Source organism: Canis aureus, chromosome 29 (genome assembly GCF_053574225.1).
Source record: "Canis aureus isolate CA01 chromosome 29, VMU_Caureus_v.1.0, whole genome shotgun sequence".
NCBI classification, from domain to species: domain Eukaryota; kingdom Metazoa; phylum Chordata; class Mammalia; order Carnivora; family Canidae; genus Canis; species Canis aureus.
The window spans coordinates 11,879,510-12,003,594 of NC_135639.1; the positions used below are offsets into that span (position 1 = coordinate 11,879,510).

At 43.6% G+C, this 124,085-nt stretch overlaps 4 protein-coding genes and 2 non-coding genes across 14 annotated transcripts; 4 read left to right on the top strand and 2 right to left on the bottom strand.

The window, feature by feature from the left end:
• The first annotated feature begins 1,015 nt into the window (after nt 1-1,015).
• SFXN4 (sideroflexin 4) lies at nt 1,016-26,033 on the top strand. The gene is made up of 14 exons (XM_077877459.1): nt 1,016-1,162; nt 2,496-2,561; nt 4,356-4,430; nt 5,566-5,592; nt 5,679-5,733; nt 8,377-8,402; nt 8,721-8,774; nt 8,864-8,920; nt 9,058-9,123; nt 9,729-9,801; nt 10,769-10,884; nt 15,345-15,430; nt 17,065-17,182; nt 22,669-26,033. The coding sequence occupies exons 1-14, from the start codon at nt 1,124-1,126 to the stop codon at nt 22,744-22,746; spliced, it is 936 nt and encodes a 311-aa protein (XP_077733585.1). The 5' UTR covers nt 1,016-1,123; the 3' UTR covers nt 22,747-26,033.
• Nucleotides 25,417-67,943, bottom strand: DENND10 (DENN domain containing 10). 9 transcript variants are annotated; one of them, XM_077877450.1, is made up of 12 exons: nt 67,557-67,695; nt 65,638-65,757; nt 64,353-64,499; nt 60,898-61,058; nt 45,951-46,167; nt 43,580-43,659; nt 40,231-40,379; nt 38,281-38,392; nt 34,997-35,097; nt 30,927-31,034; nt 29,447-29,541; nt 25,417-26,742 (listed from the first exon to the last, which is right to left on the bottom strand). In XM_077877450.1, the coding sequence occupies exons 4-12, from the start codon at nt 61,002-61,004 to the stop codon at nt 26,566-26,568; spliced, it is 1,146 nt and encodes a 381-aa protein (XP_077733576.1). In that variant the 5' UTR covers nt 61,005-61,058; nt 64,353-64,499; nt 65,638-65,757; nt 67,557-67,695; the 3' UTR covers nt 25,417-26,565. The 9 variants fall into 9 exon arrangements, with proteins under 9 accessions (XP_077733576.1, XP_077733575.1, XP_077733581.1 ...); XM_077877449.1 differs by lacking the exons at nt 60,898-61,058; nt 64,353-64,499; nt 65,638-65,757 and having other exon boundaries at nt 45,951-46,147; nt 67,557-67,943; XM_077877455.1 differs by lacking the exons at nt 64,353-64,499; nt 65,638-65,757; nt 67,557-67,695 and having other exon boundaries at nt 46,019-46,167; nt 60,898-61,031.
• A 138-nt stretch (nt 67,944-68,081) lies between these two features.
• On the top strand, nt 68,082-104,302 carry EIF3A (eukaryotic translation initiation factor 3 subunit A). Its single transcript, XM_077877448.1, has 22 exons — nt 68,082-68,287; nt 73,783-73,973; nt 74,145-74,281; nt 74,693-74,856; nt 76,937-77,136; nt 79,254-79,462; nt 82,000-82,171; nt 83,972-84,076; nt 84,458-84,556; nt 85,944-86,060; nt 86,302-86,487; nt 87,379-87,726; nt 88,067-88,171; nt 88,260-88,373; nt 89,997-90,119; nt 90,841-90,994; nt 91,549-91,733; nt 96,237-96,325; nt 96,976-97,637; nt 100,170-100,401; nt 101,132-101,313; nt 103,079-104,302. Exons 1-22 carry the CDS (start codon nt 68,239-68,241, stop codon nt 103,306-103,308), a joined length of 4,053 nt encoding a protein of 1,350 aa, XP_077733574.1. The 5' UTR covers nt 68,082-68,238; the 3' UTR covers nt 103,309-104,302.
• LOC144301525 (small nucleolar RNA SNORA19) lies at nt 84,187-84,316 on the top strand. The gene has a single exon (XR_013368335.1). It is a non-coding gene; the product is annotated as a small nucleolar RNA SNORA19 (small nucleolar RNA).
• On the top strand, nt 85,477-85,605 carry LOC144301524 (small nucleolar RNA SNORA19). Its single transcript, XR_013368334.1, has one exon. It is a non-coding gene; the product is annotated as a small nucleolar RNA SNORA19 (small nucleolar RNA).
• Nucleotides 104,303-107,702: 3,400 nt separating the features above from the next.
• Nucleotides 107,703-109,455, bottom strand: NANOS1 (nanos C2HC-type zinc finger 1). Its single transcript, XM_077877460.1, has one exon. The coding sequence runs from the start codon at nt 109,447-109,449 to the stop codon at nt 108,562-108,564; it is 888 nt and encodes a 295-aa protein (XP_077733586.1). The 5' UTR covers nt 109,450-109,455; the 3' UTR covers nt 107,703-108,561.
• Nucleotides 109,456-124,085: the final 14,630 nt, after the last annotated feature.

Genomic DNA, 124,085 nt, shown 5'->3' on the forward strand with positions numbered 1-124,085 from the left:
ACATAGACCCATTTATATTGACTTGACCAGGGCCATCCAACTAAGTAATTGGTGGTGCTGGGTCCTCAACCCAAGACTCACACCAGGATCCCTGAACTCCTTAAGCATCCAGGAACAACAACAACAACAAAACATCCAGGAACATACATTCAAGAAACACATAACCCCCACCTACACTAGTGCAGGGCGGGGCTAGGGGAGGCAGCAGCAGGAGGAGGGAGGTGCAGTTTTTCTCTACAACCAGCCCCTACTCCATCTGGCATTCAAAGAAGGAACTGGATCTGCCCCACTACAGTTTGCACTGTACCTGATGCCCCCTTCACAGGCTGGAGAAGGGCCCCACACTTAGAAGGGCGCTGGGCCTGGTTTAATGCTCTGATGTTGACTTTAAAATTCTCAACCTTGGGCAACCCCGGGTGGCTCAGCGGTTTAGTGCTGCCTTCAGCCCAGGGCGTGAGCATGGAGCTTGCTTCTCCCTCTGCCTGTGTCTCTTGCCTCTCTCTGTTTCTCGAATAAATAAATAAAATCTTAAATGAAATTCTCAACCTTTTTAAAATTAGGGGCGCTACATTTTCAGATTTCACTGTGAAATGTAAGTAACCAGTCCCGACTCTCCCCGGTGCCCTGCACACTAGACTTTAAGGGCAACTGAAGATTTTCCACGGTGATGTCCCAAGAGGTTGGTGCACCTGTCCTCCGGGTAAGACGCAGGTTCTTCTCAGTGGGGCTGTGATGCGGGGGTTCGCACGGGCGACCGCCCCGGCCTGGAAGGGCCTGGAAGGGCCTGGAAGGGCCTGGAAGGGCCTGGAAGCGGCGCAGCCACCCTAGCCGGTAGGTGAGGTTGGGAAGGCTCGGTGCGTGGGGGTGGCACGGGGACAGCAGGCAGCGGGAACACCGGGCCCGCCCCCGGCCACGCGGAGCCGCGGAGCCCCGGAGCCGCGGGCGCGCCGGGACCGGGCGGCGGGAACCGGGGACGCGCGCGCGCCCGGGGCGGGGCACGCTGCCGGCTGCTCCTCCTCCGCGCGGGCCCGGCGGCCGCTGCCTCTGCGGCCCGACGCGGGTCCCGGGGAGCGGAGCCGGAGGCGGGGAGGCGGGGAGGCGGGGGCCGGGCGGCGGCGCCCTCATGGAGCCCAACGTGCGCTTCTGGATCGCCGAGCGTCAAGTAGGGCCCGGGCCGGCGCGGCTGGGGGCGGGGTGGCCCTGGGCCCCGTGGGGGCGCCGCGTGCGCCCGACCGCCCGCCCGCCGGCCCGGGCGACCTTGGGCAGGCCACGTGGTCGCGCCACCCGCCTCCCCAGCTCGGGTCCCGGGCGGGGACGACGGGGAGACCCAGAGTGCGGGGTGCCCACGGCCGCGGCGGGGCCCGCCTGTCACCCCTGCCCCAGGCCTGGCCCGCGAGGTCGCCGCAAGGTCACCGCGCCCTGCGGAGTCACCCCTCCCCTCGGGTGCCTGCCTCTGCCGCCGTGGCTGCTGCTGGGCGTCAGCCTGGGGCGGACCCGGTGCCCCCGGAGCGCGCGGCCTCCAACCTCGGCGGGCTGGGCCGCTGGGGACGCGGGGACGCGGGGACACGGGGCTGCGGGCCGCCTCGGGGCGTGCCTGGGCGGCGCTGCCGGTGGAGGCGGGACGGGAGCCTGGGGGCCCTTTAAAGATGTTCTAGTGGCCGCATTCAAGGGGGTAGAAAGAAAGAGCTGAAATTAATTTTAATGGCATATTGTTTTTAGCCCAACAAATCTAAAACACTAACATTTCAACATATAATCATTTATTAATGAGATATTTACACACTTTTTTTTTCTAGGAAGTTCTTTGAAATCTGGTGTATATTTTACACATACGGTTTGGCCTGGCTGCGTTTCAGGGGCTCCACAGCCACGTGCGGTTAACTGCACGGTGTAATCCTAGAGGGTTCTCTTTCAGCCTTACCTGAAGTAGGGCCCAAACCTGTTTTCTTAAGTGAGGAAGTTGAAAGGCAGAGGGAGCTCATGCTTCCTCAACTTTGCACCAAAACTGGTGCAAAGTTGAGGGGGGCGCGTTGGGAGCAAGCCATGCTTCCTCCATGTGGGAACCAAGCTGCCTTCACTGAGGCCTTGCTGGAGGTGTCTGGTTCTTTATGACGAAAGTTAAGCCTTATAACAATAAGAGGGTAAAGAAATTCTGAGACCCTTCATGGTATTAGCTTCAAGGTCATTTGTGGGATGTGGACTAGGCCCATCTGGCCCCAAAGTCTGGGCTTTTAACCCTTAAGCGTAATTTGATATTGGAGTAGTTAAAAGCATATGCTGCTGAGTCTTATCCTGGCTGGGTTTCCATGAGCTCTTCTACACCTCTTTCCTCACCTGTAAGATGGGGATGTTGCGAGGATTCCAGGAGGTGTTTCAGTTAGAAAACCCTGTTGGGGTCTCAAAAATAATGCTGTTATTATGACCATATATCTTTTTTTTTTCCTGCCACCATTAACCTGGTGTTCTTCTCCCTCATAAGTTTTTTTTCTCTTAAGTCTTTTATTCAGAGATTTCTTCAGTGGACAGAATTGTTGGATCCTACAAATTTGGTCGTTTCAGTTGTAAGTATTTCCTTGTTTTCAGAGATAAGAAATTTCACATTTTATTCTGAAATGTAAAGACTTCGCTTCCCTATGACAGCAGTTGAAACCGAACCCATATATATTATCATGGTTTTATTCCTTCCAAATGAGCTTGTTAGATTGGAAGGTTAAGAGCAGACAGGTAACACCAAACTCTCAGCCAGGTGCTGGTGGTTGAAAAGGGATCAAAACAACAACCCCTGGTATGGAAGGAGGATTGACAAAGGTGGTCACTGACCTAGATCTCGGGATCTGAGGGAGGGATATGGCAGGAAACTGGGGGAGGGTGTTGAGGGAAGGCCGGGAGGCAGGCAGGAAGGGCCAGGTAGAGAGGACTGTAAGCAAAGCCCAGGGACAGAGCATGCTTCCAGTTTATCTTTTATTTTATTTATTTATTTATTTTTAAGATTTTATTTATTTATTCATGAGAGATACAGAGAGGCAGAGACATAGGCAGAGGGAGAAGCAGGCTCCCTGCAGGAAGCCTGATGCAGGACTGGATCCTAGAATCCCAGGATCATGACCTGAGCCAAAGGCAGGTGCTCAACCACTGAGACACCCTGGCGTCCCTCAGTGTGACTTTTAATGCAGGAAAGAAACCAGGCAGTTCCTGACCAGCCTTGTGTGCATTCAGAGGGGAGGGGTTTGCATTTAGCCTACAGGGTGAGGTGGGGAGGTTTGAGTTCCAGAGGGTCTCTTTGGTCACCATGTGGCGAGTAATCAGAGGGGACCAGATGGTAGGTAAGGTGATCTGTTCAGGGGATGGCTTGGCTGTCCAAGCGAAAGATGAGGGTTTGAAACAGGTGTGGCTGAGGGCTCAAGAGGAAGAGATACTGTATCACCAGCAATCATTCTTTAGGCCCAGACCCACAGGGACACTCCCATCCTTATGCTCAAGATGTCTCATGCAGCCTTGTTTATAATAGAGAAAAACAACCTGAATCCCCAATAGCAGGGAAATAGAGAAACATAATGTGGTATATTCATACAGTGGAATACTTTTATTAAAGTTAAAAGTGATGATCTAATTATCAATGTATAATATTAAGTGGAGACAATATATATGATGTTAAATGAAAAACATCTACAGTGTTGAGTGGAAAAAGCAGGATGCATAAAGTACAATATTTATGCAAATTGCAATATAAAGACCCAACACTACATCTTTCTTTACAGATACATGTATTCGTCGTGTATATCTAACTTAAAAAAGTGGGCTGGAAGTTAATACCTTGAACTCATAATAGTGGTTATCTCAGAGAATGGGGAGACGTGAAACTGGGGATGATGGCTTTTTGGGAAAAAAAAATTGGAAGCAAATATAACTGAATGTTTACAGTTATTAATTCTGGGTGAGGGGATTGTGCATATGTACTCATTTCTTTGTATTTTCTGTATTTAATTCTCTTTTCTCAAATTAAGAAAAAAATGAAGAGAGGAAGTAAGCCTGAACCGATCAGATGTGGGAGTGAGAGAGAGAAGGGACTTCCAGGTTTCTAACTTTTAAAGCCAGGCGGCTGGCGGTAGCGCTCACAGAGACAGCTGACAACAGCTGTCTGGGGGGAGGGGGAGGGATGCCACCAGCGGGTTGAGCTTCCTGAGCTCGGAATCCGAGTGACACACAGGACTATCCTCTTGGAAACGCAGGGAGTAGAGAGCCTTGGCTACATGTTGCACTAAAATCAGGTGTGCATGAGCATGTGATTCCTAAATCTGTGGACAAAAAGAAACAAGGTTGAGATCATTGCTCGATTTCTTTCTGTCTGATTATAGGAAAAAATAGAAAAATCAAGGCAACTATTGTTAACAAATGAAGATGCATCCATCCGTGACTTGGAGGACCCAAGGGTATGTCTCCTATGCTTGGTTCAAGGTTGGATGTGGTTGCTTTCAGGAGATTTTGCTTTCATGGTCTGAAAACAGGTGGAGTTTTGTCATGGGAGACACTGCCCAGGGGATCTGCTTTCCAAAACTGGGTTAGGTTGTTTTTTTGTTTTTGTTTTTGTTTTTATATAATTAGAATCCATTCTCATAAACCAGATTATTAGTAGGAATAACTACTGTTAAGGAGAAAAAAAATCATAGGTCCTATGCTCAGATTATTAGTGGGGATTCTCTGTGGCTGATCCCTGGAGCCCCATGGCAAACTCCAGAATTCAGGCGGGCCTCTGAAGTCGGAATCTATTTCTCATTAGAGGTACTGTTTCGGGTCAGGGCTATATTCCTGCCCAAAGAATTAAACCAAGTATTTGTTATCTGTCTTGTGGTGTATGGGGCTTTCCAGAGCCCACAAACATCAGTCCTGTGAGGCAGCCTGTGGAAAGCTCACATATTTATTTATTTTTATTTATTTATTTTTAAGAACTTGGTGGGGCTTCTGGGCTCACAGCCTGGCTCTGAGGCAGGTGCCTTGGCCAATGGCATGGTGCGTCCCCTGCAAACAGCCTGCTCTTCTCTGAGCCAGGGGCAGGCTGGATTCAGGGACTCATCTGAGGGATAAGTTAGGTGTTGGCCATGAGTCCTCTCCAAGGTGAGACACTGAGGACCTTTTGTTTTTATTTTTAAAAAAGATTTTATTTATTCATAAGAGACACAGAAGACACAGGCAGAGACACAGGCAGAAGGACTTGATCCCAGGACCCCAGGATCACAACCTGAGCCAAAGGCAGATGCTCAACCGCTGAGCCATCCAGGAGTCCTGATACTGAGGACTGGGGTGGCTCAGCGGTTTGGCACCTGATACTGAGGACTTTTTAATGTTGTGGTCATTTTCTTTCTGTGGATCATCTCATTGCTTATTGTTCTTTTGTTTGTTTGATTCATTTATTTTTATTTGTTCCAGTCATGTGGCATGGAACCATTCTGGTCTTCCCTCTTGAAAAGGCAGAGTAAAGGTGGCCCCAGAAATGAGACTTGAGTTTTTTTTTTCTTCTTTGCTGCCAATTTGCCTTTCAAAGCTGTTGCTTGTTTTTTCTCTTTTTAGATAAAAGAAGCTTGGAAGAGAAGTCTTGTAAGTTTCAGTCCCTTCCTAATTTTTAGCTTCCTACGGAAACAAAACCAAACATCAGACTAACTGTTGTGTTTACCCTTGTGAAGTCAACAGTGCATCCTGACAGCAGCAAACTGATCCCTGTTCCTTTTCGACCTGCAGGTGAGCTGATTCTAATTTTTGGAAGTGGGTTGGGCAAACATGGTTTGTAACAGTTAAAAGAGCCTGGCCTGCCTTATTATTTATTTATCTATTTATTTATTTTTCCTAGAAGGATTTCTGACAGTGAGTCTGGAAACCACAGCTTAAAAAGGATGTTTGAAGAGTCTGGGGTTGGTAGAGGAGTAGAGCAGGTTTGGGAGCAGAGCTGTGTCCAGTCCTGTGGAAAGATCTGGGGGCTGGTGGGGAGGGCACAGGCCTGGGTCTGCAGCCTGCTTTGCTCTGTCATTCCCCGAGGAACACAACCAGTCATTCCATTGATGGTTCCAGAACTTGTAACTCATAAGTGTTTTGGATTCCATGTAGTCTTCTCTCTCTCTTAACTATGAGGAGGGGAATAAAACCCATGATTGTACAGGGCCTTTTTAACTATAAAATTCTCTCTGTTAGAAACAAGAAACTGAAAACAATGTGAATATCCAGCAATTCAGACTATAGTTAAATAATTCATTAAAAAGAATGAAGTAAATCCTATGCACTAATGTAGAAGGATGAATCTTCAGGAACTAGTATTAAGGGGAAAAAAGGCAAAGTATAAAACAGTATATAGTGATCCTATTTGTATAAATAAGTACGGCAAGGATAAGAGAATGTGGGAGTTTGCATCTATCTTGATAGACATCTCGATGGAAAAATACTTGTTTCTCCTCTCAATCTTCACTTTTTTTTTTAAGCCCACACACGAGTTGGCATTTTTTTAAGTTTATTTATTGTTTTTAGTCATCTCTACACCCAACGTGGGGCTCAAACTCACAATACCCAGATCAAGAGTTGTGTGCACTCCCAACTGAGGCAACCAAGTGCCACTGATGCTTTACTTCTGACATCAGATGTGCAGGCTTTTCCTATACCTTTCAGTTCTGTGGCAACAGCCAGGTGTCCTACAGTGTTTTTTTGTTGTTTTTTTTTTGTTGTTGTTTTTTTGTTTTAAGATTTATTTATTTATTAATGAGAAACAGAGAGAGAGAGAGAGAGAGAGAGAGAGAGAGAGAGAGAGGCAGAGACACAGGCAGAGGGAGAAGCAGGCTCCATGCAGAGAGCCTGATGTGGGACTCAATCCCGGGACTCCAGGATCACGCCCTAGGCTGAAGGCAGGCACTAAATCGCTGAGCCACCCAGGGATCCCTATCCTACAGTTTTAACTTGTTGTGCCCAAGATTGCGAATCCGAGAAACCACCAAGGAGCTGACACCGATGCAAGTACATGAGGGTTTATTTACAAGCTCGAGCTTGGGTCCAAGTGTACTCCAAACAGCAGAGCAGGGACTTGGACCCCAAAGCGGGTTACAGCTGGGTTTTTTATGGGCTGGTCTAGGGAATCTTCAGAAGGGGTGGAGGAATTTTTTCCATTCCAATATGGGGAAAAGGGTGGGGGAGTTTCTTAAAATCTGATACAGGATTCTCTGCCGAGGGCATTCTGAGCTTTATTGTCTTTCTGATATGGGATTACCTGCCTAGGACAATCTGCAGTTTTTCCTGTAAAGTTCAGCTCTTACTCCCAGGGACCTAAGGTGGCTGTATTTGTGCTAATACTAAACTTGAGGTGGGATGGCCTTAATTTTTCTCGGCCTTCACAAACTCAGTTCTGACACTATCAACCTGGAGACAGCAACAGACCCCACGAGTTAAGGGCTCAGGCCCAGAAGACCACCCCCCTACCTCAGATGCCAATTGAAAGTCCAGATTCCCACCTGTCCTTCTGACCAACCTGCTATAAATTGGAGATTCCCACAACTCCCTCTTTAGGTTTGAAATTGCTAGAATGGCTCACAGAACTCAGGAAGACAGTTTACTTACTAGGTTTCCAGTTTATTATAAAAGCGAACAGATGGAAGAGATACAGAGAGCAAGGTGGGCTGGGGGCGGGGGGAGGGGGGGCTTCCACACCCTCTCCAGGCCACCACCTGGCTGCATGCTCAGCAGCCCAGAAACAGTGTGAACCTGTGGCTCTACTAGTATGGTTGACTAAAATCCTTGGCATTGTGATTAGCCCTGCCTCCAGCCCCTTTCCTTGTCCCTGGAGATAGAGGTAGCAGGTAGGGCTGACAGGTCACCTGGGTGTTCCCCTGGCAACCAGCCCCCTCCCTAGGGGCTTTCCCTACATCCCCTTGTTGACATAAAGTCAGGTGAGGTGGAAGGGGGCTGGTTAGGGTAAAAAAAAAAAAGACCCCCATTTCACCTTTTTTACTGCTGTTCTCAGGAAATTCCAAAGGTTTTAGGATCTCTGTGCTAGGAACAGGGACGAAGAGCAAATCCAGGTTTCTTCTTATAAATGACAGTATCACGGATGTGCTAAGTTTGTGTGGAAGGAGGAACAGGTTAACGCCGCTTGCCTTCGAAGTGGGCCTTCCCAGGGGGGAGGCCTTGTTCGGTCTCTCTGGGCTGTGCTAACTGAAATGCTTGCCATATGCACGTAGTTATTATTAGGAAAAATAAAAAATGAGTAAACACTGTCCTGCGGTGTCTGTGCCTTCAGGGTGCCCGAGGGGAGGTTCGCATGGGGGGTGGTGCCCCTCTGGGCCTCCCCCCTCATCCCCTCTCGGCCTGGGCAGCGGCAGCCACTGACCCCCTTTTCTTTATTGCCAGCTCTCCTACCGTTCACGGCACCCATGGTGAGTCAGCTACGTTTATGAGACCCCAGGTTTAGGAAGATGCACTTGGGAGTACATACTCCTCAGCCGCCCTGCCCTGGTACATCATATGTCCTGGAGGCAGGGACCACTCCCGGGTGTCCCCAGGTGTCCCCAGGTGTCCTGTCGGTGTTCCCTGAGCATCACTCGCCCATCGCCTGCCTGGTAGCCTCATCCCAGCTTCTGGGGGTGGGGGGTGGGGGGCTCAGCGCAGCATCTTCCCTGGGAAGTTCTTTACCCTGGCAAGCTCCCTCTTCCCTCTGAACACTTAAAAGATATTTTCTTTATTTTTCTTTAAAGATATTTTTCTCCATGCTGTCAGTAAAAAGTCTGAAGTCCCTGATTTTACCTCAGGTAAAAACTATTTCTATGTCATGATGACCGAATTCTGTTGTGCCCGCATGATCCTAGTGTGTGATCTGTGTGCCTCTATCTTTCTGCAGATTTCCTTCTATACCTACACTACAGCGTTCAACATTGTCAATGGAAATGCAAGTTATGTGAGTATTAGGAGGCTGAGAGGATATATAATCCTGTGTGATTTCTTTGGGGTTTTTTGTTTGTTTGCATGTTTTAATTATCCTTCCTGGGTAAAACTGTGGTATTTGCTAAATACCTACTTTTGATTCTTCCTTAGAATCGTCACCTATACGAGAGTCTACTGCTAGGGACAGGAGTGATTGCCTCTTCATCCTTTTTTGGAGTGGGTATTTTAAAAATTTGTAAAATCTTTTTCTTAAAAAAAAAAAAAAATCTTTTTCTTTCTTCAGAAGAATAAAAACTATTCTGAATTACAAATTTGTTTCAATGTAAACAATTTAGAAAGTGTGGCTAAGACATAAGAAAGGAAGTGGTCACTTGTAATCCTGTCACCCCCTAAATAAGCATCTCCACATAAGCACATGCATATTATGCATATGTGCATAATAAGCATTTCCCAAATTTTTAGGCATATACTCAGTACTCTTTAACTTTTTTTAAAAAAATTACTTATGCTACATAAATGTGTTATACAAATTTTGTGTTGCTTTGGATGTCAGGACACTGTGATAGTTAAAAATATAGACATCAGAGTCGGATAAACCTGCATTGGCATCCTGCCTCAGATTCTTACAGGCTCAGAGACTCTGGACAAGTTACCTCCCTAAGCCTCCACGTGTTCCTCTGATGATTGGGAGAACACTTCAACTTTGCAAGAATTAAAAAATACACGGACAGCACTTGCCATGGCCTGACCTGTGCTATTGTGTATGTTGAGCCGATTTTCTGGTCCCATGCAATAATGATTTTTTTCTCTTATTTTTCTAGCTATTCCCCCGTCTGCTCCAGCTGCGGCTGAATAACGCTTTGTTGAAAAGAGCCCTTCCCATCATCTTTCTCAGTAAGCAGGAAGCATGTAACCTTGTGGTCTCTGAGCCTTCTTCCTACATCTTCAGGGGCAGCCACGTCCCACGCCCCATGGTGACGAATGACCGCTGCTGTTTTGCAGCTTCCCGGGGCCTCTGGGCCCAAATTAGGTCCTTGGGTTGAGAGGTGGCCCTTGCTCTGTAGCTGTGCTTCCCACTGTCAAGGAATGAACACAAACCCAGGGACACAAATTGCATCGGAAAGACTGTGCAAGCCCTCTGCATGCATTATTTCACTTACTCCTGACAAGATGTGTGGGTAGCAATGTTATTCCACTTACAGATGAAGAGGCTGAGGCAGGACTTTAAGCAACTGCCCAAGGGTCATACACAGACGAGGTGGCAGCATGGGGGATTCCAGCCTGGTGGGCTGACTCCAGTGGAAGTCAGGGGAAGGCAGAGATCTTAGCCTACCTAAGTTTGCCAGCCGCAAGTTCACTGGTTCACACTCCAAATTTGAGTTTGAAAATCCTAACAGTTTGAGAGTTGTCAGAATGATATCAGTGGTAAAATATGGGAAAATGTTATAGAAACCTGGCCAGACCTTTCACTTTTGAGGTTCATCCACCTGTACCATGTACCTACTAATAGTTTGTTGCTTTTTACTGCCGGGCAGCATTGTATCCTATGGAAGTACCTAGCACGTGTAATTCAAGGACCCAGGGACTTGTCCTGGAATCCTGTCAGGGGGCTGGACTGGACTTTCAGGGCTGTTGGAACCTGGTGCCAGGTTGTGGGCAGAATCCCAGAACGGGAGGCCAGCAGTTCAGACCCAGTTCCACAGCCCCCACGACAGAGCTTGGCTGGCCAGAGCATGCCAGGTGACTACCTGAGGGTTGGGGAAATGAAGCCATCGGAGAAAGAGGCTTGACACGAGAAAAGACGTTCCTTTGCTGGACCCAACCTACCCGCTGTTGTGCATTTTTTTCTTCACACCCACAGCCCACATCAGTGCAGTGAATGTTGTCGCAGTCCGAAGTCTTGAGCCCATTCGAGGGATTGAAGTCATGGACAAGGAAGGCCATGTCATGGGCTATTCCAGAAAAGCCGGGACAAAGGTAGGGGGACACTATGGAGTCTTAGCTGGCTTGCCTTTTGGGTGGAGCATGGAGTTTTCAGTTTGAGAGCCCGGAACAGAATCCTTTTTCCCTTCAACTTTTCCTTATCCGGTTTTCCCTCATTATGTGAAGGGGAGTAGTTTTACATTTTGCCCCACAGTGTTTGTTTGGTTTTGGTTTTGGTTTTGGTTTTTTTGCACCACAGTGTTTGAAAGATGGTGCATTAGTCTGGGTTCTCCAGAGAAACAGAACCAATAGGATATTGATTGATTGGTTGATTGATTGTAATTGGCTCATGCAATTGTAGGGCTCACAGGCAGGCTCGAAACTCAGGAGCCCATGCCATGGTCTTCAGGCAAAATTTCTCTTCTTTTTGGAAAACCTTATAGATTTTGCTCTCAGGCTTTCCAGCTGTTTGAACAAGGCCCATTCACACTATGGAAGGTAATCTTATTTAAAGTTAAATGATTGTAGACATTAACCGCATCTAGGCGGCAGCACATCAGTTAGGGTTTGATTAAATTCCTGGGTGCTCTAGCCTAGCCAGGTTGATGTGTGTGACAGACCACCACGGATAGGCCTCTGCCAAACCCATGGCCGCTCTCTGAGGGTGAGACCTGGTGTTTCCAGTTCAGCATCCACCATACAGGCTGCTCTGTACTTGTGGAAGTCAGCAGATTCCCTCTCCGGGTTTAAGAGAAGCATTTCTTCTCCACCTCACAACAGATTTTCTTAGTCTTCATCTTGGAGGACCAGTTTGCTATAGAGAATGGCCTGAGGAGGGGCACCTGGGTGGCTCATTGGTTAAGTGTCTGCCTTTGGCTCAGGTCATTATCCCAGGGTCCTGGGATCGAACCCTGACCCTGCTCAGCAAGGGGAGTCTGCTTCTTCCTCTGCACCTCTCCCCGCTCCCTGCTTGTCCTGTCTGCTCTCTCTCTCTAATAAATAAATAAAAATCTTTAAAAAAAAAAATTGCCTGAGGAAATCTAGTGCTCTGACCAGAACTACTCTAAAAGGCCTCAATCTATAATAAGGTTTATTATTAAATAGTTTATTCTTTTGATCCATGCAGCACAGTGGCTAGTGGCTTCTGTGTACATTCAGGTCGAAGAAACTAGAATGGCCTAGAGGGGTCTTATTTTGGGTGTGAACTTTTTAAAAAATGCTTTTTCAGCAGGTGAGTTGTTTTTTTTTTTAATGACTTCCATGAAGTGACATTAGCTAAAGAATGCAATGTGAGACAGTTGTGTGCAAATGGCATGAGGAACAGCACAGAACAGCCCGATTCAAAGTGAAGGGAACAGTTTTTTACGGTGTGTGCGTCCGAGCGGACAACCTTCAGGACATCCTCCTGTCCCGTGTGTTAGCAGAAGAGGAGGTCAGAAAAGATAGCTGCCCGTTCGGTCAGTAAATACATCATTGTTTAGCTCACAAAGCACTCCTCTAAACCCTATCCATGAGTCACAGAGCTGAATTATAAACCATCAGATATGTGCCATCAGATTCCTGCCCGACCATTTCGTGGCATGTCTGAAAATAATGGCCACCTTTCTAAAGGAATTACAGCAGAGACTCAGTAATTACAGGTAACAAGGGGAGAATTGGCTGCCAGAAATAAAATACCTCATTTTTGAAATAAAGATTTTGTGCCCAAGAGCCACCCTAATGAGACCTTTTTAATAGCTTTATTGAGATATAATTTACATACTATAAAATTCACCTGTTGTGAGTGTAGTTTGATGAATTGAGTAAATGTAAGCAGTTGCACAGCCATCACCACCACCAAAATGTCCAAATTTAGAACATTTTCGTTCTTTTTTTTTTTAATATATTTTTTTTTATTATGATAGTCACAGAGAGAGAGAGAGAGAGAGAGAGAGGCAGAGACAGAGGGAGAAGCAGGCTCCATGCAGGGAGCCCGACGTGGGATTCGATCCTGGGTCTCCAGGATCACGCCCTGGGCCAAAGGCAGGCGCCAAATCGCTGCGCCACCCAGGGATCCCCATTTTCGTTCTAAAAATTTCCCTTATGCCCATTGAATCACTCCCTTCTCCCATCCCTGGCCCCAGAGAAACACCGATCTGCTTTATGCCTTCATAATTTTGACTTTTCAGAAATTTCACATTAGTAACTCCTACAATCGCTTCTTGGGTTTGACTTCTTTGATTTTCGAGCTTCATCCACCTGTACCGTGTACCTACTAACAGTTTGTTGCTTTTTACTGCGGGGCAGCATTGTATCCTATGGCTGTACCGACACATCTGCATATCCCTTCCCCCAGGCAGTGGGCATCTGGACTGTGTCCAGTCTCGGCAAGTCTGCATAATGCTGCTCTGAACCTGTGCAAGTCTTTAGGTGGAATCTATTTGCATTTCTCTCTCTCTCTCTTTAAGACTTTATTTATTTGAGAGAGAGGCAGAGACACGAGCAGGCTCCGTGCAGGGAGCCTGACATGGGACTCGATCCTGGGTCTCCAGGATCACACCTTGGGCTGAAGGCGGCACCAGACCGCTGAGCCACCCCGGCTGCCCTGCATTTCTCTTCAGGTCCTTTACCTGCCGGGCATTAGGGCTGCTGTGAACTGTTCCCACAGCTGAAGAGAAGAGGGAGAGCCGGTGCACTTAGCCTGTGTGCCCGCCAGGTGTGGTGCTAGGCTCTGCTCCGCTTGGCCACGCTCTCGGCCACAAACTCCTTCTGTCTGGAAGCTGGGAGTGCTCAGCCTCCCAGGAGAGGCAGCCTCAGGCCCCGCCAGCTGTCTGGGTATCTAGTCCGCCTCTCCAGGAGGAACTTCATTTTTTGCATGAAGGCCGATTTAGAGTAAAAGAAAGACTTGATGGTCTGCTTCTTTTTTTTTTTTTTTTTGAGTTTATCTTCCTCTTAAGAATAGAGTCTGCCACTGTGCGTAAGCATAAGCATTCTTTCATCATTTCCCTGTCACCAAAACGTTGATTGTCTTTGGCTAAAATTTCAGAAACTACGCAACTAGCAATATCTGATTGTAATAGGGCACCTTTGATCGGATTTCAGGGGCCAATCCATGCTGTTTTCCCTTGACTGGCCTTGGAAGCCGTTCAGCTGTGAACTGTGACATGTGTCCCGGTGCCCCTCAGGATGGGTGTCGGGTTCGCAGTGTCTTCCCCTGGCACACAGGCGGACTGAGGGGAGCCTTGCCCCACTGACGTCGAAACGCACCACCCTCAGCAGCCACTTTTCTCTTCCTGAAGTGGAGCAGTTTTATTTTATATTCCTGAAAGTTTATTTATTTTCCTATTTTAAAGATTTTATTTATTTATTTAGGAGTGAGAGCAAGAACAAGAGAGCAGCATAAAGAGGAGGGAGGGGCAGAGGGAGAGGGAGAAGCGGACTCCCTGATGTGGGGCTAGATCCTAGGACCCTGAGACCACGACCCAAGCCGAAGGCAGATGCTTAACTGACTGAGCCACCCAGGTGCCCCCTGAAAGTGTATGTTTGAAGAGCCACCCTCCTTGGCCCCCTCTGTCCTTGTTGGGGAAAGGCCTTCCCCACAGAGGAATCAGATGAGTAAGCGTCAGTGTAAGAAGCACTTGAGAGCAAGAGAAAGAGCCCAGAAGGCGGGCTGTAGTCACATCCTGAAGCCAAGAGTGGAAGAGACACGGTGGGAAGGGGGTGGTGGAGTGTGTGCCTATCCATCTTGTGCAGGGCAGTGCTGTATGGGGCGTTGTATCTTACCAGGAGTTGGCTTCTGTAGTTAGCATGCGAGTGTCACCTGTGGTCAGAATTCCCTTGAGAGTCTCTCTCTTACATTGCCCTTGAGTACGTGTGACTTTGTGCATGTAACCCATACGATGACATGTTTAAATGTTCAATATGTAGAGTGCATTATAGGAAAGATGACAGAATGTTATAAACTGTATATGTGCAAAGTGAGACTTTATAGCACACTCGATTACACAAGCGAAAGGCGGGTGCATACAGGTGGACTCGTGCGTGGCCCATGTGGGTATGATGCTATGCCAGTGCCCTCTGAGCTAGACTTCTGGAGGGTTCCTCACTGGAAAGGGTGGAAGTAGCTGGGGTGCTGCTCAGGATCGGGAGGCCAGTGGCAGCAGTCCTCAGTGGCAAATCCAGCATTTCCACTGAGGGGACTACCCTTTGGTTCTAGGAGACAATTTTTCTATAAGCTGCCTTTGCTGGTACTTAGTATTTTATTTGGGTGGTTAGCGGACTGATGGGGAGACAATAGTGAAGTTGCTGGGAGGTAAATCCCATCTCTAGTTACTCCTGGCACCAACCCCCCCAGCCATCCTCCAGCCATGTGCACCAGAGGGCCACAGCCTCTCTCCGCCTCTCTCCACGCACAGTATTTTTCTAAGTGAGAGAGAGAGGAGAGCTGCTGTTTGCTTATCTCTGTCTTGAGTTGCAGGATCCCCAGAAATAGTCTCACCCCATGTGCTAAGATGCTTCCTTTCCATTTCCACCAGGCTGTTAGAGATACAGCATCATCCAGGGTAGTGCTGTATGGGACCTCAGCTTTTATTCCTGAAGTCTTCTCACACTATTTTGTAAGGTAAGAAGCATACTCAGCTCCCCGGGTAGGAATAAACATTCAACCCTCAAGATCCTTGAGTGTCAAACACTGAACCTGGTGGGAGGGATGGGAAGAAGTTGGTTCAGTCATCTTCTTAATCTCTCTTCATCCCAGCTGAGACAGTAGGACTGATTGGGGGCAGGTGTGGAAATCCAGAGGTGCACATTCCTTAACCCTGGACTCTCGCCCAGGCCCCCTCCTCAGTTAGCTTTGTGTTCTGAGGCATGTCCCAGCACCTGCTGAGGTCTTGAACGCTGAGTTGAGCTGATCTGCAGGTTTTCCAAGCTCTGTTGTGCTGTGAGTATTGCTCCAGCCTGTCTTCTTCCTTTATGGCAAATGTGCTAAGTCAGCCTAAGGGACTCCGATTCAGTGGACGGTCATCTCTTTGGAGAAGCAAAAAATGACCTATTAGGAGGAAGGCCTGGTGAGAAGCCCAGCATGCAGGAGCTTCAGCCAGAAGGCAGATGTGTTGCTTTAGATCCTGGGTCCGGGCAGGGGCGTAGGCTATGGCAGCTGAGCAGAAACTCTACTCCTCCTCCTCCTCATAGTGTCAGCTTCCTCCTGTCCTGCCACACATTGGCTCCTTCGTGTTGATGAGGGATGTGCCTGCCAATACCTCCCGGCTCATGTCCTCAAAGAGTTCTGACGAGGGACTAAAAACAGCAACCCCCAGGGAAGGCAGAGAATGTCTTCCACTCAGTTTACAAACTCCCAGGGAAGGGTTCGGTTGGCCAAATGAGGTCACCTAAACCAGTCTCCTCTGTCCAGCGTGGCGAGCTAGGAATCCTTTGTTAGGGTCACGGAACAGCATATTTTCAAGAAGTAGCAGCATGCGGCTTCGAGCCAAGTGTTACCGTGGTCCATCGGCTGGGTCGGGGTGGAGACTTCTGCTGGCCCAGGCTCTTTCTAGAGCACTCTGGCTGGGTCAGAGCTGGGGCTCCCGTGAAAGCTGCGGCCCCTACCTGTCCTTAAAGCCCACATAGTGGCACCAGCTACCTGGGAGGAGAGATGGCGCTCATTTCCCACTGGCCTCTGCAGCCACAGTAATATCCAAGCCAGAGTGACCTTAGTGGCTCTTCTGGCTCAGCCCTTTCATTCTGCCTATGAAAAAAACCCAAGGCTCAGGAAGTGACTTGCTTGAGACCACCTCGGGCCTCTCCATGGCAGACACCGGCTGGACTCAGGACCTGGGGTCTCTGGCTCCCAGGCTGGGGTTCTTCGCATCCTCCTGCACTGTTTCTGACACCCTCAGAGGTCAGGGTCAGAATGTCCCGACCGTGTCAGCGGAGACCAGCATCTAGAGTCGGGCCTCTCACTTTTGAGCTGTGGGATTTTGGACAAGTGACTTAGCCAGCCAGTCAGTGGCTGTGTCCTCATTTGTGTGAAAGGGCCGATGATAACACAACCTCAGGGTTGCTTGGGATCAAATGGGCAACGCCCATGAAGTGCTTACCCCAGGCCTGACGTACCGTGAGCTCCGTCAGCATGCCTGCTGGTCTTGCGTGTTTGCTGGGGAGTGGGGACCAAACCATGGGCCAGCGGCTGGCTACACACGAGACATCAGAGCTGAGGGCCAGCCTCTAAAAAAAGCCTTGTAACCTTGTCTCTTACAGGACCCAGTTCTTCCGGCAACATCCATGGTCATTGTGGACCTTCAAGCTGGCCTGTACTGTTTTAGTAATGGGATTGATGGTGCCAGTTTCTTTTAGTATATTCCCACAAATTGAACGGGTAAGTGCCCTCTATTCAAATTTTTCTCAAAAAAAAAAAAAAAAAAAAAAAAAAAACCTTTTTCTTTTCCTCGTTATAAGAGTAAGATAAATAATTCTAAAATATCTGCGAAGTTTACAAAAGTGTAAAAATAACATTATTTAATCCCACCCCCCAGATCACTTGTGCAATTTGGGATTCTTTTTGTCTTAGCAGTATATCAGAAGCATTTTTCTGGGATATTTAAAAAAACCTTTGAGATATTTTTAATACCTCATAATATTCCATGGTGATGCCCCATCCGATGGGACTTTCTGCAGCGATGAAAATGTTTTATATCTGTGCTAATACAGCAGCCACTCTCCGTGTATGGCTGCTGAGCACTTATAGGGTGGCGACTGTGGCTGAGGCACTGAATGTTTATTTTTGTTTAGTTTTAAGTTACGTACTTACGTGCAGCTGGTGGCTACTGTATTAGTGCAGTTCTATAGCCCGGGATATATTATAATTCATGATGAGTCCAACTACCTGGATTCAAATTCCCAGCTCCTCTATGACCTTGATCAAGTTGCTTAAATTTTCTGAGATTGTTTCCATATCTATTTAAGAGAATTGAAGATAGTAGTATTTCTCAGAGGGCTGTTGCTGCTATCAGGGACGTTGTTGATATAATAGACATTACTGGTCTCTGGCATTTCTTCGCTGAAAATTTCAAATGCTTGTTTCTGTCACTGAAGTTAAAAATCAATGATGTCTTCAAAACTATTTAAATTTATGGAATGAGCTTGTTCAAAACCCAAATTACATTAATTGTAGGTTCACAGAATCATTAATTCAGGTGACTTTGCCGGCACATAACAGAGAAACTTTAAGTCATCTTAGATTAGATCATTGCGGTATGGCTCTAAGGGTGATAAATGACAGGATGGGATGGGCAGCTTCTCACTAAAATAAAATGTTAGAAGATTTTATTTTAAAGATTTTTTTGTTTATTTCTTCAAGAGAGATACAGAGAGAGAGGCAGAGACATGGGCAGAGGGAGAAGCAGGCTTCCTGTGGGGAGCCCAGTGTAGGACTTGATCCCCGGACCCCGGAATCATGACCTGAGCCAAAGGCAGACACCTAACCACTGAGATGTCCCGTTAGAAGATATTTTTAATTTTCACAGGCCCACCGATTAGACCATGGCTCGTCAAAATAAGATTGCAATAAAAGTGAATCCTTTGTAAAATTACTTCGGATTGCATTGGTACTCCGAGTGAAGCAGATGGCTGACCTGAAGGTTCGGTCATTTGCAGAAGTCTTTAAATCTTGGGGGACATCCTGCTGCCTTGGTCTGGTTTCCTCAGGGGGTCTTGTGTTCATCTTGCAAACACTTACAGAGGGCCTCCCCTGACCCACCGGCAGCTAGGTGTAAACGGGGTCTTGCCCTTGACTAGCTAAGAAAAAGCAATGATGTGTGGCTACCACGGGCTTTGATTTGGGGAAATAGGGGGACGAGGAGCCACAGAGCCCAGGAATCCTGACCTGGCTGAGGGTGGGGGGGTGGTGTGCTTTAAGAAGTCCAAGGGGAGAATCTTTCGCAGAGCTCCCTTTGCTGGCATAGGGGAGTCAGAATCTAGAACCAATGAGTTTTTGTTAGATAATCAAGCCTTTCTAGTTTGTCTCGTCCATGTCATCATGGGTCCTGGGATACATTTTTCCGGTGTTAGGAGTAACTTGGTTCCTTACTGTGATACCATTTCAGTCCTTGGCTAGTGGCTGCTTTCTGTGGCTGGGGCCTCTGGGGCACGAGGTTACCCTTCTTAAGGAAAGCCTAGATCCAGGACAGCCTGTCAGGGGTCTGAGCAACCATCTCCCCCTTTACCACCGCCATTCTCACTGGCCTTCTCAAGTCAGGCGGCCACCAGACTTAAAGTTACGGGGCCGAGTGGATGTGTTTGGGTCCTCGGGCCTGTGAGGGAGACTTCCCCACACAGGTGGCTGCAGACGCAGTGGGATTGCAGGGGAACACAGACACAGACGGGCTGGTATGGACATGACAGACGCAGCGTCAACGGTCAGGGGCTGGGGACAGTGGCAGGGGACGCGCTGGGGAAAGGCAGTGTGGGCAGAGGGCACAGCTGGTACAAAAGCAGGGAGATGTGCTCTGGTGTGGTCCATCCCGGGCTCCCTGGATCCAGATGGCTTTGTCTGTGAGAGAGAAGAGGCTGCAGGGTATTCCCACCCTTAACAAGTGTGACTTCTGGTTTATCCAGCACCTTCTGTGTCCTGGGGACTGTGCCACACAGTTAGTGTCTTGTCTTCAAGATAACTTTTCAAGGTAGTTTGTATTCTCATTTTATAGGTGAGGAGCCTGGGGCTCGGGAGAAACATGAAGTTCCCCTGTAGGTTATTCAGCTATGGAGTAGCGGGGCCAGCGGGTGAAGGGCCTCCCATGCCCCCCACGGTGATAGCATTTTATATGGAGACAATGAGGGAGATGTTTCAAGGAGGGAGTGGCATGGGGTGCCTGAGTGGCTCAGTCGGTTAAGCATCTGCCTTAAGCTCAGATTATGATCTCAGGGTCCTGGGATCAAGCCCTATATGGGGCTCCCTGCTGAGCAGGGAGTCTGCTTTTCCTTCTCCCCCTGCTCCTTCTCTCTCAAATAAATAGATCTTTAAAAAAATAAAATAAAAGAGACAGAGTCTATGGTAAAAGTGAAAAAAAAAAAGAATTACTTAAAACAGGTGTCAGGAAGCTATAACCATGGCAGCTGTCTGTGTTTTTTAAGTTATGTACTTACATGTTCATTTACATATGCATGCACTGACTCTGGCAGTTGGTTGGTTGGGACAGAGATCCTATGGCCTACAAGCCTCAAATATTTACTGTCTAGCAAGGAAAAGTTCAAACTTCCTGCTCTAAAATATTCATATTTCATTTAAAGAATCTGCCTAGGACGCCTGGTGGCTCAGTTGATTGAGCGTCTGCCTTTGGTTCAGGTAGTGATCCTGGAGTCCCCATATCAAGCCCCGTGTCAGGCTCACTGCTAAGCAGGGAGCCTCTCCCTCTCTCCTTGCTCCTTCTCTCTCTCTCTCTCTCTCTCACTTTCTCTCAAATAAATAAATTTTTAAAAAAGATTTTACTTATTTATTCATGACAGACAGAGAGAAAGAGAGGCAGAGGGAGAAGCAGGCTCCATGCAGGGAGCCTGACACAGGATTCAATCCCAGGTCTCCAGGATCAGGCCTTGGGCTGAAGGTGGCGTTAAACTGCTGGGCCACCAGGGCTGCCCTCAAATAAATAATTTCTTTAAAAAAATGGCACAGGAGTGGCTTAGGTTGTATTTTAGAAATAGCACTCTTTGGGTGCCATGCTGTAGGTGGGAGGACGCGTAGGGGGTTGTAGAAGTACTCTGGCTGGAGGTGATGGGCAGTTCGGAGTAAGTCCATGGTAGGAGGTAAGAGAGAAATATTTAAAATGGACAAGTTAGAACTTGGGAGCATTCAGATTGGGGGTGAAAATGAAGACCAAGGGATGCACAGAGGCACCCACATGTCTGGTTTTAGGTGTGATGCCAGTAGCCAGGGTGCAGGGAAGGAAGGGCTCTGTATTAACTAGGATTACATTTGGTCGTAACAGCGATCCAAGGCAACAGTGCCCTCAACAAGTTTATTTCTCCTTCACATAAAGCATGAGTGTCATAGGCACACTCCGCAGGTGCACACACAAGTTGTGTCTTTCCGCAGTGTCAGCTTTATTCAATCATAAAGCAAAGTGATCACAATTGTAAAGCAGGTTCGGGATTCCAAACTCATTGACATTTCACCATGCGAGTAAACTTGGCTTCTTACACAGCACACGGAACGGGACAGAAGGCAAGCCACAGGACAGGCAAGGTTAACGGGGCGGGTGGGGGGGGGGGTGTAGGAAGTTAACGAACCAAACGCAAAGTCAGTCTGTGGGCGCGCCGTTGAGATGAGGCCTCAGTCTGGGCCGGGTCGGCTCAGCACCAGCACTTACTGCTCCTGTTCAGGCAGCTCTCGGTTCCGTTCGGAGGCCAAGCAGGCAGAGCCTTCGGCAGCAGCCGCCTTTCCGAAATGCTCAGAGGGAGGTCACGTTTGAAGAGCCTGACAAATTGCTGCAAAAATCTTTCCCTTTTGAAAGGGATTTAATTGGGGGGGGGGCACCTGGGGGCTCAGTGGGTTAAGAGTCGTGACTCGTGAGATCAACCCTGCACGGGGCATGGAGCCTGCTTAAGATTCATTCTCTGCCTCTGGCTCTCCCCTCCTGTCACGCCTGTGTGCGCTGTCTCTCGGATGGATGGATGGATGGATGGATGGATGGATGGATGGATGGATGAATTTGGTCTTGGGCCCCTTGCAGATGCCCTGTGCTTCTACTTGTTACCAGTTCTGGGGGGTCAGCTGATGGGGGTCCCTGTGATACCTCATACCTTTAACTGCTTACATCATTGATTGACACAGGCTCCTGCTTGACATGGGATCTTCCATTTTGCTCTCTACGGCGAGGTAGCCAGCCCAGGAAGGCAGCTATGCATCATAGAGACCCCGGGGGTCTTATGCCTCCCAGCTCAGCATGCCACCATCCCTAGGCTCGGGCGCCATCTTCGAGGTGCAAGATGGCACCTTTCTCATTCCACTTGGCCAAGTGGCACTTCTGCTTCTGTCACATTGGCCAGTACTTAGTCATGTGGCCAAGCCTTGCTACAAGGGAAGCTGGGAAATGAGGTCTTTATTCCGGACCTATTTAAGATTCTGCTGCTATAGAAGAGAGCAGGTGGGTGGGGCACATGGCCGTCTGTCACGGGCTTTTGCAGGAAGGGTGACGTGTCACATACGGAAAGAACGGGTTACCTGCTAGAAAGTAAGTATGACTGAAAGGCTGTGGGGAGATTAGGGAAAGAGGAGGTGCCAGCGGATCCTGGAAGGCTGCATGGAAGAGGTAGGCTTTGAACATGGATGGATTTGAACAGGCAGAGATGGGGAGGGAAGAGGGCATTCCAAGTGGGGGTGAGGGAAAGCTGAAGAGTCCACTGTAGCTGGGCACCTGTGGCTGAGTGACTGGCAAGATGCTTGGGGCCAGAGGATGGGGCCTGCACGGCCAGACTGAGGAAGTAGGCTCTACTCTGAAGGCGGTGGGTGGGTTGTGCAAGACTTAAAGGGGCGGGACTCTCAGAGGCCAGAGAAGAGGCAGGAAAAGGAGTCCATCTCCCCTCTTGAGCCTCTCCCCACCAACACCCAAGGAAGTCTTGGCATTTGCTGGACCTTGAAAATGCCTTGTTGATTCGAGGTGGATCCAGAGGCATAGGAGGGTTCGTTATAGTCTTTCTGCGTTCGTTTATATTTGCAACTCCGTAACAGAGTTTTCCAGAAGTTACGTGTTTTGCTATCTATCACCGAAAAAGTTGGGACTGGGAAAGAGATGCTTTTCTGAAATTCTCCGCTAAGCTTTGAAGACGAGAAATTTCTTAATATAAATATGAAGGATTTTACTTTTTCAGATACAGTGCAGTGAGCTTGAGAAGGAAATTCAGTCTGCGACAGAAGACACAGAGCTCTTCTATCACAGAGGGGTATAGGGATGCGTGCCCGGGGAATTTGTTTGGTTCCTGCTCGAACACCTTCCTCTCCGCTTGAGGTGTCGGTTCCGAGAAGCCGGCCGGAGGTCTGGAACCGAGGCGTCGCGCCCACGCGCTGGCTTACAGTTGCACAGGCCACGACCGTTTCAAGGCCGGGTGGAAGAAGAGAAGAGAACGGAGAGGCTGTCCTGCGTGACCCGCCCCCGCGGGACTGCTGATGTCTGGGTGTTCATCGGCCTCTGAAGGATACTGTGAAATGACTAATAAACTTGGCGAAGAGAGTTGAATGTTTGAAAAAGTAAAGGAGGAGGGTCCACGGAGCCCAGGGCCAGGTGTTCTGTTGACGGCCAGCCTCCAGGTAAACGTTCCCAGACCGGGGAACGGCTGGTGAGCACTGAAGGCCCCGGAGCCCCAGAGCAGCCCTCTCCCTCCCCAGCTGCCCCCATGTTGGGCTGCTTAAACCCCTGCCCTCGGCCACCCGCCGCCTCTTCTCTCCTCACTGCCCGAGACCCTGCCTCCTGCGCGCCGAAAACCAGGACTACTGGGCCCCGCGGGACCGCCTGGCACCAGATCTGCAGACCCGCCCCCCGGCGAGGGCAGCTGGGCCCTGGGCCCCCCCTCCTGGGACCTTGGGGCGCCTCCTCTCCTCCAGCCTCCCCCCTCCTTCCCCGAGCACTTGAACTCCTTGAGTCACCAGCCTCCGAGAAAGCAAACATCCTTGAGAGCCAAACTTTTTCAAAGACTGCCTCCCCTCACCGTTTCCACCCGCCTTCCGCTCTGCCCTCCTCCGGCCGCACCCCGACGCCGCAAGGCCACGCTGCCGGGCGCTCAGACCCAGCGCTGGCCCTTGCTGCCCCGAGCCGTGGGCGCCCGTCCAGCTGCGCCGGGCCCTCCGCCACTCAGCCCCTGGACACCGTCCTTTCCTCCCGGCCTCAGGAAGTGGCACTGCCACTCACACCGTAGCATCACCCACCATCGCTGGCGTCAGCCTTACTCCTCCCTCCGATGGGGTCTCTAAGCACCGATCCCCCTGGGCCACTGCTAACAACCCGCCCAGGCCGACAGCATCCCCTGCTGGTGGTAGCGTCATGTCCTCTGGCTCCTCAGCCCACGCCCACGCCTGCTCCGGAAGCACCTGCCTAAAAGCCTCAAGTGGCTTCCCTGTGCATCGGATTCGGGTCCAAATTCCTTGCCAGGCAGGCAAGAGCCCTTACCTTACTCATCTCTTGCCCCTCCTTTTCCTCACTCTGGACCAATACTGGTTCCTCATCTCCGCTGTCTTTCCTTCCTGCATCTTCCTATCAGCTGTTCCCTGCCAGGGTAACTTTTGCTTATGCATCAGCTCTGACTTGGGCAGCACTCCCTCCAGGAAGCCTTCCGGGATTCACAATACTGAATTAGGTGCCCCCTCTTGTGCTCCCGTAGCACTCCTGCTGTATCCAGCGCTTGCCACACCGTCGTGGACTAGCCTGTCGGTTGTCCCCGAGCCCCCGTAAACGGAGGGCCTTGAGAGCAGGAAGTGTGTCTTGTGCATCAGGGAAGCCTCAGGATACAACACCATGCCTCGACACTGGCAGAGCAGGCCCCAGACATCTGGAGGATTGTTTCCAACAGTCTGCCCCAGGTCTTCAAGGGTTAGGGTTAGATCTGTTCTTCAGTGTTCCTGAAGCCAGGATGATGGTTCTCTTCAACTCTGGTTAAAAGGGTTTCACAACAGCCTCCAAGGACACAAATGAGTAAAAAAAAAAAGTTCTACCAGGGGCACCTGGATGGCTCAGTCAATTAAGCTGACTTCAGCTAAGCTCAGTTCTGGATCTCAGGCTCGTGAGTTCAGGCCCCATGTTGGGCTCCATGCTGGGCATAGAGCCTACTTAAAAAAGTTGTACTGAAGCAGCCCGGGCGGCTCAGCGGCTTAGCGCCGCCTTCAGCCCATGGCGTGATCATGGAGACCTGGGATCGAGTCCCACATTGGGCTCCCTGCACGGAGCCTGCTTCTCCCTCTGCCCGTGTCTCTGCCTCTCTGAGTAAATAAATAAAATCTTTAAAAATAAAAAAAGTTATACCAGATGGCTCAGTATAGCCACAGGTGGACACTAAAAATTAAAGAGCACAACATACCAAGGCCCCAGGTGGAGACTTAGCCAGTAACAGGTGACAGTAGAAATGCGAGGGCATCTTTTCAAAAGAGAAGATGCTGAAGTGCCAGCCCTAGGAAGTGGGGGATGGAGAAGGTGAGGGCAGGGGCGTAGGAGGCAAGCCAGGGGTGGAGAAATGGAGCCCAACACCCTTAACTTTCCAACACATCTTTTTTTTTTTTTTTAAGATTTATTTATTCACAAGAGAGGCAGAGACACGGGCAGAGGGAGAAGCAGGCTCCATGCAGGGAGATGTACCATCGTGCTAGAACCCCACCAGCACATCTGCATTGGTTTTATCTTTTGTTCCGAGTTGGGGACAATTACAGAAAGAGAACACAATTCTTCAGCTGCCTAAAACTTTTGTTCCAGAGTATCATTCCCATTTTATTTCTGCATCATAAATCTGTAATTTTAACTCTGATCATTAGCTGATATAGTAATATAAAAAATGAGGGACATAAAAGATGTTCATACTCATTTTCATAAAGTGCAGATTTAACTTTCAATTGTTTGCTCTAGAAACATCACCTCATTTCACATCCTCCCCTGCCCCCACCTAGGGAAGGAGGAGAAAAGGCTTATTTTTTATTTTTACTCAACAAATGTCTGAACAAAGAATAAATGAAAATCTGATAAAGACAAGATTTTTTTGCAAACATTTTCTCCGGGCAAGATTTCTAAGGACAACAGTAGTGAGTGTAAAATAACCTTTCGTAACTAATTTGAATACATGGAATAAAGTAACAAATACATAATTTAGACCTCCATGCTTATTTTGCAATTTTTAGGTCTCCAACTATGAAAAAGACACATAACCTGAACAAGAACAGTTCCCTTCATAAGTGACTAAATTACTTTTACTAAAGTTTGAAGACACTCTCTGGTCTTGGCCTTTGCAATCACAGGAAGTTGCTGTTCACTCATACTTTTACATACAAAATGGGCTTCTTTTACTCTACCATAGGACGGGCATCTTTTTCAAAAGAACATTGCTAGCAACAGGTTAATTAACGAGGACTAGTGGCTTAAGTTTGCCAAATGCTCACCTCTGCAACAGTATAAATATGGATTATTAAAGTTGTCTACTCAAGTATAAAATCTATGCAAAATCCTCATAATATAGGCAAAAATGTTCAAAGGCCAAGAAAATTCTTTTACAAGAAAGTGCAACTGCAGGATCTGTTTTGAATGATCTTCTAGAGTGTTCTGCAGAAAACTTAGTAGTTTGGCTCAGAAAGTAGAGTTCCTCATGAGGAATAAAAGTTCTTCCTAGAAGAATATAAAGCAAAATTTCAGGCAGCTTTCTGAAAATAAACCATTAGTTTGTGGCTACACAATGAGACAACTGGAACTTAGAATAATGAAGGCTTTTGGGTTTGCTGTGATTTGTACAAGAACTTGGCAGAGCTTTTTCTCTCTTACTCCGGGACACCACGCCGTTGCTAACGTTATATATGGTAGTGACAGCACTTTGTCCAACACTGATCCCAGGCATGAAACCAATCAGGAGAAAATCAGAAGAATTTTCAAATCTGTTTCAGGGCCCTTTTGGGTCAAATCTCAATACTTGCAAATTAATCATTAAAAATATATAATTTCCTTTGTTATTTTCAGTATTTTACATAGTTAGTGGATAATCATGGTGAGAGCTTTCTATCATTCATCAGTGACGTTGTCACAGTCAGATTTTCAGCATTTGCTCGGCTGCTGCTAGATGGTAAAGGAAGTTTTCTGTTGCTGGTGGAAATCGTCTTTGCTTCAGAGCCTCAATATTGAGAACTAGCTTTTTTCCATCACCAGAAACTTCTGAAAATGGTTCCAGGTTGGTGAAGATTTCTCTCGTTTTTAGGGAAATATCCTTCAATGAAACAGGAAAATATGCCATACATTAGCATCCAAAAAGATGATTCGCTGTTGCATTCCAAGAGTTCTTCCTGCTATTTTTTAAGTTTATCAGACTATTTATAAATTAAGAAAAATGAAACTTAAAACAACTTAGAAAAACCGGCATCACGTTTTTGCCATTTTAGCTATGATTAAGTGTACAATTCAGCGGCATTAACCACATCAGCAGTGTTTTACCACTCCTATCCCACTTTCAGAACTTTTTCATCATCCCAAACTGAAATTTTGTACCCATTAAACAGTAACTCCCGATCCCAGTCTCCAGCCTTTGGTAACTTCCAGAGAAGTTACCAGAGGTACTTCCTGCCTCTATGAATGTGCCTGTTCTGGGTACCTTATGTAAGTATAATCACAAAATATTTGTCTTTTTGTGTCTGGCTTCTTTCACTTAGCATAATGTTTTTAAGGTTCATCCATCTTGTACCACATTCCTTTTTTAAGACTGAATAATTCATGTTCCACTCTATGCATATACCACATTTTGTTGCGAACCTGGGTGTACAAATACTTATTTGAGTCCCTGTTTTCAATTCTTTCTGATATATACCCAGTAGAATTGCTGGATCTATGGTAACCCTGCATTTAACTTTTTGAGGAACCCTGGTATTGATTTTAGAACAAATCTCTTCCCAGAGTCCTCTTCTGCCTGGGGTAAATAACCCCGCACCTGTCATGTGAGCTTTATTCTAATTTATTGACTGACAGTGCTTTGCACGGCTGAGGATTTACCAGAGGTCACGTTAAGTCATATTTTTTTCTTGGTTTGCGGACATTCATTCATTCATTCAAATATTTTCAAACCCCTATGATATGCCAGGTATTTTCTTCATCCATTATACTATGTATCACTTTTAGTCCATGAAAAACACAATAATTCATATTTACGGGAGGCCAAAGTGGCTCAGTGGGTTAAACATCTGCCTTCGACTCAGGTCATGATCTCAGGGTCCTGGGATCGAGTCCCACATTGGGATCACTCCTGAGCAGGGAGTCTGCTTCTCCCTCTCCTTCCTCCCCCCCTCCCCACTACTCATGATCTCTCTCGATAAATAAAATCTTTGAAACCAAAAAAACAAAACAAAAAAATACTCATTTACATAGTTCACCAACATTGTAAAGAGTCAATGTTCTGGGGCGCCTGGTAGCTTAGTTGGTTAAGCACCTGGCTCTGGCTCTTGGTGTTAGCTCAGGTCGTGATCTCATGGATCTTGAGCTCATGGGTCTCATCAGGCTTCCTAATCAGCGGAGAGTTTGCCCCTCCTCCCGCTCACTTGCACTCTCTCTAAGTCTTTTTTAAGAAAAAGAGTCAATGTTTTTACTCCTATGTTGACAGAGAGATGGATGGGCATGACCACCCACATGGTAGGAAAGGAGAGGCTCAGGGATCAGGTCCTTAGGACAAGTTCCTGCCCACTCTTCCTGGTCAGCGCTGGATGGCCCCCCAGAAACAACAGGAACAACAGAGCTGGTGGGGGGTTCCTGTCAAAGCCGTGGCTCCTCTCATCCTTTAGCGCCCATGCTGCCTCCTAGAGAGTTGCTGACCCCTTCTTTAACATTCTTTACCTTGGCCTCTTGTTTCTATCACAGCATTCATCTATTATGGCTTACAATGATTTGGCATTTACACTATTTTCTATTGACCTACTCCACTAAATACAGGCCATGCAGGCAGGGACTTTGCTCCCCACAGTATCCCCCTTGCCCCGTGCCTGACATATAGTCAGTGCTCAATAAATATTTTCCGGGTGAATGAACGAATAGATGGAGAACAGAGCAAGGTCCAACCGGGGAACAGGATCTGCTTATCAGGACCCCCTAGGTGGCACAGGTGCAGACAGAGGGAGACAATCCTTCCAGGCCTCTGGCCCCCATAGGATGACACAGGGTCTAGATGAGCCAAGACCTGGGAGAGGCCAGGCTGGAAGCGTATCCCAGATGAGGAGAAAGGGCCTGGGAACAGGTACAATGCAGACATACAGACAGGAGAGGAGACTGGGCAGGCTGCAGCGCAAGGAGGGGCTTTATCACCTCACTGAGTGGCTTAAATAAACTCTTTGGCCATCCTAAGCTGGCGAGGGGGAGAGGTGGGCTCACATGGACACTGACTGTGGTCAGCTTCACAGGCAGACCCCACAGGCAGCCAGCCCTGCAGAGTGTGATCCCAGACTCTGCTAACTGTGGCAGGGATCTGATTATATGCTTACCGATGTTCTGAACATAGTACATCAAAGCTAGAGTAAGACACTCTCTCTAGAATCCACTGATATAAAGAGAGCAGCCTTCTCTTTATAATGCACTCTTCCATGGAAATTCTGCTAGGAGCACAGGATGCACTGGCTGGCCCAAAAGAGCATGCCTGACCACTCGGCGGGGTGTGTGTGTGTGTGTGTGTGTGTGTGTGTGTGTGTGTTACACTTCTTACTCTAGATGCTTGCCTTCAGCACCAGCTCCCATACATATCTGTCCCCAGAGCCTGCTAACTATTTGGCTCCAGTGCTCCCCACCTGCTCATCGTCACCAGGGCCACCCTGCAGACCCTGGTCTGAGTGTCTGCCCACGGCGCTCCCTGAGTCACGGGCACTCTACGCAGCTCTGCTGCACCCTGCCCAGCAGCACCATTTCAGGACTGTCAGTACATCAGGAGATTGAGGACTTACCTGTATAACCTGGCTGTCTGACTTCTCTGGATCTTCTGCAGACTGGACAATGAGCTGACCGATCTCTTTGTGCAGTTTGCCCATCGTCATGGCCTCTGGTGAGATCAAGCATACGCTACATGAATATTTAGAAGTTTACATAATAAAAACCATGCCAGCTTCTGGAAAAGTTGAACAATCACAGGAGGGAATTTTCAAAACAACCTGCTGACAACCTCCCGTTTCCATCTTAATATTGAGCACAAATAGGACGATGTGCTAGGAGGTAGGCACAGTCACGATTTATCCTTCATGTTCAAAATAAAAACACTTCTGTTTGTCACTCCAAGGAGCAAACTCCATTGGAATAATGCTGGCCGAGATGAGCCTGTGTGAGAGACTCGGAGCAATGGAAGGCAGCAGGGAGACGGCCACCCCTTCTGGGCCTGATGCTTTGGCAGTTTAAGTGGCCCTGGCCACAGCCAGTGTCCTGTCACTGTGGTTTTATAAAAAGCAATACTTCTCTCGTTCTCTTGTGCTTACTGACACATCATTCAAGATTTTCCATACAGGAGTCACAAGTCACTCCCCGCCTTGTGCAGAGCTAAATTTCTATACCTTTTTTGATACTCTTCCTTCACTTCCCCTCACTTAAGTGTGGACTGGACTTAGTGACTTCCTTCTAACAAACAGCATGAAGGAGCTCGTGTAGGACTTCTGAGACTGACTCATTAAAGGCGACATGGTCTTTCTGTCTCTTGGCTCATTCGCTCCTGGGGAGGCCAGCTGCCATGTTATGAGAACGCTCAAGCTGCTCTATAGAGAGGCCCAGGTGGTGAGGCCTCCTGCTAAAAGCCATGTGAGTTAACTCAGAAGTTGAGCCTCCGGAGGACAGAAGGATTGGCAATATTTTGATCGAACCCTCAGGACAGACCTTGAGCCAGAACCTCTCAGCTCAGTTAATCCTGAAATTGTGAGATAATAAATACCTGCTGTTTTAAATCACTAAGTTTAGAAGTGATTTGTTAATGCAGCAAGAGATAACAGGATACAGTGTGTTTAAACAGGGATGTGGAGAAACAAGACAGAGTATCTTATTAACTAACATACACAGTTCCCCATCAGCAGCCAGAACGTATTACTAGCATGGTGAGGCCTCTAAGAATAGACGCTGTGTTCTGGCCATAGAAAAATCCCTCCAGTTTCAGCACAGCAGGCTAAGCAGACCCTTGAATACTGGTTTTAGAGAATCAGCCTAACAAAATAGAACTGTGTAAGGTAGGCAGGGGGCACGGGTGAAACAGGTGAAGGGGATGAAGAGTACACTTATCCTGAGGAGCACCGAGTAACATATGGAAGTATTCAATCTTTATCTTGTACACCTGAAACTACTGGGACACTGTAAGTACACTGGAGTTAAAATGTTTAAAAATTAATTAATTTTAAAAAGTACGACTTGCTTAGCTGACATTTTGTATCAACAACAGAACAGAGAACTAACCTTTTGCAAGCGGAGCAATGGTAATCTCACTATCTGCCAGGTTCACAAACACATCATAGAGGTCTGATCTGTTGCTCACCTCCAAGTCTACAAATCCGGCGATATAACCTGTGTTACAAAGACAACCAATTATTACCGGAGCAGGAACAAATCCTATTGTGAACATATCAAAAGCAAACAGAATCTAAAAGCTCGTCGGGTGCTTTTCTTCACTGCTTTATTCAGCTGTACCCTATGGCATTTCTTAAGATATCACTCTCGTCAGTTGCCTACAGAAACTCAGACAACTCAAAATGTCTCCAAACTAGCTTTTAGTGTCAAGGGAGAAGGCATTTTCAGTCACTGCTACACAGGTCAAGAATGACAGCTGAGGCAGAGGTAGAGTGTTCTCTGGACCAATGTTCCCCCTTTAGGTCACCCAGATTTACCAAGGACAGCATGCTGGGAACAGCACCAGTTGTCACCAGTGTCAGAACTGATGAAATAAATGCTCAAGGAATTATGGCAACTCGAGCATTAGCAGAACTTTGGAACTGATGCTAAGACAACAACTACCAGACTTCAGATTTCATACATCAGCACAACTCAAAACAATAAAAAAAGTTTTGAGGACCAATGTGTCATTGCTAAAGTTTTGCTTTACTAAGAGAGAACATTTAAAAAACAATAGCGATAAAAACAAAAATTTAGCCATAGAACACCCAGACACAAACTCACATTAGAAATGTGACATATGACAGAAATGATATTGATTACTGGAGAAAAGAGGAGCCCATTCACTAAGCAGTCCTGGGCCAAGCGGCTTTCCAACTGGAAAAAAAAAAATTCCAAATTCACTAAAAAAAAAAGTAATTCTAGGTACATTAAGTGGGGAAGAAAAAAAAAACCTTTTAAATGCTTACAAATTAGAATATGCTGCTACCCTTGGTAGAAAGATTTTCTTTAAAATCATAAAAGAAAAGTTTAATAAATTCCAACACATTAAAATTAGGATCTTTCTATTTTTTTAATTTTGGAAGTTGAAAGATTATTTCAGCATGTATTTTTTTTTAAGATTTTATTTATTTATTAATGAGTAACACACACAGATGCAGAGACACAGGCAGAGGAAGAAGCAGGCTCTGTGCAGGGAGACTGACGTGGGACTCGATCCTGAGCCTCCAGGATCAGGTCCTGGGCTGCAGGGGGTGCTAAACCGCTGAGCCACCTGGGCTGCCCTAAAATTAGGATTTCTAGAGTAAGGAGATGGACGAAATGGGTGAAGGAGATGAAGAGGCACAATTTCCAGTTATAAAATATATAAGTCACAGGGATGGGACACCTGGGTGGCTCAGCAATTGAGCGTCTGCCTTCGGCTCGGGGTGTGATCCCAAATCTGGGGATTGAGTCCCGCATTAGGCTCCCTGTGAGGAGCCTGCTTCTCCCTCTATGTCTCCGCCTCTCTCTGTGTGTCTCTCATGAATAAATAAAGTCTTAAAAAGTCACAGGGATGAAAAGTACAGCATGAGGAATATAGTTGATAATACTGTAATAACTTGAGTTACAGTAAATAGGGTGACAGACGGTGAGTAAATTTATTATGGTGAATATTTCATAATGTATGTAATTGTCAAATCACTACTTTGTATATCTGAAACTAATATCATATGACAACTATACATCAGTTAACAACAAAAACCCAGGGGGGAAAAAAAAAAAGCATGAGGAATACTAGGTAAAACAAGATTGTAGTATGTTCACAAATGTTGAAACTGGGTGACAAGCAGATGAAGCATATTAACTTTATAAAAAGTCTAAAAACAAAATAAATTTCTATTCATTGGGGTGCCTGGGTGGCTCAGTTGGTTGAGTCTGCCTTTGGCTCAGGTCATGATCCCACGGTCCTGGGATTGAGCCCCACATCAGGCTCCCTGCTAGTGGGGAGCCTACTTCTCCTTCTCCCTCTGTCTGTAGCTCCCCATGCTTATGCTCTCTTTCTCTGTGTCAAATAAATAAATAAAACCTTAAAATAAATTCTATTCATTACAAAGTACCATAAGAATAAAATCCACAAACTCAGATTTTTTTGTAACATATATAACCAACAATGGGTTCATATCCTGAATATATGATGAATTTCTATGAATCAATAAGAAAAACCACCCAGGGGGAAAAATATGTAAAAAATAGTTACTTTGCAGAAGAGGAAACACAAATGGCAAGAACAGAAATATGTTTAACCTCATTAAGAATCAATGAAAATTAAAAGCACATGAAATATCACTGTATACCCATCAAGTTGGCAAACATTTTAAAGTTTGACAGTAATCAAGTATTGTTGAGGACAGGAAGCAATGGGACCTCTCCTACACTGGCAGGAGGATAAATTGGTACAATTTCTGAGGAAAATATTTGCCATTACACAGCAGCTTGAGGATCTGCATGCCTTATAACCCAGAAATTCTACTTCTTGACATATAACCTACAGAAAGTCTTACATGTGTGCATTAAGAAACCCATAATAAGAATGCTTATATAAAAAAAAAAGAATGCTTATAGCAGCACTGTTTTAAAAGTGAATAATGAGAGGGGCACCTAGGGTGGCTCAGTGAGTTGAGCGACTGACTCTTGATTTCAGCTCAGGTCATGATCTCAGAGTCCTAGGATCAAGCTCTGCATTAGGCTTGCACTCAGTGAGGAGTCTACTTGAGATTCTCTCCCTCTACCCCTTTCCACCCCCCCTTACTTATATGCATTCTCTTTGAAATAGATAGATAGATAGATAGATAGATAGATAGATAGATAGATAGATAAATAAATAAATAAATAAATAAATAAATAAATGTAAATAATAAGAGAAGTCCAAATGAATAAACTATGATATATCACTTAATGGGATACTATACAGCAGTGAACATGAATGGGACTACAAATACCCAGATGAAAATACATAAATCCTGTTAAGCAAAAATAAAAAACCAAAACACAGACCACAGAAGAATTCATGCATCATGAATCCTTACATATAAAGGTAGTTTAGTAAAACTAAATAATATCTTATTTAGAGCTATGTATTTCTGTGTATGGGGCCAGAGGAAGGGAGTAAGAAATGAGATGGGAAGGTACATGAGATGCTTCAAAGTACAAACCATATACTATTTTTTTTTTTATCTCTGCTAAGTCCATGAGTGTTCCTTTTATTTTTTTATAACTTGCACAAATATTCCACATGTTTATATGTAAGAAATTTTTCATAACTGAAAAATGCAAAAACAAAAGCCCCTATCATCTATCATCATCATTATCACTTTATTAAAGAATCTTTTATGACCATAAGTCTTAGGGGGCGCCTGGGTGGCTCAGTAGGTTAAGTGCCTGCCTTCAGCTCAGGTCATGATCCCAGGATTCTGGGATTTAGCCTCACACTAGGCTCCCTGCTCAGCGGGAAACCTGATTCTCCCTCTCCCTCTGCCACTCCCCCTGCTTGTGTGTCTGTGCACTCTCTCTCTTTCAAATAAATAAAATCTTAAAAAAAAGAAAGATCATAAAAGTATAAAGGGAATGATAACCTTAAATTTAATGAAACAAAAACAAAAGACTATGTCACGACAATGTCAGGATTCCTACAGATATAAATAACAGTGCTATTAAATTATTCTTAGAATCTCATCATTAAAAAATTTTTTAAATATTTTATTTATTGGGCAGCCCAGGTGGCTCAGTGGTTTAGCGCCGCCTTCAGCCCGGGGTGTGATCCTGGAGACCCGGGATCGAGTCCCACGTCAGGCTCCCTGCATGGAGCCTGCTTCTCCCTCTGCCTGTGTCTCTGCCCTCCTCTCTCTGTGTCTCTCATGAATAAATAAATCTTTAAAAAAAAATTTATTTTATTTATTTATTCATGAGACACACACACACACAGAGAAGCAGAGACACAGGCAAAGGGAGAAGCAGGCTCCATGCAGGAAGAAAGAAATATTAAGAAATAATAAATCATCATTATTTCATTTAGGAATGCAGAAACAACCTTCCCCAAAATGGCAACAACCCTGGATAAAGCCAAGGCTTTCTTCCCCTGAGATCCTGTCGTCTACCTGGGCACATCTGCAGGGCTTCCAGCTCATCGGCATTCAGGTGCACATAGGAATGAAGTATGGTCCAGTCCTGTCGATGCCACACCAGGGCGGGCAGAGTCCTGAGGAATTAAGGCAAGAACTCAAAAGGTTGCTGGCCCACACCCGAATCAGCCCACCCTCCTTCCTCTTCTTCCCCCAAGAGGAAACTGGCTATCAGAGGCAGAGGCAGGAACATTAAACATGCCAATACCTCCTGGCTTCAAATTAAAGTAATACAATGTTTTAAATTCTGCCTTTTGGGGTCCGATTAGCTACAAAAGGCTCAAGGTCAAGTTTCAAAAGATGTCCGTGGTGGCAAGGAGTAACACTTCTAAAATTTTCCTACAAACACCTCACTCTGAAAACTGCTACGGAGGCAGCCAAAGGCTAAGATCCAAAATGGGGCCCTGCAAGCAACAAATTTTTCGGAAGTCTCTCATTTCATATTTAAAATTCTAATCAGGGGATCCCTGGGTGGCTCAGTGGTTTCGCGCCTGCCTTTGGCCCAGGGCACGATCCTGGAGTCCCAGGATCGAGTCCCACGTCGGGCTCCCTGCATGGAGCCTGCTTCTCCCTCTCCCTCTGCCTGTGTCTCTGCCTCTCTCTCTCTCTATGTCTATCATAAATAAATAAATAAAAATAAAAATCTTAAAAATAAAATTCTAATCAAACTTGTAAACTACTTTGGTTTGTTTTTATACTAGGTAAGTTTCCTTAAAAAACTTCCAATAATACAGCTACTAGAGAAAAAGATGCCAAATTTACCCATGATTTGGTGAACCCACTGGGGCCCTGCTGTATATTTCAGAAGCTGTGGACATCTCGGTTTCAGAAGCATCAATGGAGAAGGAAAGGGTAATTGGGTGGCAAAATAAAGACTTTGGGGGTCAAAGCAGGTGAAAGTCCTAGCCCTCTCGCCTAAAATCTGAGGCAATCATTATTGTAGCAATCATTTCTAAAGTGCATTCAATGAGCAAGACACAGGCCAAAGACTTTACAGAGTATCTCCCATCCTGACAACAAGCTTACAAAGTGGGCACTATAATCTTCATTTTTCAGATAAAGAAATGGAGGCTTAGAAAGTTTAAGTATCCTATATGTGATCAGAGAGCTAGTAAGGTGCCCTCCTAGGATTTTAACCCAGATCCTGGGATCCCTGGGTTGGCGCAGCAGTTTGGCGCCTGCCTTTGGCCCAGGGCGCGATCCTGGAGACCCGGGATCGAATCCCACGTCGGGCTCCCGGTGCATGGAGCCTGCTTCTCCCTCTGCCTGTGTCTCTGCCCCCCCCCCCCCGCTTCTCTCTCTCCCTCTGCCTGTGTCTCTGCCTCTCTCTCTCTCTCTCTGTGTGTGACTATCATAAATAAATAAAAATTAAAAAAAAAAAATTTTAACCCAGATCCTATCAAGCTTTCTTTTTCCCATTTTCTAACCAGTTAGCCTCTCAGAGCCTCAATTTTCTCATTCATAAGAGAGGGCAAGAATATTGTAGACTTCATCATGAGTAAATTTAGTAATGTAAGGTGACTTACATGATACCTGACATACAGTAAGCACTAAAGCTAGGTCTTCTTGATTTTAAAAAAGAAATCTGGGGCGCCTGGGTGGCTCAGTGGTTGAGCGTCTGCCTTTGGCTCAGGGTGTGATCCAAGGGTCCTGGGATCGAGTCTCGCATTGGGCTCCCCACAGGGAGCCTGCTTCTCCCTTGCCTGTGTCTCTGCCTCTGTCTCTCATGAATAAATAAATAAAATCTTAAAAAAAATAAATCTATGAACAAGTTAGATTTGCTAAAGAAAAAAATTTTTTAAACTATAAAAATAATAATACTATGTTGGTGAATTGAATTTAAATTTTAAAAATTTTTAAATATTTTATTTAATGCTTAACAGATTTAACAGATGCTTAACTGCTGAACCTCCCAGGAGTCCTGAATTTAAATAAAATTTTAAAAAATAAAATAAATAAGAGAGGGGTGTCTGGGCTTCTCAGTCAGTTAAGCATCCGACTCTTGATTTTGGCTTAGGTCATGAGCTCAAGCACAGCACCAGGTCCATGCTCAGCATGGAGTCTTGTCCCTCTTCCTCCACCTGTGCATGCTCTCTCTCTCTCAAATAATCTTTAAAAAAAAAAAAGAGAGAGAGTGAGTCTGTGGTAAAAGTGAAAAAAATAATTACTTAAACCTTTGGATGTTAAACCATGAGACCGTATTAAGTACTCGAAAATAAAACTGAAGGTTGACCAAGAAAAAAAAATTACTTAAAACAGGTGTCAGAAAAATAAAAAAATAAAATAAAACAGGTGTCAGGGGGGATCCCTGGGTGGCTCAGCGGTTTAGCGCCTACCTTCGGCCCAGGGCGCGATCCTGGAGTCCCGGGATCAAGTCCCATGTCGGGCTCCCTGCATGGAGCCTGCTTCTCCCTCTGCCTGTGTCTCTGCCTCTTTTTCTATGTCTATCATAAATAAATAAATAAATAAATCTTGGGGATCCCTGGGTGGCTCAGCGGTTTAGCGCCTGCCTTCGGCCCACAGCGTGATCCTGGAGTCCCGGGATCAAGTCCCACATCAGGCTCTCTGAACGGAGCCTGCTTCTCCCTCTGCCTGTGTCTCTGCCTCTCTCTTGGTCTCTCTCATGAATAAATAAATATTAAAAAAAAAAAAAAAACAGGTGTCAGGAAGCTACAACTATGGATCAGCCCTCTGTGTTTGCACATGAAGTTTTACTAGAACACAGCCATGCCCATTCATTTACATATGCACTGACTCTGGCAGTTGGGTGGTTGAGTCAGAGACCCTATAGGCTACAAGCCTAAAATATTTATTGTCTGGCAAGGAAAAGTTCAAACTCCCTGCTTTATTCATATTTCTAAATTTAAAAAAGAATCTCCCTAGGGGTTCCTGGTGGCTCAGCTGAGCATTTGCCTTTGGCTTGGGTTGTGATCCTGGAATCCTGGGACTGAGCCAGATATCAGGCTCCCTGCTCAGCAGGAAGTCTGTTTCTCTGCCACCCCCTGCCCCAACCTCCCCACCACACACTCCCTCTCAAATAAATAAATACTTAAAAAAGAAAAAGAAAAGAATCTGCCTAAATTCAAGGACTTTGAAATACTAAATCTCACCTGAAACATTAGACCAAAATGACATTTCACCCACAGCCTAACACATTCTATTTATACCAAATGTGCAACAAAACAGAGCACACAGGAACACATATTGCCCCAAATTGGCTGTCAACAAAGCCTCCACTTTTTAATGACCAGAAACAATACCTGGTGAACTCCTGGACGGCTTCTATTTTGGGATGATAGACGACAATTCTTTTCTTTAGCATCAGCGCTGTGTGTAAGATAACCGTTTCCATTCCAAACTGAGACACAATGTCTTAAAACACAAGAAATTATGTTACTGCATTAAATAATATATAAGGAAACAAAATTTTTATTTCTTTCCAATAAATAGAGGTCATTTTCTATAGATAGAATACAGAAATATTTTCAAAACAGAATAAAGAAGCACCTTATACCCTTGACAGGCATATAAATCTATATCTGCTCCCTAGGACGGATGCTAGTGCTGCCTAAACCCGCTTCCTCCCTCCAAGGGACTCTGTGCTGGATGCACAGATGAAGCCGGAACGATAAGATAGGAAATGATATGAAGGGAACCCGCATTTTCTGTCATGAAAAATCCTTAATTTTTAAAGAGTTCACTGACACCCCCTCCCCAACACATATACATGTCATGACTGGGTCCTTTTGAGATAGCTGGACAAATCTAACACTTTAACAGGGATGCTTAGCAACGGTATAGGACAGGAGGATCAAGAGACACCCAGGTGGTTCAGTGGTTAAGCATGTGCCTTCAGCTCAAGGTGTGATCCTGGGATTAAGTCTCACACCTGGCTCCCCGTGGGGAGCCTACTTCTCCCTCTGCCTGTGTCTCTGCCTCTCTCTGTGTGTCTCTCATGAATAAATAAGATAAAATCTTTAAAAAATATAAAAAATAAAAAAGGACATGAGCATCAAGAGCAATAGATAGTGCTGTGGGAGGACAAGAATGAAAGCTAGCACAATCCTCAGAGTTCCTCTCTCTTCCCTTTTAAGGACCCTGAAGTCTGTGGCTTAGCCCCATACGGCCATTTTGGATGTTCCAGCTAGGAGAGAAAGGCAGGGAGTTAAAAGAGGAACTCTGGGTCAGGAGCTTGAGCTCTCCAGATGGAAGAAATAACTGCTAAAAGTAAGGAGAGGAAAACTATGGAAGTCAGTGGAGACTCAAGCCATGAAATTCGGCTTAGCTGAGAAAGAACATTTCTATATAACTGTCAGAATCCTATGGAAAGGACCACCACAAAAATCTGCTTTCCAAAGACAGAATTCTAATCAAAGAAGGCAATGTAGAAGTTGAGCTTCCTTCCTGTTTCACAAATAAATATTACACAGATGAAAGTATGCAGAGGATGCCTGGGTGGCTCAACGGTTGAGCGTCTGCCTTCAGCTCAGGGCATGATCCCGGGGTCCTGGGATCAAGTCCTGCATCGGGCTTGGGCTCCCCATGGGGAGCCTGCTTCTCCCTATGTCTCTGCCCCTCTCTCTGTCTCTCACAAACAAATAAATAAAATCTTTATTTTTTAAATTTTTTTTAAGGATTTTATTTATTAGAGACACAGAGAATGAGAGAGAGAGGCAGAGACACAGGCAGAGGGAGAAGCAGGCTCCATGCAGAGAGCCTGACGTGGGACTCAATCCCAGGGATCCAGGATCACGCCCTGGGCTGAAGGTGGCACTAAACTGCTAAGCCACTGGGGCTGCCCTAAATAAAACCTTAAAAAAATAAAAATAAAAAAAAAATTTAAAAAACGAAAAGAGGGATCCCTGGGTGGCGCAGCGGTTTGGCGCCTGCCTTTGGCCCAGGGCGCGATCCTGGAGACCCGGGATCGAATCCCACGTCAGGCTCCCGGTGCATGGATCCTGCTTCTCCCTCTGCCTATGTCTCTGCCTCTCTCTCTCTCTCTCTCTGTGCCTATCATAAATAAATAAAAATTTAAAAAAAAAAAAAAAAAAATTAAAAAACGAAAAGAAAGTATACAGGAAGACAGAATATCAGCGTCTAATGAGGATTGCCTTGGGCTTGGGGATATTATTGTTGTTGGGATGGAACCATCTGAGATGGGGTTTTATGGTTTTTTTTTTCTTTTTTTCTTTTTTTTTTTTTTTTTTTACCTTTGATGGAGCCTGCGAGATATGCCTTTCGGGCATCAAAATCCTTGCTAAGGAAAGAGCCATTTTCTTCACTCTGGCATATCCCCTTTGTGAGAACTGCAATATAACTCTCCATCATTTTAACTGGGCTGCCATGTTTCAGGTACATTCTGTAAGAAGAACAAAAAGCACCATCCTTTTATTCAGCATGAACCACATGGAGTAATGCAACCCAAGCCTACATACGGGTCCTTGCTAAGACTTGCTAATACACTTCTGAATGCCTGAATCTTTTCATGACACGACCACTTCCAGAATTTAATTTGAAAATGTATTTAAAAAAATCAAGTACTCGAGAGACTTCAACAATTCCTTGAAGGTGGCTTTCTCCTCACATCTGGGGAAGCCTGCTATCATCCACTTAGGCAAGAGAATGAGCTATGGACTTTCTGAGGCCCTATTATTCTTAAAAATATGGTATACTTAATCTATGTCTTACCTTCACAAATGGTGCTTCTAGTCCAAACAACTCTATTTATTACTGGGATTTCCTTTGACAAGGAAGAAGTTTTGCAATGTTTATGGAAAAAGCACTAATTATAGGACCTATATTTATTATCAGAGTTCCCAGAGGTAGCTATATTTAGATAATTAAGAAATCAAACTCCTTTAAGTTTCTAGTGATAAATGCACTCTAGATATATTCACCATCAAGTTCCAGAAAATGCTGACAGGACACCAGCTACATTTATAGCTCATATGTGAAATCAGTCCCCTCTCCTGAAATCTCTTCCTGTGAGTAACTAAATCTAAATTTTGCTTGAAAAGCAAGACTGGGCCTACTTGGGTCTGTAAGCAGCTAAGGGGATAGAAAATTGGAAGGAAAATTAAATCATTGTTTAAAACAGATCAAACTGAAAACTATATTGTACATTAAGTGTAAAAAGCAAGTGTTTTAACTTCTAACCAAATTTTGTCAATCATCAATGTTTTAAAATTATTTTAATGTACAAATTGAGAAAAAAAGGTAGAGAACAATGAATATGGTAAGCTATCATAAATATAAAATAATCAAACCCATGAACTCATACACATGTTTCTATATGGAGAAAATGTCTCCATTTGGGAAGTTGGGAATCAGGGAAAGAAGGGACTTACTTTCACTGTATACCCTTCTGTATTGTTTTTACTATGTGCTTACATTACCACCACCAAATAAACAACATACCATTAAAACTGTAAAATAGATACAAAAAAATTGTAAAATAGATATACAGTAATAGAGAAGAGAAACATAGGAAGGGTAGTAGGATAAGGCCACTTTTTCCATGATAACCCTGAGCCATGAAATACTGAACAGAGGGAGGAATTCTCTGAAAATCATTCCACAGGAAAAACCTCAAAGTGTAACACACAGGAGCTTATTCAGATCGGAAGCTACAGGCTGTCAAACCTGGTATGGACAACTGACTCCAGGAGTGCATGAGACCTGGGTTCTCCACCATGGCCACTAGCTGGAGGGACTAGAAGATGAAGGGGGTCATGGCAAGTGACCTGAACCCCACATAGGGAATGGACTCCTTCACATGGGCTCTTCCACTGCTGCTGTGAGCAGCATGCTGTAGAAGGCATGCTTGTCTGCTCCTGTCCCCAGAAGTGGAAGGGAGCACCTCCATGGTAACCTCAAAATCATCGAAAAGTGCTGGTCTATGTGCATGTGCACACAGACACATTAGTGGGGAGTGTGTGCATGTGTGCATGCAGGAGCCTGTGGGTATGTACACACACAAAGGCAAGTGCAGTAAGTGGTAGGGGGCAGAGGAGGTGGCTGCCTTGAGTCCTCATTTCTCCTAAACCGTGATAGGTGAAGAGTCCAGAATGCAACAGTGCCATGGCCCTTCAGAAGCCAAGGAACCCTTCCTTTGGGCTTCCTCTTGGGCAAGAAGTGGGGTCTAAAGCAACCTTACATTCTGGGCCCCATAATATTTACCAGTGAATTCACTGGATAACCTAACCTCAACTCAGTCAAATGACATGGGAGTCCAATGTTTGTTCAAAAACAACTTTGCAGGGATCCCTGGGTGGCGCAGCAGTTTAGCGCCTGCCTTTGGCCCAGGGCGCGATCCTGGAGACCCGGGATCGAATCCCAGGTCGGGCTCCCGGTGCATGGAGCCTGCTTCTCCCTCTGCCTGTGTCTCTGCCTCTCTCTCTCACTGTGTGCCTATCATATATAAATTTTAAAAAATTAAAAAAAAAAAAAAAAAAAAAACCTTTGCAGTGTTTTTAGCTCATGTCTCCTAGATGGTGTCTCTTCTTATGATAATAATCTCCTTTGTGTCAGTGCCATAGTAGCAGACAAAATGAAGATATATTCCACAGTGAACTATATACCTGGAACTTATCTCACAAGAGCAAGAAGCCTCTCTTATCACAGCTGGCTGCAAAACCAGTAAAACTTCATTTTGTCAAAACACAACCTACCTGAAACTCTTAAGTAATGAGAAAGTAGATTTCCACTCTATGAGTGTGTGTACATAAAAATGGCAAAAAAAGCAACAATTTATCAGGTTATAGTAAGAAAAACAAAACAACTCCCTTTGCCCCTGCCCCCAAAACTACTTATCGGACACAAGCTTGAGGACTGAAGTTGTAATAGATAACATCAGAATTACAGGTCTATCTCACGACAGTATTAAAAAAAAAAAAATCAAAACCTGTCAAAGCCCTGATTAAGGAAAAACCAATGTCCCTAATATCTAAGAAACATTTCATTAACTCTAGTGCATGTACTTACCAAGGCAAGAGAGCAGACTGGTATATTTTACACAATTTTTTTCAACAGCTAGGATGAAACTAAAGAAGTTTATCTGAGTCATGATTAACTAATTAATCAGATTCTCAGCTTCTCAGAATTCCAGCTAAGGAATATTGTCCCATGCTTTAGCATAATTCAAAATGCCAGTTAACTTTCCCCAAAATTACTCCCATACATAGACTTTGACACATATGGACCAGCTTATCATTTCACCAGCACTTAACTTATCCATCCTGTTAAGGAAAGTTCTAAATCACAAGTGAGTAGAAGCAGCAGACCAAAAGTGGCAAGTGACTCAAAATACCCAGGAACTACAATAGTTGTGTAAACTGCTTTTTCTCCTCCATCTACCATTTTCCCAAACAAGAGGAACAGTATCCTCAAAGCAGAAGAGAAAGTTCCTCTTTATAAAACAGTTTCTGGAGGACCAGTAAAGATTAAGTTGGGGAGGCAGAGGGCTGAAATTTGTTTCCTTGGTGTTGAAATCTGCTATATAACTATTGAGTAAGATCTTCATTTTTGTATGATAGCATTTAATACAGTTTTCATACAGACCTACACAATATCCTAGTGAAGGCGGCATATTTCTCTGGGTTAAAATCTTTGGCGGTCAGAACAATAGAAAAATGAGTCACCTGTCCAAAAGAAACAAAAAAGTATACTTTTTAAAGACACTTTCACAGATTTATTTTTTATTACTATATTCTAATAACCCTCTTGTACAAGACACACTGGCATTAAAAGGAAAAGATCAAAATGTAACCAAGTTTTCACTTTGTTTCTTTATACTTTTATGTTTATATACACACACATATACTTTTATGTATATATATTATATTTAATTTCCTAGATAAGAATATAATACTTTCAGAGTTAAAATTTTTTCAAAATCACAAATATATTTCAAGTATCATAAATGTGAGTTTTCATTTAAAGTCCCCTAACCTCATCAAAGCAAAATTAGAAATGCTGTATTAGACCTACCAATTGATCAACTATTAATTAATGAAATAGAAAAAATAATATTAATAATGAAACAGGATAGGAAACAAAAATACATACAGCAAAATCACAGTTCCTGAAATAGTCAATTCTCTGTAGAATGCCATATTATCTAAAGCACTGTTACAATAAGCTTCATTTATCTATATGACTCTATTATTATAAATATAAATTTCTGCTAATCACATCTATTATTTCCATTGAGATAAAACAACTTTATAAAAAGCATTTCAGAAATATGTTTAGAAATCATATTTTGAAGTATAAGAACTATCTCTAAATCTTGCTATTGGGTAGCCCGGGTGGCTCAGCAGTTTGGCGCCTTCAGTCCAGGTTGTGATCCTGGAAGCCCGGGATCAAGTCCCACGTCACGCTCCCTGCATGGAGCCTGCTTCTCCCTCTGCCTGTGTCTCTGCCTCTCTCGTGTGCGCTCTGTATCTCTCATGAATAAATAAATAAAATCTTCCAAATAAATAAATAAATAAAATCTTGCTACTTTTCAAATCTGAAAAACAGATTTGAAATCAATGTTGCTATTGTTTGGCAGACTATAGGCAAAACATAGACAAATCTACTTGAAGATACATTAAGACTTTTCAGCAAGAACTTAATGAACCAAACCAAAGCTTTTATAACACACTGAAAAACACCTTTTTTGCAATTTGTATTTTCTAATTATGAATGTTTTATCTTAAATCTCTAGCAGTTGTATTATTCCTTAAAAGATTTTTTATTTATTTATTTTGAGAGAGAGATAGAGAAAGAGCACATGTGCAAGTGTGCATCTGGTGGAGGAGGTGGCAGAGGGAGAGAAGCTGACTCCCAGCTAAGTGTGGAGCCTGCCCTGGGGCTGGATCTCAGGATCCTGAGATCATGACCTGAGCAGAAATCAAGATTCAGACATTTAACCAACTGAGCGAGCCATCCAGGCGCCCCAAACTTCTAGCAGTTTTAAATAGTTGCCTTCCTGTTATTTTAAATGTAATTCCTTAAACTGGTATCTTGGACATGCTTCATATAGTCTGGCTATCAGCTAGAAAAGTAGCCCTAAAAAAAAATTAAAAATTAAAAAAATTAAAAAGTAGCCCTAGAAGATAAAAGAAGTCCCCACTCAGGAACACACCAGGAGCTTAGCCACTTTCCAATATTTCTTTTCTTTGAAAAAAAAAAAAACCTGCTGGTCGCTTGGATTTGAAAAATCCACAATGACCACATACTGGTTTTCAACATGTCTCACTGATACTGTTCATATCAAATGACACACACAAAAGCCTACTGAATACATGAGTTTCTTTACTCTTTCTATTCTTAATATACCCTTACCAATCACAAACAAATGAAAAAACTTTTCTTAATTATACCAAGGATAATTTTATCCTTTAAAATAGTTTTTATTTTTTTATTTTTTTTTTTTTTAAATATTTATTTATTTATTTATGATAGTCACAGAGAGAGAGAGAGAGGCAGAGACACAGGCAGAGGGAGAAGCAGGCTCCATGCATCGGGAGCCCGATGTGGGATTCGATCCCGGGTCTCCAGGATCGCGCCCCGGGCCAAAGGCAGGCGCCAAACCGCTGCGCCACCCAGGGATCCCTTAAAATAGTTTTTAATTATAGGAAATGCTTCTTTCCACTTTTAATCAGAGTCTTATCTTTGAAAGTACGTCTACGTTTCTACTCCATCAGAGTATAACCTGGAAAAGGTTTCACTATACCAACCACAGGGTCAGGCATAGAATATACACCAACAAACAATTATATTAATAAATGAGAGTGAAACCTGAAAGGAAACATTCTCAATCAAAATCATATTCAACGTTTTTCAAAAGTGTGCTGTGAATGATAATGTCTAAAGCTAAGTGTTACTGGAATAATGTGATATCACTTTAAATATTTTTGGTTGTGTGACCTTTACGCAGTTATACCTTTATCAAAACTGAAGAATCTGGAACTTCAATTGTTGTGATATAAAACCACGTTCTTCTGTACTGACCAAAGACGAAGGGATGGAGAAGTTTGCTCTCATCTGTAAGGCAGCATTTTCTCAGCAGTAAATTCCTTAAAGTAGCTGTCGTGGAAGGATAACACCACACCCACAGAACTTCTCCATTTGTGTCCTTTTCTACGGTGGAAAGATGGTCACTGTGAGAATGTCAAACAGCAGCAAGGAAGTGAATTGATTGGTTACTCAGAAGCACTTAATGGAATCAGTTTTAACATCCCATTTCACAAAGCATCGCGGAGCACGGGTGACCCCATATTCCCACCTACCTCTACTGGTCAAATTTTCTAGCTCTCCTAGGCCTAGTTTTAGGCAACCTGAGTGAAAAGCTTTTATAACAAATTATGAATGAAAACTTAGCCTTACAGCTTTGGTAGAGGTCTTCCCTATCCCTTTCCACACAAATTCTCATAGACTCATCATTACATTTTCATCTAGTGAGAAGGATCTTCAAAAAATACATGGGAAGGGTTTGTTAAAAACAAAACTGGGAATGAAGAAAATGGTGAAATCTCAAATCACGCTACTGATTGTCCAAATTCTGTATTTAAAATTCTAATAGTGGGGCAGCGGGCGGGGGCTCAGCGGTTTAGCGCCACCTTCAGCCCAGGGCATGGTCCTGGAGACCCAGGATCAAGTCCCACGATGGGTTCCCTGCCAACCTGCCAACCAGAGGGAGCCTGCTGCTACTCCCTCTGCCTGTGTCTCTGCCTCTCTCTCTGTGTCTCTCATGAATAAATAAATAAAGTCTTTAAAAAAAATAAATTGTAATAGTAATAACACTAATGGTTATCCCGTCACATATGTAGTTTCATCATCAAAGTGAACACCTCAATAATATAGCCTAAACTTTAGAAAAACAGTTGCTGCACGTATAGCAGTAAGGAGGAAGATTTTTATCTATTCTATAAGTTAAAAAAAACACCTTTACTATGGAAAATATCAAGTATATAGAAGAGAGAATTTAAAAAATGAATTCCCCAGTCTCTATCATTCAGCTCCAGCACCTAGCTACATCTAGCCCCTCCATGTTTCATAAGGGGGAGAGATACCTCTCCCCCCATTATTTTGAACTAAATCCCTTTTAAATCTGTGTCTATATGAAAAATTGAAAACCTCTCTCTCTTTCTCTCTCTGTGACTATCATAAATAAAAAAAATTTTTTTTTAAATTAAAAAAAAATAAAAAAAAAAGAAAAAGGGGATCCCTGGGTGGTGCAGCGGTTTGGCGCCTGCCTTTGGCCCAGGGCGCGATCCTGGAGACCCGGGATGGAATCCCACATCGGGCTTCCGGTGCATGGAGCCTGCTTCTCCCTCTGCCTGTGTCTCTGCCTCTCTCTCTTTCTCTCTCTGTGACTATCATAAATAAATAAAAATTTAAAAAAAATAAAAAAAAATGAAAACCTGCTGAATTGAAAATACAATAGGTCATCTTTATCTTTGCTGTTATCAAATAAAGTAAGACTTTTAACCCAACTTCATTCAGAAGTACCTGCAAACAGGACTAAGATGCCAGAAATCTTCAGGTTTTGTTTTGAAGTAGTTTTTAAAATCACAATCAGGGGCACCTAGGTGGCTCAGCGGTTGAGCACCTGCCTTTGGTTCAGGTCCTGATCCCGGGGTCGTGGGATTGAGTCCCACGTGGGGCTCCCTGCATGGAGCCTGCTCCTCCCTCTGCCTGTGTGTGTGTGTGTGTGTGTGTGTCTCTCATGAATAAATAAATAAAATCTTAAAAAAAAATCTCAATAGGATGTTATTTCAAAGGACGACGGCAGGCAGGGAACACGGGGGGGGGGGGGGGGGGGTTAGCTGCCACCTATAGGATGGATGAATGAATGGTTCCTGGAAACCCCTAACCCTGAAACATGCACACGGCACAGGCACACCCAAAGCTCCCAACGTACTTCCTCAACCACTAATTCCTCATCACTCAGGATCCCACCATACTGCAAGGAGCCGCCCACCCCCACCCCTGGCTCCACCGCTTCTTAGCGTGCCTCCCGGACCAATGCCACCCGGGGCCGGGGCCTCCATCTGCTTCTCCGAAATGTGCCCAGCAGACATTACGCACCCCCCACCCCCACCCCCGCCCCCGCCCCCGGGAGCCGTGGTAGAAGTTTAACAGGAGATAACTCGTGCCTATAACGCCCAGCCCCCGGGCTGGCACAGTCGGCCACCGAGACTCGAGCCGCTCTAGCACAGAATCGGGGCCAGGCGCGCGCACCTCCCCCGCGTTCCGCCGTCGTCCCGGCCGCCTCCCAGCCGCGCGGCCCGCCACCGGCTCCCGGCCCAGCCCCCGCCCCCCTGCAGCCGCCGGAGCTCGGCCACCCTCGACGTCCCCCCGCCCCGCTGCCTGGCCCGGGCGGGTCCCACGCGAGGCCGCGGGCGGGCAGGCCCGGGGCGGGCGGCCGGGCCCCGCAGCCCCCCGCCCAGGCCCGGTAGGGAGGGGGCCGCGCCGGGAAGGGGCCGCCGGGGCGGACCACCCGGGCCCAGGCGGAGGCGGAGGCGGAGGCGGAGGCGGAACTGAAGCGCGGGCCTGCGGGGCGCGGCGCCTTCGTCCTCACCGATCAGCCCGACTCCGAGCATCAGCTGAGTGTCCACCGCCTCAGCCGCAGCCATTTTCCTCCGCCGCCGCCCCAGCGCGCCGCTCCCGACAGCCCGCTCGCAGGCCCCGCCCCTGCCCCGGGCACGCCCACCCCACGCAAGGCCCCGCCCACCCCACGCAAGGCCCCGCCCCGCCCCGGAGGCCCCGCCCCCGGCTCACCTCGGCTTCCAGCTCTCCCGCTCACCTTCAGCCCCGGGGCTCCTCGCCCTCAGGAAACTCCCTTGGCCTCCGCCAATTTCCCTCACTTCCTCTAATCCGGGTCTTCTTAAACCCCGTCCTCCACCTACTCCAATCTTGCTCCCCTCCTCACGCTTTTCTCATTCTACTTCTGCTCTCCAGACCGGCTGTAAAGAGGGGCCCTGAGTATGGAGGGTCTCCATTCATTCACTCATTCATTCATTCACACACAAACCCTGAAGATTTGCAAAGACTGTGGGAATACAGTGTTGAGCAAGACAGAGCATTCTAGTAGAAGGAGACAGGCAATGACCGAGTAAAATAATCCTAAAACAGCCTAGAGTGATAAACCCATTGCAATAGAATAGTGCAGTATTTTGGAGGGTGGAGACAGTATGGTGCTTTAAAACAGATTTGGAGGAGGCCCCTGGGGGGCTGTCAGTTAAGCCTCTGCCTTCAGCTCAGGTTGTGATCTCAGGGTCCTGGGATCGAGCCCCACGTGGGGCTCCCTGCTCAGTGGGGGAGCCTGGTTCTCAGTCTCCCTCTGCTCCTCCTGCTTGTGGTCTCTTTCTCTGTCAAATAAATGATTAAAATCTTTTTTTAAAAAGATTTTATTTATTCATGAGAGACAGAGAGAGAGAAGCAGAGACACAGGCAGAGGGAGAAGCAGGCTCCATGCAGGGAGCCCAACGCAGGAATCGATCCTGGGTCTCCAGGATCACACCCTGGGCTGAAGGTGGCGCTAAACCGCTGAGCCACCCGGGCTGCCCAAATAAATAAAATCCTAAAAAAAAAAAAAAAAAAAAAAAAAGAGGTTTGGAGGAAGGCTTTTCTGAGGAACAGATATTTAAACAGAGAACTAAATGAGAAAAAGGAGCCAGACAGTTTGGGTGACTGCAGGATCCCTCCTCATGGATCCTCTATGCCTCTAAACCCAAATCTCACAAAGCTAATTAATTAGGGAGGGTCTTTGGTGTCTCATTTGATATGTTTTAAAGTCTTTAATATGAAATATTTCAGGGACGCCTGGGTGGCTCAACAGTTGAGCGCCTGCCTTCGGTTCAGGGCCTGATCCTGGAGACCCGGGATCAAGTCCCACGTCCAGCTCCCTGCATGGAGCCTGCTTTTTCCTCTGCCTGTGCCTCTGCCTCTCTCTCGTTCATGAATAAATAAATAAAATCTTTTGAAAAAAAAAGAAATATTTCATAAATATATACCAATCGAAGACAAACATGTAGTTTCCACCCAGCTTAAGAAATAAAGTATTACAGGGGTACCTGGGTGGTTCAGTGAGTTAAACATCTGCCTTTGACTTAGGTCATGATCTCAGGGTCCTGGGATCAAGCCCCGCATTGGGCTCCCCACTCAGTGGGGAGTCTACTTCTACCTCTGCCTCTGCCTCCCCCACTCATGCTCTCTCTCTCTCAAATATTTAGAAAAAAAGAAATAAAGTATTACGAATGTAGTTGAAGCCCTTCCCCTCCCTGCCCTACAGAGGTAACCACTATTCTAAATGTGGTCATTGTCATTTTCCTATGTTTTTAAGTTTTGATTTATTTGTATGTTTCACTTAACAACATATTGTACTTTTTTTTTTTTAAGATTTTATTTATTTATTCATAAGAGACACAGGCAGAGGGAGAAGCAGGCTCCATGCAGGGAGCCCAATGTAGGACTTGATCCCAGGACTCTGGGATCACGCCCTGAGCCAAAAGCAGGCCCTCAACCGCTGAGCCACCCAGGCGTCCCATACTCTTTCTTTTAAAACTCTACACCAAGGATGCCTGGGTGGCTCAGTGGTTGGTTGTCTGCCTTTGGGTGGGGTCATGATCCCAGACTCCTATGATAAAGCCCTGCATCGGGCTCCCCACAGGGAGCCTGCTTCTCCCTCTGCCTATGTTAAAAGGATTTAGGTTCCCTGATTAGACTCTCAATAAAAGACCAACCCTACAAGCCCTCAGTGGCATCCTTCTTGGGTCCCCTCCCACTCCTTAAGAGTTTTCTCTGTATCTTTACTTAATAAACTTCTATCCCTTTACTAACTCTCCTGTGTCCTCGAGATTCATTCTTCGACTCTATGAGAAAAGAACCAAGGTTTCCTTGATCACTATGAATAAATAAAATCTTTTTTTTTATTTATTTTTTATTGGTGTTCAATTTACTAACATACAGAATAACCCCCGTGCCCGTCACCCATTCACTCCCATCCCCCGCCCTCCTCCCCTTCTACCACCCCTAGTTCATTTCCCAGAGTTAGCAGTCTTTACGTTCTGTCTCCCTTTCTGATATTTCCCACACATTTCTTCTCCCTTCCCTTATATTCCCTTTCACTATTATTTATATTCCCCAAATGAATGAGAACATATAATGTTTGTCCTTCTCCGACTGACTTACTTCACTCAGCATAATACCCTCCAGTTCCATCCACGTTGAAGCAAATGGTGGGTATTTGTCATTTCTAATGGCTGAGGAATATTCCATTGTATACATAGACCACATCTTCTGTATCCATTCATCTTTCGATGGACACCGAGGCTCCTAACACAGTTTGGCTATTGTGGACATTGCTGCTAGAAACATCGGGGTGCAGGTGTCCCGGCGTTTCATTGCATCTGCATCTTTGGGGTAAATCCCCAACAGTGCAATTGCTGGGTCGTAGGGCAGGTATATTTTTAACTGTTTGAGGAACCTCCACACAGTTTTCCAGAGTGGCTGCACCAGTTCACATTCCCACCAACAGTGTAAGAGGGTTCCCTTTTCTCCGCATCCTCTCCAATAAAACTTAGGGCAGCCCCAGTGGCTCAGCAGTTTGGCGCCGCCTTCAGCCTGGGGCGTGATCCTGGAGACCTGGGATTAAGTCCCGCGTCCGGCTTCCTGCATGGAGCCTGCTTCTCCCTCTGCCTGTCTTTCTCTCTGTGTGTCTCTCATGAATAAATAAAATCTTAAAAAAAAACAAAACAAAAAACAAAAAAAACTTAAAAAAAATAAAACTTTACACCAGTGCAACAGTAGCTAACATTTACCGAATGGCAGACATTGTTCTGAGTATTTTACTTGTATTATTTTCCTTACTCCTCACAATATCCCTGTGTATAAGTCCTATTAGGTTCCCCAATGTACAAGAAGACTGAAAAGTGGCACAATTTGCCCAGGATCACATAGCTTGCAAGTGGCGGTGCCAGGATGTAGACCCAAGCAAGGGAACTCCAACTACACAAGAGATCACTTGTGTACAAAGCTTCCCATTCTGTTGCATACTATTTGTATTCATTTGTGAGTTGCCTTTCTTGGCCCAACTTTGTTTTTTAAAATATTTATCCAAGTTAATACTCATAATTCTGGCTCAGTAATTTTAACTGAGTAATACTTTGAGTATGAAAATATGATTAGTTCTATTAGCTATTAATGATAGTAAATGTTTCCTGCTTTTTACTTTATGATTACAGTGCTACTGTATTTTGAACAAGCCCTCCTGTTCTACTTGCTCTTTACATCAGAAAATTCTACATCTTGGGATGCCTGGGTGGCTCAGCGGTTGAGCATCTGCCTTCAGCCCAGGGCGTGATCCTGGAGACCCAGGATCGAATCCCACATCGGGCTCCCTGCATGGAGCCTGCTTCTCCCTCTGCCTATGTCTCTGCCTGCCTCTTTCTGTGTCTCTCATAAATAAATAAATAAATAAATAAATAAATAAATAAATAAATAAATAAATAGAAAATTCTACATCTTCAAGGCTCAAATACCATATCTCCCCTAAACCCAGGCAAAACTAACTTCTTCTTCCAAGATCTAATAGCATTTGGCCATAAAACTGGAATTGGAGTATATAGGCTCTTCTGTTCTTTCATTAGACTGAATTTCTGGAGGGCAGTACTCTGAATTATGCCCCATGGAGTGATTCTTTGTGCTTACTATTGTAGTACATAGTTGCTAATGCTACTAGTTTCACAGAAAATACAAACTTATTAGGGGCTAAGGAGTGGGATGCAGATTCAGAATCAGTTTGGGAGCCAAGTAGATACTTACACTCCCATTTCATTGGCTTTTGCAATCTTGCAAGGTTCTAAGGGTAAAATGTTGACAAGGAAAATAGATCCTCTTGTGGACTGCCTTTAACGTCAATAATACACCAATCTGCATCAAATCTGTACCTCAAATACCTGCTTTTGGTGAAGGTAACCATCATCTAATCAACTAGGATAATTATTAAAATCCTACCATATTTCAGCTACTGTTATGAGCTAATATAACTATATAGTATAGTTCCAAACCCACTACCTCAGATGTGATTGTCTGTGGAGACAGGGCCTTTAGAGAGGTTATTTAGTTAAAATGAGACTGTAAGGGTGAACTGCGATCCAATCTGACCTGTGTCCTTTGTAAGAAGAGGAAATTTGGACACACAAAGAAATACCAGGGATGTGCCTGCACAGAGAGGCATCTGCAAGCCAAGGAGAGAGGCCTTAAGAAATCAAACCTGCCAACACCTTGATCTTGGACTTTCAACCTGGAACTGTGAGATAATAAGTTTCTGTTGTTTAAGCCACCTAGTCTCTAGTATTTGTGGTGGCAGCCATAGGAAACCAAATATAACTACTCCTCAGCCACTTGTACTGGATGTACTATATTTCTGGATATATATTCTGGATATATATAATATATATATATTATATACTGGAGATTATATTTCTGAGGGGTTTCCCCCCTCCCTTCTCATGTAAATGAGAAGCTTGAAAAAACTGCCTTTGAATGACTAAGGTAACCCCCTCTTTTCTCCATAGTAAAGGTGTGGGGCCCCATGAGTTCACTTGCAGTCTTCCTTGGATGAGCAATTGCTCCTTTGTCTGGGCTTAGAATATATTAGGCATAGTCATGTCCTTTTGTGGTTGAGAAGTTTGTTTTTTTTTTAAGATTTTATTTTTTATTCATGAAAGAGAGGGAGAGAGGGAGAGAGAGAGAGGCAGAGACACAGGCAGAGGGAGAAGCAGGCTCCATGCAGGAAGCCTGACGCAGGACTCGATCCCGGGACTCGGGACTCCAGAACCATGCCCTAGGCCAAAGGCAGGCACTAAACCGCTGAGCCACCCGGGCTGCCTGGTTGAGAAGTTTTTAAGATGTGCCAGATGCACAAGGGACTCCCCATAGCTCCAAGGAGAGAAAGCAACAAAGGGTCTGTGTGCTTGGAGCAATGGACTGTAGAACAAGTCCTTGCCTGCTGCTTCTGAGGCAGCTGGTTGCCCCAGGGGCTGAAGCCAGAGTAAGAGTTCATCAGTGAATCAAAGAGAGCACTCCTCCTCCCCCTTAAAACCAGTACAAGGATCTGTGCCCCGAGGAACATCACAGATCTGTACAGTAGCCAGACACTGCAAGCTTAGTCTTCTAGAGTAATCTGTGAGGCTATGAGAGCCACAATCAGAAACAGAGTGCCCAGAACTACTTCATAATCTCCCTGGATTTGTTTGCTGGCCCATGAGTAAGCCTCTGGGTCTGGGACAATTGGAAAGAAACCTTGAATAAATACCAAATTCATGGGGGCTTGAGTGGCTCATTCTGTTAAGTGTCCTACTCTCCTTGATTTCGACTCAGGTCAGGATCTCAGGGTGGTGAGATCAGGCTCCGAGTTCAGTGTCGAGCCTGCTTGAGATTCTCTGCCCCTCCAACCCCCCCCCCCCCATGTTCTGTTTCTATCTCTCTCTAAAATAAAGAAAATCTTAAAAAAAAAAAAAAAGTACCAAATTTACTTGTAACAAGGCAGGTGGGGTACCCTAGAATTAAGAAAGATAAAAGCAATATGAGCATAATTGCTTATTCAGTTTGTGACAGTTTATACTGACTTCACTAGGAAACACCCTGTTTTGTTCAATATGGATTTTATGTGTTTAAAGATGTATTAATGAATTGAAGCCTTTCTGGAAGGTAGTTTGGCAAATATTTAGAAATGTGATATAAGTCTATTAAATATATAAGTCTATTAAACATATGTCTATTAAATGTACTAATATAAGGTCTGTAATTGTAAAAATGTCATAGAACAGTATTGAAAAATATCCCAATGTTAATAACAATGGTTTTCTTTAGATGGATAAGACTTCAGCTATTTTTTCCTCCTCTTACTTTCACTTCACAATTTAAACATTACTGTATTTATTGCCTGCAATAGTTCAAATTTAAAAATCTCTGAAGTTGGAATGCATCCTACAATTACAATTGAAAGTATTTTCTTCTTTCTTAATGGTGTATAAAATAACAGGCTTAGTCTCTCATGGCACTTCTAGATTTGATGAAAGTTGGTAAACGGAAAAAATGAGAAAACACATGAAATCCATAGGCCCCAGATCGCCTGTCCTTCCCACTTCACCAAGGTTATTTGCTGAATCTTACAGAGACACATTTAGTTCAAAATACATAATAAACTTTTCTGTGGTATTTGGGCTTGGGAAATAATTTTCCATTAAATTGGCAGGAATGTAGGATCAGCAAAAGTCAACTTTCCTTAAACAGAGTGCAAACATTTGCAAACCAAACTGTGACATGGGCCAAAGGCTGGGAATATGGATTCACAAAGAGCCCCAGCAGAATCCTTATAATCAGGTGGGAAAACAGAAAAGGGGAGAGGGAAGGCATGACTAGATCTATTGCTTCCGGGATTTCAGGCCTAGAGATCCAAGCTTGAGGAAAGAGAAGGAGGAGAAAATCTCAGAGGTGAAAGAGCATGAACGCATCTTCAGTGTATTGCCTCCCCTTGCTTGTGGTTGGGTAGCTCATGCTGTATTTCTGCGGTCCCTGACGCAGGCCAGGGACTCTCTTTTCTCAATGAATGAGTTAGGAAGTGGCCCCATGTGGCCAAGGTCCACAGGGCCCTCTTTGTCTCTGGCACTTAGGCAGCATGAAGAAAATAAATGAGGATGAAGAGGATGATGGACAGATACTACTACAAAGGATTTGAGTTAGATGGTGGTGAGTGTACCAGGGAAGGATAATGATGGCTATGGCCAGGCTCAGGACACCGGGCAGTGGTGGAGAAGTTATCTATGAGAAGATGGGAGAAGAAAGGGATATCTCCTTCCCTTCTATTTCACTGCTGAGTGCTGTCACACCTGCCAGATAGACTCACAAGAGTAGAGTGGGTGGAGAAAGGGAAGTATTCTCAACCTTTAGCAGTTAAGACTACTGCACTATCATAGATGGAAGTATCTGGGATGTGGAAACAGCTGAGCCTGAGTTCTAATCTCAGCCCTGCCCATTCTGGCTGTGAAACCTCACTCACGTTGCCTACCTTCTGTGTGTTTATTTCCTCAGTAACCAAATGGAGCTAATCATACTTTCTTCTGTGCCTCTCCCCAAGAAAAATCTTTTTTTTTTTTTTAACAATTTTATCTTTTTAAAAGTCATCTCTACATCAAAAGTGTGACTCAAACTTACAACCCTGAAATCACAAGTGTCATGCTCTGCTGACTGTGCCAGCCAGGTGACTTTCAAGAAAAATCTTTATGTTAATGTTATAGATAAGGGAGCCCCAAGACCACTCCCAGATTCAAAGATTTCTTAGGGGGACCTGCAGGATTCAGCACATAGAGGTGCTCATGGCTAGGATTTATCAGTAAAGGGAAAAGGCACATGGGGTGATATCCAAAGGAAAGTAGGCCCAAGCTTCCAAGAGCCCCCTTCTAGTGGAGTCATATAGGACACATTTCATTTGTCCAGCAATAAACTGTGACAACGCAAGTGAAATATTATTGATGAGGGAAGCACATTAGAAAGAGGTTTTTATTGGGGGCCAGTCATGCAGCACCTTCTGCCTAGCATGCACATAAATTCCAGTCTCTCAAGAGGAAACAGATATTCGGCATGAACCCCATCATTTGTGCAAGTAGTCTAGATAGTCACTCTGATTGATTCCAAGAATGGTGGGAGCACTCCTGAAATCCAAGTTCACAGATAACAGCCAACTCTTTTCAATGAGAACTGGCTGAGACCTGCTACATCTTATTTGCACAGCCTGCTTGTTTTTTGCTTCCTGGGAAAAGAGTAAGAAGGTGTTGGCACTGACAAGGATTTGGAAAATGCCCAAACTGACAAGGCATGTGGATAAGTACAACATTTTCTACAGATGTTTTAATTCCCAGGTCCCTGTGAACCAAATTTGGCTCTTCTTTTCATCATTTTTCCTTAATCATTCTCAATCAAAGATTAGGTATATGTCAGCCAAGAGAGCACTGGGATATCAGCTCTCTTAAGGGATTCCAGGCTTGCTTGGGACCCAAGAAGTCACCTCTGAAAGGGGTGTTAGTCAAATGCCTTGACACTCTGTCCTGGTGGCTCACATAGACAGGAAGCCAGTCTATGTGAGCCTTCTAGAACATTCCCCAGGGACAGTCATCCTTCCTATGTTCTCCACAGTTTCAGGAGTGCTGATAATGGAACTGAGTAGATCCCAGGCCCCAAGAAGCCCAGCTTTCAAGCTGTGTTGTATTAAAAGAAACAGATAAGCAAGACAATGTAATTAATGTAATTGAGATAAATTCTGATCTGTATTTGCATTTTTCAAAGACTGTTAAAGATGATGGACTTCGTTACCTACAGTGATATGTCTTAAAATCTTTTTCCCTTCATATTTTATAAATAGACATCTTATTTATCTTTTATCATTTTTAATTTTTAATTTTTTTTGGTACAAACTCTAGGATAGATATTTTATTTTAGAATAGTTTTAGAGTTACAGAAAAGTTGCAAAGATAGTACAGAGAGTAACCTACCACATACCCTTCAACCAGATTCTTCTTTTATTAACATCTTACAACAATATGGTACATTTGTCACAACTAATGAACCAATACTGATACATTAGTAACTAAAGTTCACATTTTTTCCTTAGTTTTTACCTAACGTCCTTGTTCTGCTCCAGGATCCTATTTAGAATAATATTATATTTAGTCAAAATGTTTCCTTAGGCTCCTCTTGGCTGTGACAGTTTCTCAGACTTTCCTTTGTTTGATGACCTTGACAGTTTTGAGGAGTTCTGGCCAGGACTTTTACAGACCGTCCTTCAATTAGGATTTGTCTGATATTTTTCTCATGACTGATCATGTGTTTTGGGGAGGAAAGACCACAGAGGTGCTGCTGTCATCACATCATTTAAAGGGTACATCCAAGTGTTAACCTTGATTACCTGGCTGAGGTAGTATTTGTCAGGTTTCTCTCCTGTAAAGTTATTCTTTTTCCCTTCCTTTTTTTTTTTTTTTTTTTTTAAGATTTTGTTTATTAGAGAGAGCACGCACACGAAGGGGTAGGGAAGGGGGCAGAGGGCTGAGCAGACTCCCTGCTGAGCCCAGAGCCCCACATGGGACTCTATCCCAGGACCCTGAAATCATGACCTGATTCGAAGTCAGACACTTAACCAACTGAGCCACCCAAGTGCCCCTCTTCCCTGCTTTCCAGGCTGTCTGTCTTGGACAGAAGTCACTACACCTGGCCCACGCTCAAGCAGTGGGGCATGCTCCACCTCCTTCAAGGCAAAGCATCCACATAACTCTGAATTCTTCTCTCTGGGAAATTTGTCTATCCTCTCCCATTTACGTCCTTGTTCAATTGTTGTTCATATTGGCCTAAGCCCCCTCTGTGTTTTTGTGAACCATTAACTACCATTCATTTCAGATTCTGAAATCTCTCCCTGCTCTCACAAATGGCTCTTCCTGTGCCATCTCCTCTCTCCTCTTTCCTTTTCTTCCCCATGAGTTTCCCCACCCCTCTATTCTCTCTCTCCCATCTCAGCCCTTCCCTGCTGGAATCTCTGGCCCAAGTTCAGCTGTCCTCCCAACTGATTACCTTATGTACCTGAGAAAGAATTGGTGGAGAAAAAGAGGAGAGCAAGGCGCAAATGCCATGAGTTAGTAGACTACTTTAGCAGTTGAGGGGACGGAAGGAGGCTGTGGATATTTCATGCCTTGATTATTTGGTTTCTCTTATATGTATATATGTGAAAATGATTTCTAAACAGCTTGTATGAGGGACTGTGCGAAGAATACTATGAGTATCTCATTCAAACCTCAAACTACTTATCTTTCCTATATCACAGATGAGAAAATGGAGGCTTGGTGAGATTACTTACCCAATATCATAGTGTTAATAAATGGCAAAGCTGGGGTTTGAAGCCATCTGGCTCCAAATGTGGCATGCTTATGGGCTGATCTGAGATGTATTTATAATCCTACATTCCCTAGGAAATGAAGCTTACCCCCTAGTTCTAAAAACATGAACGTGGGCAGTCCTGGTGGGCTAGCGGTTTAGCGCCGCCTTTGGCCCAGGGTGTGATCCTAGAGACCCGGGATCAAGTCCCACATCAGGCTCCCTGCATGGAGGCTGTTTCTCCCTCTGCCTATATCTCTGCCTCTCTGTCTGTCATGAATAAATAAAAATCTTAAAAAAAAAAAAAAACATGAACATGGAGTACTATAACACATTTGTAGTCTCAGATTCCTTCTATAGGGCTTTTGCTTGAACAGCCTCGATTTGTGTATAGTTAAACCTTACACAGTCTTGCCCTTTTCTTCCACTGAGCTGTGTCTGTTTTCATTTCATGCAAAGCAAAGTCACTTTAGAATTTCAGGCTCTGGGATACCTGAGCGGCTCAGCAGTTGAGCATCTGCCTTCAGCTCAGAGCATGATCCCGGGGTCCCAGGATCGACTCTCCTCAAGGAGCCTGCTTCTCCTCTGCCCGCATCTCTGCCTCTCTGTAACTCTCATGAATAAATAAATTAAAACTTAAAAAAAAAAAAAAAAAGAATTTCAGACTCCATTTGTATTTCATTCTTCTCTCTAGAAATTAATATGGAGAAAACTGTCTCTGTGTTAGTTTTCTATGTGCTATGTAACAAATTACCACAAACTTAGTGGCTTAAAACAACACCCATTGATCAGCTCATATCCCTATAGACTAGAGGTGCAAGCATGGCACGACTCTGCTCAGGCTGTTGCCAGGCTGAGGTCTGGGTGATGGTCAGGTTGCATTCCTTTCTGGAGGCTCTGCAGAAGAATCTCCCTCTAAACTCATCCCAGTTGTTGATGGAGTTCAGTTCCTTGCAGTTCTGGGACTGAGGCCTCCATGCACTAGTTGGCTTTGGGCCAGGGGCTGCCCTTGGCTACCAGAGTCACCTACAGTTCCTTGCTCTGCAGCTCCTTCCATTTACCCTCTCATGCTTTGTGTTTTTTTTAATTTATTTTTATTTTTTTAAATTTTTATTTATTTATGATAGTCACAGAGAGAGAGAGAGAGAGAGGCAGAGACACAGGCAGAGGGAGAAGCAGGCTCCATGCACCGGGAGCCCGATGTGGGATTCGATCCTGGGTCTCCAGGATCGCGCCCTGGGCCAAAGGCAGGCGCCAAACCACTGCGCCACCCAGAGATCCCCCCTCTCATGCTTTGAATCTTTTCCTTCCTCTGCCTAGGACCTCTAGACCTGGATTTGTAGGGTTCATGTGATTAGACTAACCCAGATAACCTCTTCTTAAAGTCAATGATGATACATAATAATATAACCTAATCACAGAAGTAACACCCCAACATGTTTATATTCTCAGGTATCAGACAGGGTGTGTACATTAGGGAGTGGAAATCTCATGGGCTTCTTAGAATCTGCCTATCACAGTCTCCATTCCTTTATTTATTCACATATTACATATTTACATGTGGAGCACCTCCCTGTGTCCACATAGCTCCAGGAGTTGGAGCTATAACATGACAAACTTGGCCCCTTAAAGCTTACCATCTAGTGTGGTGAGACAGGGGGGTAACCAAGGAAACAATGAAATTTATCCATTAGTGATAAGTGCTCTGCTGAGAATGAAAATAGGGTGGTCTCAAGCATTAGATTGTGTGGTCAGGAAGGGGCTCTCTGAGGAGGTGCCATTTTAGCTGCTTTATGAGAAGATGACACAATGAAAAGGTCCATGTGATTATCTAATATCCACAAGCCCAAGATGAGAGACCACACCCTGTTGTTCCAGAGTTCCTTCTAATCATCTTTAACATATTCAACAAAGAAGCCAATTTTCAAACCACACCCTAAACCACTCTGCACAGTCTTACTCACCCTGCTTTGGGCCCTAGTTGCTTTGTGTAGCTTTCAGCATAGTCTCCTAAATTCCCAAGCAGGAGTTGGGCTGTGTGGCATGACAATGATGGCATGTGTGACTGCATACGCCAATTCCCACAAACATGCTTCTCTTCTTCTCCTCACACGTGTCCTGGAGTCTGGGAGAATATTCATGTGTGAAGACTCCTGAGTGTAAGATGCAGTTCACCCAATAAATAACAAACGCTGCCAGGACATCTTTCTGCTTAAAATATACTCCACTGAATCTGCATTCCAGTTTCCTGCTTTACTGTATTTATTATTTTTATTTATTTATTTGAGAGAGAGTGCGTGAGCGCACAGAGGGAGAGGGAAAAGGGAAGCAGGCAGGTGCCCCTCCAATTTCCTGCTTTAAATTTGCACAACCTAGGGGTGCCTGGGTGGCTCAGCCAGTAAGTAGTCTGCCTTCGATTCAGGGGTCAGGATCCCAGGGTTCTGGGATTGAGCCCCAGGGCAGGCTCCCTGCTCAGCAGGGAGTCTGTTTCTCCCTCTCCTGGTGCCCCTCCCCACTGCTTGTGCTCTTTCTCACTCTCTCAAAAAAAAAAAAAAAAAAAGGGATCCCTGGGTGGTTCGGCGGTTTAGTGTCTGCCTTCAGCCCAGGGCGTGATCCTGGATACCCGGGCTCCCTGCAAGGAGCCTGCTTCTCCCACTGCCTGTGTCTCTGCCTTTTTCTCTCTCTCTGTGTCTCTCATGAATAAATAAATAAAATCTTAAATAAATAAACAAATAAATAAATAAATTTGCACAACCTAAAGGTTCAGTGAGAACTCCCTGACCACAGCACAGTGCAGCCCATATCTGCTCTTGGTACATCATTGTTGAAAAGATATCTAACTCTCATTGGACACTTTTACAGTTAGGAATGGAGGAGTGGGGGTCCCTGGGTGGTGCAGCGGTTTGGTGCCTGCCTTTGGCCCAGGGCGCGATCCTGGAGACCTGGGATCGAATCCCACGTCGGGCTCCCGGTGCATGGAGCCTGCTTCTCCCTCTGCCTGTGTCTCTGCGCCGCCTCTCTCTCTCTCTCTGTGTGACTATCATAAATAAATACAAAAAATTAAAAAAAAAAAGATGGTGATAGCTAAATCAATGCTGTGGAAGAAAATAAAGGAAAGGGTGCTTGGAAGTATGGTAGAAATGGAGGTTATTATATTACTTTAAAGAGCTAAGGGAAGACAGCAGTGAAAAGGTGACACTGGCATGTCATGGGAGGGACGGAGGAGGGGAAGGAGTTATGTAGGGTCTTGCGGCCCATTGTAAGGACTTTGACTTCGACTGCATGAGCTGGGCAGCCACAAAAGGGTCTTGATCGATCAGGGGACTGACATGATCATCTCTCTTTTGCTTAAAAGATCTCCCTGCTTGTTAGGGTAGAGGGTAAAAGAGAAGGGGGCCGAGGGGAAATAGACAAGTGAACAGATAATCACGTATTCTGGGTGAGACATGATGGTGACCTGGACCAGAGTGATTGCTGTGGAGGTGGTAGAAACATGATTGGCTGATAGGCTGATTGGATGTGGGACTGTGGCAGAAAAAGTGAAGTCAGAGACGTCTCCAAAATTTTTGGTTTGAGCAACTGGAAGAAGGGAGTTGCCATTATTTACACGGGGAAGATGGTGGGAGGAGCACGTCGGAGGCCAGAAAGATCAAGAGTCTGGGTTGGGGCGGGTTGGGTGTATGCTCTATGTCAAACACTAAATAGATATGTCAATTACGCATCAGGGCGTGAGACTGGCTTTCAGGAGGGAGGTGGAGCACTGGTGATGTAATTTTATAACTTCTAAGCACAAAGATGATGTTTAAAGCCATGAGCTAGAATCAAAAGGTGGATGCAGTTAGAGGAGGGGAGAAGTCTAGGGGCTGAGCTCTGGGACTTTTCAACCTCAGAAGTCAGAGAGATGATGAAATGCCAGTCAAAGAGACTGAGAAGTCAGAGAGGTGAGAGGAAAATCAGGAAAAGGTGATCCTGGAAGCCAAGTGAAGAAAGTGTTTCAGGGAGGCTAGAGTGAGAGGAGATGAGAAATCCAGTGCGCCAGTACAAAAGGCTAGCTTTAGACAGGAGTACAGTCTGCAGGGTAACAGGAGGGAGGCAGAGTGTTAAGTACAGAACCAGGTGGGTGGGTAGATGGCAGAAGGCAAAGCCAGTTCTCTCATGTGCCCTAGTGTTTATATTTTTTAAAGATTTAATTTATTTATTAGAGACACACACACAGAGAGAGAGAGAGATTGAGAGAGAGAGAGGCAGAGACAGAGGCAGAGGGAGAAGCAGGCTCCATGCAGGGAGCCTGATGTGGGACTCGATCCCAGGTCTTCAGGATCACACCCTGGGCCGAAGGCACACAAAAAAAGTGTGCTCTTAGTCTAGACTCTAGGGCATCACCATGTGTATGAGTGAGTGAGGTAAAGTAGAGGACACAATTGTGATGGCCAGGTGGCCAGGATATCAGCAGGATCATCTACATGGGTATAGAAACCACTAATAATTATGACGGTAGTGTTGGATAGTGACAGAGAGTTATAAGAATCAAGGAATGAGGGGATCCCTGGGTGGCTCAGCGGTTTGGCGCCTGCCTTTGGCCCAGGGCACGATCCTGGAGTCCCGGAATTGAGTCCTGCATCAGGCTCCTGGCACGGAGCCTGCTTCTCCCTCTGCCTGTGTCTCTGCCTCTCTCTTTCTCTCTCTCTCTATCATGAATAAATAAAATCTTTATTTTTTTTTTTTATTTTTTTTTAAAGATTTTATTTATTTATTCATGATAGTCACAGAGAGAGAGAGAGAGAGAGGCAGAGACACAGGCAGAGGGAGAAGCAGGCTCCATGCACCGGGAGCCCGATGTGGGATTCGATCCCGGGTCTCCAGGATCGCGCCCTGGGCCAAAGGCAGGCGCCAAACCGCTGCGCCACCCAGGGATCCCGAATAAATAAAATCTTTAAAAAAATTAAAAAAAAAAAAAAGAATCAAGGAATGAGGGGTTGCAACCTGGCAATCTGTAGATGCCTATAGAGGACTGTCACATAGAGGAATCACAGGGGTCTCATCTGGTAGCAGGAACTTCAATATTCACAGTTTAAGGGAGGAGAGAATGGTCTAGAAGTAGCTAGCGGGGAGGAGCTAGTCAGTCATTGATCAACCTCCAGGCACCAGTGGTTTGAAGGAGGAATAGAGCCACCCCATGACAGAGCTGCTGGGGCAGCAGAGTGTCCAGAGATGGTGCCCGAGTAACAGTGGCTTGAGAAGAGAGCACAAGAGAAGGGGCAGTTAAGTCAGTCCCCCACTGGCTGAAAGGCTTGGCAGAGAAAGCCTTTGAGTTGAGGCTTGAAGTATTTGTAGGGGTTGGTCAGGTAACAATGGGTGGGATAGGAAGAAGAGAAGGGATATACAGGTATAGGAACACATGATATATTTGAACACTGACCTGAGAAAGTCACAAATGAACTTCAGTACAGTTGGTTCAAAACCAGTGCAATTAGCTTTGGGTGAAGAGCATTATTGTTTCTTCTTCAGCATCTGCATGTGGGGCCTTAAAGTAGATTGAGAGCCCCCATGTAGATAGCTAGATGCTCTATAAATGAAAGAAGACACACATTGAACTTTCACACTTGTTACTTCCCCACAGGTATAGTAGAAACTGGTTTATATAAATCTTTATATAGGGATTCATTTATTCATCTTTCCAGCATTTTTTGAGAGTATCTCATCTGCCCAATGCTGTCATTGGGGATATAGTGTGAACAATACAAAAGCTTCCATTCTCTGAGCTTATAGTCTGTATATAATTACATTGAAGTATGATCAGTGCTAAGACAGGATGTTATTGGTGCTCCCTGCCTTGGCATCTAAACTAAGCTGGGGGCTAGGAAAGAATTCTGGAGATAGTGACGATGTGAGAAATAGGTTGTTGTTAGAACAAGGAATGGGTAGTGGTAGAGAATAATTCATCTGAAGTGATGGCATTCATTGGGTTGGAGGTGGGGGAAACTGCTGTTTAAGGCACTGAAAGACACTGAGTGTGGGGAGAGACGGATCTGGAAAGATGATGGGGGCCTGGAGTGGTGTTTCCATCTTCAAGAAGCTTCTGGCAAGTGTTTGAAGTCTTTCTTCTCTCCAGGCTGCAAAGTCCAAGAAGATAGGAACCAAGTCTGTCCTGTTCACTGCTGTCACCTACCTATCAGGTGCTTAATTCTTGTACCTGGCACATGGTATGTATTCCATAATGGTTTTTTTTTTTTTTTCTTCCCCATAATGGTTTGTTGAAGGAGTAACTGTGAGCCATAGTCTAACTCTCTGGAACTGTTAGTTTATCAGTGTAAATAACTTCATTATTTTTTTTTTCATTACAGAATTCTTGTAAACAAAATGACTAACATGAAAACATTTTGTAAACTGTAAAACATGGTATTTGATTTAAAACTATATTATGTTGCAAATATGTATAATGTAGTACTTCTTTTGTGGCCCTAACAATTGTTTTTTTTTTTTTTTTTAGAGTCTTATTTGCTCCACCCAAAACTCCCATTGTGTTGGAAAAATTGTCATGGGTAGTACAAAAGAAACTTGATAGAGAAAAAATCTTCACCAGCCTGATCACTTTCTTTTACCACTTCCTAAAGTGGCTTCTAGCATATTCAGGTTGCTTGTTTTCTGTGAAGTATCAATCAACAAGTAATTATGCTTTGCTCCTGGTTCAGAATAAATCCTACCTTGTTCCTCATTGTGTACTCATCCATCTTCACCAGTGAAACATCAACTCCTTGAAAATAGGCAACCTGCATCTTTTGTGTCCAGTATTATGGCCTTTAGCTGGTACTTAATCCTATTGGCTGAATTTAATAAAATTTATTATTGAAGTTGAGACTATTCACAAATATAGTACAAGACACTGAATAATTGTACTCGATGCATTAAAATGATTATTGGCTATTACCAAATGCTTCATATACTTTAACTTGAAAGAGAAAAGAATGAAGATTCAGAAATATTGAATTCATTTTTTCTCCAAATTTTCTAGTATTTGTCTTGTTTTAGTTCTACTATGTAATGAGTAATAATAAGATCATTTTACCATCTTCTTTGAGATATGATAATGAAAAGAGTGAAAATGGTAGAAAGAGGGACGCCTGGGTGGCTCAGTGGTTGAGCACCTGCCTTTGGCTCAGGTCATGATCCCGGGGTCCTGGGATTGAGTCCTGTATCGGGCTCCCCGCAAAGAGCCTGCTTCTCCCTCTGCCTGTGTCTCTGCCTCTCTCTGTGTGTCTCTCATGAATAAATAAATAAAATCTTTAAAAAGAAAAAAAAGAATGCTGGAAAGCTTTCTCCGATATTTATTTAGGTCAGGTATCCTTTTATTTTATTGTTACATTTCTCTATGGCCTACTAAATAGTTTTCTATCTACAGCATTTAAAAGCTGTATTTGGGACGCCTGGGTGGCTCCGTGGTTGAGCGGCTGCCTTTGGTCTGGGGCGTGATCCCAGAATCCCAGGATCCAGTCCCCCCACGTCAGGCTCCCTGCCTGGAGCCTGCTTCTCTTCTCTCTGCCTGTGTCTCTGCCTCTCTCTGTGTCTCTCATGAATAAATAAAATCTTAAAAAAAAAAAAAAAGCTGTTATTTGCTCTTATGTTTAGCTCTTTAATTTTGATTTAATTACCATATACACAAACGAGTCTCTTGATCCTGCCCCATAAAACAGTTCCCGCAGCTTCTTAGTACTTGTTGCTCCACTCTGCCTGGCTCTTAATCTTGGGGGAGTAAGTTCAGACATTTAGAGTGGCCCAACCATTTTGGAGGAAGAACTCTATGAAATTAATTTTTAAACAACCTTTTTTTTTTTAATTTCTAGAATTTGAGATGTATTTTGTTTTTTTAAAGATTTTATTTTTTTTTTAATTTTTATTTATTTATGATAGTCACACACACAGAGAGAGAGAGAGAGAGGCAGAGACACAGGCAGAGGGAGAAGCAGGCTCCATGCACCGGGAGCCCGACGTGGGATTCGATCCCGCGTCTCCAGGATCGCGCCCTGGGCCAAAGGCAGGCGCTAAACCGCTGCGCCACCCAGGGATCCCTTGAGATGTATTTTGTATCTGTGTCTCCATGTCTCGAGTTTCCTTTCTTTTTTGGTGATAGATCTAAATAGAAAAACCTCTTTGCTGAGGCCTAAAGAACGAGGGGAAGATGCTTTTCGCGTGTGTGGACTGTGGGTTCCTTGTCCCCTCGTAGAGAACTCTGCCATTCGTTCTCATGTCCCATCCATTACTACAAAATGGGTAAAAAATTTGCAACAATTTATTCCATTGACGCTTTCTTAATTTTTCTCCTGAACCCGCCTTAATTTCATAGGGCTTGAGTTAACTAAGATTCAGTTCAAATGGCTTTCAAGTTCTGGGTGTTAATAGTTAATGATCGAACATTAATTAAGATTGTTGATCAGTAACAAAGGGCTGTAGCAAAGGGCCTGAGAAATTGATCCCTCCTACCCCCCCAGGAACACTCATCATTATTATTTTTATGTTCAGCAGAACGTGAAGGCGACAACACTCCCATGTATCTTCCAACATGACGCACAGCCAGATTACCGTCCCCAGTTCGTCCCCATCTTTCAGGTCTCAGCTCAAAACTCACCTTCTCCGAGGGTCCCCATTCCCCAGGCAACCTTTGTGTCAGCGACTTTTTTTATTTCGCCCATAGGAAACAAGCTCACTGATTTATCTACTGCGTCCCTCCTGCCCCCGGGGGGCCGTCGAGGGCTGCTCACTACTAGGCCGCCGCGGCGCGCTGCATTTCCCATAAACGGACGGACCAGGCATTCTCGCGCAGCTCAGCTCGTTCCCGGGGCGGGTGGGACCCGACTGCAACTTTGCATGACTGCGCACAAAGCAGGTCCCAAACCGGTGCAGACGCCTTCCTCCTCGCCAGGCAGAGCCCCCGACCCACACCTCACGTCTCCCAGCTCGATTCTCGCTCGAGGAGCGAGGGGCCTGAGAACCTGCCCCGCAACGTGCCCGCCCCGCACGGAGGGCGCCCGCCGCCGCCGCCGCCGCCGCCGCCACCGCCACGTCAGCCGGCGCGCGCGACCACAGCGCGCCTGCGCGCGCAGGACCGCCCCCTACATCCGGGGCTTGGGCGGCGGCGGCGCCGCCGTGCGGGGGTCACGTGGCTCCTTCCTTTCCGTCTCTGGCCGGCTGGGCGCGGGCGACTGCTGCCGAGGCGCGTGGAGCCTCGCGCTGGTTCCCCTTCGTCTCCCCTCCCGGCCCGGGCCACTAAGGAGTTCGCTGACGCCGGGTGAGCCGAGCCTGCCGCCAAGATGCCGGCCTATTTCCAGAGGCCGGAAAATGCCCTCAAACGCGCCAACGGTGAGTCGGGAATCGGGGCGCGCCGGGCTGGGTCGGCCCGAGGCGCCTCGGAGGTCGAGGGACCCGGGCCTGCGTCTCGCCGCTCTGCTGCCCGGCTGCGGCCCGAGAGGTCGATGCGACCTGCCCGCCGCCGCCCCGGCCCGTGGTGGGCACGGTCTGCCTTCTCGCTCCGACCGACCGGGGCGGGTGGGAGGCGCGGACCCGGGAACCGTCGCGGGGGGGGGGTTCTTCCTCCCCCCGCCCCCCCCCCCCGCCGCCTCCTGGTGCGTCTCGCGGGCCGCGGCCCCAAGACGGGCTTCCGAGGCCCGAGTTCCTTTGCCCCGCTTCTCCGCCTCCGCCCCGCGCCCCAGGCCGCCGGGCCCTCGGCTGCTGAGGCCCCGCGCCCCCAGCCGCCATCTGGGAGTGCCGGGGAGGAAGAAACATGGCTCCCTCCCGGGGACAATGCACGCGAGAACCTCGACTCCACCTCCTGCCGGCGCCGGGAGCCGGGCAGTCCCACCCCCGGCCCTCCCGCGGGCACCTCCGCCCCCCAAATCCAGCGCCGGGCTTTGCTGGGTCAGGGTCCACTCACCCTTTCCCCCAGTCCCCGGAGCTCTGCCGCGGAGACACTGACCCATTTAACCTGTTATCTGCTCTTCCTGGCATTGACTATCGGCCGCCCCGAAGCCTATTCTAAGCCGCATGAAGTTGGAACAGAGTTAATACCGTGAGAGAGAGACTTCAAGTTCTCTCTTAAAGATAACGAAATTGAAGCCTGGAGAGAGAGAGAGAGAGAGAGAGAGAGAATGTTTACCCAAGGTCACTCTGGGAGTTAGTAGTTGAGCCAGGAGACTGGAACCGAGGTCTCTAGACTTGCAGATCAGTCGTCTTCCCCCCCCCCCCCCCCCCTCGCTGCAGCGGCTACTGCCTGCGATTTTTATTTCCATGTGGGTTAAAGCCACAGGCCCTTTAGGGAAAACTTGTGCCTGTGCGGGTCTGTTCAAGAGGCATTTATTACGTTGGCATTATGGGGCTGCAAATGTATCATGCATTGCTCTGGTCTTAAAAAAAAAAAACAAAAAAAACTTTCGTTTAGAGTTTTTTAAGCCCAACAATTTCTAAGTGTGTAGAGCGTCCATAGCTCTTATTTTCACCTTCCTCTACCTAAACAAGCTTTGGGTCTTAACCCATGCTGTAGGTTGTTACACTGTGTCTCTTAGAGTTTTATGTTTATGAAGTTCTATTTGTTGACTTGTTTGAAAAATTCCTCTTGGGAAAAATTGGCCAATTTCAATCAATACATAAAATGAATACTCCTGATAACCTATCAGGACTAAAGGTTACTTAAAATAATTTTTTTAATAAGTGTCTGCTATTTTAAAAGTAGCAATTTGGGGGTTAAGAGTGTGAAATTGGGTAATTCCATATTATTTGGATTCGAGTACAGCATCTGTCTTAAAATCATTTAAAACTACAACTTAGATCTGATGGCTAGTCATTTTAACCAGTGATCTAATAGTTAAAATAGGCAAGAATTAAGGACGTTAATTTCTAGGAAAGAAAATAGATTGAAGTGGAAATTCATCACTACAAAATGAACTGTAGTAAAGTTAATTTTTTTTCTTATGTTTAGAAACTTACGGTATATAGAGTGACTTGGATTCAGTTACTGTTCTAATTGCTATTGTAGATCTGCTTTACAGTCATTTGCTTTACTGACAAGTGTCTTTCCCATGCTAATAGGCTGAAGCACTGAAATCTTCATGGCCTAAATACTACACTTTTGATGTGTTCAGGCCTTGTTTCTTTCATCACTCCTCCCTCTGAATGGTCATATAAGCTTAGTATGTCAGTAATTTTTTTAAATTAGAAGGGTTTTTGGATGTGTAACATCTTAAATCTTTTTTCACATTTTCTAACTTGGGAGAAAGCATCTGAAATGAAAGTAGGCAACGTGAGCAAGGGGCACCCTGGCGGGGGTTGTGTCGGTTTTTTAAAAGGCTGTACTGACTCCTTGCTGCAGTCCTTTTAAAATGTAGGTTGGGTGTTTCTGTAGTAGAGGGCTTAGCATTCAACTAGTAATTTCTGTACCTTTGATCTTGTGAATGAGATTCTGTCTGTAAGTGTTAAAAGTGAGCAGAATGTGGATGACACACGGCACTGCTTACAAAACTAGGATTATAAAAGCATATTCCATTCGATAGAGATAATCTCATTTTATGTCAACATTTTATCTATACCATTTGTAGCATCAAACACATTTAGAATTAATCCATTGCATTGTCTTAATAAAATGTGAGTAAATTTAAGTTGAATAGTTCTCCAGGTAACTCTGAATCTGTAATTCAGAACAATATTTTTGGAGACGATTATAGTAATCATTCAGGAAGATGAGAACTTGGCCCAGCAGTTAGAGGCAAGAAATTCATACACTGAAATCATTTGGAAAAAGCCCCAGATTATGTTGTTAGTTCTTTGGAATTCATTGCTCCTGATCTTGTAACAGCCTTTTAATTTTGATTCTACTAGTGTTTTATCAAGTTGTTTAAACTCACAAATTGTGTAACACTGTAGCTTATCTACTTGGTCTGTTGTACAAGTAAGCTAGTAATATTGAAGGACAGACCTAAATTTTTTCGATACAGTTTGCCTTTGTGTCTGAAAGGAAAACTCAGAATGCCCATCCTTCTAGTAATAGCTTATAATTCTGGATTTTAATCTTTATTTCAAGAATATCAATTTGGAAATGAACTTTTTTTTTTTTAACATTGCAATGGAGCCTTTAATATGTGTTATTTCTTTCTAGCCTCAAAACATTTTTTTTCCCTTATTAGATAATTCAGAGGAACTACATTCTCCTCGTATGTAAATTAGGGTAAAGACAGGAACTCACCCTCATGGTTTATAATAACTTGCCATTGCATTCTTTTTCCTTTAAAATAAAAACATGGGCAGCCCTCAGCAGTTTAGTGCCGCCTTGTGCCCAGGGCCTGATCCTGGAGACCCAGGATCGAGTCCCACATCCAGCTCCCTGCATGGAACCTGCTTCTCCCTCTGCCTGTGTCTCTGCCTCTCTCTCTCTCTCTCTCTCTCTGTGACTATCATAAATAAATAAAAAATTAAAAAAAAAAAAAGAAAATAACCTTGTGTATGTATGCTTCAGGAAGATAGGTTAGGTCCTCCCCTAGAACAGAAAAGGCTTATTATCCTAACAAAGTATCTAGTTGTGTTACGTTTTTGTTTCCTCTTGTAGGGTGGGTTTTTTTTTTTTTTTTTTTTGTAATAAAATGGACTCAAATGAAAATGGACTTTTCCCTATAATGGCAGGATTAATGTTGACATTGACTTGAATTATTGAAGAGGGTTTTGTTTTCACTTGCACATGAAGAATATGATTTGATATGGGGTGACTTATAGGGTATTGTGTAAAGATACTTATTTCAGCATATTTTGTGATTTATCTTGTTGTAAACTTTTTAATACCAGAGTTGGAATATTGTTTGTAGTTTTCCTGGAAGAAGTAATGTTCAGAAGCAACATTCCTGAAAGATGTGATCTTTGTGATCTTTGGGAAGAAATTAATAATTACTAAGTTATAGGCCTCGTATAACTCCCAAATAAGGGACTTTTCTGCCTGTTGTTTGCCTAGTACAGAGTTACATGGTTTATAATGCTGTATGGTGTTTATTCTTAAAAATAATTCTTTGCTAAAGATTTTTTTTATTCAGAAAATAATGGTTTTTAACAATAGAAATACAGTATTTTAAGACCCTTTCATAGTGTAAACTAGTGTTTTGGTTCCCCAAATTATCTTTCAAATGTTCGGTGGAAAGATTTTTTTGTGTGTAAAATATGGCAGTTAACTGAATTTTAAGTTGAACATAACTAGATGACTTAGGTTAAATAAAATAGCTCTCCCCATTTTTAAGTTTTGTGCACAAGAAAATAAAAAGATGAGAAAAAAACATAAATTTTAACCTTTGTCAGAAATATGGTTATAGAGCAGTCTTTCCTTTTGACTGAATTTCAAAATGAGCAGTGTATACATAAACCTGAGATTAGAACTACATTTTGAAATACTGCCACATACAGACAGAATGCCTTCACGTTTAGGTGGTAGTAAATTCCCTAAGAATATAATTTTCTTTGGTATGTGTTCTAAAATTTTGTTTTTAAAAATAAAGTTAATTTTCGAAATTCAAGATTTACAGAATTACTGCATAGATAGTATACAGTGTTTCCATGTAAACCGTAACCTATTGATAATTTTATATCATTTTGGTACATTTGTCACAAGTAATGAACCAGTACGGATACATTATTGTTAACGAAAGTCCATATTTTGTTCATATTTCCCTAATGTCCTTTTTTGAATTCCAGAATCCCATCTAGGATATCATATTACATTTAGTCGTCCGGTCGTCTTAGATACTTCCACTTGTTATGACAGTTTCTTATATTTTCCTTGTTGATAACCTTGACAAGTTTCCTGGTATTTTGTGGAATGGTCCCTCATTTGGGGTTTGTCTTAATATATATTTTTCATGTTTAGACTGGAAAAATAAGTGGAGAGATATTCCATAGATTGGAAGACTATTGGGACGTCTGGGTGGTTCAGCGGTTGAGCCTCTGCCTTTGGCTCAGGTTGTGATCCCAGGGTCCTGGGATTGAATCCCACATCAGGCTCCCCGCAGGGAGCTTGCTTCTCCACTCTGCCTGTGTCTCTCTTTTTGTGTCTCATGAATAAATAAATAAAATCCTAAAAGGCTGAAAGACTACTGTTAAATTGCCCATTCTTTCAAATTTGATAATATAGATTCAGTAAAATTTGAATGAAAATTCCAGTGAGCTATTTTGTAGATATTACCTAATTCTGTATTTATATGGAAAGGTAAAAAATTTAGTAAGCTAAATAATGCTGAAGAACAAAATTGAAGCAGTCACACTACTTGGTTTGAAGCCTTTAAGTCTGTAGTAATCAAGACAGTGAAGTATTAGCAAAAGACTAGATACATTGCAATAGAGAGTGATCAGAACAGAGAATCCGAAAGTAGGCCCTTAAAGGAATAAGTGATAAAGTCAATCTAATTGTGTAATAATTGACAATCATGATTTTTCTGCCTGGAGTCTTAGTATAAACTAGGAAAAATTCCTTGGCCAGATCACTGTGACTGAAATGAAAGGTCATAGTTGACTTTACTGTGTTTGTTGGGGAAAGATTTTTTTCCTCCTGATAACCTCAATTTCTGGAACTTTCCAGTCACTTAAAAGGACACATTTGGTACAGTTTAATTGAGTGAAATCCAGTTTTATCGGTAGGCTGTATCTTGAGATAGTATCAGTTTTTCATTGTGTTAACATGGATAATTTTGGCATGGCTTTAGATTAAAAAATAAATGTGATCTAAAAAGAGATTGTAGTGAGTTCAGAAATTAAAATAGCCAATTTAAGCAAGATTTGGACTGCTGTATATAGCAAACATACCTGATTTTAATTGTCTTGATTTATTTTTCTAGAATTTCTTGAGGTTGGAAAAAAGCAGCCTGCTTTGGATGTTCTTTATGATGTTATGAAAAGTAAGAAACACAGAACATGGCAAAAGATACATGAGCCAATTATGCTGAAATACTTGGAACTTTGCGTGGATCTTCGCAAGAGCCATTTAGCTAAAGAGGGATTATACCAGTATAAGAACATTTGTCAACAGGTATGAAAAGAGATGGGTTTTATGTTTTTAGTAAAGGCTTTTTAGTAACTATCAGAGGACTTTGCTTTTCAAAATTAATATACTTTATATCCTAAAATTTGTTCTTAAAATATTTTATGGTTTGTTGAGACTGTATTTTCAGGTTCTCTCTCTTTTGTGTGTGTGTGTTAGGTGAACATCAAATCTCTAGAAGATGTTGTTAGGGCATATTTGAAATTGGCAGAGGAAAAAACTGAGGCTGCTAAAGAGGAGTCTCAGCAGATGGTTCTAGACATAGAAGATCTGGATAATATTCAGACACCTGAGAGGTATGTAAGTTAAATTGCTGATACATTTTCCTCAGTGTTTTTCTTTACATGTGTCTCCATCATCCTCATTTGAAGTTTAAGTGTTTATTAGAAAAAATGTTCCTCTTTGGAATTTTAAATGTATAGTAACAAAACCATACTATAGAAAATTTATCAGTGGAAAGTCTCACCTTCAGATAGGAAGCAGATACTGATCTAAATGATGGTAATACGGGTTGAGGATTCAAATATTTGAACATGTAAGTGACAGCTTTAGTGTGTCCAAAAGCTGTAGAAAGAATTCGTACTTTTTTAATACTATTGTTGATTTGTTTTTTTTTTTTTTTACTCCTATGACAAAGTACAAAATCATGTCTAAAATTATTGTAGACTTTTATTTTTTTAATTTAATTTTATTATTATTCTTTTTAGTGTTCTCCTAAGTGCTGTAAGTGGTGAAGACACTCAGGATCGTACCGACAGACTTCTTTTAACTCCATGGGTTAAATTCCTTTGGGAATCCTATAGACAGTGTTTGGACCTTCTTCGAAACAATTCTAGAGTAGAGCGCCTCTACCATGATATTGCTCAACAAGGTAAAATGAAAACTGATTTGAAAAATTGATTTTGAGGGAAAGATTTTGCAAAAGATGGACAAAGTTAACCTGTTTTTATCCATATTACTTATTTTATAGTTTTTATTCTTATTGAAAGATGTTTGGCGTTCATTTAAATAGTGACTATAAGACATTTGTTTTACTTATTAGGGTAATTCTATATGAAATCCATTTCATGGATATCTGAAAGGCAAAGTCATTTTTGGGATTTTCCAGGTGACTAAAAAAATAATTGGAACTTCTTGACGGCTTTCTGATAAACTTAGATCCTGCTTTTGACTGCATTTATGCATATTCTCCACCATGCCTTGGGGAGAATCCTAGAAGCTTTGAACTTCCAGGATTACTTTAAAAATACATATTTTTATATTCTTAAACAGTATCACTGAATATAGGACTAAGTTATCTTGATGACTCTGCATCATCATAAAAAGTATCCAGTTGTTGGGCAGCCCGGGTGGCTCAGCGGTTTAACGCTGCCTTCAGCCCAGGGCCTGATCCTGGAGACCTGGGATTGAGTCCCATGTCAGGCTCCTTGCATGGAGCCTGCTTCTTTGTCTGCACCCCCCCCCCCCCCCCCCCGTCTCTTATGAATAAATAAATAAAATCTTTTTTTAAAAATCCAGTTGTTACAGTGCATATACCATTGATGCCTGAACAGCTTAGGGGTGTTAGAAGTGTTTGTGGGCACACCCCTTTGCTTCCACTTCTGCAGATGAAAGTCTGCCTATGACTTAACTACCCAAAAACTTAACTATTAATAGCCTCTTGTTGACCAGAACCTTAACTGGTAACATAAACAGTTGATTAACTGTTTATTTTGTATGTTATATATGTTATATACTGTATTTTTAAGAGGTAAGCTAAGAGAAAAGAAAGTGTTAAAATCATGAGAAAATAAACTTTACATATCTGTATTTATTGGGAATATCTGCATAAATAGACCCATGCAGTTCAAATCCTTGTTCAAAGGTTAACTACTTTGAATCTTGAACCGTATAATGTCCTTTCTCTTAATCCTGGATCTTTTCCTTACTGTTACTTACCTTGCTGTTATTGCAGCTTTTTAACTATATGTAAATAGGAGATATATATGACTTAAGAGTGGCTTTTGGCTTTTTCTTACTTTGGTTTTAATACAACCTTATATTGTCATTCTTTCCAGTATGAGGAATGATTGGTATTTGTTTATCAACTTGTGACTTCAAGAATATTTTACTGTATTAGAACCTGTTCTGTTTTGTTTACATGGCTAACATATGTGAATTTTCATTTAACACAAGTAAACTTGAGTCTTTTGATATCTACTGATGTAAAAACTTGAAGTTAAGCTGCGTCCTTTTGTTTTGGGCCTGTTGAAATACACACACACGCACATATATTTTAAGAGCAAAGGTATTTTGAAACAATTGTTATTGCATATATGACAGCATAAAATTATTATTTTTTTAAAAAAAGATTAATTTATTTATGAGAGACAGAGAGAGAGAGAGGCAGAGACGCAGGCAGAGGGGGAGAAGCAGGCTCCATGCCAGGAGCCTGATGCGGGACTCGATCCAGAGACTCCAGGATCACACCACAGGCCAAAGGCAGGCGTCAAACCACTGAGCCACCCAGGGTTCCCAGCAGAAAATTATTTTAATGACAGAGCAAGTAGTTAGGGTACACATATAGTACACAGTTGAAATCAGGTTAACATAAGCCTACAATTTGTTAGATAGCAAGGCTATATTTTAGGCTAGGATTTTTTTGTTCTTTTAAGATTTGAAGTGGTTAAGTGTTTGAAAGGTGAGTCTCTCCTATACCTTAATTTGGATAGTTTTCCATTTGTAAATTTTTTTAGATCCCCAGAATCAAATTTTAGCTAGGCCAGGGCTATGTTCAAAAGATGGTCTGGATACATGATTAAGTGAGTGAGGACTCTGATCATTTTAAAGACTGATTGATTATAATTTTGGTAAATCTTATTAAAATAACTGATTTTAATATTTGAAATAAACCTTATTCACATACTTGATGTTGGAAAGTACCTAATATATCTTATAAACTATGTCTATAGCTTTCAAATTCTGCCTCCAGTACACTCGTAAGGCTGAATTCCGTAAGCTGTGTGACAATTTGAGAATGCACTTGTCACAGATTCAACGCCACCATAATCAAAGTACAGCAATCAATCTTAATAATCCAGAAAGCCAGTCCATGCATTTGGAAACCAGGCTTGTGCAGTTGGACAGTGCTATCAGTATGGAGTTATGGCAGGTATGTTGTGAACTGTTTGCTGTCTTTTGTAGTCCTAATAACCCAGAGTACTTTTATTTTCTTTAATAAGTATCTTCATCTTGATTATTATTGGATAATGTCAATTAGATAACTGAGAAATTTAAGATTGTCCAATGGATAACCAAGAGTTCTGGACAGGCAGTCTCAGGATATTTTGGTTCTAGTTGCCTGCTGTGAAATCTGGGCCAAATCAGGTAATCTTTTTTGGACCTGGTGGCTTTCCATATAAAATAATCCTCGTTGCTCAAAATATGGTTTAATGTTTAATGTTTGGTAGACCAAATATCTACTGGTCCAGGATGAAATGATTATAGTGGAGAATGTATGCATTTACTAAAGATGGGTTTTCTTTTTTAATTTACTTAATTTGTTTTTTGGGGTAACAATTTCATGGTAATTTTATGTTTACTCTGTTTAGAAAAACTGAGCTTGTCTTTTTTTTTTTTCATAGTTTTGCTGTATTTCATAAAAGTAATGCTGGCAGTAGGTTGGAAATTAAAAAAAAAAAAAAAAACTTGTCGCCTTTACTGCGGATGTATGAGAAACCCTGCATTAGATTGTCTCCTAGATATCTTAGTGTTGCTTTGGCTTAGTAAATGCACAGAAAAGGGCCTACATTGGAGATCTCAGTGGTGTTGAGAGGTGTGTCCACTACTTGGGCTTTTTATGCCAAGAATTCCAAAAAGACGTTTTCATCCTGATTTGAACCTTTTTATATGTTTGGCCAAAAAAAAAAAAAAAAAAAAACTAATGAAATTATAGAGGAAGAGGATTGGTTTTTTCCAGCTGAGTGAAAATGTGATTTCCTGCTCTCCAAAGTATTTTCCTTTCTGTAGGGACACCCTTAAAACACTACCTGATGAAATAATGAGGAAAAAGGTTCTATAGAAGACAGACACACTCATTATATAACAAATGGTTAAGTAGAAAGAAAATATTCATCTGTTATCTTGTTACTCAAATAGCTCTATATTATGTATTATGTTTTTCCAGGTTTTTTCTATATATTCTGCTAAGTAGTGTGATGATAATAAACTTTAAAAAACTTTTTAAAGGGATCCCCGGGTGGCGCAGCTGTTTGGCGCCTGCCTTTGGCCCAGGGCGCGATCCTGGAGACCCGGGATCGAATCCCACATCAGGCTCCCGGTGCATGGAGCCTGCTTCTCCCTCTGCCTGTGTCTCTGCCTCTCTCTCTCTCTCTCTCTGTGACTATCATAAATAAATAAAAAAATAAATTAAAAATAAAAATAAAAAAGATTTCATTTATTCACGAGAGACACAGACAGAGGCAGGCACAATAGGCAGAGGGAGAAGCAGGCTCCCTGCAGGGAGCCTGATGTGGGACTCGATTGCAGGACCCTGGGATCACAACCTGAGCCAAAGGCAGACACTCAACCTCTGAGCCACCCAGGCATCCCTAAAAGTATACTTTGAAACATCTTTAGGACAGTCAAAAGAATGGGATTTAAAAATAACCTTTGCAAGTTAAAGCACCGTTGACAAAGCTGTCGAGATAGTTCCAGCTTATCTAATTATGTTATGTTTTAGGCTGGGGCTAGTTAACTAGTAGAAAGACTGAATAAATTGAATTTTACAAAATTCTCTATGGGACAGATATATATTCTTACAGATATCTGGCACCACCTCAAAATTCACCCTGCTACTACCATAAAAGGGACAAAGAAAGCAAAAGCCTCCATTTATATCAATTGGCACCTATTAATAAGGTGCCAATTGAATAAGGTTCAAATACACCTTATTTACTTGAAAAGCTTCTCTCAAGCATCAGTGCTGAAGTTCAGCATTTTGAACTGAGTGGAATCACACATTGTGGCAGAAAGGACAGTGCACTTTTGTTTTTTTTTAAGTCTGTTCTATCTAATTCTAAGAAATTTGAGGGTTTAGTATTTTTGTGATAAAGGCAATTTTCTGAAATATATCAGGTATTGTAGGTGAATAAAAGGAAGCACACAAAGGGATTTTACTTTGTGGTTTTTTTTTTTAGTCAATATTTTGTGTTTTAGCTTTCATAAAGAGATTTGGATTCGATAATTATCATTTAGAACACAGTGACTAACTTACATTACTGATTTTAGGAAGCATTCAAAGCTGTGGAAGATATTCATGGACTATTCACCTTGTCTAAAAAACCACCTAAACCTCAGTTGATGGCAAATTACTATAATAAAGTCTCAACTGTGTTTTGGAAATCTGGAAATGCTCTTTTTCATGCATCTACACTCCATCGTCTTTACCATCTATCCAGAGAAATGAGAAAGAATCTTACACAAGAAGAGATGCAAAGGTAAGAATGTTAGGTAATATTGAAATTATGAAACAACTTCTTAAATGGTATGGTTCCAAGTTAGTGTTTCTCAACCTCTGCACCACTGACATTTGGGGCCAGATAATTTACTTTTGTGGGGGACTCTACACTTAGGATGTTTCACAGCATTCCTAGTCTGCCCACTGGATGCTAGTAGCAATTCTTCCACTTCTGACTGTCAGAAATGTCTCCAGACATGGTAGTTCTCTGGTAGTATTCTTGGTCTTCAATAACTGTCATTTGATAACTACCTCTTCCAGAAACCTGATTGAGAAAAATCAGATTAGTGTTACGGTATGAGCTTTCTATCTGTATACAGTATTTAGAATCTAGTCTAAGGTTAAGTAAGAAAATTTTATTATTTTATTTTTATTTATTTATTTATTTTTTAAGTAAGAAAACTTTAAAAATAAATGCTATCAAGTCTTTTTTCCCCTCCTGATTATAAAATAAAACTGAGGGGATCCTGGGATGGCTCCGTGGTTTGGCACCTGCCTTCAGCCCAGGGCATGTTCCTGGAGACCTGGGATCAAGTCCCACATCATGCTCCCTGCATGAAGCCTGCTTCTCCCTCTGCCTGTGTCTCTGCCTCTCTCTCTATGTCTCTCATGAGTGAATAAATAAAATCTTAAAAAAAAAAAAAAAAACAAACCTGAGTGTGTGTTTGAATACAGAAAAGGGGTCTATAACCTAGCAATCTAAAATCACTTTATTTTTTTTAATAAAACATGTAGCCTATTTCAGTCTTCTTTTTTTTTTTTTTTTTTAGTAATTTTTTAAAGATTTGGGGCACTTAGATGGCTCAGTGATTGAGCCATCTGCCTTTGGCTCTGGTTGTGATCTCGGGGTCCTGGGATTGAGTATTGCATCAGGCTCCCCACAGGGAGCCTGCTTCTTCCTCCACCTATGTTTCTGCCTTCTCTCTGTCTCATGAATAAATATATTTGAGAAAGTGTGCACGTGAGCAGGGGGAGGGGCAGAGGGAGAAGCAGACTCCCCACTGAGCAGGGAGCCTGATGTGGGACTCGATCCCAGCTCCCTGGAATTATGACCTGAGTCGAAGGCAGATGTCTAACTGACTGAGCCACCCAGGCACCCATCGTGTTTGGTTTTTTAAATGTTTCAGTTGGATTCAGGAAGCTCATACATCACTCTTTTTTTCTCTTTGTAGACTATGTTATTTTGGCCTCTGGTAGAATTATATAGATGAAATTTTCTTTTAGCTTTATAGCAATGTATGGAACCAACTGAATGAATTTTCCTAGTATATTTTCTTTGAAACTCTAAGGACAGTGTTCATTATGTCACTCACTGTCCTTTATGTAATCCATGTCTGAGACTAAAAAACTTGGTTCCTTTAAGGTACTTCTGTACCATCCCTTTATTTTTTATCTATTTATTTATTTAAAAGATTTTATTTATTTATTCATGACAGACAGAGGCAGAGACACAGGCAGAGGGAGAAAAGCAGGCTCCATGCAGGGAACCTGACGAGACTTGATCCTGGGTCTCCAGGATCACATCCAGGGCTGAAGGCAGTGCTAAACTGCTAGGCCACCTGAGCAGCCCTCTACCATCCCTTTAGAAAGTGCTGTGATAACAGTATTATAACAATAAACATCAGGCTGTTTAGCTCTATGTACATTATGTTGCTTGATCTTTACAATAGCCTCCTGAAAATTAAGTATCTTATCTTAGGTGCCAGTCTTGGAAATGGTGAAGCTGAGATTCTAACTCTTGACCCTTGTGCTCCACAGCACACTCTCCTTAATGTCCTATGGTGCTCTGAATTCAACCTGACTTTCATCTTATGTTCTAGCTTTTTTTTTTTTTTTTAAGATATTATTTATTTATTCATGAGAGACAGAGAGGGAGGCAGAGAGACACAGGCAGAGGGAGAAGCAGGCTCCATGCAGGGAGCCCGACGTGGGACTCAGTCCTGGGTCTCCAGGATCACACCCTGGGCCAAAGGTGGCGCTAAACCGCTGAGCCACCCAGGCTGCCCTCCTCTTATGTTCTTTTTTTTTTTTTTCCCCTCTTATGTTCTAAGGAAGCTAAGGTTTAGTCTCACCACACATGCCCCCCCCATCGTATTCACTTAATGGTCCTTGTAAGTTTTTTCCCTTTCTTAACTGTCACTTTCTCCTCAATTTTATTTTATTTTATTTTATTTTTGTTTGTTTGTTTTTTCTCTCCTTAATTTTAAAAGCTGCCTGTTTTTCTAAGGAAAACAATAGAGGTATAAAATGTATCTATATTTTACATTTTAAATCCTGTCTTTTTCTATAGCTGAGAAATACTGACAATAGTAAATGGGTGGGTAAAGTTCTGATTCTCCCAAGTATTTTAGTACAGTCCATTTCTCTTCATCTAATGCTTTGATGAATAACATATATGAATATAGTCTGTCAAGGTGATATACATATTGTCACTGGTGTATTTTACCAGGCAGTTAAAGTGTTTTTATCAGGTGACAAATATTTATAAATTTAACAGATGCATAATTTTGTTTGCAGAATGTCTACCAGAGTCCTTTTGGCCACTCTTTCCATCCCTATTACCCCTGAGCGTACTGATATTGCTCGACTTTTGGATATGGATGGCATTATAGTAGAAAAACAACGTCGCCTTGCAACATTGCTCGGTCTTCAAGCCCCACCAACACGAATTGGCCTTATAAACGATATGGTTGGTATAAGTTCGAGCATTCTTCAAGCTCAGAATAGAAGGCTTTATGGTCAGGTTTTATTATTTGTGCCAGGCGGTTCTGATGGATGGACTAGTTTTAGAACTGCAGGTATAAGTCACCACAGTGTTCTTTTAAGGTGATTTCTCTGTGGTGAGTGGGCTGGAGTTAAATTCATTGTAGCAAATAAGAGTTGGACTACCTTTGAGGGATAATGTGGACCACTCAGAAAAAAAAGTTAGGGTGGGTAAGAAGGTTCAGGCCTTATTTCAGAGGGCTGCAGGAAAACTAATCGAGCTGACAAATGGTAGAAGTAGGGTGACCAGTATACGAAAGAGTGTGAGGTAAATTAAGCTTGATTCTGGACAGTGAAACGATTTCCAGTGTTTTCTTTTTTAAATATTCATTTTATGTTACTAATGTAGTGGCTCTTGATCCGTGCTATGCAATGAAATTGTGAAGTATTCTTTAAAATGCAGATTCCTACCTAGTAGCACTTGGCTGGCTCAGTCAGAGGAGCCTGTGACTTGATCTCATGGGGTTGTGAGTTTGAGTCCCATACTGGGTGTGGAGATTACTTAAAGCTTAAAAAAAATATATATATATAGTTTCTAGATTGTACCCACTACATACAATAATTAGTTTTAGAATATAGAACCTAAAATTAGTGTACCTTTTTTTTTTTTTTTTTTAACTTTATTTTTATTTATGATAGTCACACAGAGAGAGAGAGGCAGAGACATAGGCAGAGGGAGAAGCAGGCTCCATGCACCGGGAGCCTGACGTGGGATTCGATCCCGGGTCTCCAGGATCGCGCCCTGGGCCGAAGGCAGGTGCCAAACCGCTGCGCCACCCAGGGATCCCAAATTAGTGTACCTTTATGGTGTTTTATGCTGATGGACTTTTGCAGTTAGTGGAAGTTTATCATATGCTAGGCAAGTAACACCTAAAGGGATTTAGACTTTAGGGTGTCTGACTCGGTAATCTGACTTAGTAGTTATTGTAATATAAGACCTCCAGTAAACTACTTTGAGACCAGCAAAAAAAAAAAGGGGACAGTTGCTAGAGAAAAGGCCTTACTTTTCTGGCAGATTTGGTTAAGAACTAAGTAGTTTTCTCCTATGATATTTTTCTATTATAGTAGTAAGGCAAATTCCCTTTGTGGTCATTTTTAAAAAACAACCTTATCTGTAAAACAGTATTTCTCTGTATGCCCCCAATTTCATTAGCAACTGGTTCTTTTTTTTTTTTTTTTTTTTTTTTAAAGATTTTATTTATTCATGATAGTCACACACACAGAGAGAGAGGCAGAGACATAGGCAGAGGGAGAAGCAGGCTCCATGCAGGGAGCCCGATGTGGGATTCGATCCAGGTTCTCCAGGATCGCGCCCCGGGCCAAAGGCAGGCGCCAAACCGCTGCGCCACCCAGGGATCCCAGCAACTGGTTCTTAGTGCAGAAAGCCAATTATAAATTTTAGTGAGAAATATATTCTAACCAGTACATTAGGTTGGCCTTATGGGTTGTCTTTACAAATATTTTATTGATCATGATTTAGGAGTTTTTGTGTCTTTATTAAGCTCTTGGAGACCTTTTTACTCTAGGTAGATGCATAATTTGGGGTTAGAGATCCAAATGTAGTTTTCCTTTAAATTCCTCTGATAAATTTAAAGGGTTGAGGCTGGTTTTTCAGACATTTTCTAGATTTCCAATCTATTTCCAATCTTCCTTACTTACATTCAGTTCAACTGGAAATCTATTTGGAAAATTCCTTTCAGTTAATTAAACCTTTTATTTATTGTAGGTCAGATTCAACGTACTGCAGTATGTTGTCCCTGAAGTGAAAGACCTTTACAATTGGCTGGAAGTAGAATTTAACCCACTAAAACTCTGTGAGAGAGTCACAAAGGTAAGACTTTGTATTTTAGTTTTGTTTATGCTACCATATAGCTGGCCTTTTTGCTATTTCAGATTGTATTTATATTGAGAGAGAAGAATTTCCCTATATGTTTTAATTCAGTGCACATTTCATTGTCTTTTTTCTTTATGTCAAGAGAAAAGATATTTCTGATGTGCTAAATAAAATCTTTGGAGGTAAATTAGCAGCATGACTAATGTAGCCATTGCTGTCAGTCACCTTCAGACAAGTCTCGATATAGCTTTGTATTACATGTGTATTTCCCTTCTCTGTGGGATGCTTTTATATATTTAAAAAATGTTGGAAATTTTCACAAATGTTTGAGTGTTATTTAGAAAATGTAATTCTCTTTCAATGTAATGGATTTTACAGGTTCTAAATTGGGTTAGGGAACAACCCGAAAAGGAACCAGAGTTGCAACAGTATGTTCCACAGCTGCAAAACAATACCATACTCCGTCTTCTGCAGCAGGTAGACCCTTTTTTTTTTTTTTTTTTTCCTCAGGTAGACACTTTTAAATGAGTGTTTTATTTAGAACAGGAATTTCTCCCCTTGATTTTTTTTTATCACAAAAATAAAAAGTTTTAGCATCACCTAAGAAGTGAACACTTCACCAAATTCTGTCCTTGCCAAAATTAGTCTGTCTTTGATTTGAAAAACAATTATTCTATGCAGTTTGCTTTTTCCTCCTTTATTGTATAACTTTGTACATCTCTCCTCTTTAGCCATTTAGGTCTTACTCCTTTTAATACTTACGTGGTTTAACATTGTCTAAAGGGTACTGTGATTTATGTATTCAGACTCTATTGATGGAAGTCTGTATTTCTAGGGGTTTTTTTGCTGTTAGAAAATGTTGCAGCAGTGAATATTTCCATACATGTATTCTTGCATACTTCTGTGGCTTTCTGTAGTCTAGGAAGTGGAATTAGTCACAGAGCTTACACATTTAAAGCTTTAATAGCTCTTTAAGATTGAATTAATGGGACAGCCCAGTGGCTCAGTGGTTTAGCACTGCCTTTGGCCCAGGGCATGATCCTGGAGACCTGGGATGGAGTCCCAGGTCGGGCTCCCTGCATGGAGTCTGTTTCTCCCTCTGCCTGTGTCTCTTCCTCTTCCTCTCTCTCTGTCTCTCTCTGTCTCTGTCTTTCATGAATAAATAAATAAAATCTTAAAAAAAAAGATTGAATTAATGAATACTACCAGTAGTGATTGGAGAACCTTTTCTTTTACACTACTTATTGTTAGTCAAAGGAAATACTGGTAAAAATATTTTAGTATGATTTATGTAAGTTTGAAGATTATGGTTTATGATACGGCTTCAATGTTCCTGTTTTGTCTTCCGTTTATTTCATTGGGAGGGGTCTTTTATGATATGTTCACTTGGAGTATTTGTGCACATTTCATTGACCTGCTTTTCTTGTATATGTGAGCAGTGTTATTTCTTACGTGCTATACAAATAGTTGAAGGTTAATTAGCAGTATAACTAAATGGTAATGCTGCCAGTCTCCTTCAGACACATAACAAATTTATTGAAAGTGTTCAGATGAATTAGGTAAGTAGCAAGTCTTTATCTACAAATATGTGGCCATTCAGGGCTTTTTGTTTTATAAAACTAGGATTTGAAAGTATTATGCTTCTGAGGAATGTTATACTGTGATGATTCAAAGCATAGCATTTGGGATTGGTAGCCTTGAATTGGAATTCCAGCTCCAGCAGTGTAGTGTTAACATTTACTCTGAGCTTCAGTTTCCTGTCTCTGAGAAATGGGCATAATTTCTATTTCTCATGCTTGTGTAAGACTGCGTGAAAAAATGTCAAATGATAGCTGTTGTTACTAACCTTGTGTTTCTTATGCAGGTGGCACAAATTTATCAGAGCATTGAATTTTCTCGTTTGACTTCTCTGGTTCCTTTTGTTGATGCTTTCCAACTGGAACGGGCTATAGTCGATGCAGCCAGGCATTGTGACCTGCAGGTATGTGCTGGAAGGGATACTAGGTGGAAGGCCTTTAAGGACTAAAAAACATATACCCTTTGTCAGCTTTTGGTTCAGTGACATCTTTTTAAAGTTGTACTGAATCAATTTTCTGGCTTTTGTAATTAACATTCTTAATTTTTGTCTCAGTTGAAATTTTTTTTTTATCAAAAGTCATTCATTTCTAGAGTATCTCATATTTATAGATACAACTATTGACGGTGTCCTTTAATTCTCAAAGGTTCGTATTGACCACACTTCTCGGACCCTTAGTTTTGGATCTGATTTGAATTATGCTACTCGAGAAGATGCTCCAATTGGTCCTCATTTGCAAAGCATGCCTTCGGAACAGATAAGAAATCAGCTAACAGCAATGTCCTCAGTACTTGCAAAGGCGCTTGAAGTCATTAAGCCAGCTCATATACTGGTATGCATCTTTGAGAAAAATTATCTACAGAATTTTTGAGGGGCCATTATGCTATGTCTTGTGCAAAAAGGTTTGTTTGAGATGATGTCTGAGAAAATTGGTTTATTATATATTTCCTATTCAGTTGTATTTGCTAGTATGGGTGTTACACCTGCTCTGCATATGATGGATTCCCTTACCCCCACCTCCATGCTCTTTAGGGAGTCCTGTGCTTCTTGGGCTTTTCCTTCTTGGTTAAGTTCTTATCTGTGTGCTCTGTTAGGATTTCTTCTTGGCTTGCTGACTTCATTCATTCATTCATTCATTCATTCATGGTAGACACACAGGGAGAGGCAGACACACAGACAGAGGGAGAAGCAGGCTCCCTGCAGGGAGTCTGACGCAGGACTCGATCCTGGAACTCCAGGATCACTCCCCAGGCTGAAGGCAGGCGTTAAACCGCTGAGCCACCCAGGGATCCCTGGCATGCTTTTATTTTATTTTATTTTATTTTATTTTATTTTATTTTATTTTATTTTATTTTATTTTATTTTATTTATTTTATTTTATTTTATTTTATTTTATTTTATATTTTATTATTTTATTTTATTTTATTTTATTTTATTTTATTTTATTTTATTTTATTTTATTGCTTGCTTACTTTAAAGTAGATTTGTTGCAGAGAAAACTTGACTAACAAAGGTTCTTTAACTACATCACTCCTATTAATAGAAGACTATATAGGTCATAGTTTTTGATGCTGGGAACTAGTAACTCGAATAACATCATCTCCTATTCTTAAAGCAGACACCTGTATGGGTAATGCATCAGGGTTATTTAGTAATTTATTGGATGCCTAATAACCATGATGTGTCACAGAAAAAAAATTTTTAAACGCATTTGTTTTTGAAGCAAGAGAAAGAAGAACAGCATCAGTTGGCTGTTACTGCGTACCTTAAAAATTCACGAAAAGAGCATCAGCGTATCCTGGCTCGCCGTCAGACAATTGAGGAAAGAAAAGAGCGCCTTGAAAGTCTGAATATTCAGCGTGAGAAGGAAGAACTGGAGCAGAGGGAAGCTGAGCTCCAGAAAGTACGGAAAGCTGAAGAAGAGAGGCTGCGACAGGAGGCAAAGGAGAGGGAGAAAGAGCGCATCTTACAGGAACATGAACAAATCAAAAAGAAAACTGTTCGTGAGCGTTTGGAGCAGATCAAGAAAACAGAACTGGGTGCCAAAGCATTCAAAGATATTGACATTGAAGTATGTAACACATTACTTCTTAACTTTGATCTACATCTCAGAAGCATAGTCATTTACTGTTTATTGATTACATTGGCTTGTCTGGTTATTTTCACTTCTTTGGTACGGCTGATTTTTTCATCTGTGAAGTAAAACATTTGTTTTTAATGGCTCTGCAGGTTTTAACATATATTGAAACAGAAATATGGCTATCGTAAAGCATTTTTATATTGCCCAAGTTTATCCATTGTGAGCATCTACTCATTGTATAAAAAGTAATTTACGTTTTGATTTTAGAAAATGTTATTCCATACACATTTCTTTTATATTCTTATTAGTGTGCATTTGTGATATTTTTCAGGATCTTGAAGAATTGGATCCAGATTTCATCATGGCTAAACAGGTTGAACAGCTGGAGAAAGAAAAGAAGGAACTTCAGGAGCGCCTGAAGAATCAAGAAAAGAAGGTAGATGAAAGAACCGGTTGGTAAACTTTTAACATGCCAGATTAACTGAAACAAATTTTTAAACTATATTTGTTTTCATGTCGTCCAGATTGACTATTTTGAAAGAGCTAAACGCTTGGAGGAAATCCCATTGATAAAGAGTGCTTATGAAGAACAGAGGATTAAAGACATGGATCTGTGGGAACAACAGGAAGAAGAAAGAGTAAGGTTTCTGATTACCTGTAACATTTGTAGCCTGTAAGCTATAATTAAATCCTCTGTCAGTAATGGGGCCACAGTTTCAAAATTTATTATTTTGTGTTCTCTTGCCAGGAATGGCGCTTTAGTGGCTGTATACTAACAGATTGATGGACAGATTGAAATTCACAAGAGATTAAACAATGAAACTTGTAAAATATAAAGGGCAGCTGAAATGTTTACTTAAAAAAACAGCTTTATGGGGATATAATTCACATGCCATACATACAGTTCACTTATTTAAACTGTACAGTTCAGTTCTATATGTATAGAATTGTACAGCTATCTAATTTTGGAACATATCCCAAAAGACCCCCTGTTTCCTCCCCCACCACCTTGGCCTTCTGCAGCCAGCAGTCACATTCTGTCTCTAGATTTGCCCTCCCCCCCCAAAAAAGATTTTATTTATTCGAGAGAGAGGCAGAGACTAGGCAGAGGCAGGCTCCCCTGGGGTGCCTGATGCGGACTTGACCTGGACTTCCAGGATTACAACTGGAGCCAGAGGCAGATGCTCAACCACTGAGCCACCCAGGCGTCCCATAGATTTGCCTATTTTTCAGACCTTTTATGTAAATGGGGTCGGATAGTACATGGTCTTTCATGACTAGGCAGTTCCTTTTGATGTTTTGCTAGTATACATAATATATTTATATAATGAAAGAAAAGCAAGGTTTTCAAGTGCTTATAGTGGCCACATTTGTGATTAAAAACTAGTGGCCCCATTCTGGTTAAAAAAAGAAAAGGAAAATAACTACAGGCAGCACAACTGTGGGGACTGTGGTATGAGAATGCAGCCTCTTGTTCCAATTAAGTTATCTTTCTGGGCTTCATTTGCCAGTTTCTCCCATTTTTTTCAGAAGTTAGAATTTTTGTGATAACATAGACAATTAGGGAAACAAGCATGCAGACCAGGTAAAATACTTGAGATGATCTGCTACAGACTATCCCGAAAGCTTCCTTTTCCCCCTTAAAGTGCAAAGGGAATAGCCTACTTAAATCAGTGGTGCACCCTATCTTAATCTCTAGTTTTCTTTTCTTTTTTTTTTTTTTAAGGTTTTATTTATTTATTCATGAAAGAGATGGAGAGAGGCAGGGACACAGGCAGAGGGAGAAGCAGGCACCACGCAGGGAGCCTGACTGTGGGACTCCGATCCCAGGTCTCCAAGATCAGTCCCTGGGCTGAAGGCGGCGCTAAACCGCTGAGCCACCTGGGCTGCCCTTTAGTTTTCTTTAAGGGAGAAAATATTTTTTATAATTAAACCATAGTGATTATTACCATGAAGTCTTTTGTGTTACTGTCTATGTTATAGTTTTTCTTTAATAAAAAATTTCAGTATTTTGGGCCTAAATAAAAACAGTTCTTAACAGAGAAACTGCAGGGGTCCTTTATCCTTCTGTCTTCTGTCCCTGATTGCCTTCCTAGGAATATGTGTGGGCATAGATGATAGTAACCCTCCCATTTTTGTGGCATGATAGAAGGGGCAGAGGAGCTGCTTGTCATTCTTCAGGAATATGTCAGGAATTAAGAGTAAATTACTAATCAGATAACAAATGCTTTGAAATTTAACTTTATATTACGTACTTGCAGATTACCACCATGCAACTAGAACGTGAAAAGGCTCTTGAACATAAGAATCGAATGTCACGGATGCTTGAAGACAGAGATTTATTTGTGATGCGACTCAAGGCTGCACGACAGTCTGTTTATGAGGTGAAATGACTGGTTTCAGGAAAACATTTATGAGCTTTTTAGTTTTGCCTTAAGGTGGTTCTTTAACACAGTTGGTACATTCTGTCTTGAGTTGACATTTTATAGTGATTGTTCAAATAATATTTTAATAGAAAGTTTCTGAAAATATTTTTTAGGCTATTAAGCAGTCAACCATTGCTGTAAACAAATTTTTCTGAAGGTGAAAGTGGACTGCATAAAATTTGCTTTTGTTTACTGTTTGATTTAGAAAGGAAAAAGGCAGATCAAAATGTCCTGCACTTAAATTCTAATTTAGTCCTTCAGTTTGTTTTGTATAAAAACCCACTGGGTGTAGAAAATAGCGATCAACAATTTAAAATTTAAAGCATTTGAGATATGAAGAAACTCCACAGTCATTTGGAAGTTTTTAAAGATTTCATTTCTTTATGGTGGGGATGGTCAGAGAGAATCTCAAGCAGGCCCCCCCACCCACACCAAAGCAGAGCCCAATGAGGGGGGTGGTGCTCAATCTCTTAACCCTGAGATCATGACCTGAGTTGAGACCAAGAAACAGATACCCAATGGACTGAGCCACTTTGGCGCCACCATGTGGAAATTTTTGTACTTGAAAGTTGATTCCTGTGGTTTCAAAAAACTTGTGCTTTTTTGTAAACTTTTGAATGTAAGTAGTGTGTATTTTTGCAGAATTTTGACTTTTGTTTTTTACCCATTCTATTAATAGGAAAAACTTAAACAGTTTGAGGAACGATTAGCAGAAGAAAGGCATAATCGCTTGGAAGAACGTAAAAGGCAACGTAAAGAAGAGCGCAGAATAACCTACCACAGAGAAAAAGAAGAGGAGGAACAGAGGAGGGCAGAAGAACAAATGCTAAAAGGTATTTATAGGCCAAGATTGGAGGTGTAGTATAAGGCAACCGGTTTGATACTCAGTTTATAGCAATTATGTTCAGAAAATACAGGAACAAGGAACCAGGATCTTTGGCTTCTTATCTGCAACTAACTAAAACCTAACTTTTAATTATCTGAAGTTTGTTGTAGATGAGGACGTTATGTCCTTTACCAGCTTATTTCCAAATTTTTGGTGTTTTAAAAATAACACCTTTTAATTTTTATCACTTTCTTATGTAGTAGTAACATATATTGAGGAACATGTGCCAGCTGTAGTCTGTCAAATGATCCTTTATCTGGAAATCCCAGGTGCTAAGGAGTTGGGGAGGGATTTTGGTATCTTTTTGTCATTACAAAACTGTTCATGTTGGGTGATATAATTATACTTGTTTTACTTGAATATCTTTTGATTATAAAGTACTTAAAGTTTTTAAAAAGACTTTTCCTTTTACCTCATGCTGCACCAGCAAAGTAGACCTAGCACTAGGGAAAGATGCCAGTAGAATGCACACTAACCTGATAACCCTACTTCATTATACAGAGCGTGAAGAGAGAGAGCGTGCTGAACGGGCAAAACGTGAGGAAGAGCTACGAGAGTATCAGGAGCGAGTCAAGAAATTAGAAGAAGTAGAAAGGAAAAAACGCCAAAGAGAGCTGGAAATTGAAGAAAGGGAACGACGTAGAGAGGAAGAGAGAAGACTTGGTGATGATCCACTTTCTAGAAAGGTGAATATAGAAGTTACTCTGTTTTTGTGATGTATTTGTCACCTAGTTCTTTTGCATGATCCATATACCTCCGTACATGTGTCAGCGTCTGGGCTTGGTGTTTTGAATTGGTTGCATTCATCTCTTTTAAATTCTGGTATTACTTGGTCTTCCCAAAGATAGTTTCCTAAAGGGGGGATGATTAGACTTAAACGTTAGCAAAGCTGTGTTTTAGGCTTCTGTTTAGAATGCCTCTCAGTAAGAATGAATCTTCTAAGACCTCAGTATTTGACAAAAAAACACTCTTTAGTGAATGGAAGAAGGACTATTCTAGTTTCCTCGAAGGGGGTTGCTGTGAATTCAGAGGATGATATGAGTTCTCTTAAGTCCTTAGTATTCAAAAGATGGGTCTGGTGGACCAGCAGTGAATATTCACCAGACTGTTAGAGAATCTCTAGCCCACTGTCAAACCTGAACAGAATCTGCATTTTAACAGTATTCCCAAGTGATTCAAATGCTGCTCTGAATATTTAATTTTTAATTTTATTATTTTTTAAATATTTATCTTTAATAGACCTGTGTCCCCCCCACCCCATCTCCTTTGTCTCCAATCCCCGCTCCTGATTGGTGGCACCATTACCCACTTAATCATGGAGTTTTTTTATTTTTTTATTTTATTTTAACATTTTATTTATTCATGAGAGAGAGAGGCAGAGACACAGGCATAGGGAGAAGCAGGCTCCATGCAGGGAGCCCGATGTGGGACTCTATCCCAGGACTCCAGGATCATGCCCTGGGCCAAAGGCAGGTGCTTAACCGCTGAGCCACCCAGGTGCCCCAATCATGGAGTTTTGTTTTGTTTTGTTTTGTTTTGTTTTGTTTTTAATCATGGAGTTTTGAATCTCTTCCTCCCTGCCCTTTCTGTTAATTCAGAATTTCCTTTTGCCTGCATTATTTTTTGTTCTTCCCGATTATAACCTTTCCCCAGTTTCAGACCTTCTACATTATATCCTGTTTTTTTGTTTTTCATAATGCATATTTGATCATTATACCTGCTCTTGGGTTCCACACCTTCCTTTGATTAATACTCTGTACTTGCCAAAGGTAAAACCTGCTTTAGCAATCCAGACCTGTCTGGTTTGCTGTTTTCTATCACCTTCATCTGTTGCCATTTTCCTCTTAATCACCTGTAGTCTAGCCATTCTGAGCTAGTTTTATGCCTTACCGTGTTTCTGTGTGTTCGGTATCTTGGATGTGCTTATGCTCCCCCTTAAACAAGGTATTTATTTTCGAAGTTAAGAGGTGAGTATCAGGAGAATTTCTTGCCTGTCTTTTCCATTCATCTCTGCCACACCTGTGTCAGTTCTCTTTATTGGAGGACCTGTTCATTTAATTTCTGTTTAAGACATACATGGTTAGATTTCTTATTTTGCTACTCTGTTAATTTTTATTTTTCTCTGTTAACCAGTGAATGTGGCCTGTGTGGGTTTTTTTTTTTTTTTTTTTTTAAGATTTTATTTATTCATGAAAGACAGAGAGAGAGGCAGAGACACAGGCAGAGGGAGAAGCAGGCTCCATGCAGGGAGCCCGATTTGGGACTCGATCCCAGGACTCCGAGATCATGCCCTGGGCTGAAGGCAGATGCTTAACCGTTGAGCCACCCAGGCGTCCCATGTTTTTTTTTTTTTTTTTTTAATTAATTTATTTGAGAGAGAGAACGCCCTTGCCGGCGGGTGTGGAGGATCAGGCCATCTCCCTTCTGAGCCCCGTCTGGTGTGATCTCATCTCAGCCCTGAGATCACGACCTGAGTTGAAACAGAGAGTAAATGCTTAACCTACCGAGCTACCTAGGCACCCCTGGCCTGTATGATTTCTGATTTTTTGGAATTTAATACATTTTCCCTTTGTGTCCTAAAATATGATGTTATGTGTATTCTTTTTCTGTTGGGCACAAAGTTCTGTGTGTTTTATGTATGGACTCAGAACTGCTGTATTATTTTAATTCGCCACATTCCATTAGTTTATGGGAGCCTCATCTTCTGAAGAAAGGGAGGTAATTTAAACCTGGGATTATGGGTTTCTGTGTGTGTGTTTTGTTTTTGTTTTTTGCAAATCTATTCATCATTTTCATTTTCAGCCTTTTGTGCCTCCCTTCCCTTTCAGTTGGAGTCTTTAGATTTATCTATTCGCATTTAACATGGCAGTGACTATTTGGTTTTATTCTTTTTTTTTTAATAATTTTTATTTATTTATGATAGTCACACAGAGAGAGAGAGAAAGAGAGAGGCACAGAGACATAGGCAGAGGGAGAAGCAGGCTCCATGCATCAGGAGCCCGATACGGGATTCGATCCCGGGTCTCCAGGATCGCGCCCTGGGCCAAAGGCAGGCGCTAAACCACTGCGCCACCCAGGGATCCCTGGTTTTATTCTTAACATTTAGTTTGGAGGTTTTTATTTCTATGTTTCTGCTACCTCTTTAAGCCAAATTTAAGAACTTTCTCAGTAGTTTTTATTATTTTATTTGTGATTACCATCTATTTTTTTTTCCTAAACTTAATCTAAACTTCACAGACTGTAGATTTTGAGAACTCTCTTCTCTGAACAAAAAATTTTGAGCATGCCTTTACTTTGTTTCATTGCAGTAAGCAGGGTATTTTTACTTCCAGCTCATTAAAACATGTTATCTGGGGATCCCTGGGTGGCGCAGCGGTTTGGCGCCTGCCTTTGGCCCAGGGCGCGATCCTGGAGACCTGGGATCGAATCCCACGTCGGGCTCCCGGTGCATGGAGCCTGCTTCTCCCTCTGCCTGTGTCTCTGCCTCTCTCTCTCTTTCTCTCTCTGTGACTATCATAAATAAATAAAAATTAAAAAAAAAAAATAAAACATGTTATCTATATAGGACTCAGGTAGCAGTTGTACAACCATACTGGCAAACACTATATTTACTTTCAAATGTTTATACTGTATCATCTTTTCTTTGTAGATATGTTTTTGTTTGTTCTGTGTATCCTTTCAGTTCCTTCCCCCTCCCCCAGGCTGTCTTTGTATCTGTGTCAAAAAGAGGTTTTAATTTTTTTCTCACAGTTGAAAAATTGTGCCATGGTTTGGTCAGTTCAGAATCTTCTCTCAAGTTTTGAGATCATGCTCTCAGGGATGGGAGAGGATCTTGATAATAGTCTTGGTTTTATTACTTTTGTAAATTCTGTTTTAATCTTTGGGAGCTTTCAGAATTTATTCTTGCAGTAAAGGGAGTGTGAAGATTTTACTGAAACTGTGTTTAGTCACCTAAGTATGTAGTCTTTATTATTAACCTTTTTTTGGCGCTTGTGCCTTTTTAGTCAGAGGGTGCAATTTACTTACCTTAGAGAAGATTTTTTTTTTTTTTAAGATTTTATTTATTTATTCATGAGAGACACAGGCTCAGGAGAAGCAGGCTCCACGCTGGGAGCCCCACATGGGACTCGATCCTGGGACTCTCAGGATCACGCCCTGGGCTGAAGGAGGTGCTAAACCGCTGAGCCACCCAGGGATTCCCCTCCCCCCCTTTTAAGATTTTATTTATTTATTCGTGAGAGACACACAGAGAGAGAGGCAGAGACACAGGCTGAGGGAGAAGCAGGCTCCATGAGGGAGCCAGACATGGGACTCGATCCCGGGTCTCCAGGATCAGGCCCTGGGCTGAAGGTGGTGCTAAACCACTGAGCCACCAAGGCTGCCCCCCTTCACTGCTTTTTATGGTAGTTATTGGAGGGTTTTGTTTCCAAAACACTTAAATTTTAAAGATCCTCTTACTCTCTTACTTCAGATTGTTAGCTTTGTTAGATTATTCTCTTACTCCTTCCACCCCTGGCCTAGGTCTTGTTCCATATTTTCCAGAGTGTTCTCAATTGCTGATTGTAGCCTTGGTTATGTTTGTAGGAGCAATCGAGCTGTGTCAGAGGTGTTCGTGATTAACATTGTGTGCATTGCTCACTCCAAAGGTTGTACCCCATTTTACATTTCCACTTTAAGAGTGTTTATCTCCCCACACCCTTTCCATAATGTTTAATGACAACATAGTATTTTGAAATGGGAAGTAACTCTTTTTGGTTGTTGTTTGTTTTTTGTTTGGGGGGGGGGGAAGTAACTGTTAATTGAACCATCCCGCGTTTGACATTTCATGTGTTCCACCTCTGTTTAGGAGGCACTGTGATGTACATTTAGGACACAGGTTTTTTCACATAATCTCAAAAAGAAAATTTGAGGTCAGAGGATATCTTTAGATACTTCAATACTTTCAGGGGATGAGTGGGTGCCAGATTGTTTTTAGGTGGTATTTGGTTGATTTATAAAACCACTCAAAATACACGAGAATGCCAGTTTCAGTGTACTGTCACTCTGACTTAAGGTTAAAAAAAAAAAAAAAAAACAACTACTTTGAAACGTGTTTTTATTTAAGGAATAAGTGCAAAAACATTTGGTAATACCAGTAGTTGTAATAAGTGTTGCCAATTAGTGCCTCACATTAACTTTGGTGAATGTAGGACTCTCGTTGGGGAGATAGAGATTCAGAAGGCACATGGAGAAAAGGACCTGAAGTAGATTCCGAGTGGAGAAGAGGCCCACCAGAGAAGTAAGTAGAGTTAAGGAAAATAGTATCAATTAGTCATAGGTCCTATTAATACCATATTAGCAGTTTTTAAGTTTGGTTTATTTTGTGGAGATGGGGAAAGGACAACCATGAAGAGTTGTGTGCATGTCTGTTACTGAAATGTTTTTCATAGTTCAACAAGGCTGTAATTACTGATTTCTAAAAATTTTGACAAATATATGCTTCAGAACCTTTTTGTTCCCTAGTTGAGTGCTATTGAGATTATAATAAGAATGAACAGTTCTAGAACCTATTTTCATTTTCCTTTAAATTTGTTAAATAATTTGAACCATTCTTTGAAAGGGACTGCTCATGATAAGCAAAGTTGCTGGTCCTAAGTCCTATACGGAGTTTTGAAAGTTCATAGGTACTAGATTGAGAATTTGCCTAGATACTTCTTATATACAAGTCCAGTTAAGAGACTTGTTTAAGGAAGTTGTTTGCTTATTTAGCTATTGATGTAAGATTTTATGTTGTATTATTTTTTATTAATAGCATATATTCCTTCAGGACTAGGAATAATGATTTTAGGCTGAAGAGGTTTTTTAAAAGGGACTGAAGTAATTCCCAAAGATAGCATGTGCTTTTTAAGAAAATGGACTCTTAAAGATGTTTGGCTTGTTGATCTGTAGGGAGTGGAGACGTGGAGAGGGGCGGGATGAGGAGAGGCCTCATAGAAGAGAAGAAGATCGACCAAGGCGCTTGGGGGATGAGGAAGAAAGAGAGTCTTCTCTTAGACCAGATGACGATCGCATTCCCCGGCGTGGCATGGATGATGACAGAGGTCCTAGACGTGGTCTTGATGAAGACCGGTTCTCTCGCCGTGGGGCAGACGATGACCGGCCTTCCTGGCGCAATGCAGATGATGATAGACCTCCCAGACGAATTGGTGATGAAGATAGGGGGAGCTGGCGTCATGCGGATGATGATAGACCACCTAGACGAGGACTGGATGAGGACAGAGGAAGCTGGCGAACAGCTGATGAGGACAGAGGACCAAGACGTGGGATGGATGAGGACCGGGGGCCACGGCGAGGAGGTGCAGATGACGAGCGATCTTCCTGGCGTAATGCTGATGACGATCGGGGTCCCAGGCGGGGCATGGATGATGACCGGGGTCCCAGGCGTGGGCTGGATGATGATCGAGGACCTTGGAGGAGTACTGATGATGACAGAATTTCCAGGCGCGGTGCAGATGATGACCGGGGGCCTTGGAGAAACATGGATGATGATCGGATTCCCAGAAGGGGCGATGACTCAAGACCTGGTCCCTGGAGACCATTTGTCAAGCCAGGTAAAATTCTGGTATTCAGAAAACCAGCTTTAGATGTTTTATAAAATCTGCTTGATGTGTTTTATAACTAGAAAGTGAAATTTCATATGAGCTAATAACTTCTGTAGATTATTTCAAATGAGACATCTCAAATAATTATATTTTGATAATCTTAATAAAAAGTTCTTTGCTGGAAAAAATTAAATTTTAATGTAGGTATGACTTTGATGAGACTATTATTAGTTTCCAGATAAACTGGTCTTTTATCTTCCCTTTGATATCTGTGCAGTGATATTTATGTTAGGGGCTTGGCTTCCATATCCCACACACCAAAAGTTAAATAACTTCACCCCCTTTTCAGCTTTAGTGATGCGTGCTTTGTTTTCCTTCTGCCTGTTGACTGCTTCTTTGAGGGTTCTTGTTCCCATGCCCATTCCTTAAGTATGGGTATTCTTCAGGTTCTGTCCTAGACCAGCCTTCTCGTGTAGATAATGAAAAAATAGACTTAATGTTGTCTGTTCTTCCAACTGTGGGATTATGCTTATGGGAAGAGCTCAGTTTTTCCCCTCAGTCTTGGGCCTGCTCATGTTTTCATATTTTAGTTTTCTTGAGCAGTTGTATATAAGTTTGTGATTTCCATTACTGTCTTCTCCAGATGACCTCTTTCTTACCTTCAGAACCATGTTTCCAGCTGCATGTTGCACATAGCACATTTCTACCTAGAAGTGTCTGTCACATTCAACTTTTCGAAACAGTTCACACCCACATGCATCTCTCTGGGGACGCCACCATCTATCTGATCGTATAAGCTAGAGATCCTGAGTTCTCTTTTACCCTCTTTTGTCGTTTATGTTAAATCTTTCATTTAGTTCAGTTCTACCTCTTTAGTTCCTCAGATCCACCCATTTCTCTTTGTCCCCTGCATGCACTTGGGTCTGAGCCACCATCATTCTTTCCTTCAACTCTGGCTGCTGCTGGTCCCTGCAGGCTCTCCCACTCCCAGTTTTAGTCTTGGTGCAATAACCAGAGTAATGCATTCTAAACACAGATCTCAGCAAGTAGCCTCCTTTTCTTTGCCCTTTGTGTTTCTGTCCCATATTTCTGTATCTTCTGGTCTCATTTCTCTCTCCGGCTCTGTGACTTTCTTTTGCCTTGTGTAAAATGGAGATAACAATGTCATGGATTCTCATTAATTCACAGTAGATGTTTTATGAAGTCGCTATGAGTACTGAACCATTGGTCCTAAGGGAAGGTAGTACAACGTTTGGTTCTCTAAGGCCTCTGGTCACAACATTTCTGTCAACCAATGAACACAGCCTTCTTTTGTACATTTCTGTTTTAAAGATACCGTATTTAATACATGTTGTTGATTCATTAATATTGAACTCCTGGCCAGTAGCGCTGTAACTGCTGAATGAAGCTTTTCTAACATGAGTATTTCTCTTATACGGCTGTCCATTGCCTTCTTGTGTGTGGTCCACTAGATAGCACTTTAGCATAGTGCTTGAAGGCCAACAAAGCACAAAAAGGTAAAAACCTATCAGTAAATAGACCACCAGAAAGGCACTTGTTTTAAAGTATCAGAGCCTCAGGAAGAAGACAATATTGCCCTGTTCGACCTCTACTGTGAACATGCTCTGCAGGTGACTCAAGTATTTGATCACTCTGCATGTGTCTGTGGGTGACTATAAAAGTGCCTGAGTGCTCGTGTTAGCAATTTATTTACAAATACATTTTAGCAAGTAGGTAAATTATCGAGTATGGAATCTACTTAGCTCAAAGCTATGGATAGGACTAGATGAGTTCATTACACAGAAGGTTTTATTTTTTTTTATTTTTTTTATTTTTTTTTTATACAGAAGGTTTAGAATAGTGCTGTGGCACATGGTAATACAAATATTAACAATAATAGTTACTAAAAAAAACAATAATAGTTACTAACTTTGTAATAGGTTTTTATTTAAATCTGTTCCTTTGATCTATTTGTGCATATATATAATGTTTCTTTATTGGGGTGTCCTGTGGCTAACTGTGAGATACTGGTCAAAGGATTTATCCTTGTTCCATGATTGCATGGGTGGTAAATGGTAGAGGGCAAGAATTTGAAAAAGTTTTTGGTTATAAAGATTTTGAAAATGTTGTAAGATAGGAATGAAATTAATTAAATTTAGATTGTCTCTCAGAGATCTAGCTCTTGCCTCAACTTTTACAAGTTTTTTGCTTAAAATGTGTTGTCTGTTTATTGTCAGAAGATTTTTATATCTGAAATCTCAGCATATGGAACACTCAACCCAGATTATATAAATTTCCTTTGTCTTACATGTTCCTCCCTTTAGGTTAGAAAAACAGTGATAGGTAGTCATAAATAGGACCTTGTGATTCTGCAAAATAAGATACATAGCTTTGATTTTTTAAAAATGAAGCTGGAGTGTCTTAAATGAGCATTGATAATGGTGATATTAATGTCAACATTTAGATCTGTTCATAGTTACCAATCTGTGTTTTTTTGAGAATTAAAAAAAAAATGTTGCTTCTTTAAAAAAAACAAAACAGGTGGATGGAGAGAGAAAGAAAAGGCCAGAGAAGAGAGTTGGGGTCCACCTCGAGAATCGAGACCATCAGAAGAACGTGAATGGGATAGGGAAAAAGAGAGAGAGAGAGAGAGAGAGAACCAAGATCGTGATGAAAATGACAAGGACCCAGAGAAAGAAAGAGACCGAGAGAGAGAGCGAGAGCGGGACAGAGAACGAGATGGGGATCGAGAGGACCGCTTCAGACGACCTAGGTTTGATGCTCTGATTGGAACTCTTTGTGGAATTACAGTTAGGATTCTCATTCTCTCTGGTGTTTTCCCAAAAGTCTTGAGAAATGGTATGCCTCATTCCTCAACTGAATGTCCCCTCTTAACAAAGTTGAGAAAGTGAGGCTGATACTGTGTGGCTGTCTGCAGGTTGTAGGACTCTTTAGTTCACAGGTATCTTCACCAGTCCATTGCCTTTCCCCTGTCATTTAGTTACTCAGGTTTATAGCCCTTATATTATTAAGAGCCCCTTGACTCTTTTTTTTTTTTTTTCCCCTTGATTCTTATTAGTGGTAACAGTTCTAACTTGGTGCTTCTGGCCTCGGTGGCTTTGTGGTGATTAATCTAGACCAGCACCATTTAATACAGTTTTGTGCAAGGATGAAAACATCTGTATCTACAATGTTCAGTATGGTAGCCAGCAAGCACATTTGGCTGTTGAACATTTGGAATGTGGTTAGTGCTACCGATGGAATGTTTTGTTTCTATTTCAGTTAATTTGTATTTAAGTAGCTACATGCACACAGTGGGCTGTGTTGGACAGCACAGATACAGATGTTCTCATTTGACCTCTGTACCTAAGGCATCAGATTGAGATCAAGTCATAAATTTAAAGGGTCATCCCTGTTGAATTTGTAAACTCTGAGCACCAACTTGGTTGTGCTCTCATGGAGTCTAATGACAGAAATTAACATGTCATTTTGAATGGCTCCAGGGATGAAGGAGGGTGGAGAAGAGGACCAGCGGAAGAATCTTCGAGCTGGAGAGATTCAAATCGCCGTGAAGATAGGGATCGGGATGACCGTCGTCGGGAGAGAGATGATCGCCGTGATCTAAGGGAAAGGCGAGATGACAGAGACCGAAGAGGACCTCCTCTCCGATCAGAACGTGAAGAAGGTAATGGATGGTCTGTGCGTTGCTGAACTATTGGAAAACAGTAATTTCTGGGGAAATTTTGGGCTTTATTACCTCACTCATTTGTGTATAAACATCAAAAGTAATCTAATGAATATTCAGTTTAGAATTCGCAGTTCTTGGGGTGCCTGGCTCAGTCAGTTAAGTGCCCCACTCTTGATTTGGTTCAGGTCATGATCCTTGGGGTCCTGAGATTGAGCCTTGAGTCAGAATCCATGCTCAGCAGGGAGTCCGCTTGAGATTCTCTCTCCCTTTCCCTCTGCCTGTGTCTCTGCCTTTCTCTCTCTATCTCTCATGAATGGATAAATAAAATCTTTTTTTTTTAAAAAAAAAGAGCTTCTCCCTCTGCCCCCTCCCCCAGCTCACTTTCTCTCTCCCTCCCTCTCTGTAAAATAATAAATTTAAAAAAAAATCAGTTTTTATAAACTTAGTAGTCACTATGTGAAGTTAGTTTATATTTAAATTCACAGTATAGTAGTAGGCTAATTGGATGGTAAACATATATTGCTTTAAAAGTCTGTGTAGAGGATCCCTGGGTGGCGCAGCGGTTTGGCGCCTGCCTTTGGCCCAGGGCACGATCCTGGAGACCTGGGATCGAATCCCACATCGGGCTCCCGGTGCATGGAGCCTGCTTCTCCCTCTGCCTGTGTCTCTGCGCCTCTCTCTCTCTCTCTGTGACTATCATAAATAAAAATTAAAAAAAAAAAAAAGTCTGTGTAATTAGGAAATAATTTGTCGGTTGTTTATTTTTTTTTTTTTTTAAGATTTTATTTATTTATTCATAGAGACAGAGAGAGAGAGAGAGAGAGAGAGAGAGAGAGAGAGAGGCAGAGACACAGGCAGAGGGAGAAGCAGGCTCCATGCAGGGAACCCGATGTGGGACTCGATCCCGGGTCTCCAGGATCACACCCCAGGCTGCAGGCGGCGCTAAACCGCTGCGCCACCAGGGCTGCCCCTGTCGGTTGTTTAAAAGTAAAGTCTTGGTAGGTAAGCACCGTGTAAAGCATTCTTTCTCTGAAATTGTGACAGTTGAAACTTTAGTAAAAAAAATTTTTTTTAATGTTGAAAATGGCCAATGCACTTAACTAAGTACTTATCTCGAACTTTTTTTTATCTCAAACTTTAAATGTTTCATTTGTACAATGGGATTATAAGGGTTTTTCATATATGATACCTGTAAAGTAAAGGTATAATGCAGTCCTTATGGCCATTTTTGCTTTTATGATTTACTCAACAAAAGCAAATTTTTTAATTAAAAAAATTTTTTTTGACATTTTATGTATTCATGAGAGACACAGAGAGAGAGAGTGACAGAGACTTAGGCAGATGGAGAAGCAGGCTCCATGCTGGGAGCCCGATGTGGGACTTTATCCCAGAACCCCGGGATCACAACCTGAACTAAAGGCAGATGCTCAACTGCTGAGCTACCCAGGTGTCCCTTTAAAATTTTTCATTCAGATTTTTGTCACTTTGTCTTAAATTATTTTAACCATTAGGATACTTCCCAGGCCAATGGTTTCAAATTTGAGTTCTCAAGTGTATTGCTATGAAGAATTTGCCAAAAATTGTATCAAAATGATTAAAATATATTTAGATTGTTTTTTTAAATGGGGATTCTCTGTGGTTACCTTTATATATAGGATTTCTGAGTAATTGGAAGCATTCCTTTTGTTGAAGTTCTGTTTAGTCTGAACCAGTACAATACAGTATAAATTTACTTTCTTTTTCTTTTAATTAAAATTTTTAGTAAGTTCTTGGAGACGTGCTGATGACAGGAAAGATGAGCGGGCCGAAGAGCGGGAAGCCCCTCGTCGTGTTCCTCCCCCTGCTCTTTCAAGAGACCGAGAAAGAGACCGAGACAGGGAAAGAGAAGGTGAAAAAGAGAAAGCCTCATGGAGAGCTGAGAAAGATAGGGAATCTCTTCGTCGTACTAAAAATGAGACTGATGAAGATGGATGGACCACGGTACGACGTTAAATCTCAAGATAATGGATTCAGACTTATGTCTCATATGTTTGATCACATTCAAGGATTATTATACTTGTGCTTCAACCAGTCTAAATTGGATTCTTTAATGTTGTCTCACCATAACACAAAAAGCATGAACTTGTATTAATCCTCTATAATAGATTGATCGTGCACCGTGTCCACAGGAGGTTGGACTGCCAGGCCATTTTCTGGAATTTAAGGTGTTGCATTATTTCATCAATCATTTGTTTACAAAAAAGAAAAACTAAAAAATAAATTTAAAATGTGAACCCGTCAGGTATGGAGTAACACCTGTATCTTGGTATAGAACTGATCTTTTTCTTTTGTTTTTGAAATACTATATTAATTTGGAATGAGGTATGATTCTGTTAAAGAAAATGTATTTGAAGACTCTTCAAAGCAGGGGCTGAAACGACTTCCACACCATTAGCGGTTGAGACATACCTCTAGATATTTTGAGGTATTTACTATATTAACTACATTTAGAAAGTTTTTAGGTTCGCTATAAGTGCAGTAAACATTACAGACATTGGATACAGTGGGATTTTCTGTAGATTTTACTTGAGAGGTGAGTATAAAGCAATTTGCAGTCACTGAAATGACAAGAATACTGCTCAAGTGTGAATCCAAAACAATTAAAGCTTTTAAATTTTAAAGCATTTGGTAAAACTGTTGCTGAGTTTTTTCTGTTGCCAATAGCAAACTGCTTTTCCATTAATGGAGAATTCATGCCTTTCAAGCATTTTAAATATGACAATATTTATAAATGTGTGGTTTGGAGGAATTGTTTAAATTCTTTTTCCTAATTTCCTTTCTCTTCAGGATAGATTCTTTCAACAAGTAATTTGTAGTAATGACTGTGTTGACTTCAATTTTGGAATGTCGTAGCTATGTCAGAGATTAACTAATTTGGTCTTATTGAAGCCAACACAGAACTTGCTGCTGTGTTTTTTCTTCAGTGATAAATAAAATACTTACAGAATTTGTTTTGGTGTTGATTTGTAGTTACAGCCAAAGTGTTTTTATTACTTACTAATGATGAGTTTTTGTATATTGTGTTGAATTTGAGTTTTTTTGGTTGACATTAAATGTCTCCGTATTTAGGAGCAAAAAATAACTCAAGTAGAAAACAAATGTGGCTAGGATGTTTCCTTCCTTAATTGAGGAACCCCTTAGTTTCCTTGTAACGCTGTCCTCTCTGTGAGCTTGTATATGTGGGTGGGTGGGTGGTTTACTCTTTCAGTATTCCTCTGAAATTAGAGAATATTAGTAGCAAATTGATAGTGGCTACAGACATGTGAATTACTTCCAAGATTGAGCGGAGGTGAGAACTCCTGTTGGCACAGCTATTTAATAAGGCCAGAAGAGGGAGTACTGAAGCTTTTTTTAAAAATAATCAGATGCAGCCTTTTCTGTTTGATGTTAACAGTGATGGAAACCACTTTTTTCAACATTTAATTTTCTTAATATCTAGTATTTCAAACAAGTGGAAATCTTAAAAGGTCTTTGGGGAGAGGGCCTTTTCTTTTTAACAAATTAAAGAGCTTGGGGCAGTAACCTGCTGCGTCTCCAGTCATTAGAACAGGACTATACCTGTGACAGCACTGATTGTCCCCAGGGGACCATTCATTTACACTGATTTGTTTACATGAGTTAATGGATGCATGTCTGATGCTTAGATTCCTAGGCTAGTCTGCAAACCTACCCTTTCCCAGATATGCTGCCCGAAAGTTCTTTGTCCTGGGAGTTGGAATCCCAAGCACAGAAAGGGGGCAGAAGAGTCTCCTGATGCTTTGTGGTCCTGCTCTTAAGTTTCTACTCAAGGCCTCATAGCCACCTCCTTCCTCAGGTATTCACAGGTATCAATGGAAAACTGAACATCTAACCCTACTCATTGTGTTTAGATTATCTTTATGTTCCCAGTGGCTTCTGCATTTTTAAACAAGAACACCATTGCTGTTAATATACATGGATCTGCAGATGGAGACAGTGGCCCAGAAAAGATTTTTTACATCCCCTTAGTTGTTTGTAGTGGCTTCCAGGAAGAGGTTGGCATCTATGTGTTTGGATGCTTTTATGTGTCTTACCTGTGTTTCATTTCTTACCAAAGATTTTTTTTTTAAGTGTTCTCTGGTTCATTTTTTTTTTTTAAGATTATTTATTTTTGAGAAACAGGGGAGAGAGGGAGAGAGAGAGGCAGAGACACAGGCAGAGGGAGAAGCAGACTCCATGCAGGAAGCCCGACGTGGGACTTGATCCCAGGTCTCCAGGATCACACCCTGGGCTGAAGGCAGCACTAAACCGCCGAGCCACCTGGGCTGCCCACCAAAGATATTTTGACCGTAGATTTATTTCTAACTTTACAAGTCTGACATATTGGATACTGGAAAGTGAAGGAATTCGTCAGGTGGCTAAGCACAGACTAGAAGGTTAGGACTAACACTGAAACTTTGTTGCCCTTTCCTTTGAGGCACACATATTTGTAGTATAGTTTTAAAATAATTTTGGGTATTTACAATGTAGGCCAAAATTTTTTGTAATCAGAGTTACTCTGCAGCTTCCAAAAAGGACTGCATAGGAAAATTAAAATCCGAAGAAATAAAAAGCTACTCACTGCAAATGTGTCTACAGAAAAGGACAGGGTAAGGCAGTCTGCCTGTACAGCTGGTAAAACTTTTTGACGATTCTATACATTGTATTTAGCCAAATATATGGCATAGTCTTGTAAAAATGACAACTTTGTCACACTAATTGTATTTTTTAAACTTTAGAAGTTGGGTTTCTTTTACCCTGAATTTTTTATTAAACTCTACTTCTACTTGGCAATGTGGGGCTCAGATTCACAAACTCCCAAGATCAAGTCATGTGCCTTGTCACACTGAGCCAGCCAGGTGCCCTATACCCTAAATTTAATTTTGCAAGTATTTAAAGTTTTAGATTGAGAGTTCTGGGTTTGCTCTTAAGTGGATTAGAGTGTGGTTAGTATACTTTTCCTGAGATCTCTAGAAGATTAACCATAGTAATATTCTCTGTGTATGTTTTAACTCCCAATGTTTTGTTAGCTGGAAAAAGACAAATTTGAGAGGGGCTGATATGACTGTTTTAAATGAATTAACATGATGGCTGCCAGACTAGTTGTAGAAGGCCTTTCAGATATCTTTCTGGATACTCTCAAGACTTAAGTGAACTCTATGTTCAACATGTTCAGTTTTGGTAAAACAGGGATGGTGTCAGTATCAAATTCATAGTAGGCACATCTCACTTGGGATCCTTGTATTGAGTATGTCAAAGCCACATGCCTGAGACCTTAGAAACCGTGTTAACACTATTGTTCAAAGGACTGTTTGGTCCTTTGAAAATACAAAGTACTTAGCCTGCCTACTCCGTCCAGAGAATACCTGGTTTCTGGGGTGATCTTTGAAAAGGTGTAGAAGGGGCAGTAGGAGAGGTAACAGGAATTCCTATTGACCTGACAACTCTCCAAGGCCAAAATTAAACTGGTACATTTTCTAGCACAACACGAGAATTACATGGTTTTATTAAGCTACTTAAGTTCTGTGGTCTGAGGCTAGACTAGCAGGAATGGATTTTCTCTTAGCCAGTGTACTTTTTGCCTGAACCTCTCCCCCGTTGTTCTGACACCCCTTCCTTTGACCAAAAAGGCTCAAAGCCTTCCAGTCTTCACCTCGGCATCTTTTATACGCTCAAGGGACTATTCAAGCCAGTCTGCCATGGAGGAAGCTGTTTGATGTAAAAGCAGTCTAACGTCTAATAAAGGAGCTGAATTCTCCTTGAATCTATATACTTGTGACTGTTTTCAGATAGATAGCCATGTATTTTGTACATTTCATGTACATTCATCCTAATTCACTTCCGTTTTTGCCTCCTGTATCTGTCCTGAGGGTAGTTACAAGCCACGGTGTGGCATCTGGCTTGGCTGTAAACAGGGGTGGGCAGTAAAGTAGGGTTTTGCCTAAGGTCTGATCTCCAATTGTGGATAAATGGCGGGATTCCAGAAACAGACTAGGGTCTTCAGGGAAAAAGGGAGCACGAGGGAGGCCGTGTTGCTTGTTTTCACCCCCCACTCCACAATCAATGCTTGTTCTGGTTTGAGGACTGCCTGAGTGTAAAGCCAGACACAGCCCGTAGTGAAGCCTTCTTGAACACAGGTTATTACATTAACCTTCCGGAGCTCAAAGGACCGCATCTTTCATTTGAGTTTGAGAGGCAACAGCTGGAAAGAGCTTTACACTGCTTGGGAACTCTGAAATTGAGCAGCGTGAACTAATATGCTCCCTTTTGATGTTAATGTTGCAAATGTTTTTAAAGAGCCGGGGAAATGGGGAGGTGGGTGTGCATGTACAAAAGGCCAGGTAGCAAAGTTCTAGGCAAGATAAATGAATTCATATATACGGTTACTGTATAAATACACAAATCAAGTTTTTAAACAGCACCAATTTCCAAGTGTATACACAATAGGATTATAACTTGGCACAATTTTTCAAGGTGGAAATGCTAGTTGCTAGTTCAGTCATAAAAAGATCTGGTACATGAAAGGATAAGGAGCCGTATTCTACTTGCTACAGATTGTGCATTTTTACACCTCCAGCCAAGACTGAAACAAGCCACAAGGAGGGAATTACCCACACAAAATTAATACTGGAAAGTTTACTAAACCTTCACTTCTCAAAAACGGTGATGCTGCCCCGGGGGGTGGGGGTGGGGGGCTTGCTTGCTTCACCTGGAATCCGAGTAACCGATTAAGGACAACTAAGAAATACGGTTTCCAAACAATAAAATAGTCATTTTGCCGACAGTTCCATAAAATCGCCAGGTTCCAGTTCAGTTATGAGGCTTTTAAAAAAATATTCTAGACCTAGTAAAGTGCCTCGGTAAAACTAACCATCCAGGGAGCAGATCGAGACCATGCATCCTGATGCGCATCTCAAACAGATCGGACGTCTACAGTAAATAAGCGGCGCCATCAAGCTGCCCTCTCAGGTAGCGGGATCCACACCCCGCCTCCTCCGTCCGGATGTGCACAAACTAGAAAGTAGAGAGCGACAAACGGGGATCGCAGCGTCCGGGCTCCCCGGCTCCCCGGCAGCCAAGTGTCGCGCGCGGCCGCCGGCTTTGGAAGGCGCCCGCACGCCCCCGGGCGGCCCGGCGGCGAGCTGCGCGGCTGTCCCCGGCGAGGGCGAGGGCGAGGGCGAGGGCGAGGGCGGCCCGGAGCCCGCGCGCTCAGCGCAGCTTCTTCCCGGGCGGGCAGTCCCTGGCGGGGCGCGGCGGCGGCGGCGGCGGCGGCGGCTTGGAGAGCGGGCAGTACTTGATGGTGTGCGCGTTGTCGCCGCTGGCGCCGCACAGGGGGCACGTGTAGCGGCGCAGCACCGGGCACAGCACCCGCCCGTCGGGGCCCTTGAGGATGTGCGTGGTGTAGAGCGCCACCGCCTCCTTGTTGTTCCGGCAGAACACGCACACCTGCAGCTCGGGCTTGAGCAGTCGGGCGGCGGCCGCCCCGGAGGCGACGTGCAGCCGCGGCTCGGCCGCCCAGGCCGGGGCCCGCTCCTCGCGCGGCGCCACCTCGGCGGATGCGGATGCGGCGGCGGCGGCGGCGGGCGCGCAGCCCAGGAGCACGGCGGCCGCGCGACCCGCGAACGGGCTCAGCTCGGCGAAGCGCTCTTCCAGCAGCCCGGCCTCGGCGGGGCCCGCGCACAGCTCCAGCGCGCGCAGCTCCAGCGCGCCGCCCAGGTAGCGGCCCCGGGACCCCGGCTCGTCGCCGTCGCTGTCGTCGTCGTCGTCGGGCGGCCCCAGCGCCGGCCCCAGCGCCCCGGGCCCGGCCCCCGCCCCCGCCCCCGCCCCCGCGTGCGGGGAGCAGCAGGACGAGGAGGACGACGAGGGCGGGGAGGCGGAGGCGCCGCCGCCGCCGCCGCCCTCGCCGCCGAAGCGTGGCTCGCCGTCCACCGCCTTGGTGATGAGCGTGGCGAGCCCCAGGTAGTCGTTCCACGAGCTGAAGGGCTGCGGGTGCGCCGGGCCCTGGGCGCTCACGTAGCGGGCGCTGGGCACGAGCGCCATGGGCGGGGGGGCGCGGCCGCGGCTGGGCGAGCGGGGCGCCCAGGGGAAAGCCTCCATGGGCGGGCTGCGGGCCGCGGGCCGCGCGCGCCGCCTCCCCGCGGCCGGCGCGGGCCGCACGGAAGGGAAGCGCCGAGCCTGCCCGCCGGCCTGCCGCGGGGTGGGGCCGCCTCGCCGCCTTTTATCGGGCCCCGCTCCTCCCCCGGCCTCGCCGCCGCGGCCCTGCCCCCGCGCTACCCCGCCCCGGCCTCCCCGCCCGCGCCTCGGACGGAGGCGGAGCGGAGGCGGGCGCGCCAGCGGCGGGCGGGCGGTGCGCGCGCCCCGGTCCGGCCCGCGCGGCTCCCGCGCCCCTTGCGCTGCGCCAGCCTCGCCAGCTGCGGCGACTCTCACTCCGCGAGGGGGCGGGCTTAGCGCCGCCTCGGGCCCGGGCGCTCATTGGCTGCGGACCAGAGCCCCCTGCGCCGCGGGCGCCGCTCGGGACGCCGATTGGTCCATCTGCGGGAGGGGCGTGTCCTGCCTGCGGGGCTGCGAGGGGAAGGGAAGGGAAGGGAAAGGAGAGCGGGGGACAGGAGGGGAGGGGAGGGCCGGCCGCCGCGGCCCATCTTCGCCCGAGCGCCGTGCTTTGGTTTGGAGCCGGTGGCCAGGCCTGGGGCTCCCTCCGCCCGGGGGTGAGACTCGCGGAGCACACGGGCAGGCACGGGGATGGGGGGATGCCCCAAGGTGCGCGCACCCACCTCCCGCCTTGAATGCCCCAGGTCAGCCTTCGGAAGAGCCCCCCCCCGCCCCGCGCCCCAGCATCAGCAGGAGAAGCTCCGGAGAGGCAGGATTTGGCGCGCGCTGGGGATGCGGTGGTGGAGACGGAGCTGCCCGACGCTCGAGGCACTCACTTCCCCTTGCGCAGCGCCCTGGAGAGCTGTCAGCCCGGGAAGGCTTCGCGCCGGCCTCGGAGGTTCAGAGAGGTTATGGTTCTTGCCTTAGGAAGCGGTGGAGGCATCAGGACTTCCCCAAGGCGCGCAGCCGACTCCCAACAGGTGTGCCGAGAGCCGGGGTGGCCGTGAGCCCCTGACTTAGGCAGGGAGGGGGTCGGGCCAGAAAATCTCCCACCCTCGGGCCGTGATTGGTGTGTGTGCGCGGAGCTCCACACCCCCGGGGTCGGGGAGGCTGTACGTGCAGCTTGAAAAAGAAAAGCATGCTCAGCGTCACAGTTAGATACTTTAAAATGAGTCCAATATTTTTGTGAAAACAATGGAAGATAAACTGGAAGTTTTTTGTTTTGTTTTGTTTTTTAGGAGGATGTGAGGTGGTCATGCCCTTCTCGCAAGAGACAACGCTTTTTACAAGATGGAGCGTAGGAAAGGTTTTGGGGACTGGGAAGAGTTGTTTTTTCCTTTTTTAAAGATTTTATTTATTTATTCATGAGAGAGACACAGAGAGAGGCAGAGACACAGGCAGAGGGAGAAGCAGGCTCCATGCAAGGAGCCCGACGCGGGACTCGATCCCAGGACTCCAGGATCACACCCTGGGCCAAAGGCAGGCGCCAAACCGCTGAGCCCCCCGGGGATCCCTTGGGAAGACTTCTTAAGGGTTCCGGGGGACTGGCGGGCGGATCAGGACTTTCCTTCCTCGCTCTGGCTGTGGGCTCCGGCTATTGAAACAGGGCTGCGGGGTGGGGGCAGCTGGTGCTGACGGCCCTCGTTTGGCAGGAGGCTATGCCCTTGGGTCTGGCCCCATCCAGCAGGTTTAGAATGGCCCAGAGGGGCTGCCCAGAACCTCATGCTGGCACCGGTTGCCATTAGAATGAACGAGAGAATCAATGTCAGCCGTGGAAGGGACCTGTGGGATCATTCAGTCCAACCTTACTTTATAGATGAAGAGAATGAGACCCAGAGAAGAGAAGGTTTTCTTAAGGTCACACAGTGCATACGTCACAGCCAGAACTAGAACTTAGGCCCTTTGACGAATGGCTGGGTGACCTTCCTGTTACACATGGACCCCGAAGGTATTTCAGACTCCAAGTCTGTGTGTGTGTGTGTGTGTGTGTGTGTGTGTGTGCATCAGCAGAAATCAAATGTGGAAGAAGAGAAATGAGATGGGGCCATTTGCCTTTTGCTTGGACCCCTGCCCTCAGGGAGCAATCCAGAAGCCAGGTGACAGGCACAGGGAAGGACTCGGGCAGTCACATGATGCCTGTTCTGGCCACCTGTCTGCGTTTAGGCTTGAAGATATGTTTCTCAGCCTCTTCCTCACCTCCTACTCGCTAACGGTTGATTTAAGTCATGAAACCAGGCAGTAATACTCTGCACTTGCCAACCCAGTTCCTTTCTCAAGTTTGTGTTGGCACTCAAGCTAAAAAGTCATTCCTTTTTTTTCCCCTCCCCCTCTCCCACCAAAAATAAATAAAAAGAGCCCGCAGAAGCGTGGCAGGTTTGCTGACACGGAGCTCTGAGCTCTTACCACGAGAACACCGGCCCCTAGAGTGGTATGAAGATTATTATTCTATAAATGGAAAATTCTACTCGGTTCGCACAGCCCTGCAGCTCGCATACTTTCAAGGTACACAGACTTTTCAGCTCTGAGGAGTGGGAGCCACTGTTCTCAGAAAAACTTGTGTAAGGAAGGTTGAAAACTGCCAGCTGCTGTGCCGGCTTCCCCTTGGTCGGGCCAAAGAGAGCATGGCTAGTCAGTGAGACCTTTCCTCTCCCACATGATTTTTAGCCCTTGGTGGGGGTTTCTTATTTGTTTGGTTTGGTTTACAAGGTGGAATTAAAACTTTTAAGTGAAGAAGGGTAAGAGCAAATGCCTTGCTATGGAGCTGCAGGCTGGGTGGGTAGGTCATGATGACAGCAAAGAGATGCCCCGGAAAGAGGTGGAAGGGAGCTCCTGTGTCCTAGGGGGCTCGCCCTTTCCCCAGGCTGCTCCCCTTATCTGCCATCTGCCTTGCCCACCGTAAGCTTTTTGGAAAACAAGGTCTTTCCTGGAAAGAATGTCTGGAAGTGGAGGCAGAGTGCATGAAGGATTTTTTTTTTTAAGATTTTATTTGTGAGAGACACAGAGGCGGAGACATAGGCAGAGGGAGAAGCAGACTCCCTGCGAGGAGCCCGAGGCAGGACTTGATCCCAGAACCCCGGGATCACAACCTGAGCCGAAGGCAGGCACTCAACCACTGAGTCACCAGGATGCCCCAGGATTTTTTTTTTTTTTTTCCTCCCCAGCACGTGTGGTCTCAGTGTCCTGGGACTTTCGCTGTTACCGCAGAAAGGCCAGAGCCGGTGCCAGGGCCCCCTGTGGCTTTAGTAAACCATTACTGCTCCCACTAAGCACAGATCTCAGCTGGGCAGGAGCTCCTCAGCTCTTCTTGGGGTGGCGGAACGGACTCCAGAGATGGTCTTAGCACCATGATGAAGTCTGCCCGTTTTTCGTTCCCCTTCAGAAGTCTGGAACAAAACGGACAGAAAATGCCTGAGTGTGAAAATTTCTTCAAGAGATACCCTCTGATTGGTGGAGCCAGGAAGGCAGGTTGGGACAGGCCTCATCCCGGAGGATAGAGGGTGTTGCTCAGTTTCTTCTGGAACGGGGCCTGCAAAACACAGGCAGACGGCCCTGGCAGGACAGGGGTGGGCGGTGGGGTGGGCTCTTGGATTCTACATTCCCACCTCTCTGCAGGGCTCCCAGCCCCCAGCCTGAGAGTCTTGAGGATCTTCAGAAATATGAGGTCAGCTCTGGGGAATGGGACGGCTTGGCAGGGGTCCAGGCCTCTACAGAGATGCTGTTGGTCAGGCTCTGGGTTCCTGCCCACTTGCCTGCCAAGCTCTTTCTGGGGCAGGAGGTGCTTTGGCTCCCCCAGCTTTGGGGCTTGTATGTGGGTTGGGCACATTTGGGTGCCCTGGGGGCTCTCTTCTCCAACAGGGTTGACTTTGGCCATATCATGCCTGTGGCCAAGCTCAGGGAGTCCTGGCGGTGGGGCTTCTGTCCTTCAGAGGCTTCGAGTGAGCTATAGTTAGTCGAGAGGCACTGTGCTGAAGTGGAAGAAGCTTCTTGAGCTGCTGGCCGTATTTTCATCCTTGCCCTTCTGCAAAGTCACATGTGGCCTTGGAGGAGGGACTTAACCACTCTGGGTTCCCACTCCTTCCTCTGATCCTCGAGGGGCTCATCATATAAAGTGGCAGGCACTTTACCCTTCTGCCTGTTACTCCAATTCCAGATGAGTCCCTCCCTTGGCCTCCGGGGTTGAGCTGTGACAGGTGTAATCCAGCCAGACATATCTCATTTCCCCTGGGCATGATTGGTTTAGGAGGGGGCTGGTGACCCAGTTCTGGTCCCTGAAATGTAAGGGGAGGTCTGTTCGACGACTCTGGGAGGGAATTTGCTCCTTCATTTAAAAAGAAAAAGAAACAGGGATGCCAGGGCAGCTCGTGGTTGAGCGTATGCCTTTGGCTCAGGGCCTGATCCTGGGGTCCTGGGATCAAGTCCCACATCGGGCTCCCCAGAGCGAGCCTGCTTCTCTCTCTGCCTGTGTCTCTCATGAATAAATAAATTTTTTTAAGAATTAAAAAAAGAAAAAGAAACAAAGACCATGGGCTTCCCTTTCTTTGAGCCACTGGCAGGTTATGGAGCCGAGGCAGCCCCGAGGTGATAAGTCCTGAGGACAAGAAGCTGGCACACTGGGGATGGCTGACCAGAAAAGCTATTTTATTTATTCATTAAGTAGACTCCACGTGTCGCCTCGCTGTGGGGCTCGAACTCGTGACTGTGAGATCAAGACCTGAGGCGACGGCAGCCCCGGTGGCGCAGCGGTTTGGCGCTGCCTGCAGCCCGGGGTGTGATCCTGGAGACCTGGGATCGAGTCCCACATCAGGCTCCTTGCATGGAGCCTGCTTCTCCCTCTGCCTGTGTCTCTGCCCCTTTCTCTCTGTTTCTCATGAATAAATAAATAAATAATTCTTAAAAAAAAAAAAAAAGACCCGAGGCGAGATCAAGAGTCAGGCACTTAACTGAGCCACTCAGGTGCCCTCGGAAAAGTTGTTAAAAAAAAAAAAGCCTCAAGGCCATTTCTGTGGATGATTTGGTGGCTTGTTACACAAAACAATCAAACAACTTTATTGTCTCAGTCATTGCCACTCAGGTATTTTACTTGCAGCTGAATTCATTCCATTTGAAACACGTAGTAAAGTGGAAAAAAAAATGCATTTGGTAATTCTGTCGAAAAGGTACGATTCGCTATTCGCTGCTCTGGCCACGTGGAGCTGACAGCCGTGTCAGAATTGTGGCATATGGGCAGGGGTGGGAAGAAACCAAAGGAACGGGGAGCAGGAGCTTTGCTTTGCAGTGTCTCTTCTGCCATCTGCCCTGTCTTGGGCCAAAGTCTCCCAGCTGAGACCAATGGGCTACCCCCTTCAGACCAGGTGCTTTACAGCATCGCCTCATGCAACCCCCCTCTCCACGTGCTGCACAACTGCCGCATGAGGCAGGGTCTGTGATTGCCCTCCTGGGGCAGATGAAGGGTTGTGTGACTCTTGACCAGCAGGGCTCAGCTCAGAACTTGTGTCCCTCTCACTCCAAAGCTGGGATTTGTCCCTACTTGGAAGTACCTGGTCGTACTCTGGCTGTGCGACTTTTAGGACCAAGGGGGTGGAGGAGGCCAGCTAGGAGAAGGCGGTGCAAGGAGCCGCCAGGGGTAAAACTGGGCTCATTCCGCTGCATGACAGAGATTGTCCCCCAAGAAAACCAACTCCAGTTGAAAGAGGTTAGACTTCTCTATTTATCCGGTAGCAAGTACTTTGGTACAGTGAGTAATGCTTTCTCTTTGTAACACTCCCCACCCCACTCCTCCCAGCCACATGGTCTCCTCTTAAAAACCCCCAGGTTGTCCCAGTTTTGTTTAAAGCAGCAGACGCCTGGAAGACTGACAGCCCAGAGGGCAGATATCTCGGGCAGATGATGATGCCGGGAGTAATAGTACTAACAGCAGCTCACAGGTATGGAGCTCTTTCGAGGTACTAAGCATGAACTCCTGTCTTCCTTGGACCTTACCAGCAGTTCTGTGTTGTGCCCAAGATTGCGAATCCGAGAAACCACCAAGGAGCCGACACCGATGCAAACACACGAGGGTTTATTTACAAGCTCGAGCTTGGGTCCAAGTATACCCGACACAGCGGAGCAGCTTTGTAGGGGCCAGTGGCCCATGGGATACACAGAAAGTTGCACAGTCGTGTCGGTCCACACGCAGGTGGCCGATTGAATTACACCTTACCCTATAGTATCCACTTGAGCTGGCCTATTACTTTGGTCAGAATCGGCGCGCGGTTTTGACGGGCACTAAGCAGGGTTACATTGTTATGAGCCGATTTCCGATTAGGGTGTGCCCAGTGGCTTGACTAGGGTGGGGCCGCGCCTTAAGCCATAAGCAGGTCATGTGGGGGTCATAGGGGAGGTGGCAGGTGTAGCACAAAATGGAATCAGTCCTGCTCTGCTTGTCCAGGGGTAGGGGATTTTTGTTAAATTTCCCGGGTCCCACATTTGCAGTGATACTCATTTCACAGAAAGGAAAATGAGGTTTGGGGGAGCTTAAAGAGTGTACTACTCAGCTTCTCCCAGCTAGTTAGTGGGTGGGATTTCTCTGTGTGCTGTGGGCCTCTACCATCTCCTGGCCCGTGGACATTCATTCGGTTAGAATTCACAAATCCTGCCTCCCATCTCAGGTGTTTCCCTCAATGGGACCTTCGGCCTTCTCTGGCTCATCTTCAACGCCTAGCGTCTGCAAAAGGGGAGGCGTAAAAGCTGGGGCCTCTAGTGGAGGAGTCATACATAAAACGATAAGCTATAAGGTCAAGATTGTCCTCCAGTGATGCATAAAACGGTGCATTAGAAGGTCAAGGTTGTTCTCTAGTGGGCCTCAGGGCTGGAATGGGGGTGGGGGAAGATAAGGTCAGAGAAGGGGATGAGACCAGACTGCCAGGCAGAGCTACTGTGTCTGTTTCTGCAGGTTGTGCACTGCACAAGGGCTCCCCCTCCAAGGGGGTACCTTTTATTTCATAGATGTGGTAATATGTATCAGTGAATCTCAAATAGTTTTCTGGTAGATACAGAGTAAAGTATCTTTTTCTAATGGCATTGATATGACAATTTTCCTGACAGATGGGTAAAGATGTCTTGTGGAAGAAGTACCTTTTAATTTGCCCAAAGCCCAACACTTTGGCTCTAGGCAGAAACATGAAATGCTAAGCTTCTCGAATGCAGGCCTCAAGTTTGCCATTAGCTAGGTGCCCATGGGGCCTTTTGAAAGCTTCAGGTGAAAGCATCTCCCTAACTGAGCTGACCAGGTAGGTGTCTGGCACAGGTCTGCTCTTGGATTATAGGTGGATCAACATCTCTGTTGGGCTTAACGTTTTTAAGATTGCTCAAGTCATTTTAAACATCTTCTCCTGGTCATACCTGGCTTATACTTAATAATATTTTCCCAGCTGTCCCGAGTTCCCTAGGGATTGCTTGTGCCCTGACAATGCCCATCCATGATGAAGAGTTGGCAGTGGTGTCTGTCCTGGGGCGTCTCTGGCTTAGTAAGCAGAAAGTGGGGTGATGGCCTAGGATGGTATAAACTGAGTAGCCTTGAGCAAGTCGTTTCCTTTCTCTGGACTTCAGTTTTCTCTCACTTGAGATAATTGGATGGCCTGAGTGGTTTCTTGGCCCTATCTAGCTCCAAAGTTTATGTGTTCACCAGCAAGGCCTGGGACTGAGTGGTGGATGAGACTGACGTCCTTCTGATCTCAAGAAGCGGACACAGCAAACAGGTGGTGGTGATGCTTCGGTGGGAGGCCTATTAGCTTCCTATTGCTGCTGTAACAAAGTACCACCAACATAGAGGCTTGAAACAGCAAAGACTTCCTTTCTTACCGTCCTGGAGGTCAGAAGTCTGAAATGGGTCTCAGTGGGCTACGATCAAGGTGTCTGCAGGGTTGGAAGCTCTCAGGAACAATCTGTTTCCTTGCCATTTCCAGAGGCTGCCTGCGTTCCTTGGGCTCAGGGCCTCCTTCCTTTTTCAAAGCCTTTTTCAACAGCAGGTTAAGTCCCTCTCACCAGCCATCTCAGTTTTTAATTCTGCCTCTGTCTTCCACTGTGTGATGACAGTGGACCCACCCCGATAATCCAGGCTAATCTCCCCATTTCAACACCATCTAATGAGCAACTTAATTCCCCCTTACCAGGTAAGATAACATATTCTCAGGGACTGGGAATTAGGATAGGACATTTTCTGGGGCCATTATTATACCCCCTCCCAGAGGGGCCCCTTAGCAGAAGAATGTCATGAGTCCCCAGACCTTAGCATATCCGGAGGTCAGCTGAGCTGGTAAATTGAGGTTTCCTTTGCCACTCAGGACCTGACAGACTGCTGGAGAAGCTGTGGCCTGTGGGGGGGCCCTACACAGGGTGGATGAGTGTGTGTGTGTGTGTGTGTGTGTGTGTGTGTGTTTGCGCGCCCCTCAGGCAGATGGAAAGGTCTGAATTACAGGAGAAAATGGTGAGCAAAGGAAGAAGTGTATGTCATGTACTCAAAACAAACTTAAAATAATAGTGATGATGATGTCACTTAATTTGCGGTTAAGTCAAGCAAAACAAACAGCCAAATACAACAAAAAAACCCAGCAGCAGCATCTACATCAGGGAGACCAACTGGAGCAAATGCCCTACAATCCTTGTCTTGCTCAGGAGGAGGGCAAAGATACTGACAACTGTGATATTCTTTAACTTATGGAAAATTTCAAGCGTTACAAAAGTAAAGGTCACAGTATAAAGGACTCTCACCCAATTTGCCTTTAATATATGACAAATCACATCTCCACACCGATTGTTCTGTCCGTCTCCCATGCCATGGACCATCTTGAAAAAATTCTGAACATCAGTGTTCATTAAATTTAGATTTTGATAGGTTAGGTGTATATATACATACATATATGTATATAGGGAGCCAATTAAAAAGAAAGAGGGTATAACAGTAGAGGTAAAGAAATGGGATGAGGAAAAATAATCATGACAGAAGAAAGGACAGAAGGAAAATCATCATGGAAATGGTAGAACAAATTGGAAGTATACAGTAAGATGGTTGAAATAAATCCAAACATAAAATTACTTAAAGTAAATGGACGAAATATTAAAATACAAAATTCCAGACCGGAAAAAAAAAAACCGCTTTTAGGGGTGCCTGGGTGGCTCAGTTCGCTAGGTGTCCGCCGCCTCGATCTCAATTCAGGTCTCAATTTCACGGTCATGAGTTCAGGTCATGTTGGACTCCATGGTGGGCGTGAAACCTACTTAAAACAACAGCTATATATCCTCTGTAACAAACACAAATAAAATGTAAGGATGCAGAAAGCTTAAAGGTAAAAGGATAAGAAGAAGTTCCAAGAGATGCTGAAAAGGAAGCTGACATAGCTGTGCAATAGCAGGCAAATAGGCTTTATGGCAAAAAGCTTTACTAGAGATAGGAGGGTGGCTATGTAATGTGAACAGTTCTATTTACCAGGAAGATAGAACAATTCTAAACTAGCATATATTGGGATCCCTGGGTGGTGCAGCGGTTTAGCGCCTGCCTTTGGCCCAGGGCACGATCCTGGAGACCCGGGATCGAATCCCACATCAGGCTCCCGGTGCATGGAGCCTGCTTCTCCCTCTGCCTATGTCTCTGCCTCTCTCTCTCTCTCTGTGACTATCATAAATAAATAAAAATTAAAAAAAAATAAACTAGCATATACCTAGTAATTTAACCTAAAAGCATATAAATGAAAAACTGATGAAATATCAATAAGGATATAGGAGATTTGAATGACAATTAACAAGCTTGACTTTGTATGTTTATAGGTACCTACATATATACATGTCATTCTATAAAATCGTATGTAAACACTGCTTTCAATAATTGCAGAATTTACATTCTTTTCCAGCACTCATAGCGCATTGATAAAAGTTGACCGGATTCTGTGCCATCAACCAAGTATTAACAAATTTGATAGGATTGGTGTCACATCGAATTTTCTGGCCACAGTTCCATTTCATTAGAAATCAACAGCAAACTATAACTAGGAGGGAATATAATACAGATAAGTGAAGGAATTGATGAAATGGGGGAATGAAGATATGATAGATGGCTGACAGAGCTAAGCAGTGGATTCTTTTTTTTTTTTAAGCAGTGGATTCTTATAAAAGACTAATACAATTAATTTGGCAGGATTTATCAAGAATAAAAGATGATGCAAATCAACAGTTTTGTGACTTGGTGCTTCATAAATCTGAAAATACATGTGAAGTGGAAAAATTGGTGGAAAACAAGAACTCAAGAATAATGTATGTATCAAGAAGATACTATATTTGTGTATTAGAAAATTCACTATTATAAAGTCAGTTCTTCCAAATTCATCTATAGATTCAATACTATGTATGTATTTGAGGGGAGGAAGGACAGAGGGAAAGAGAGAATCTCAAGCACATTCTGCACTAAGCACAGAGCCCGACAGGGGGCTGGATCTTGCTCCCTGAAATCAAGACCTGAGCTGAAGTCAAGAATCAGATGCCTAACTGATTGAGCTACCTGATCACCCCAAGAAGAATTTAAAAACCTCGATTGTTCCACAACATTTATATAAATTGAATCAGAATTTAAAAATATTCTCACATAATAACAGATCCAGTTGATTTATCTTTTTTTCTCCCATTGACTTTAAACATAAGTTCTGTTATTCAAGGAATAAATAATTTCACTTCTACACAAACCATCCTAGAGTGTAGAAAAAAATAACCATTTTCTAATTTATTTTACAAGGCTAGTGGAACCTGATATAAAACAAGCATAAGAAGGGAAAATGACAAGCCTCATTCAATTGTGAACATACATGCAAAAATCTGAAGCAAAATACCAGCTAACCCCATCCAGTAATGAAAAAAAAAGGTAATTTATCAGGTCCAAGATGGATTTACTTCAGAAATGAGATGTTGGTTTAAAGAAGTCATTCATGTAATTCACATTAACATATTAAAAGAGAAAAAAATGTGACCACCAAAATAGATGCTGAAAAAGCATTTGATAAAATTTAACGTATGGTTATGATCCAAACTCTTGGAAAACTAGAATAAGATTTCCTTAAGTGATAAACCATGTCTACAAAAATGGAATAGTGAATATTGTACTTGAGTTTCTATCTCATATTGTATTGGAAGTCTCAGAGGCTCTAGCTGGTATAGTATGGTAAGAAACAGAATTAACATTATAAAGTTCAGGAAGGAAGAAATAAAACTACTATTTACAGGTCACATGGTTTTTCTGTGTAGAAAAATACTGAAGGAGCTACAATAAATTGTTAGAATAAGAAACTTTAGTAAAGTTTGCTAGACACAAGATCAACTTACAAAAATTAATTACATTTTATTAGATGAACAGAAACAGAAATGTTGGCAGATTGCCAATAACATAAATGATAAAAGATCATTTATACTAGCACAAAGAACTCCCCCGTAAAGAAAACACAAGGTCTATATGACTTTACAGATAAGTTCTACTATTCAAGGAAAAAAAATAATTCTAGTAATCTAATAACGTATGTACAAGACCTCTATGGAGACAACTATAAATTTTATGAAAAGACCTTAAGGAAAACATAAATAGGGAAGAGAAGCTATGTTTGTGTATTAGAAAATTCACTATTATAAAGTCAGTTCTTCCAAATTCATCTATAGATTCAATACTATTCCTATCAAAATCCTAACTTTGTGTGTCAAATTTGAAAGCCAGTTCTAAAACTTCCATTGAGGGATCCCTGGGTGGCTCAGCCATTTAGCGCCTGCCTTTGGCCGTGGGGCGTGATCCTGGAGTCCAGGGATCTAGTCCCACATCGGGCTCCCTGCATGGAGCCTGCTTCTCTCTCTGCCTGTCTCTGCCTCTCTCTCTCTCTGTGTGTCTCTCATGAATAAATAAATAAAATCTTAAAAAGAAATAGGTCAGGCACAGACCAGAGAACATGAATGATGAAATTATCTCAAATACTCAAGTGGGGGGCACTTGATGGGATGAGCACTGGGTGTTATTCTGTATGTTGGCAAGTTGAACACCAATAAAAAATAAATTTATTATTAAAAAAATAAAATTTATTTGTAATATTTTCATTGGAAAGTTACTTTTTTTTTTTTTTTGGAGAGCCATTTGGCATTATCTACTAAGAACCTCAAATAGGGGCGCCTGGCTGGTTCAGAAGAATGTGTGACTCTTGATCTCAGGGCTGGGAGTTTGAACCCTATATTGGGTGTAGTGATTACTTAAATAAATAAATAAAAACTTTAATGAAAAGAGAGCCTCAAATGTGTACCCATTGGATCAATGCTTTGACTTCTAGGAATATATTCAAAGGAAACAACCTAAGATGTAGTCAGGAGTTCAAGCAAAGAGAAATGGTCTATAAAATGCCTGTAGTTCTTACCTCATAGCGTAGCTGCGTCAGACTTAGACGGTGTGTGTAAAAGATTTCACACACTGGCAGGTACCTAACAAGGTCTCCCCAGGTGGTATAGATCTGTAGTTTACTTCTCTGTTTTTTCTTTTTCTTTTCTTTTTTTAAAAAATATTTTATTTAATCTCTACACCCAATGTGGGGCTCAAATTTAAAACCCGAGATCAAGAGTCTCAGCTCCACCGACCAAGCCAGTCAGGCACCCCTAGATCTTTTCTGAAATGCACAGTACTGTTCTAATAATTTAAACCAAACTTATCAAGGTGTTGGGTCTGCTTAATAGGAGGGCATTTTATGTAATGAGCACCAGGTGTTATAGACAACTCACGAATCACGAAATTATACCCATGAAACCAATAATATATGTTAACGAAATTGAATTTTATTTTATTTTATTATTATTATTTTTTTAAAGATTTGTTTATTTATTCATTAGAGACACACAGAGAGAGGCAGAGACACAGGCAGAGGAAGAAGCAGGCTCCACGCAGGGAGCCCGATGCGGGACTCGATCCTGGGACTTCAGGATCACACCCTGGGTTGAAGGCGGCGCTAAACCGCTGAGCCACCGGGGCTGCCCACTAAATTGAATTTTAATTCAAGAAAATAAATAAGCAAAACTTATCAGAAACAAGCACTTAGCAGTTAGACAGTAGGCCCGAAGAATAAATACATCCAATGGCAAAAGGACCTTTTCGGTGAAAATCTTACAAACACAGCTTAGTTATTCAAATAGAGTTAATTCCTATTTTGAAAAACTCAGAACAGTATAAATAAGAAGATACTTTCCTTTGTCTCTCCAACTCCTACCCTCTGTCATTTTCATCCCAGAGGCAACCCCTGAATAGAAGTGTCATGAGACTAGGAACGTCATTTGTATTTTTTATTTTTTATTTTTTTATTTTTATTTTTTTATTTTTTTTTAAAGTAGGCTCCAGGGATCCCTGGGTGGGTCAGTGGCTTAGTGCCTGCCTTTGCCCCAGGGCATGATCCTGGAGTTCCAGAATCGAGTCCCACATCAGGCTCCCTGCATGGAGCCTGCTTCTCCCTCTGCCTGTGTCTCTGCCTCTCTCCCTCTCTGTGTCTTTCATGAATAAATAAATAAAATCTTAAAAAAAATAATAAAGTAGGCTCCATACCCAAGGTGGGGCTCGAACTCAAGACCCTGAGATCAAGAGTTGCAAGCTCTACCGGCTGAGTCAGCCAGGGGCTCCAGTATTCTTCAACATTTTATCTCCAGAGTTCGAAGTAGTGTCAGGCACACAGTAGATGTTCAATTCATGTTGGTTGAATGAATGAATGAGTTTATGTGTATTATTTCAGTTCTTTTAGAAAATTTGCCTATGAATCTTGGTGGTGTTGTTATTATATCCCAGTTCCACAGTTGTTTTTTTTTTTTTTTTAAAGATTTTATTTATTCATGAGAGACAGAGAGACGCATAGGCAGAGGGAGAAGCAGGCTCCCCTAGGAGCAGGGAGCCTGATGTGGGACTCGATCCTAACTGAGCCGAAGGCAGACACCCAGCTGCTTAGCCACCAGGTGCCCCAGACCCACAGTTTACTAGCCATATGGTCAAATTACCTAACCTCACAGAACTTAATTTCGTCTGCAAAATGGGGTTAATAATACTACTGCATGGGGTTGTTGGGAGGTATTGCAGCTCTTTGGCCATGCATTATATGGACACATGTACACCCTCTTTTAAATTTAGTGTATCTGTGATCCTATATATTGCTCTGCAATTTGCTTTTTTAACATTTAATGTGTCTTAGGAGCTTTCCAGGTCAGTATATATAGAGTCACCTCACTCTTTTTAGCTGCTGAACAGACGAACCCTGGTTTATTTAAGGGATGGTGTCAAACTCCCGGCCCTCCTCCTGTGCCTGGCAGGTGCTCAGTGAACAAATATCTCTTGCTGAATCACTGGGCAAAGTGCTCCGAGAGCTGGAACAGCCTGTTGATATTTTAGTTTTCATCAACTGTGCAAAGTCTTTGAGTCTTTTTGGTTTGAATGCGTCAGAGTCTGGTCTGGAAATCTACCCAAGATTATTTTTAGCCTATTTGGCCAGAGGATCAGCTGCTCTGTGGAAACGTGAACTCGGGGCTCGGAGCCTGTCCACACGTGCTGCCTCTAGCAGGTGGTCACAGACTCTGGAAGGTCTGCCTGGGTCTAGGGTGGACCTGGCTCAGAAGGAACGTTGAGTTCC

Bases quoted from the DNA above. Each gene is read 5' to 3' on its own strand.
- SFXN4 (XM_077877459.1), top strand. From the start codon at position 1,124: ATGGAGCCCAACGTGCGCTTCTGGATCGCCGAGCGTCAA. The intron at 4,431-5,565 runs GTATGTCTCCTA...TTCTCTTTTTAG, and splicing joins GTGACTTGGAGGACCCAAGG to ATAAAAGAAGCTTGGAAGAG. The intron at 5,593-5,678 runs GTAAGTTTCAGT...ACCCTTGTGAAG, and splicing joins AAGCTTGGAAGAGAAGTCTT to TCAACAGTGCATCCTGACAG.
- DENND10 (XM_077877449.1), bottom strand. From the start codon at position 67,722: ATGGGAAATGCAGCGCGCCGCGGCGGCCTAGTAGTGAGCAGCCCTCGA. The intron at 43,660-45,950 runs GTATAACTGCGT...TCTTTTGGACAG, and splicing joins ATTCTTCAGTTTTGATAAAG to GTGACTCATTTTTCTATTGT. The intron at 31,035-34,996 runs GTAGACGACAGG...TTTGTAACACAG, and splicing joins AGCCCTGCAGATGTGCCCAG to GTTATATCGCCGGATTTGTA.
- EIF3A (XM_077877448.1), top strand. From the start codon at position 68,239: ATGCCGGCCTATTTCCAGAGGCCGGAAAATGCCCTCAAACGCGCCAAC. The intron at 91,734-96,236 runs GTGAATATAGAA...TGGTGAATGTAG, and splicing joins ATGATCCACTTTCTAGAAAG to GACTCTCGTTGGGGAGATAG. The intron at 100,402-101,131 runs GTTTGATGCTCT...GAATGGCTCCAG, and splicing joins GACCGCTTCAGACGACCTAG to GGATGAAGGAGGGTGGAGAA.
- NANOS1 (XM_077877460.1), bottom strand. From the start codon at position 109,449: ATGGAGGCTTTCCCCTGGGCGCCCCGCTCGCCCAGCCGCGGCCGCGCC.